The sequence below is a fragment of the Candoia aspera genome, chromosome 6 (assembly GCF_035149785.1).
Source record: "Candoia aspera isolate rCanAsp1 chromosome 6, rCanAsp1.hap2, whole genome shotgun sequence".
Taxonomy (NCBI): Eukaryota; Metazoa; Chordata; class Lepidosauria; order Squamata; family Boidae; genus Candoia; species Candoia aspera.
Genome location: NC_086158.1, coordinates 75,890,816 through 76,003,643, shown reverse-complemented (window position 1 = coordinate 76,003,643; position 112,828 = coordinate 75,890,816). Strand labels below are relative to the sequence as shown.

Genomic DNA, 112,828 nt, shown 5'->3' with positions numbered 1-112,828 from the left:
GTTTGGAGGCGAAGGAGGGACGTAGGGACGGAAGAGAGAGGGAGCTGTCGGGGAAGGAGCGAATCGGTCGGCGCGGTGGCCAAGAGGCGGTGATGTGGCGGTGGAGGACTACTTTTTTCGTCAGCGGCGGCGGAAGGCGCTAGCGAGGGGCGGTGTGGTTGGGCCCCCGCCCGGGCTGTCTGTCGGGCTGTCTGTCTGTGTCTCTCTCTCCTCCTTTCGGTGCTCTGCTCCCTCTCCTCCCTCCCTTTCCCTCCTGCTTCCCTTCTCGCTTCGGAAGCTGCAGCCATGATGGTAGTTTGAAGCTCCTCAGGCGGTTGGCGCGGGGGCTCGGAGCCGCAGCCCCAACGGGGAGCGAGTGCCTGAGCGGTGAGGCGCAGGGGAAGCGGGGTCTGGCAGGCGGCCGGCTGGCCGACCGGCGAGGCGGCCCGCAGTGGATCGCAGGAACCCAAACCTCCGGGGGACGGAGCAACATGACCAGGGGCTGCCGCCAGCCCCGCGCCCTCCTCAGGACCTGAGTGCGGCGACGGCGGCGGCGGCCTTGGTCCTGCGCGGCCGCCGCGCCGCCGCCACCGCCTGAGGCCCAGCCGCCTTCCCCGCGCTTTTTCCGAGGGAAGCCCGCCGGCCCGCCGCGTCGAGCCATCGAGTCCAAGCCCCGAGCCGGCCGCCTCCCGTTGAATCCGAGGGGGCCCGCCCGCCCGCACCCCCACTTAGCGCGGGGTGCGGAGCGGGCCGGGGGAGTGGGCCTGCCCGCCGCGGAACTGCTGTCACCGCTGCAGCTGGAGCGCCGCTGCCCGACTGAGGGGGGAAAGGAACGGCCCGAAGGCGGCGGCGGCGGCGGCGGCGCTTCCTCTTTCTCGTCCCAAAGCCGCAGGAGAGCGATAGGGAGCCGGGGCCGCGTTTCTTCGCCGCCGCCGCCGCCGCCCTCGAGTTCTTGCTTGCCGGGGGGAGCCGCGCCAGTGGCGGAGCCTGCAGGAGGACCTTCATCGCTCCCGCTTTCCGTCTCGGCCGCTGCGGGGCCTTCGAGGGAGTCGCGGCTGGATCGATCAGGGGCAGGCCCTGTCCACAGTGCCGGCCTCCCTGCGCCGTCCGTGCCCCGCAGCTGCTTGGTCAGCAGCCGTCGGCCGTACCGGCGGCGGGGGGCGTTTGGGGAGCAGCCTCCCCCGCCGAGGCTTAGAGCCATCTGCACCCTGCAGCCGCCGCCGTGCCTCTCCGCGCTGTTCCTGAGCGGCTCCCGGCTCCCAGACATGACCGCCATCATCAAAGAAATCGTCAGCAGGAACAAAAGGCGATACCAAGAGGATGGCTTCGATTTAGATCTGACTTGTATCCCAGAGCTTGTGGAGGCCGGATGAGGCCGGGGACAGTTCCTGTTGGGGGGGTTGATGGTGGTCGTGGTCGTGGTCTCCCTTTCTCACTGCTGCACCCCCATCCCCCAGGAGGCCTGGTGTCGCTGTTCCTTGTATTTCCCGCCCCTTTCCCCATTTAGGTGCCATATTTTGTAGAAAAATGGCTTTGATTTCTGGCTTCTCCCTCTCTTGCTCCTCATGTGCAGAAGCAAGAGTCTGGCAGACTCAGGCCTAGGCCTGGCATTACAAGGAAGAGATGAAATGGAAATGAGTTGTGACCATACAGCTGTTGCATCAATAACTTGAAGGTGATGTTCAGGATGCTCCTTGCAGTAGGTCTTGTATGATCTGGAATAGTTATATGGGTTATGGCAGTTGTTTATATTAAGGTTTATCATTTAACAGCGACAAAGAGCTGAGTACTTCCATTGCCTTTGTCTTCTGAAAAAAGTTAATGTAGAAAGTGCTGCTTGGATCTGTATCACATCAAAGTCAGTTTAGTGGATGGAGGAGAGTTGGCTATGGGTGGAAAATCTGTTCAATGGTTTTTTTTGGACGGAATTATGTTTGGTTAAAAAACAGGCTCAATAATGGATTATAAATGGTGGTATCATATATGCAGCAAAAGATTGTTGTAAATATTAAACTGGTATTCACTTATTTTTCATAGGATTTTGTGCTTGATTCTGATGTATTTATTTAGGAGATTTAAGTACCCACAAATTGAAGTACCTGATGTTCCTCAGATAAGATTTTGAAAAACTGCTATTTTACTGGAGTAACCTATCTGCTGATGGTGGTTTTGCTTGAGAAAGTGCTTCTCAATATATACTATGGAATACAATGTTTGTGCATTCAAAGATATTTTGAAATCAGTGGATACTTGTAATACTCAGTCTTCGAATTTTCTAACGCAGTACAATTTTGATGACTATAGAAGAAATTACCTTTCGGTTTCATAGCTTCCGTACAGCAGGTGTGGCCAATGTGCAGTGGATATTGGTTCTTTGTGTCAACTCACAATATTGTTTTAATTATAAAGAGATTGTGATTACTTAAATATTTATGTTTTTTTTTAATAGTAGAAACTACAGCTACTAGAATTAGGAAGTTGGTCATTTACATACTCTGTCCGGTAATTTGAGTTATGACTATAAATGTTAAAGCATAGAGATATTTTTGTTAATAAGTTTGTCTTTCAGCAGAAATAGGTTTAGCAGGAGTACTAATTGGTGATATCTTCTACATTAGCCTAGAAAATTGGAAATTTTAATTGGGAGGTAAGGCTCTTTTTTAGATTTAGCAGTGTTTAGTTTAATTAATACAACTTCAGCTAGAACATTGATGAACTACATGATTATAGTTAGCTGTATGCATGTGTATGCATTTATATTGCTATCCATTCTTTGGTTGCAATTGTAGAATTAGAGGGATTTACCTAAGTTTCAGCAGTTTTTTATTTGAGATGTCATTAGGAGTTCTGAGTGTTCAGATTGTTGGCCCCAAAATTTATCCCATTTTATTTAACCCTTTACTGCTTTGCCTCTTTTTGAAAGTTAGGTACTACAATTTAAAAAAATTATAAAAACATATGCATTTATTTAAGGAAACAAAACTTCATATGTTCTTTTAAATACATGCAGATTGACCATTCCCATATATTTATAGTATAAGATACATGAGAGCATAATCCTCTTCATATTTATTTGGAAATAAGTTCATTTGTTTGAAGTTACTGTACTTGGAATTTAGAAAGCTGCCTTATATTGAGTCATTTCATTGGTTGATCTAGCTCAGCCAGTTGATAGATGTCAATTAACATTGGTTAGTAGCATCAGTCCTGGGATTTAGGTAGAGGTTTTCACTGGACCAGCTAGAGATACTAGGGATTGAAGCTAGAACACTCTGCATCCAAAGCATGTGCTCTGTCACTAAGGTATGTTCAAATAAGCATGCACAGGTTTCTGTTGGAAAAAATTTAAAGTGAAGAACTCATTCTGTAGTGTAGATAAATGTGATAAAAATTAACTCACTAATAACTTTAATTGATAAATAAATGTGTTGTATGTCCTACTGAGCTCCTTTTATTTTCTGCATAAGAATACAGAGGACCATGTTGTTAGACTAGCAAAAAATCTTCCATGTAATTGTTCAACAGTAGACTGATGGATCTGAGGTCTTATGCAGAATGCTTGATAGATTTTTACTTATTGTCTTTTGGCATAAAACTTTCAATATTTTCCTTCTGGAATTGGGGCTTATTCTTACATTGAGTTTCCCTTGAAAACTGTATTTCATATTCGTTGTTATGAACTAATGAAACAATAAATTATATGTTAATATGTAAGATAAAGGGTTAAAATCAAGCAACATTCTCTGTTAACTACAGTCCCATATTAGTGAGTAGCTAGAGAGTGAGTCCTGTAAAATTTGGAGAGAATCACCTATAAGCAAACTTGCTTTAGAATTGAACTGAAAGCCTTCTCATTACTTTTAGTGGAATTTGGTAGTATCTAATTTAGATCTTTATTTGTCTTCAGCATAATGAAATTGTCCTTTATGGTTGAGAAAGCCTGTTTTGTAGGTGTAAGTTATTATATTAGCTTGGTTTTTGTGTTTTTGTGTATGTAGGTGGACATGTGGATGTCCATATAATGTCCATATGATTTCAGTGTAATAAATTAAACTGAAAAACATTTCTAATGTTAATGCTGAGAAATGAGAAGTATTTTTCAATTTGTACTGCTCCTACAAACCCTGATTATTAGCCATGTTGGACAGGTTTAATGGAAGGTTTTAATTAAAAACGTCTTTAGGCCATCTGATTGATATAAACCATAATGTGTGAATAAAAGTGTTAAGTACATATCTTCTCCATATAAGAATATCTGAGTGTTCTTAACAAGTAACTTTTAAGGGAATTATGTATAGATTTATATTTTAGTAGAAATATTTTGTTAATTCATAATTCGTGTGGGATATCATGCAGTTTGGCATGCATTGTGGTGATAGATTAACCATTTCATTCATGATGTAGTTGGATTCTTAGTTCTCCAAATGGTGTAAAATAGGATCCTGTTAAGGTAAAATTATTTGGCTATTTATTTATTTAAAAATTGGCTATTTATGTATTTAAAAATTGTAATTAGAATGTGCACAATAAAGTTATGGAAACTGAACATGAAGTTAAAAATTAACAAATTTGCTTATGTACACAATCCACAGTTAAATTACAGCTTTGGTCATTGGCACAGTAGAAGTTGCAGTATAAGCAAGTAGCCAGATGTTGTTTTAATAAATATAGTAAGCTATGAATTAATTGCAGTATAAAAGAGAAGATGTGATTAGACTCTTCCCTAAGATAATTAGTTATGTGTATATGAAGCTGTGTTAGCTTAGCTGTTGGCAGTGTTGGCTGTGTAGTATGGAATGACCCATTTATACCTATGATAGTGTTCCCTAAATATATATATATAGCCTTGTACTATACACCTTGATTGCCAAGGGCTCCATAGGATCTTTCTCAAATCTTTTTTTAAGTGGAAATATGAGTGCTTGTGTTTGCAGAAGTATGGGTAAGTGTGTCCCCTGATGCTTATATGTTTATTTTTATAAGCGTAATTTAGTTTGCTCCCATATAGTGTGGGGATGAAAGTATGAACTTAAATATACAAATAAGTAGGATTAATTAAAAGTAAAGTCTCCTTTGAATCAAGCTCAACTCCTGGGGGTTTCAGGGACACAGCCATATAGTTTTCTTGGCAACAATGTGAAATGATTTGTCATTGTTTTATATTCTGCAGTATAATATATTTTCAAAAAAGTAAACACATTGTGGCAAGCGGCTGTATTGTAACTCAGGTGGGCAGTGTTATGGTGTTTTAGGTTATACACTGGTTAAGGCTTTTTGGGGGAAAGCTGAGGGCTTCAGTGGGTAGAGCAACAGTATAAAGTGCTAGGGAGGATCTGTGCTTAGGTATTTTTATATTTCATGTGTTTTCAGACCTCAGGGTAGCAAGAAAATGTACAATAATTTTTGACAATTGTATGTTGAACTTTGGTGGACTGTTTGATATCTGCTGCTTGGTGTCTATAACAGCTCATATCATTTCAGTGCATTGGTATCTTGGTTGCTAATTATGGGAATTGTAGTTCAGGAACATTCCAGGATAGAAATAGATTTTTCACTAAAAATGAAATATTACAATGCCAGTCATCAGTTCTGTTTGATGATAAAAACCTACTCAATAGAAATTATTTATATAAATATTGTCAATAAATATGCTGGTATTCAGTACTGTATAAGTGACCTTGAAGTCTAAAAGTTTAAACTAGCTTTCTCTGTAATACCCAAAGTAAAATAAATCTTCTGTAAATAACTGAGATACAGCATGCTAAAAGCAAAATAATATTTCATCTCTGTGTTACTTGAACTGACATTATCATTTAAAAAAGCTGATGATTTGGAAGTTGTTATAGACATTCGAGGTTTTATCCACTTATTCCATCTATCTTTGAACAATTAGTCATGGATTGCTTGTGGTAAGATAAATGTCACTCGATGCCTTGATTTCAGAACTGTGGTCAAGGGAGTTGCATTAGAGATATGGAGTGGCATGGCAGTGCCTTTTCTCTCAGCTTTGTCCCAGCCTTTCTGGAGGCTTTGGGAAACCTCCAGATGGCCGCACTGCCAACTGCTGCCAACTGCTGGAGAAGGAAATCATTTCCACCCCTAGTTTCAGCAAGAAATCTCTGCTGAATCCCAGTTCACTCAATTAATGAAAATTGCCTGTTTGTGGGGATACAATTCTATTGGGTTATCTATCCATGTAAGAAGATGCACAGAACAGAAGCTGTGTTCTCTCGAGCAGATTTGGGGTTCAGTGGGAGGAAAGGGAAATTATGCTATGAAAGCAGATTTCCACATGTATAGTTTCAGGCCTAACCCATTGTTATCTGTATTTTATAAAACACATAAATGGAATGGCATAAACCTAATCTTACCTATAACATATTCAGTAACTATGATACAAGCATTCTTTGGACTCTGCTTCTGCTGACTATGGAATACTAAATGATAGCTGTACCTTCAAAAGAGACCTTCTACTTTGCATGTTCCTTTAGCAAAGATGCTAATAAGAGGTTATGCTTTTCTCTTGTCCTGCTAGGAAATTCACTTGCCCTTTTAAAGTAAGAGATACAGTGCCATTTTGACTACATAATTTTCCAGCTGTGGCTTCTTCTGTTGTAAAATCCGTATTGCTGCTGGCGGTAGTGGTCAGCGCAATGCTGGTCATGATGTTTCTTTGTTACCTGTGGCTTAGTCTTCACTAACACAGTTTCTACAGAGAAATACTATAGCTTTGTATTCCTAATATACCATTACAATATTTCATTTATTTACTACAGTTAATTTGCTGCTCAATCCAACAAGGCTCAACATGGCTTACAATAAACAAACAAACAAACCATTAAAATAAAGCTATAATAATCAATAGCAAAACAAAGAAACAGTACCCCAAGGAGCAGCCACAGCATCCAGACCCATAGGAGGACAGTCCCCCTCATCATCATTCCACCGTTCTGTAAAGGCTGTCTATTCTCACTTCATTGTGTTTTATTCATATAAAATAAAACATTGGGTTTTAAAAACATAACCATTTGACTAAGAATTATTCAGGATGCAATCTCATGTCACATATTTGTCTATAAACCTCCACCACCACCTTTACGTTCTGTATTTTTGGAGGAAATACACTATACTAATATGCAAGAACTCTGTTACCTCCCTATTTTCTTTCCATCTGATGTAGAAAATGCAGCACTCTGATGTGTGAGCACCTTTTTAAGCTTACTGATTTGTTAAGAACGTAAACTTGTTTCTATTAATCTTGGAACAAAAAGTTAATGGCTAATTTCTAGGAGTATGCATCTGATTTAGCTCAATCAGTGGAGGCAGCAGAATGGGATAGTTTCAGTGAGATATTCAGTATTCTGGAAATAGGTCTGAATTTAGCCCTGAATAATTCTGAGCCTTAGGAGTGAAAATCAGCTGTAGAGTTTTTTTGTTTTTTGTTTGGTCATTTATGAAAAATCCTGTTGTGAGAGATGGGAGTGTTGGATTTAAGTGAATGAAAGGTGTGTTCTATCAGAGTGATTTTAGAAATCAACCAGTATTGGTTACAGAATTTTGAGGGGGTTGGGACTACAGAAACCTTAAGGGTTAGGAGATTTTAAATACATTTTTAAAAGGTATTTACTTTGTGTGGTTGTGCCTTATTGTCACATTCTTTTCCTGCTAAGTTTTGTCATGGGGTATCAGTTGCATAATTTTTATGCTGTGACTTTTAATTCAGAAACTTCATGAACCCTATCCATTGTTATAACCAGCATGGCATACAGAAAGAATAGATAATGGGGGAAAAGTGGAAGCTCATTCCTTATGTTTTCACTAGAATTCTTGAGGAAATCAGCTTCAGTACCTTCAGAAATGGATTGCATTCCTTATAAACACCCTGCCTCTTTGCTCAAAAATACTTCAATCCATTTGAAATTTAGCATGGATGACCCTTACTATAGAAGCTACTATTGCTACAAATTTCAGCAGAGACAGAAGTTAGAGGTGTTTAAAAAAAGCTTTTAAAGAATATTGCCTGAAAGCCCAATACAATTTTTTATGCAGCAGGACATACTTCATCTGCTCACAAAGCTCTGGTTTATATGTATATTTCATTACATTCTGCTAAAAAAAGAGAATACATCTGTTTGTGTTATTCCTATGCTAAACTATGCTTCTCTGTTTTTCAAAATTTCTCTTTGGTTCAAGACAGAGCACACTATCTCCAGAATGTTCTTGGTTTCCAAACCTCTGAATTCAGATTGGTACTGTGGAGATGCAGATTCCAGTTTCCACTCAACCATGGAGCTCATTGGGTTACTTTGGGTTAGTTGCTATTCTTGGCACATGGTTACAGTTTTGAGGTTAAAATGAGAGAGTCTCATGTGCATGCCACTGAGCTTGTAATAATAAAAAAATTATTTCAGGAATAGACAACTTTTGCTGGTGAGCTGCGCTTTGCTTGCCCATGTGTGCTTGTGTGTGTATGCTGAGGGCTGCAGTTGAATGATGACACAAAATGGGTGAAGCTGTATTACATATATATAGCTGAAATGATCATTTTGTTCCTCGGTTTGGGGAGGAGTAGAGGATTTTTTTAGAACAGTGTCAAGTCTACTAAAAAGTGTATACGTTTTTTGATTTCCCACCTCAGAATGAAAGGAAATTATCACCACTTTTCTAGAATTTCTGCCATTTTATTTGTAAATGGGCATCTAGGTCTGCCCACTTTGGTTTAAATCTCAAATGAACTGACTAGGTATTTATTTATTTAAAGAATTTATATAGCTGTTCAACTTGGACAATGCAACCCTGGATGCTTACAAAAATGATCAAAATAGAACAGCAACAACAGTGATGACTAAAATGTGACCTGGCTCACATTCTTACATCTCAAGAAACCCTCAGTAGAAGAGTACAGTCAGGTTTCACTTCTCTGCCAACTTTGATGGAAGTAAACATGCAAAGGATTTTGCTAAAATAGAAGTTCCAGTGTATTGCTGATTTTGAAATCTGAAATATTTGTCCAGTTTCCCTACTTCATCTTATATTGAAAATATATATTGTTAAACTAACCCAAAATTTTAATACACATGGGGAAGTATTGCACATGTATTTTGTTTTGTTGTCTTCTAAGTTCCATAAATCTCTTGCTTGGATTATGGCAGTTTACTGAGATAGTACTAAATTATTTTTTTCCACAAATGAGATCTTTCTTAAATGCAATGTTATGTTAGAAACTGGAAATGAGCATGTTTGTTCAGGAGTTGAGTTTGTTACAAGAGATCAATCTCTATCAGGTAGCTGGAGTTAAAATAAAACAGGTATTTTTGTTAGATCCATAAATTTTCATCTCCCTATGCTAGCAAGTTTTTTCTAAAGTTGAACCTAAATCTGTTTCCCTCTGTTGAAAGGGTTGCTTCCAATTGTCATTATCCTGAACATGCTGAATATATTTGGCTCATAAAATACTTTGTTGTGATATAATTTCAAACTTCCTTTTCCATGACTGTCCTCTGATTTAGATAAGACAAATTTGAGGAGAAGAGATTTGTCAGCACTGGAATAACTATGATTACTAAATGGAACTTCTTTGATTACTAGCAGCTGGTAAGCAGGAAAAACGCTGTTAGCCTGCAAGCAGGGCATGAAGGTTTCTGGAAGCATCTAGCCATATTAGAAACAAGATGCTGAACTAGATGTCCCTTTGTTCTCATGTAACTGAGCTGTTTCCATGTTATGACTCTTTGTATTTTATCTATATTGAATTCTTATACTCAGAAACAAAAATTAGATTTTTATCAGTGTTGAATACAAAGGTACAATGATTTTAAACCTTTCAGACAGTACTGAATCTTGGGACAGTGCTCCACTTAGTGTGGTTTCCGACGGCATTGGTCCTTTGTGACAGCATATCATTTACATAATTTAACTCTCAATCATTTAATCAACTGTTATTTCTACATTTTCCGTAGAAGTGCAGCTGGTTGTATTTCCTTCTCTCCATTGGGAGTGTATATTTATGTGTAAATGTGCATGTGAACCTGTACATACACACAAATAAACACACGCATATTGATAACTTTTTTTTTCTTCTGAGAAAAGTTTAATATACCTGACTTTCCATAGAAATACAATTTGCATATTCTTCATTTTGGATCATTTTTGGATTTTCTTTATTTTATTGTCATATTCTATAGCTGAGTTATTGATAAAAATCTATTAAAAGGACTTTTTAATACACTGCTAGATATCCCTTTTGGATTTACAGTATATTGATAGATTTTTCTTAGAGTCTCTGTGATTTAAAAAAAAAAACTTTTGCAGTTGATTCTTATGGGATCATTCTGAAGACTTTCGTTGGAAGACTGCAAAATTACTCTTTGTAAATGGGACATTGTCTTCCTGACTTAGTCATAATACTGAAAAGGCAAAACATGTTGCTACTACAATGTATTAGAAACAGTAGATTGGGGAGTATTGTTTTGATTCAGGCAGTCATGTGCTTTTTAGTTGTGTGTTTAACTTACGTATTTGATTTATTTTATACTGTCCATAATCTAATTGGAGTTGGACAGACTTAACAAATCCAATAAATAATACAATAAATACTAATAGTAAATAGTCACAACTATTTTAGCTTTTTTTCTTTTCCTTCTTACCCCTTCTCTTTTTTCCCATTAAAAGATTCTGTTTGAATATTTTAGCATCTTCCTCAATTTTGCATAAGTTGTCATATATGAGTGCTCATGATTCTGAGAACCCAGCTAGCTCTGATGGAGTCTTTAGTGAACTCATTAAGCTGCTTTGATTTGAATATACTTCACTTTTTTTCGTATTTGCCTTGTCCGTTGGTTACCATGACCTATGAAGCTTTCTCACTCTTATCTGTTGTTCATTATTATCTGTTCTTCTATTGTTAAAAAATAAGTTTATAACCTTTAATATTTTTTGTTAATTAATGCAAACTTACCTAGTTGGGTTTGGGATATTTAATTTTCTTTTTTCATCTATTACTAGCCTTTTTATGTTGCTAGTCAGAAATCCAGATTTGCAGTACATTTTCCTTTGGTAATTTACTTTCCAGAGCCTCGTGTGGCGCAGAGTGGTAGGTGGCAGTATTGCAACCGAAACTCCCCCCCACGACCCAAGTTCGATCCCAGCGGAAGCTGGATTCTCTCTCAGGTAGCCGGCTCAGGTCGACTCAGCCTTCCATCCTTCCGAGGTCGGTAAATGAGCACCCAGCTTGCTGGGGAAGGTGACGGCTGGGGAAGGCAATGGCAAACCACCCCGCTATAGTCTGCCAAGAAAACATCGCAAAAGTGGCATCCCCCCAAAGGGTCAGACATGACTCAGTGCTTGCACAGGGAACCTTTCACCTTTCACAATTTACTTTCCACTTGAAATAAAATAGCATTGGGCAAATAAGAGAATTCTGTGTATTTATAATGAAATTTGTGTAGTGTTTATAGCTAAAATTTAATGACAAGGATGGATGAAATGGGCTTCTTTACCTAATTGTGAAAGGCAACTTTTTCAGTAAAATTAAATGAAAATATAGAGATGTTATAGTTCTGTGTTACAGCAAGCCTTCTATAACTGTTTCATTTTTGTTTTTATTAATAGTACAAAATAATTTAAGAAAAAAAAGCCCTTGATCCTCAGTCTTTTTCTTTTGGGATTAGTAGTCCAGTGCTGGCCTTAGCAGACTATTTATAAAAGCATTTTTCCCCCCCCTCAGAAAAAAGGCCATAAGTTAGTGTCTACGTGGGACTGTAGTTAAGAATAGTATTTTCTGTAGACTCCTTGCACTGTGTAATTCTAACAAAAGAGTAAGATGCTTGGGAAATACTCAGCCACAGTGTCGTAGTTTAGTGTGAAATGCAGAGAAATGGAATATGACCTCTTCTAAAATGTCAGATATGTTGATTAAAACCAGTTTTAAAACGTTGATTGCAGATCTCATATATATTGGATGCCATATTTCTCTCATGGAAGCCTGTTTATTCCTTTTCACAAATTATTGTTCCATACTAAAAAGTTGCCAAAGGAGGATACTGAAAATAGCACAAATGAATTTATTCTTAATATTGGAAATACAAGTAAGTAAAAGTAGATCTTCAAGTATAGCTTGCTACTATTTGTAAAAAGTTTTTTTTTTATTACATTACAGTATAGCTGACCGCTAGTGTGCCTAAAAGAATGTTGGGGTACTGATATGTGGCATCAGTTAAGTAATATTTTGCCAAAGTAATGATAATGGAAGGATTTCATAAACTGAGTAAATTAAGTTGATAATATCTTATTTCAACTTTTTTATAAATCGAAGATTTGGCAATGCAATATGTAATTGGGTATTGCTGAATTGTATATTAGGTCTTAGATTATTTCTGATAACGGAAGTATAACTTAAGAAAAGACAGGTTTGATAACTGTTCTTTCTATTAATAGTTCTTTATTGCTTTTTTCAGTGCTGTAGAAAAATTACGTTATTACTGGAAACCATTAGCATTGTTACTTTCGTGCCCTGCTTCCATTTTGTACTGTTATATAAAGGATTAAATGATTCTGTTTTTCATTAATAAAAGTTACTATGGCTTTCCTTGTGCAAATAGACATGATAGCAACATGGTCTAATCTGGGCTATTGCAATTCCCTCCTTTCAGAAAGGAAGCAGAAGCAGAGCAACCATGGCAGAAGGAATCTGTGCTTTTCTACACAGACTTAAATTTATAGAAGTCCAGCAAGATAAAATGGTTAGTGAGAAAATGTCCTATCAAGAGAAAAGATTCTTCTGTCCATGCTATGTTTCTTTCGCTTCGCTGGGAGTCAGTGGTGATTTGATACATGAAGAAAATGATTATATGGAGAATGTTCCTTAAAGTCCTGATGCTGTTTCATATTTCCACCTCTTGCCTGTTATCCTACCTCTACCATTAGACTGGTATCTTCTTGTTATGGCAAGTGCTAGCTGTTAAGTATAGTGTATTGTAATACGGGCTTGTCTTACAAGTCTTTCTGTTTTGTGGCCAGAAGAAAAGGGTACCAACAAGCAAGACAGAACTGTTAAAATCAAGTCTCCCTCAATTATTCGGAGAAACCTATGTTCTTGCTAACAGTGTAGAAGTTATTTGTCATTGCCCTAAGATGTTATTTTGACTTTACAATTCAGTCTGTAGTGGTGGGGTTTTCAAGCAGCGTTAAGAGGATTTTTCTCCATAGCAAAGAGTTCCTTATTGAGGAAAAACTTTTTTTTTCCTTTGTTATATTCTCTATTTTGTTTTTAAAGATCAACTACACTTTTAAGGTTAGTGTGAAAGTTCAGTGAAAAATGATGATAGCTGGCAAATCTTGCATTTGTAAAAGCAGAGAATAGAGATAGTCCAGGCTGCTCAAAAATCTATTGCATGGGACAGGAAATAAGCAAGAGGGTTTGAACATTGTTCCAATTTATAGACCACCTCCTTGAATTTTACTTGCTGAAATTCTTCGATTATGGCTTCTTATTTTCTTCAGTAAAAGTTACTTGACTTAATTTCTTGCAAGCTTGCTTAAGTGTTGAAGGTTGTTGTTGGGAAATGCAACAATCAGTTGTGTCCTTAGGAGCATAGCACAAGTGCAGTGTTTTCTAGTGTAGTCTGCAAGGATATTATGGGTATGGGCACCAAAGTAAGATATATAAAGTAAGATTTCTTTGTTCCCATCCGGGTTTATTTTTCTCTACCAACTTTGTTCCTTTTGTTTTGTGTTGGTTTTGTATTTTTTGTATTGTTCCCTTGTTTTTAAATGTTTTTAACAATCTGTAAACCACTCAGTCACTGGGAGTCAGGCAGCATATAAATGTAATAAATTATTGTTATTAAATGTAAATGGTCAAAATCCCAGTTATTTCAACAGTTTGCCATTCTCACTTGAGACATCACGAGCTTTGGTATTCTTGCCTGAACTCTCAAGATTCCAGATGAAAATACCAGAGTCTTGTAAGATTTGGTGATCTTGCAAGATTCTGAACACAAATTAATTGTGGCATCCCATAGATGCTGTTTCTTAGCTATCTGTGCCATGGGGCCTACAAGTTCTGTGTAGCCAAGCTTAGTGTCCTCAGTGTAGCGTTCTGCATTAAAACAATGTTCGGAATAGTTGCACTGATGAAAAAGTTTCTGAGGGCGAGAATGTAAGCATGTATGTCTGCTTAACCCTAATAAGCAGCTGATTGCATGCCTGGTAATAGTTTTCTTTGCTTGTAAGAACATTGATATGCCACGAATAATAATGATCTCTTTGAGTGCAGTGAAAATAACACAACTGTGAACACCAGGAAGAGATGTTTGACATTTAGTACTGAGTGTCAGAGTTGATTTTGTTAATAAGAATTTTCTTCATTGCATTAATCTTTTAGTACTAATAATCTGTGCTTTGAGAGTTGTGGGAGCTGCTGGCTATTCACTGGCTAGCTGGGCACAAGTTTTGCTATCCCTGGTGGTGAAGATGGAATCACATGGCTGTGAACCTTTTACCTGGTTCTTAAGTTTAAGGATAGGCTATAATTGGATATTCTATGTATTCCATAATAACGATGTAATAATAATGCTTGACCTTTAGGACATATCTTTAAAGTAAGCACTACTGTACATGCTGAAGGCAAATGCTTTTATTTGACTCTTTGGAAAGGATTTTTTGTTATTCTGTGTCTTATATTGCTGAAAGAGTAACTAATGTGGGAAGAAAGTACAGTTTTTATTAAATGTACTAGTAAGTCATTTTAGGTTCTGTTGTTTTTACAGTTGGACAGTTAATTAAATGATAGGCCATTTTTAGGAAAGCACAACTTAGTGATGAATTAAGCTTGAGTTAGGATTAGGATGTAGCCGAGCAATTGTTTTTTAAGTTCAGTCTGTATAATTAGATACTTGAAGTATTTATCACAGTTATTCTGCAATTTTGTAAATATTTGCCTTAACATGAATATTCAGATATTTATCCAAATATCATTGCAATGGGTTTTCCTGCAGAACGACTTGAAGGAGTGTACAGAAACAATATTGATGACGTTGTAAGGTAAGAATGTGTTCTCAATGTCTATCTCACTGACAAGCTTAAAGTCCCTAATTCTGCTAGGAATGCCCTTTCAGCCATCAAAAAATTAGCTTATCCCTCCCTTTCAACTGAAACAAAGGAAGCATTAATACATCTTCTAGTTTTCGGACATAAACAGTAGAATTGCTCTTTCACATGATGATTTTGTAGAACTATATTGTATTAAGCTTTCAGTATGCTGGTGCTGTTTGTTAGCCTTATTTCAGTCTAGCAAATGTCTTTTGTGGCTCTGAAATTTACAATAGAGGAATTAAATGTTTTAAGTATTGCTTGAATAGTACTAAAAACTGTGTCAGATTCAGTTCTTTCTTGGTGAAAGTTGGTTTTCCCTCTTTTACTTCGTGATGTTTGGCATTGGCTATATTGTACTGAGTGCTATTGGTGCCCCCCCATTATGCATATTTATTACACTCCATAATTCTAAAGCCTCCTTGGCTGCCCACGGTTCAGAATCTGAAAAGGCGATTTCATGATACCGTCCCTTGGGATGTAATTGAAGCAGAGGAAGCAGTGGAAATGGTAGTTCACTGGGGAGATGATTATTCATGTAAGGCAGATCATTGTTACAAGAAGTCTTACTACCCCACCCATGAGAATTTCCCTGAAATTATCTTAATACCTTGAAAAAAGTTTGACAAGTTTCCATCAAAGCACTAACAAATAACCACAAGCCAGAAAGGTGGTGAATGGGTTTGGTGGCTTCAAATAATACTTATTTTGCTTACTATATGAGTGTTAAGTGTAACAAATTTCAGTACCATTTCAATCTCCCATTATCTGTGAACCTATTACTCCAGTGTCAGCCTACAGATATATAGCAAACAAATTGGGGTTTTTTGTTTTACTTTTTACTTGTGGGTGTTTCCTTTGTTCAATTAATTTTTTAAAAAAAATTAGACGCAGTTGCTTAATTTAAAAATAAATTATTTGAAATAGTAGGTGAGAGCTTAGAAATGTTTCATTTCAGTGTGAGAACTGAAATTTATACAAAACAATCTAATATTTAAAAAGTGTTTTATGATACCATAAGGATTACCTAATTTTGTTATCACACAAGCTTTTGTGGATCATTCTGCGTCATCAGTTGGAGTCAATCCCTGTAATTTTATATGCACAGTATATATGTATGGGGCAGGGTGGTAAAGATAGGTAGGATTGCGTTAAGAGACATAGAAACAAAATGGGGTTCGTAATGGTCATAAATGGTAGGGACGCGGTGGCGCTGCGGGTTAAACCGCTGAGCTGTCGATCGGAAGGTCGGCGGTTCGAAACCGCGCGGCGGGGTGAGCTCCCGTTGTTAATCCCAGCTCCTGCTCACCTAGCAGTTCGAAAACATGCAAATGTGAGTAGATCAATAGGTACCGCTTCGGCGGGAAGGTAACGGCGTTCTGAGTCGTCATGCTGGCCACATGACCCGGAAGTGTCTATGACAACGCCGGCTCCAAGGCTTAGAAACGGAGATGAGCACCGCCCCCTAGAGTCGGACACGACTGGACTTTACGTCAAGGGAAACCTTTACCTTTACCTAATGGTCATAAATAAGTAGTGCTTTGAGTCAGTCTGCAGAAAAAAAAATCTTGTGGCCCCTCAGAGCCAGCAGTTTTTTATTGCATGTGATTTATAGGCCTGAGAAGGTTTATATAGACATAGTTCTTTATGTCACAGTTATAATTTGGAGGACGAGATCCTCGAACCACATGTTTAATTTAGGGCTGTGTAAAGCTTTCAGAGAGGTACTTTGTGAAGTGAAGCTCTCCTCAGTGTATTGAGGCAGTCGTGTCCTCTAGAAAGCATAGCACAATTGCTTTATAGCTGTCCCAGGTTGCTTTCCCATAGAGACAACGCTTTCCCCTAAAACTGTGGGCCGTGCCCCAAGGTGCACCTAGAGACAGCCTGGGAAAGCTATAAAAGCAGCTGCTGTTCTGGGAGATGTGGCTGCCAACACGGGTTCCTAAACTTCACTAAACTTGCCTCAGACATCCTCAGTTCTAACCTGGAGAATAAACGTGATCACTAGAGAATATGGTCTCTAGATTAACAATTCAGACAGCTTTTTAAATATTATACAGACCAACCTCCTATCTTGGTTATCCTGCCTAAAGTTCATACAGATTATTTTTGTGGTAGAACTAGTACCTCAGTGCCATTCCAGTTGTCATACTTAAAATATCTTCAAGAAAAAGCTGTGATAAAGTGATTAACTATCTTTCTGTTCAGATCAGGAGTTTTTGCTTTCTTTAATAAATCCTGGAAAAATATCTATGTAGTCACTAATAGTTGGCAGTGACTTGATGGCACATAATTATCAATCAATATTTAATAAAATAGAATGGAGAGAAAAAAGATTAAATATAAAAATTCAAAAGGAAAAAGAAAAAAAATACTGTAATTACAAGATAAATTGTATTCATATTTGATGAATAACAGCATTGCTTATACTGTATATAATATATGTACATCACACATTGGATGCATATTGTGAAACAGGAAGCCTTGCAATCTTTGTACCTGATTTCCAGAGGTCTAAGAGATTGTAATTGATTTAAACTTGAGAATAAAAGTTTCACAGTGACTAATTCCACTCATTATTACTATTGATATAAATTGTATTTTTGTACAAGAAAAATCAATGTGATCCTGCATATCCGTTAGTAAAAAACTGAAGACCTGGTTTTGCCAGCACACCTGGAGCGGGAAGGGGAATAGTCATTCTTGGGGATGGCTGGCATCCTAGAATGGCCCCTTTATATTTACGGACTGGTATAGAATCTTCTGCCATCTGGATTTTATTGCATTTTATATTTTTATCATCTGTTTATGTTTGTTGTATTATTTACAGTTTGTATTGAATTTTAAACTTTATTTCTACTGTAAACCTCCCAGAGTCCCTCCTTAGGAGGGAGATGGGTGGTGATAAAATTTGACAAACAAACAAATATACAGAAATAATACCATTTCTGGTAGGAAATGATACAGAGCTTGCAAGAATTTTGGTATTGCATTTGCATCGATTTATTGGAAGTCTTTGTGATACAGAGGTTTAGCGAAGGATAAAAAAATTTTAAGAAGCAAAACGGAAGAACAGGGTACACCTCTGCCAAAGACCATGTATGATTGGTCTGATTAATCGAAATGTTTTAAAAATAAGTACTAGATAGAGCAAACAAAGGAATCCTGAAATAAGCACCTCTCATGAGTACTGATGGTGAGCAGGAGGGGGCCCCTAAAACGCATGAGTAGTTTAGAGAGTTTGAGCTATCATTCAAAGAGACACAGAACAGACCCGCCTTGACTTTTGGGGGTTTATCTGTCTGGGTTTTCCCACGCTTCTTCAGTTTGGTAGGATTTTCTGTCTACTATAGCAATGATAAAGCACTAGAGACTTCTTCCTCATCTCGGCGTGGTTCTTGCTTAGTCAGGACAGCACCTCTATATCAGAATTATTAAAGTGTGGTTACATTTGTGGTTTAAATTTAGCAGCTTTTTGTTGATTTGTTTTCTTGCCCAGAGACCTGATAATGAAGATTATTAGACTATGAAGTGGGTAGTAAGTTGGCAAAAAGACCAAGAATCAGTTAGGATTTTAGAATTGATCTATAAGAATACATTTCACAGATAGGTCAAATTTGTTTAGACATATTTCAGTTGGCATGAAGGTATACAGCAAATCATGGATAAATGACAAAGCTTCAAACAGAGAGAGCTTCATTATATATTATTTCTCAGATGCTATATACCGATTAAACTAATTTTTTGTATATTTATTTTATTTATTTGTCAAATTTTATCCCTGCCCATCTCCCCCCTAAGGCAGGATTCTGGGTGGTTTACAATAGAAATAAAGTTTAAAATTCAATACAAACTATAAATAATACAATAAATAAAAATAAAAATAGAAGATAAAAATATAAAATGCAATAAAACCAGATGGCAGAAGATTCTACACTGGTCAGTGAATATAAAGGGGCCATTCTAGGGCGCCAGCCATCCCCAAGAATGACTATTCCCCTTCCCTCTCCAGGCATGCTGGCAAAACCAGGTTTTCAGTTTTTTTATGGAAGTCCAGGAGAAAGGGGGCTTGTCTCACCTCCAGGGGAAGAATGTTCCAAGAGGGCGGGAGCTGCTGCAGAGAAGGCTCGCTTCCTGGACCCCTCCAGATGGACTTCTCCTACAGACAGGGTCCGCAGCATCCCCTCTCTGCATGGCTGGGTGGGACAGTTCTATGTAATGGGGATGAGATGGTCCTGCAGGTAGCCTGGACCCATGCCATGTAGGGCTTTAAAGGTAATAACCAACACCTTGAATTGGACCCGGATGCAAACTAGAACCCAATGCAGCTCGCACAGCAAAGGTGTTACGTGTGCTGATCTTAGAGCACCTAGAGTCGCCCGCGTGGCTGCATTCTGGACCAGTTGTAGTTTCCGGATACTCTTCAAGGGTAGCCCCATGTAGAGCGCATTACAATAGTCTATATGGGAGATGACCAGCTCATGAGTGACCGTTTGAAGGGCCTCTTGATCCAGGAAAGGGTGTAACTGGTGCACAAATGAAGTTGAGGTGACTAAAACTTTAACATTCTGAAGCAATTTTTAATTAAGTTAGACTTTAGTTTTCCCTTAAAAGTAGTCCGATTTAGAATAAATATATGAACTAAATACAAACCTAAAATCTTTTACAGTTTTAAAAGAGACTTTTTTAAAGAATCACAGTTAACTTGTAATGATAGCAAGTATTCTGAAGGGAGAAATACTGGAAAAACATTAATTATCCTACATCATGTACTAATACTGTGGTATAATACTTTGGACAGGGAGATCTAGATTTTGAGGAGTGGCATTCTGGTTCTTTATCCTAACATCACTGACAAAATTGAGTCAGATAGTTATGCAGTTCTATTTGAAAACTGCATTATTTTTGTACTAAAACTATTTATGACTATTTGATAATTGTAGAGAGCATTTGCATGTGGTTCAGCACATTGCTATACAAATATATTTTTATAAACTTTCCCTGGGATTTATGGGTGCAATAATCACAATAATTTGTTGAGCTGGCATGTGTGGATAAGTACTTTGTCACAAGTATTTCTGTCCATTTTTGCATGTAAAGCTGAACCAATAATTCTGTCTTAACAAGTCTGCAGTGGCAATGTACTCATGCATAGAGCTTAATCAATTCATCTGAGCAGGCAAATACCAAGAAAGCCACGATTAAACAGCTTCCTTGATACTAACAATGTAGATTGAATTACTTCTAAGTAAACAAGAATTCATAAATGAATTTGAAATCCTGAATTGATGGTTTACCATAGCATACAGATATTGTCAGGTTTCCAAGCTAGGACTCAGCAGAAGCTTCCCAGACAGTCTATACAACAAGACTAGATAGGAATCTTTATTGCAAACTAAGATGAAGCCAATATAAACAGTTGATTGCCTCTACCAACATTAGTATATAGCTTCCTTTTATCCTTACTGCAGCTTAAATCTGGTGCTTCTTTTTCCTGCCTTTCCCATAGCTTAATGGATTTTTGCCTTGGACTTTTCAGTCTTGAAGTTGTTGGTTATTGACATAACTGACAATGGCTGCTCATTGACATAACTTGCCCTGAGAAACTCAGGCCCCATCTTAACTCCCAGTGATATAGCCTCTGTTAAATCTCACTCAGGTCTAATGTATTAGGAACTGGTTCTGTTAAGTTGTTTTTCAGCTTGAGAAATACCGATTCATGAAGTCAGATTATGATTTTGCAAGAAATAATTACATCTGTCTAAATACGTGTAATAAATTTTATGAGTGGTGTTTGATAAATGATGCAATGCCATTTATTCCCCGGCATATGAAAGAACTATTTAAATTGTTAAAATACCATTAACCAAATAGCATGTGAGTTAAAGTTTTAACCATAATTGTCAATTCTTGGGCTTTCTTAGAATACTGAAAGAAAATCAGTACATTTTGTATATTGGATGTAATTAAAAATACATAGAACCACACCTTTGCTTGAAAGCTGATTATTTGAAGTTGGGATTTTTCCTACTGAAATCAGACCAATTTGAAGCTGCTGCTGCTTTGTTTTCTGTTGTGAAGTAGAGTTGAATTTATTTTGATTTCAGACAGATTGTATGAAACCTAAAATTAAACTTCAGCTTAGATGGTACTAGAAATTGAACTTTCTTGAGTTCAGTAACAGGAATACTTTTTAGAGTTATATATACAAGTAAAATTTAAATTGTCTCTAGATTTATAACTCAGAGGGAAAGATGATGGGAGCAAAAAGAAGCAGCAGTTGATATGTTACATGGATGAAATACCATTTTGACCAAATTGCTCTCACTGTAAATGATACACATATTTTATTGAATGCTATTTTTAAAAAAATAGCACCCAAATTAGTTTAACCTTTGACTTTTCCTTTAAGGTTTCTGGATTCAAAACATAAAAACCATTACAAGATATACAATCTGTAAGTATGCTTTTTGTATGTAGCTTCTATATGTGCTGGCCTTAAATATATTAAGATGTAGTGAAGAGTTAAACATTTAAAATGCTGAATGTGAGCATGGCGAGCTCATTTGATAAGGGCAGAATTGCAATTCAGGCTTAACGTTATTGCTCTTTTTTCAATTAACAAGAATTCTATTTTATAACACTTAACTTTTTTTTTTATCAAGAAGTATAATTGAGCAGGCCAGGAAAAAAAGCAATGATACGTTACCTAAATTGTTTTAGTTTTAATAAATGAACGACTTCATAGTATATAAAAAGAGAATTAAAGCATTAATAACTCTTAAGTTGGAATATTTTATTCCCTAAAGTAATTGAGAGTTTGGCGTTTATTCCTAAGGATCCTTGTTAGGAAAAGCAGGTATAAAAATATTTTTTTAATACTGATTTTTAGTGTCTTTTTTAAAGAAAATTTCAATATATTCATATTAAAATCTCGGTTTGATATTTAATAGAAAGAAGGGGCTTTATAACCTCCTTGCCTGCTTAGCTCAGTGTTATTTAGGTGGGAGCTGCTTTTCTTTGCTGGTAGAAGAGAGTTACTAGGGAAGGTTTGCCTAGGAACTTCATGGCTGAACAGTGATAATGAACTCTCATTTTATCTGAATAATTCACCTTTCCTATATAAACACATTTTTTCTATTACTACCTTCAGATTTATGTGCACTGTAATTTTATTACTTTGCCTAGAAATTTATTAGGATTTAGGTATACAATGATTATCACGTTAATGTCACAAGTAAGAGAAAGTGTTCTGTACATAGCTATTATGTTTTTAAATGTACAGGTAGTCCTCACTTACTGACTGCAATTGGGACTCGTAACTCTGTTGCTAAGCAAACAGGACTGCGTCTGGCTTACGACGTCAGTTCTGGCTGTGGTTAGGCGAAGCACCTGCAGTCATTAAGCTCAACGTCACCTGACTATGACTTGCAGCTTCTTGCTGGCTTCCCCGTTGACGTTTGTTGGAAGCCAGCTGTGAAGGTTACAAATGGATATCATGTGACCGCGGGATGCTGCAATAATTGTCAGTGTGTGTGAGCTGCCAAGCGCCCGAATCGCAATCACGTGATGGGTGGAATGCTGCTATGGCTGCAAGTTTGAGGACTGAAAAAATCTCCTTTTTCAGCACTGTCCTAATTTTGAACGGTTGCTGAACGAGCAGTCAGTAAGCGAGGACTAGCTGTACCTGTATTTATCTTTATGGCATGAAGAGCACCTGAACAGAAGTATAGTCCGTTACTCTTTTCTTTATGATTATAGTATTGTAGAAAGGAATTTGTATATAATAAGTGTGTCCCCTTAGTAAATGATAAAATAATGCTTCATGCAAGTGTAACTTTTTCTTTCAGATGTGCTGAAAGACATTATGACACCGCCAAATTTAACTGCAGAGGTAGGTTTATTTTGTATTCTTCAGAATTTAAGAAACAAGAGAGCAAGTACAGCCTTTAATAATAATTCCATTTCACATCTGGAGTGTTACGTGTTAATATTAGTAAAATACATTCTCTTCCTTGTTGTATCCTCTTTATTATTTTGGAAGTTAATTCTGGAGGGGTGGCCTCTTCACAAACATTTCATGACACAGAGGTCTTCCAGACACGCCAAATGCCTCCCTGAACATCATGCAGGAGTGCAATCCCAAGAACTCAGTTTTTAGTCCCTTGTATCCTTAGCCCTAACTCTTAAATACTCACAAAGCAAACAATTCAAAAAGACTGAAAATTTGCCCCTGCCCTTTCAGCAACCCTCCAGATGTTTTGGGAGGCTCATTGTGTCCCCCAGCTCCTCAGAAACTGCTTACTCTTAACTTAACAGATGATTACACAGCCTCATAGTTATCTAGTTGCTCCTTAGCAGCTCAGCTGTCTTCGAGTAGATGTATACTTGTCCATATATTGAAAATGCTTAGAGAGAGATTGATGTTATATGGGATATCTATTTGTGGCTCTTTATAAGTTTCAGATAGTAAATTAGGATTAATATTTTCTTTATAACCAGAATTTGCACTTTATTTTAATTGGATCTCTGAGGGCAACAAGACGTTCAGCTAATGAGATGATCGTATCTCCAGAGTGTACTCTATCAGCTTTTTGATAAGAGAGGATTGAAGCAATAAAATATTCTGTTTCTTTGAAAGAAGAAGAGTAAAATTCATCACATTGGAGAGAAGGCAGGTATCTTAGATCTCTGAGAGGTGTGTGTTTGAGGGAGAAACCCTAGGAAAAGTAACTGCAAAAGAACCTGACTCTTTTGCTCTCAATTTCAACATACATATTCTAAAGCAAATAAATAAGTAAATAACTTCAGTATGTAGTCTGGGAATACCCTACAGTCACAAAATGGGCATTCAGGGGTTAATGCAACCCATGGACGACAAGTTGTATACCCCAGCATACAATAAGCAAGGAATTTATCTTGTTAACATATCAGCTGTTGTAGCTGTGTGCCCATGTACTTCTATTTGATACAGTAGGTTTTTCATCATATGATTTAAAAAACCAGCAACATGTTACTTGCTGGGCTCCATATCCTATATGATTTTCCTTTATTATTTTTGGATTCCTTTAATTTTAAAGAAAGGGGAAACACTATGAATATCCATAGCCTGCAGAGGGTCTTGTGACTCTTACAGTCCAAAGCAGAACACTTCAGACATTTAGTTCCAAAGATTGCTGTGGGCCCTGCATATACCCCTGAGGCATATTGAAAGTAGACATTTTGGGGGCTGAACCTCAGTCCTCTCTTTGGGAAGTGTGCCCACTGACCCAGTAAAATACATGGTAAACTGTTGTTACACAAAGCAAGGTGTAAATAATGGTGAGGGGAACAGCATCACTGTTTTGCTTTCTTGTACGTAAATGGTTGTTTTGCTTTTTCCACGCACATTGAGATAGCTATTTTCTGAGAGTGGGCATAACATTTCTCAAATTTTAAAGATCCTAAAAGATGGGGACCCTTCATTCTGTGTCTGATTGGGAATGGACCTATATTTAAGAGTTAAGGCAACTGCTGAAGAGCAGCAGCAAATAGGCTTCCTGTAGAAGCATGTAAAATATGTATACTGTACTTTTAAACGGGAAACTACTATGGAAAGAAAGCGAAAGCAGTACATATCTCAAAACTATAAAGAATATTGTTTTGCATGTTGTGATTAGTGGTTAATTAAACTGAATTCAAGAACAGCTGCCCTTCAACCCTCCAGCTGAAGGGGTGGAGTTAGACAGAAACAGTATGGGGCCCATGTGTACAGCCAATTCTGTACCCAGGTTGAGCCCTTCACATGTTTAAATTTATGCCTGAATAAGGTCTCCATTTTTTCATGATCTGGGTATCATGAAGGCTTATAGCCTCTGTTTAAAAGTGTCCACTGTAACACAACTTCTCAGTAGTGATCTCATCAAAAGTTTTTTTATTTTCCTGGACTGCCTCAGTCACTGAGAAATGTAACTAACCCTTTCCCAACCACTCTCAAAAAGGAATTAAGGGACTGTTAACACTGCAATGCAGATAAATTGCCAGGGTGAGAAGAACCTGTCCTGTAACATAATGAATTGCCAATCTGCAAGAGTGAATATATCTTTTGTAGAAAGTTCAGCAGTCTTCTTCTGTTACATTCAGTGATTTAAGGATTTTTTGGTACTCAGTGATATGCAAGCTGATGCTATCCAGAAGACTATTTTCTTACATTTTGTGGTGAAATATTTTTTGTTGCTGACCAACTTGCTAGCTTTTGATTTGTCTCACTGATTTCACACCTTGCAGAAAAATTTTGAACTGAGGAAAATGAGCTAATTGTCTTATCTCAGTTTCATTATCAAATACATTTACTTTACCATCAACTAACTTGATCTGATATAATTTATAAACTATGTTTTAGTGCTGTGTGCAGTTCATTCTTTATCCATACATTCTCTGCTGAGAGGTGGTAGAAAACTTGCTTTAATTTTCAGTTAAACTCAGTTGCTTTTTAATCTATTAGATATAGTTGACTGAAACAAAACCAGAGTCTTCCATTAGTCTTAAATAGAAAAATTGAAAGAGGGAGTTAATGAGCTTAAGGCTTGTTCATATGCTACTAAATCGTGTTTAAGTTTTATATCTAGTTGCAATTATTGTTTCTGTACATGTATAAAATCAAGGAAGTATCCCTAATTTTTTAAAAAACTACATGGTCAGATTATTTAGACCAAATTGTGGGCAGTTTTCAGTATCTAGATTTTTTCATTGGAGTTTCCTGGAGGAAATGGAGAGTGATGACGATGTTATTTTGAATTGTGAAGCCAGAGTTTTTAAGATAATCTGTACATGATAATCTCTAATAGATTTAGACTCAGTAACACCCAGTTCTTTTTACTCAAGAAATTGTATGTCAGCATTTTTAGCAAGGAATACTGTAAATACCGTTGAAAATTGGCATTTGGTTTAGTAATACAATTTTTTTGTTCTATAGTTGCACAGTACCCTTTTGAAGACCACAACCCACCACAGCTAGAGCTCATCAAACCTTTTTGTGAAGATCTTGATCGATGGCTTAGTGAAGATGGCAATCATGTTGCAGCAATTCACTGTAAAGCAGGAAAGGGACGAACTGGTGTAATGATTTGTGCTTATTTGTTACATCGAGGAAGGTTTCAGAAGGCACAAGAAGCCCTAGATTTCTATGGGGAAGTAAGGACCAGAGATAAAAAGGTGAGAAACTTGCCTTTTCCATATTGATGTTCTTCTCTTTGCTGAGGCTTGATTCTTAGATTTCATTTTATTTTTTGTCCTTAGTGTATTATGGATGGTGAATGTACAATTAACAATATTTTAGTGTTATTTAATTTCCTTTCACTTTTGTGATCAGAAACTACTGCATTTAGAAAAAATGTGTTGTTTTTCTTTGCACTACAAAAGTGAAAAGTGTTTTAAGGTTTCAGATTCTCTAGAGAGCATTTTGCTCTACTTTTTTAGATTTGTAATCTGGTTATTCTAAGCATTCAGCTATTTAGTGAATGCTCTCTTTTGTTATCTGACAGGTATTCACAATGAACAAATCTATATATAATTATTGTAATATTTGAGAAGTAAACTTACTGTATTTCCTGTTTCCACTGTCCGTTTTCATATGAGTATGACCATTTTTTTTTACTAAATACACAGCAAGTAGAGGCACTTATATGAATTTATCTGATCTAAAAAAGCTCAACAAATCAGACCTGTTAAGTCTTAGATGGGAAAACGCCAGAAAATCCCAAGGCCATAGACTAGGCTGGGAAGTTGAAAGAAAAAAGGCAATAGCAAATAACTTGCTTTGTTGCCAAGAAAACTTTATTGTAATATCAGCCTTGTCATTAAAATGCAAGCTTAATCTGAAGGAGACTTACCTTGTTAGGAAAATTACATATTCTCCTTTGATCCATGTCAGAAATGCAATATTTATTAAAAGAGGAAATAGACATAATGCAAGCCTCACATAGGATTATCTTACTGATGCAGCTGTTAAGGGCACGGCTATGTTTCATTTGGGAAGGAAGCCACATTAATGTGCCTGCTTCCCACTTATATGTTAATAAGATATAATTTCCTTAGTTGATTCATTGTATGAATTTCAGTTAATTGATCTGTTAACCTTGCATATGAGTAAAAGAAAATTCTGAAAAAAGCCACGATTTTTTAGGTGAAACATGCAAATATCTCTGAAGATACATTAGTTCTTAATAATGAGAACAAGCATCTGCTTTCCAAATACATTAGTAAGTACGTCCCTTCAAAACATCTGCTGCTCAGTTTCATTGAGTGCAAGTTTTTATTAAAGCAAAAGGATTTTAATAGGTTGAAAGTTGAAAAATTTACCTTTTAGGGTTGAAACTAAAAGGTTCAATTTTAAAACTAAGAAGTTTGTAACCATCATTTCCAAACTCTGCTTTTTCAAAATATGGCACAATTGTCATGGATCATGTACTCTCAGCTAATGCTGCAAATTGCCTTTTTCTATTTTATAAATTATATTGAGTGGATGAAAGGGATTATAGCAGGGTTAGATTCTACAAAGCACCTTCAGAAAGAGGTATATCTTCAATTGACAAAAGTTGTCCAGTTTTGTGGTTTATTAAGTTGTAGCTATTTAACAGACCTTCCTATTTCTATTAAAAATTAATGTAGAAAAGAACCCTGCTCACAGATTAGTGTCCTGGAGAAAAGAATAGTGTTTATTTTTATTGATGTTATTTAAGTCTTTAATATATAATGTATATTATAAAATACCAACTAATTTTAAGCACATATCAAATAGTTCTTGAGTCAGAGATATCACCTAAACCTATGTTAAAAGTATTCTGTATTGAATCAAAAATTATTTGATCCTTAAATTCAGGAAGCATATTTTCTCCCTAGAGTTTTGCAATTTGTTTGTAATGCCATAGCTTCCCCAAAGTTAGCACCAAATTGTGACTTTAATGTGAGAGAGGGTATAAGGTTATTGTATGCATGGAGACTGATCATTTTAATTGATTAATGTAAATTTATTTGACTTGATGATACCACCTTTTAATGTGGCATTATCTAGCATAAGACCAAGTATCACTCTCTATCTAAATGATTTGTGCATCCCTGCTCCAGATGCTCAGGTTACTAAGGTAGTAAATAGTGTAGTTCATTTTATATGATGTTTCCTACCCGGACTAAATTATAACACATTTGTACTCATGGAAAAAAGTGGTATCTCTGACAGAGTGATTCCATATTCCAAACCTCTTTTCTCAAACTGTAACAGACTAGGATATTCCTGAAGTCTGAGGTTTTTTTTCACAAATATTATGTATCCAAATAGTAATAATTGAAAGTATGCAATGTATGAAAATATTATATATATACACACACACATACATATAGTATATATTTTTATTTATACATATATATATATATATATATAATTACACACACACACACACACACACACTTACATAAAATATATAAAACCTGTTTTGAAAAACCTGGCCTTCCATAAAATGAATGTGTGTAATTTATTTTCTTACCATTTATGCAATGTAAGAATTTGATTCTGTAATGTGCATCAAAGTGAAATGGTAATTGACCTATAACCTCAATAATTTATGAGTAAGAAGACCTTTTGCGGTAACCAGAAAATATTGAATTGTGAAAGTTCTTAGTTTTCTGGAACACTGTTTTGTTTTTTGACCAATCAAAATTTATTTATGGTCCAAGACCAAACACAATATATATCTACCAGTTGTTGCCCTAATAGGTAGTGCAATTTGGTCAAATTAAATAATCTCCTACATGGAACATATAAGATGTTAAAGAAATACCTAGGGACAGTCCAAGGAAGAGGAGCAGTTGTGCTATAAAAGGGATTGGAGACTTTGACTCTGTCATTTTGGATATCTAGATCCCAGCTCCTTTGCTTAGTTCAGCTGGGGTTTTATCAAGTCCCAAAGTGCTGACAAGGTGAGCCTGTAGTATCATTACATTAAATCATTAAATCATCACTAATTTGTCTTCTTGGGCTAGAAAAGAACATATCTAGCAAGGTAAGATGGACTAAGGAAGTTCCCCAATAAACTTGTTTCAACCAGAATCTAAGATGGCAAAGTCTTAATCAGGCCCCAAAGGAAATGCAGCCTAATAGTCACGTTAGTGTATTAGAAGTTAATAAGGATCTTGTAGTAAGATTTTCAAGAATTTTGATTGTATTGCTTCTAATCTAGGAGACTCCTTATAAATATGTAACTAAGCACCATATACTATAGCATCAAACCCAGAACTTTGGCTGTAAATAGTTCTTTAACATTCTTAAACTTTAAATAGTTTAATAGATGTTAAGCCATAATTATTACCAAATTGATCTATAAATTTAGCAATTGCAAGGCATGCCAAACAAGCTCTCTTGTTTGAATAGACCAACAAGTAGAATATTGAAAATAGAGACCTAGATATTTAAAGGATTTTACCCGGTTGATGAGTTTGCCATTGATCATCCATCTAATTGGGGCCTTAACACATTTCCTAGAGAATACTAATACTTTGGTTTTAGAGTATTTTATTTCGAGGTATTCTCTAGAGCAGTAAAATGATAGAGCTTTAATGCATCGTTGGAGGCCTACTTGGGTTACAGACAGTATGGCTGCATCATCAGCATAAAGGAGAATAGAGATGGGGCAGGGGGCAAGGGAGGGAGGATGGAATTCTGGCTTAGCAAACATCTTAACAATATTGTTAATGTAAAAGTTGAATAATAGTGGGGTGATACAGCCTTGCTTAAAAGTTTTGCTGGTGAAGATGGGTTCAGTTAGATCATCAAGGATATTATCCTTAATTTGAGTGGTTATGCTTTGGTATAACAGCATTATTAGCCTAAGAAGATGGCAGTATATTGTCGTGGAATGGAATCAAAGGCTCCTCTCAAGTCTATAAAGGGTACTTAGAAGGCAGTTTGGGCTGACTGTAATATTTCTCGACTAAATGATGTAAAATGGTATATTGATACATGGTTGAGTGTTCAGACCTGAAACTGTCTTGCTCTGAGGCCAAAATGTTTTTGGAGGACAGTCAGTCCAGAAGTTTGTAATACAGAAATCTAGCATATAATTTACTGATTACAGATAGAAGACTAATTGTCCTATAATTTGGGGAGTCACATTTATTACCTTTCTTGTAAATTGGGATAATAATAGAGTTAAGCCAATCTTTAGGGGGTCACAAGGAATTATTTATGGCTGTGAAGAGGGAGCAAGCTCAGATGTCCACCATGTAGGATTTATTTTTAAGAATTCTGGTAAGATTAAATTTTTACCAGGAGCTTTGCTTTTTTCCAATTGAGAAATTAGATTTTGGACTTCTGGGAGTGAAACTGGAGGCCATTCAGGGAGAGGTTCATCAAAAAGCTGGGCAGGAAGTTCACTATCTTCAGATGCAGTGTATAAATTATATGTAGAAATATCTAGTGAAAGGCTCAAGGGGATTTACAGTGTTTGCTGTGCTTAATACACAAAATAACAATAATCATTTAAAAATCATGAAATAAAGTATGCTTCAAAGATTAAAAAACAATTATTTTATTTTAAACATATTTTTCAGTTATCTATAAACTTATTCAGGCTAATTTACTGGTAGTTCTGTGCAGACTTTCATTTGTAAATACACATGTGAAAACTGTTTTGGATGCTTTCAGGTTTTGGAAGACTAGAAATACTTATCTGCTATTGTATGACTGGGGAAGGCAATGGCAAACCACCCCGCTATAATCTGCCAAGAAAATGTCACGAAAGCAGCATCCCCACAAATGGTCAGGCATGACTTGGTGCTTGCACAGGGGACCTTACACCTTTTCGCTGTACCAATACTGTACCAACCAAGCACAGTAAATTGTAGAGCCAAGAGTCAGTTAATGATTTCTTTTCTTAATTTGTTTGTGATCTCATGGGAGTGGGAGCAAGAAGGAACTTCCCTTCCAGAGCTTTGTTACTGGTTGATTTGACTTTGATACTATTTCATTTTTCCTTCCATGTTTCTGGCTTAAGTTTTGTTTTGAGAATGATCAAAGCCTAAAATGCAGCAATTAATTTCCAAGTGTCTCCTACACAATATGTGTTTTGTTTGCTTGTGATATTAGTAAGAATTCTAAGCTGTCCAAAACGTTCACTGATAAAGCCATGACATATTGGCTGTGCCACTTCACGCCTTGATTTTCAGACATAATGTATGCAGAACATCACTTCTAGCTCTCTTCTATGGGATTTACTTCATTTTTGTGGTTACCTGCCAGAGCCATAGTTATTTCAGAATCCTATCATTTTTCCTCTGTAATCTAGGCCTTCCTGTTTAAAGATGGCTAGGATCAAATGTTAGCATAAATCTTTTTGCCTTGCAGTTTTCCTAGCTCTGAATTATTGACCTTCTCATTACTGATCCAGTGGAATATTAATTTGCCTTGGTAGATCCATCTGTTTTATTAAGAGTAAACAAGAAAGTTGTCAGAACAATTCCTTTCATGTTTCATCATTACTGGATTTTTAATCAGAGTGAAGTGAAACAAAATAATCAGAATCCATTCCAAATAATTTCTAGAATCAGTCAACCACCAAAAATGCTCAAGATTTCGAATTCTTTAGAAGTCCTCATCAGGCTAATATTAAAAAGAAAAACAGTGGGAAAGAAGATAATTAAAAAATTAGGGTAGATTAAATCCATATGATTTTAGTTTCAGGCTAGTTCTGAGATGGAGGCAGTGGACTGGATAGTTTAGGTGCTGTTGGCCTCAGATTATGCAAAATTAGACAAAATAGAAATTTGACACCCCCCCCCCCAATTTCCCAAACAATGTCTGTTTCCCAATGTATATTTCAACTTACCCATTCTGATTCTAAATTTCAAGGAAGAAAAGCTATCCAACATTGGGACTACTTTAGTATTCAGTGACATATTCTATTGGATTAAATAAGGAATCATCCATATTTAAAATTAATCACAGTTCAGGATTCAAATGCAAAATTTAATTGAGGTTAATTGAAAATGGAAACAAAGTAGACCTACATTTTTGTGGCACTTAACACTGGTTTCTGGTGATGTAGAAAATAAATTGTACCATGTCCAGAACACCATGAATCACTTCCTAACCCAGAATGTATGTATGTACGTATGCATTTTATTTATTTATTGTTTAGAACTGCCCATGTCAACTGATTCCAGACAGCTTACAACAACAACAGCAACAACAAATCAGTAAAAAATCCCAGTGAGATAGCCAAACCAGAATAAAAAGAATAGAAACCAAAAAGAATAAGACCTCATTATGCAAAAACATCCAGCAAAAGCAATACCTGGGGAGAGCCAGGTTTTCCAAGCTCATTTAAACGATAACAGGGTTGGGCAATGCAAACTTTTTTTGGTGGGGGGAGGAATACTGTTCCAGAGGGGAAGAGCCAAGACAAAGAAGGCATGCTTTCTGAGACTCATTAAATGACATTGTTTCAAGGAGAAGACCCAGAACATACCCACTCTTCTGGATATTACAAGGTGGGCAGAAAAATGGGAGAAAGGCAGTTCGTGAGGGTAGCTCTATGTCATGAAGTCTTCATAGGTCATCACTGATCTTGAATTTCACCTGGAATCTCACAGTAGCCAATGCAGCTTGTACAGTAGAAGTGTTACATGGGTGTCCTAACAACCAGGAAACACACTGAGACAATGAACTGGTCTCTAATATTTATTGCTAGTACTTAACAGGAATCCTAACAAACTGAAGAAGCGTGGGAAAAACCCAGACATATAACCCCCAAGGGTTAAGGCGGTCCCGATCTGTGTCTCTTTGAATGGCTGAACAATTCATCAGTGCTACGCATGCGCTTGACAGTCTGGATGGGAGCCCCCTGCTCGCCATCCTTACTCATGACAATGGGTGTACTGAGGCACACCCATAACTGCCCACATAGCTACTGTACATTCTGGACCTGTGAAAGCTTCTGTATGGTATTCAAGGGCAGCATATTGCAGTAGTCCAAACATTTGGTGCTTAAGGCATGAGCAGCTAGAGGAGAATCTGGGTGTAAGCACAGAACCACAGTTTTGCCCTTAATCTCCTAGTCTTCCCCAGCCAAATACTTTAACACTCTCCTGTGATAAGGCCAGCCGTACCCTATGCAGCTCTCAGAGAAAGGTAAAAGTGTGGTTCTCAGCTGCAAAAAGTTTGCACTTTCTTACACTAAATGATCATTTTGAAACTACCTCAGAATTATTCCAGAGTAATATCCTTCCTCTTTTCAAGAAATGATGCTTACACATATAGAGAATAAATACTAAAGTTGCCTGAGGCTTGAAGATGCATTCAGAACTTCAAATGGTTAAAAAAAAAAACCTGACTCACACTTTCAGTTAGAGGGTTCTAAGGTAACTAAACATAAGATGAACGCAATTAGGTGTGTGGTGGTTTGTGCTGGATGTTCTCCAGCTACTACTATTACTTGTAGGGGCCATGGTTAGCTATACTGTCATGTCCTGCAACCTAATGGCTACCAGTTTGTGGTTTGGTTGTTTGAAAAATGAATGCCGCTATTTATTTTTACAATAAAATGTACATTTGTAGAGATTTTCCTCAATGCATATCTGTAGAAATATGACTCCGTTGCCTTGCTTTGGGGGATGGGAGAATATCTGCTGAAATTTGACAGGAGAAATGAAGTTCACCCTCTGTTTAGGACAGTTGCAATGGAGGGCTTCTACCTCTTCTCCAGTCAATTTCAGGCAAGAAAGCACCCCCCCCCCCAATATGTAAATGGAAATGTCATTTCATTCACTGGCAAATAAAAATAACTGATGGATGCCTGTTTGCATAGCGTAACTAGTATAGTGGTGACTATGGACTCCATGCTGTTGACCCCAGTTCTGCTTGACAGAGCAAAATGTAACACTTTACCGCCCCACCACCATTTTTTCGCCATCATGGTGGCCTGGGTAGTTTACAGGTTGGAAACTCCAGGGATTAAATAATGTCCCTTTCCTTTTTTGGTGGTGATTTGCAGTTTTTATTATCTGAATATTTTGTAGCTTTTTCTGGATTACCCATGGTCTGTTGGAGCAGTGAAGTGAGACAGTACATATAGGAGTCAGCTACTCTGTGAAATTGAGTATTGAGCAGAAGATCTTATTGGAGTTTGTGGAGGATGGAGGATTTGCGCGGAATGAAGGTGAAACTGGTTGGAAATGAGAGAAAGTATTGAGACAAACTTGGAGAGAGGCAACAATGAAGACTTGGAGAAACAGAGTTTGAGTGGAGGAAGGACAGAAAAGAGTCATGGATTGAAGACAGCAACAGTAGAAAGCTGAAGTTGTGGAACATTTAGATGAAGCATTGGGGAAGAGGTCTGGATGATGTATTTGGCAAGAATAGTGGAAACAGGATTGTTAAATTGTGTACCAGTGGAGATGACAATGAATACAACCATTTTGTCCTTTGGTTGTCACCACTGCGGATTCAGGAATTGGTATAGATGAAGAAAGAGGAAGTGATTACATTACAGAAGAGTGGGAGATGTCAGTGATATTGGGACTATCGTAAGTTTGGACGAAGGAAGATAGACATAAAATAAGAATGGGTATGGAGATGTAATTCCAGCTTTTAAACAGTCTGGTTAGAGTCCCCCTTTTGCGGGGAGATGGGCAGTAATAGAAATGTGAAAAATAAATAAATAAATAAATAAAGTAAACATCCCCCCTTCCAGTTCCAGTCAGGGTTGGTGGAGCCAAGAAGTTGAGCTCTGGGCCCATCAATGTGGGGATGCCTTAGTGTTCAGCTCCCTTCTTCAAGTTGTTTCAAATGTATATAAAGCAACTGGGGAAAGGTAATCTGTTGGTTTGGTTGAGATAATCATCAATATTATACCCAGCTTTATATATTTCTACCACCAGAGATGTGGTAGAAATCTTGACCCGGTGACTGGGAAGAGCTTGATGCAACATACTGGTATGGATCCCAGCAAAACAGAGTTACTGTTTATTCAGAAACCTTTGTGTTCCAGAACTCCATTATTTTTAGCTCTGCACAGAATGTAAAAGATCTGCAACTTGGGGGTCCTTCTGGACTCATAGCTCCTGTTAATACAGCAAATGGATGATGTAACCAGGAGGACTTTACTGAGCTTCAGCTACTGTACATGTTGTAGCCATTTCTGGATCTGAAGGCTCTGATAATAGTAAGTTTTATCCTTGTTACCTTGTAGATGGATTATTGCAATTCGGTCTACATGGAGCTGCCCTTGAAGGCAATTTGAAACTTTCTCTGGTCCAGAATGCAGCTGCCTTCCTATGGACCAGCCAATACTGGATAACAGAATATCACCAATTTTGTGGGAGCAGCACTTATTACCATATGCTTTCAGGGCCAATTCAAGGTGCTGGTTATTGCCTATAAAGCCCCTATGACTCACATCCTTGTTACCACTGTAACTGTCTAATTCAAATTACCACTGGAACTATCTAATTCATTCCATGCAGGCCAAGAGGTCAGGTTGAGAATTCATCTACCATGAGAAGTTAAGGGGAAGGGAGCCAAGAAGCAGACCTTCTCAGGGACAGCCCCTTTGCTATAGAAACCTTGCTACCAAGGTGAGGAATGCCCCTTTCCTGCTGTATTTTCAAAAAGCACTCAAAACTGGACTTTACCAATGAGTCTTTGGGGCAGAGTGTGTAATTTAGTTCGAAGTATTTTGAAGTTTGAGGTAACAGTAGATGCTTATTTTGTATTTCTGTTGTTTTAATATGACATGACAGTCTGTATTGATTTTATTTATAATTAGGGAAAACTAAATATATTGATCAAAAACGTAAATATAAAAATAAAATTTAATATTATGGCTGACTCTGTGAGAGTTCTTTTCAATGTAAACATTTTCTAGCCTTTTGTAGTCGCTGTGGGCCCTTTTTTGAAATAGTAGCTTGCAACCCATCCAAGCAGGTATGCAATCCATCCAGGTATAATTTTCTTGAATTCATGGCTTAAAAAAAAAAAGCTCTCACCTGGATCATCAGTTCTCCAAATAGATTTTTTAATTCAATCAAATATCTCTGTCCCTTGTATCCAAACATTTTCTCAGTGAAATGTTTAGATATACAAAGGTTGAATAAAAGTAATACCTGCACTTCCATAAGTTTAGTTTAAATAGGGATATTTTAATAAATGAAACAGGAAAATAACCTTTGAAATGACATCTTTTGTTACTTGTATCTATTTCACCACATAGTTTCTACCACTTTTTAAACCTTTCTGTCAACAGTGGACAGGCTTCTTAAAACTGTCACAAAAGAACCCATGCTTTATCTCTTCAACCAATCTTGACAGTCCTTTCCAACTCTTAATTTTAATCAAACAGATCCTTCAATTTTGGAGAAAAGGTGAAAGTTGCATGGCCCTGAGTCTGGACTGTATGGCAGATGAAGTAAGGCAGTGAGATCCCAGCTTTGCAATGGCTTCTAGTGTGGCTCATAAATGTGAGCCTACATTTTAAAACGTTTAATGTTGTAATGTGCTTGGAGTTGATAGTGGTGCCCAGTTCAAAGAAATCCAAGGGAATAATACCATCTGCATTAATATCTCAAGCATGACTATGTATGTCTTACAGAACAACACTATTGTATTGGTCTGTGACCCTAATAAAGACTTGATTGATTGATTGATACCATCTGCATTCCAAAACATGCAATAGTAGTTTTCCTGCTGAAGTCTTGGTTTTCATTTGTGTGTGTGTGTGTGTGTGCAAGTGAAGCTATTCTTGTGACATGCCAAGCTTGACAGCAATTTCCCATTGAGTCATCCACTGATTGCGCTTAATTAATTCATCAACTTTTTCTCATGTGAAATTCATCAGAGGCTATCACAGGCCATCCACCCTGTTCTTGATCACACATACCAGCTCTTTCCACTTCACTATCTTTTTACATTTTTTGGCCAGTGATGCACAGTACTCACATCAACACAGTCATCACCATAAACAACCTGATGTGACAGTGAATTTCAATTGAAGGGATTCCTTCAGCAGGAAAAAAATTTCTATCATGGTGCATTGCTTAAGGTGCGTTGATGAGTACTTAACTGCAGGGTCCCATTTCATGAACAACAGCAGCACAGTATTTTCTCATAGCAACTTCCTGTGAAATGAAGTGAAAGAACAGATGTTAAAGAACATGTCAGAGCTTCTAGCACATTAGTACTGCCATCTGTTAGCAACTTAAATCATTGGGGGCATTACTTTTCATTCAACCCTCATACATGATGTCCTATTCTATGCTGCTAATACCAATTCCTTTGGATTACTGTGCAAATTTTGACGGTCCAATGTCTATTCTTGGTCTCAGATGTCATTGGTTACATTTTGAGGAGGGATAAAATTTGTCCCTATGAAGTTTGTCCAAGAGTTTTTCAGTCAGTAATTCATAATGTCAGAGAGAAAAGCATACATCTGGTTATCTAAACAAACATATTAGAAGTTTTGTTTGCTGAGGGTAAAGCCATCTGTTCTTTCTAGAAAAGAGCATGTACTTTGCATTTCTGGTTCTTGAGAAAGATGTTTATTGTCATGTCATCCCATTGTGTTTAGTTGGGAGACACCACTGTCAACATATTTCAACTTCTCTGCTTTCCATGGCTGATAAGTGTTCTATACTTTCTCACCCATAAATCTTGCATTTCCAAGTGACAGTTATTTCTGTCAGGATTTCTTGATAAGGAGACATCTCACTGGGCACTTCTTAATATCATATGAAACCCTATCCTTTAAGAAATGCATTAACCTGGTTTTCCATAGAGCCTTATATTGGCCTTTCTGTTCGCTTCTGAACGAACAATATTCTCCTGTTTTTGCCCATACAGTTTTTAGCATAGCAGGCATTCTTGCTATCTGAATACAACAGCTAGAATATTCCAGCTGGAATTTATGTCTGAATTACATTGTGGTTGTAAACAAAAATGTAATGCTCGTCATCTACACAGCATACAAGGTATCCTACAGTATTATAGCTTCTAATAGTCTTTAATTCAATTATATGGATTAATTTTATCTATCATATTTTTATCACCGCCCATCTCCCCCACACGAGGGACCCTGGGCAGTTCACAATAAAAACAGTTTAAAATTCAATAAAATCATAAATAATATCAATAAGCAATAAATACCAATATAAAATACAATAAAATCCAAGTGATGGCAGATCTAATTCTACCCTTAAGGGGATAAGACCAGTCCCAGTGGGACTAGGGAACCAACCAGCCCCAAGAATGGCTCTTCCTCTCCCCATTCCAAGCATGGTGACAAAACCAGGTTTTCAGCTGTTTTCTGAAGTCCAGAAGAGAGGGGGCCAACCTCACTTCCAGGGGAAGGATGTTCCAAAGGGCGGGAGCTGTTGCAGAGAAGGCCCGCCTCCTGGACCCTGCCAGATGGAATTCCCTTGCAGACGGGGTCCGTAGCATGCCCTCTCTGCATGAGCAGGTGGGACGGGCTGATGTAACGGGGATGATATAATTCCATTATATGGATTAATTGCCAATCTGCATAAGTAAGAACTCTTCATATTTGTCACATTTACAAAGATGATTTCTCAGTATTCTCAGTGATCTTCCATTCAAGAGTATATGGGAAAGAGTATCTTACAGAAATTGTAGAAAGTCTTAACAGTTGTGAGAGAAAGTTTGTGAACCCTTTAGAACTATCTGTAATCCTTCGCATGTTCTATTGACGTTGATAAAGTGTTTCTTGTTAAAAGCCAACACACAAAAGGTATACTGTATCTTGTCTTCACTGAACATATTATGCCAACATTCACTGCCTTTGTTGGAAAGAATGTGTGAAAATTTTTATTTAGAAAATAGTGGTACCTCTTTAAAGAGCAGTGACTTCAACTGAAAGTTTTCTGCACGTGTTGGTCAGTCCTACATACTGGCTTAGAAATATTGTGGCTTATTCTTCTTTATAGAACTATTTCAAATCATTGATAATTTCAGGCTGTTTTGCATGTAAAGTTCAGTTTAGGTCAAGCCTCAACCATTTCAGTTGGTTTAAGGTCAGTGCTTTGACTCAGTTATTCCAAATGCAACATTTCTTCTGTTTCAGTCCTTCTGTTGTAGATTTACTTCAGTATTTAGGATCGTTGCCATGTTCATTACTCACATAAGGTTCAGCTCATGGATAGATACTCTAACAGTCTTCGATAGAACTTCTGGTACTATCCAGAATGATTGAGAGCTACCTGTGATCTAATGCTGCAAAGCAGCTTCAAACCGTGATACTTCCACTGCCCTGCTTCATGGCTGGGTAAGGTTTTTTTAAAAAATTGAAATTCAGTGTTTCATTTTCTTTGAAAGGAAATTTTCTCATAAATGCCCAAAAGTTCCTCTTTCGTCCCATCTATCTACAAAATGTTCTCATAGCCTAATAGAACATCTAGGTGGTCTTTGGCAAACTTGAGCGTTGTATTTTCTGGAGTGCAGTGGTTTTCCTTGGTATGTTCCCATGCACACCACTTTTATTCAGTGTTGTCCTTATGGTAGACTCATGAACATTGACATGAGATGATGCAGAAGTGATTTACAAATCCTTTGTCATTATCCTGGGGTTCTTTGTGACCTCCAGAGTATTTTATGCCTTGCTTTTAGCATATTTTTTGTTGGATGACCACCCCTAGGAAAAGTAACAATGATGGTGTACTTCGTCCATTTATATACTTTCTCTTTGACTGTGGATTGAACCAACATTTGTTAGTACTTTATAGGTGAGGCTTCTCTAACTCACCCTCAGTTGTCATCTTATTGATTGGAACATCTAACTCTGTTTACCCCTGTAAGAAAACTAATTTTCCTAGGGCTTTACATACTTTTTCCAACAAAGACAATGTCTCAATATATTCAGTAAAGACACAACACAGTATCCTGTTTTGGGTGTGTTTTCTTAATCAGAATCTATTTATTAGACTTAGAAGAAGCTCTGATTGCATTGCAGGTTACAGAAATGCAGGATTATGGATACTTCCACAAATTTTCTCTCATTATTTTAGTTTTCTGTACTGATGTAACCACATTATTTTCTTCAATCTCACGTGGTTGCTTATGACAGAATATTGTTTCTGTATCAACTTAACCCTTTATTAGCTGGATTATACAGACTTGGAACCTGGAAAACTACCATGTGCTTCTGCATGTTGAATTCACTTTTTCTATATCCAAAATAACTGGCTGCTCCTTGCTGTCTTTCAGTTTGATTGGTTTCCAAGAATCAAATTATATCTTGCTTTATTCACTTAAAAAATAATTCTTTACAGTTACAATTTCAGCAAGGTTTTACCTTATATTAACAGACTGATACATTTCTGTGGTAAAATTTTCTGGGATAGAAAGGGAAAAACTGGTGTAGAAGTAGCTGTACTTTATTCTACAAGCAGTTGGTATGTTTGTTGAGCTTCTGGGAGGATAAAAGAGCAATAGCCCAAATGCAAAACAGACATAGTTCTGGGTTTTCTTTTTTTCTTTATTATTTATTTATTACTCAAATTTAGCCACCGCCTATCTCCCCCAGAAGAGGGACTCTGGGCGGTTTACAATAAAATCCCACACAAAACATAAACATTAAAATCACATAAAACAATCATGATAAAACACAATAAATAAATAAAATCCAAGAGAGATGTAAAATCCAAGCTGGTAGGAGGGACTCTAGGGTGTGAGCCATCCCCAAGAATGGTTATTCACTTTCCCGCCCCAGGCGAGACGGCAGAACCAGGTCTTCAGGGCCTTCCGGAAGGTCAGGAGTGAAGGGGCCTGCCTCACCTCCGGGGGCAAGATATTCCAGAGAGTACTTTTATCAAGTACATTATCCTAATTGGAAATGGGCAGCCTGCAGCTGCATCAAGCTTGTACTTTTCTTTTGTGGCCTTCAATCACAACCAAATAGTGTCATTTTCCGCTTTTTTGTTTTAGCAGAAAACAATAAAAAAATCATGTATAAGCTTTTGTGTAGACTTAACACACCTGAAAATAACACCACATCCAATAAAGCCTAGCATTTGAGAAACATATCCCAGAAAATTTGGTCATGGCCATGTCAGGGAGGCCACTGAAATATCGTCCTTGGTTGTTCCTTCTCCCCAGTAATAATAAAAAGATGGCACCTGCCTTGTATTTAAATGTTCTAACACAGCATGGATACAAAACGTCTCCCAAGGTCCAAATTAAAAAAAAAAAAAGCATGTCAGAATATTTTGCTGAATTCCAAAGCAATATTTATATTTTTACTATTTTGACACAGGAAACAGTGGGAACTTATTTCGTCAGGAGCTCAAGCGTACATAGTGCTCTCTCATTCCCTCCCCCCACAACTACCCTTACGATACTACCTGCTCAGAAAGTAACTATAGAACCCAACCCAGCAAAGAATCAATAGCAACATACTCACTTCAGCACAGCCCATGAACAGCTAGCTGCACAGCAGAAAATCAAGTTATTGGCTTCAATAAGGGTTTTCCTAATGGGCATGAACAGTGCCCATTTTTTTTTAGTAACCTAAGCTTAACAAACAAAGGAGTATAGGTTTTGTTTTTAGCACCTGAAAGCTCATCAGAATAAGAAAAGTATTTGTAATGCACATATTTTTGTATTTGGCAATGTGCCTTGAGAAAGAAAGCTCAGTACACATACAACACAGAGGGACAATGTTACTGTGCAACCTTTAACTAGAACTATATCACCCATAGCAAAGAATTTAAAAACAGCAATAAACTTAGCTATTGGGCAAAAAGCAATATATGCTGCACTGATTATTAAAAGATTCCTCTCTTGCCCTCAACTAGTTCCATTCAGTGGGCGCAAAAATGGAACCTCTTAATATTAGTGCATTTTCTAAATTTCTATGGCTTAGAAGAGTACAGAGATGAGCACCAGAACACTTGGAATGACATAGAGCAAACACTTCACTTTGTCCTGATCTTGGGACAAACACTGGATGTTTTGTTCTGAGCTCAGCACACTTGCAATGGCCATTTAGGGTTCAGAATGATTCAGTACAATCAAACTAGCTGTATTTTGCTGTGCTTTAAGAAGTTGCATGCTTCAAAGAGTGAATAACCAGAGTTATTTAATGCTTTCTTCTCGTATTCTGTGAAGAATACTGCCTTACTCAAAGTAATACATTTCAGAATTTGAAGGGGCTAGTCAAGGATCCCTAGCCTTTTCAGTGGGTATATTTAGAATTTCGAAAGCATCTTATGGGCATCCTCCAAAATGGCTACCACAAAATGGTAAATGGCTATTTACCAGAAGGCAGAACTGGTAAAAGGGTCCAATATGCCAATGGAGGCATTACTGTGGACATTGGTGGCCAAAAGATGCCAAGGTGAAGTCCCAGAGTATCATCTAGCTACTATTCTTCACAGTCCTCCCTGCAGTAACTGATGACCCCATAAAAATTTACCTTCATCTGGGATATATAGTTGTAAATAGGGTTTCTCAACCAGCGTTCTGTGGAACCCTAGGGTTCCGCAAGAGGACACTAGGTGTTCCCTGGGAGATCATGATTTATTTAAGAAATTATTTCAAATTCGGGTGACTTCAGTTTCATTCTTTATTTTTAATTTAAGAACCCCATTAATGCAAATATACAGGCCTACCCATGAAACAAATATAATACTTTTGTAACTTCTGGCCTCTATTTCAGCCTGCATGTGCAGGGGTTCCCCCAGGCCTGAAAAATATTTCAAGAGTTCCTCCAGGGTCAAAAGGTTGAGAAAGGCTGGTTGTAAATAACATAGTAATACTTTGAATTAGGTACTGGTTCAGTGCATTTCCAATTAAACTTGAATAAAGGTGGGGAGAGACCTTTTCTTGAAAAGTGATTATGCATTGAGAATTTGTGGCAGGGGGCATTTTATGTTTTTCAAACAGGGTGTTATTGTAACCCTGTTTAGGAAATTGGATCATGACATACTCAAACACATTAAGGTCGCCAAATATTCCAAGATGGCTTATAATGGTATGTTTGCAATAGACAGAACTGAGTATTATATCTCATCTAAAAAAAAAACAAATTTGATGTTTCAGAATTAAAATAGCACTAAAAGAAACAATCAATAGTTACACTCAGTTTGCTTTTTGTTACTTTTTCATTCCAGTCATCTGAGAAGAATAAAGTCTTGTCTGTCTCAAAACAGAATTACAGTCATTAAGCCTTAGTAATAGAAACCATTTTTGCCCTTTTGATTCTTTTTATTACCTCTCAGAATCCACTCCTTTTATACAAAGTCTGTTTATACTTTTGATTGATTTAAGTGGTTCCAGTCATGTCAGTCTTTATTCTAGCTCTCATAATTTTTTGTGGACCTAGAGGTTGTTTCCTTCCATTGTTTCTGAAAGATCCATATAGGGAAATCATAATTGTACTTAACTAGCATCAGATGGATGCTTCTTGTTTTATTTGCTCCCCTTAAGAACAGGGGAAAATAAGTATGTTTCCTTCTAGCTCCTTCAAAGCTAGCAAACAAGCGAACACCTGAATAGCACCAGATAGGCCCTCCACGCTCTGCAAGATGAGATCCCCCAAAATGCCTACTTTTAGTAATTTTCTTGCCTGTTTTATTTGAAGTTACAGCCATACCATGAATCTTTTTGTTCCCACTTGTCTCAGCAATTCCTGCATGTATGCCTGGTTCTGTGTCTGAGGAAATATTGATGATTGGTAATCCAGTTGGGGCAACAAGTTGGATGGGAGAATGTCTTGTTTGAAAAAGAATAAATGATGATTGAACAAGAGCAAAACTGGAGAAAGACAGTGCTAGAGAGTGAGGAAAGTAAAGTAGAAGGCAGTTCTAGAAACAACAATCATGATCAACTGGGATGAGAAGGAAGATTGAGAGAGTATAGAGACTGGAAGAGATCTGAGAGGTTAGCTGGTGCTGATCAGGTGTCATTGGTCAGATCAAGGTGAAATCTTGTCTCCTCATTCTTCGTTTATCAGCCGTATGTTCTTGATGAGCTATTGAGTAGAATTCGTGAGCCCTGCAGGTAAAGTCTTGTCTTCATTTGGCTTTCTGAAGTGGGTGCATATTTTTGGATTGGGATGGGTATGCATTTCTGGAACTGGCTATCTTAGTCAATGCTATTGAGGTTGATTCCTGATTCAAAAATACTATTGTTTTGATGGAAAGTTGCAGTTACATATAGATGGGGAAAACGTCTGAGCTGCACGTGAAGAGTTTCTGGGAACAACTAACAAGTTTCTTGCAAATTTGTAATCTGGTAGAAAATACCTTGCATGATACATTTTCTTTTACAATCTGTGAAATTAAATTGGGACGCAGTGGGATGTGGTGGCACTGCGGGTTAAACCGCTGAGCTGCTGAGCTTGCTGATCGGAAGGTCGGCGGTTCAAATCCGTGTGACGGGGTGAGCTCCCGTTGCTAGTCCCGGCTCCTGCCAACCTAGCAGTTCGAAAACATGCAAATGTGAGTAGATTAATAGGTACCGCTTCAGTGGGCAGGTAACGGCGTTCCGTGTAGTCATGCCGGCCACATGACCACGGAAATGTCTACGGACAAACGCTGGCTCTTCGGCTTTGAAACGGAGATGAGCACCGCCCCCTAGAGTCGGACACGACTGGACTTAATGTCAAGGGAAACCTTTACCTACCTTAGAAAATACCTTGCATGATACATTTTCTTTTACAATCTGTGAAATTAAATTGTGATTTGTGTTCCCTGGCTATAGTTTTGCAGAAGTTACTCTGAAAGGGTTTATATATTGATGTTATATACTTTTCGTTGAAAATAAGTTTTTAGACCACTTCATGCTAATCAAGGAAGCACTATTTCTTTCACAAAACAAAATTCGTTCTGTTTACCATGTGGGAGCTCAGATAATATGGAAGATAGCCTATTTTCAGAATATCATAACTGTAGTTTTTATTGCAGGGGATGAATAATGATTTAACTTGCAATTTCTGGACATTTTTTTCAAAAATGAGGTATATTTACATGCAAGGAAGTAGCAGGTCTGTGCAGGGAAGAATGGTGAATGACTACTACAGCAAAAAGCCAGCTTGGCTTACAACATGAGCTCTGCCTCAACTACCCAGTGTAAAATAGTGCACCTTGGCTAATCTTGAAAAACTAAGCAGAACCAAATCTAGTTAATACTTGATGGAAAACCATCAGGAGATCCCAGGGATATAGGCTAGGCAGGGAAGTAAAAACAGTATTTGCCTGCCAGTTTGCCATCCCTGCATTTACCAGTAGTTAAGCAGAACTCAGGCAGACAATTTGCCTTTTTTAATACCCAATGTATGTGATTGATTCTTACACCATACTCCAGTTTCATTCGGATAATTCTAAATAAGAGATGATTGAACTATGCAAAACATTTCAACTATGAATTGCAGATATATTGTATAGAATCTATTTTGAATATGATTGACCTTTAGACCAATTTTCTTTCATTAGCATTTGCATTCAGGAGACAAAAATAGAATTTCTTACAGAAAAAATTACTACTGTTCTTTAATCCATAATGTTTGTTTTTCATAAAAACTTATTGCAGATTAAAATTCTGGGAATATGTTGTTAGTTTTAATACTTTCCATGCTTTTTTAATTTTCTTCTAATGGAACCACTATATTTTCACTTAAAAAGAAGATGTCCAGATTACCAGGAAACACACTGAGGCGAGGACTTGGTCTCTAATATTTATTAGTAGTACTTAACAAGAATCCTAACAAACTGAGAAAGCGTGGGAAAACCCAGCCATATAAACCCCAAAGGTTAAGGCGGTCCCGATCTGTGTCTCTTTGAATGGCTGAACAGTTCCTCAGTGCTACGCATGCGCTTGACAGTCTGGGTGAGAGCCCCCTGCTCGCCATCCTTACTCATGACAGAAGATGGATTTAAGATGATCATATCCCAAAGCAGTAGACATAGAAAAAATATTCCTATGTGATTCCCATCTTCTCCACTTTATCAATCTAAGGTTGTCAACTTCACCAAAAATTGTTCCTGGAGATTTTCCCCTCCCCGCAATTGATCTGTGTATGCATCACACTCATAGGTGTTTGCAAGTGTGTGTATGTATGTATCTGCATCTGCCAGAAATATTATTCCAAAAAGGGACTGGGCAAGAACGTAAAATGGAATTAATAACTACTGATTGAAATTAATTACCTATAAAATATAGCACCTCATCTATAAAATTGATTCTTTCTCCTGCATATATCAATCTCTCTCAACACAATTCACTCTTAATCAGAGGAACAGAAAGACTGCAGTGCACATGTACCAATCTTTGATCAAAAAGCAAAAAAGAGGTAGAAATAAACAGGATGATAAATGGGTTAAGGGAAAGTGATCGTTTTATTGGGAAGAAAAGGGGGGGGAACAAAACTGGATGGCTGTGTAATATGAGTAGTGTAAGGACAAGGAAATGAAGAGAGACAAAATAGGTTACAAAATAGATTAAAATTCCCCCAGGTGGGCAGCGCAGCCTCTATCCCCAGCAAGAGTATGTCATCCTTATTCTTCAGCACTGATGTGTCTGTAGTTATTTTTCACTTCCTCTCATTCTTTTGCTTTTAACCATGAATAGTAATGAATGTAAGAGGACTCCATTCACAGATAATTTACTAAGGAGGAACCTCATATCTTCCTGTTGTGTAAATACCATATTTAATGTACTAATTGCATTTAGCAGTGTTGTGGCCAAAGATAGGGATTTGGAAAATTATCAGCCAAGACATGAAACCAGTATGTAAAATCATATGGTAGGGGAGAAAATATTAGAGTAATTGGTTGTGGTGCAAAAAATGATGAATATCGTTTTTATAACAGGCTACAAGCTTAAGATTTTGTGGGAGACATTGAATGTAAGCAAAGAATCTGTCATGAGTACTGATGGTGAGCAGGAAGGGGCCCCTATCCAGGGGGGAAAATGCATGCGTAGTACTGAGGAATTAAGCAGCCATTCAAAGAGACACAGATCAGACCCGCCTTGATTTTTGGGGTTTATCTGTCTGGGTTTTTCCCATGCTTCTTCAGTTTGTTAGGATTTTTTGTCTAATGTAGCAGTAATAAAGTACTAGAGACCTATTCCTCGTCTCTGCGTGGTACCTGTCTGTTAGGACAGAATCACAGCAATAGATTTTGTAGATCAGATTTCAAATCATATTCCTTTACTGGTTTGATTTGTTTGTATGCTTACAAAAAGAAATAAAGATGCACGGCCATTTTTTTAAAAAAAATTCTGTGCTAGTTTCTTGGCTATGCACAGCATAAACCTGTACAGGAGCAGCAATAGTATTTCAGTATACTTTGCTCCTGTGCGTGTCTTGTAACAGCGTCTGGCCAATGTGTATTGACTGCCCTCTTGCTTGGATTGCTTAAATTTTATTGCAATTTGGTGTATAGAATGTGTATGTTGAAGGCAGATCTTGTAGATTCTCATAGGAAAAATAGACCTGGGTTTTTAATTCAGCATAGAAGAGTTACACTAAATCTCCCAAGCTGTCATCAAATATGTATGAGATTGATAGATTTGCCTGCACATAGCTGTTCTAAATTTCTTTTTAGAACTTACTTTATGAAAGTCAGTTCAGCTAACTAATTGTGACAATATTATATGTGATAAATGTTCTTTCTCTTTTTTTAAGGGAGTAACTATTCCCAGTCAGAGGCGCTATGTATATTATTATAGCTACCTGTTAAAGAATCATCTGGATTACAGACCGGTAGCACTGCTGTTTCATAAAATGATGTTTGAAACAATTCCAATGTTCAGTGGGGGCACTTGCAGTAAGTAACTTTTTAAGCAATTATACTTTGTGGAATTATACCTAATGTTTGTATATTATTTACAAAAATTGAAATTTGTATACATTAACTACTATAAGATAATTCTAACTCTTCAAGTAGAATGTTAAAAAATTCAGTAGTTTTGATTAAATACCTTCCAGATTCTTGGAGTATATATTTCTTACCCTTACTCCTCACTTGTGTTTCCTGGTCAGCTTTTTCCTTTACCCTTCTTCCCCTGTGCCTAACTCCTTTTGGGTGACCATGGCAATATAGATAACATCTCCCAACTTTGATTTTTCCATATTTTCCAGCAGGTGAAATTCCATAATTCAGCTTGATTCTTCTGTAACTTTTTCCCTAGCATTTCTGTTTGCCCCACAGAATATCTTACAGAACTGAGTTAGGGTGTATCTTGAATGTGATGCCTACATACTAGTAATAAAAATTTGTTATGCTTCTCTTAGCTGAAAATAATCATCTTAATATGGCAAGCTAGCTGTGTTTATAATCCTTATTTAAATATAATATAATATTTATATAAAGGTTGGCTTCCATCTTTTTTAAGTCACAGGCTTTTCTAAATGCTCTACAGATTTCACTTCATTATACCTGCCTTGATTTTAGTATCTGTACAAGAACAGATAATGAGCTTAGTATAATATGCAATTTTTTAATATAAAATCAGTACTTAAACTGCTGTGCACTTTTTTTCCTGAGTAAATTTCACTGACTTAAAGCAAACCTGCTCTCAAATGAACTTAGATGGGATTTAGTTTTGCTTTTTAAATTGCTGGTCAAGTTTCATGGAAGGTGAAAGCTTCCTGTACTTTCTGTCAGTTGAGGCCATCAAGAGGATATTTCTCACAATTGTACTTCCTGATCTCAAGTCTTTGACGTTACAGGTGGTATAAATAATTGGATACTGTAGTAAATTTAGATGTGATAATGCAGAAGAGGACTATAAACAAAATATTGATAAAACAGTTGCTTATCTGCAGTTGTAAAATTATATTAAAGCTTCTATCGAATATTGCTTTTCTGTGATTAGTTTGACATACTCCGATACCGCCAGCCACTTGGTCCTTATATTATCTTTCTACAGAAGGTAGCTCCCACAAGTGTTCAACTTCTGTTTAGTGCTGAACTGATGTGGAAGCATCAGGAACTTTTCGCAGTTTTCCCAAGTTACTAGTACAGGGTTAGTATAACTTTATAGCATAATATAAGAGAGATGAGATATTCTTGTCCAAAGCCTTTTTAAAATGTTTATTTTTTTGCTTACTGTTACAATTCTTTTAGAACTAGGCTGGTTCTTTAATCTTTTTGTTGTAAAATTGTTTTACTGCACAGATCCTCATTTTGTGGTCTACCAGCTTAAGGTAAAGATATTCACCTCCTCTTCAGGACCTACAAGACGTGAAGACAAATACATGTACTTTGAATTCCCTCAGCCATTGCCAGTGTGTGGCGATATCAAGGTGGAATTCTTCCATAAGCAAAACAAGATGTTGAAAAAGGTTTGTTTTTTAACCTGATCAATGTTTGATTTTTAATTCTTCACCATTGCTAAGTTTATTCACCTCCTGTTCATTTATTTCAGGCATTCCCCTTGAATTTCAACAAATCTGAGATGTTCATGCTTTTCCTGTCACTGCAGCTTGGTTTTATGTGAAAAAGGGAAGCATGTGTGTAACACCTATTCACTTTGTATTGTTTGAAATGTTTTGGAAAGCCAGTACAGAAGGGTTCTTTCTGTTTTGTATTTCATGAAATTTTCCTTTTAGAACTTTAATTTGCAGCATGTGACATTTCCCAACATTCTTTTAGAATAAACAACTGCTGCAATATTTTAGTTCATACAGAATCTAAAAGGATTGCAAGTTTATACTTAGATGGATTTGGAATACTCTTAGCTATTTCTCCTGTGTAAATGTCCAACTAATGCAATGGTTCTGCAAATTCTTCAGTCATCAAAGTATATGTAACAGCAGTATATAAATTTGTTGCTCATAAATCACATTTATGCATAAAGAGGTAAACACAATAGTCCTTACTTGGAGTGGAGCAAGAGGATCCAACCAGTCCACCACCAAAATAAGCTGATTTTTCTTCTTCGGACCGGTTCTGGGGGGAAAGTGCCAGACTGCAGGAAAATTGCTTGACTTTATTCAGTAATTAGAAATGACGTTGCATGGCAAAGCCCACAGATAAAAGACTGAATCTAGAAAAGAGCTTTGGGGATTTCATATATATTTCTTCCTTTTGGTTGCATGTGCTCCTCAAAGCTATTCTTGAGGGTCAAAAGACCCTGTGGAAAGAGTGGAAGGCTGGGGGCTGCAGCAGAAGGAGGATTGGCAGAATTGCCTTCTGCTTGTGCAAGAAACCCGGATCCCAACTAAGGCTAAATAAATAGCATGTGAAGTAAATCTTAATGGCACCTGATCAGACTTTCCACTGACTTCATCAGACTTCATCTGGCCATTTCTTGTACAAACAGGAAAACAAAATCGAATGTCACAAGGTAAATCCTGAGCAGATTGTGGTCATTTGTTCACTTACTTGGGAGTCCCTCTGGAAATGATTAACAACACCTAATTAGTGTCATAAGAGGCTGGCCTAACTATATCTGTATGTCTCATTTTTGTTTGAATTGCTGTGATCTATTATACTAGATGGGAAAAGCCCAAATTTATTAACTCCATTATCATTGTCCTCATATCAGCAAAAGAAACTTAATACGGCTTTGGAAATAATTCACCAAGCCACTTTGCAAAGCGCCCTCTGGTCCTGGTCCTCAAAGTGGCTGCTCAAAGGCTTGGTGTGGCTACTTCAGGACTTCTGAATATGTGTGTCTACACATGTGGGATACTTCTGCTGGAATAGCCAGCAAAACAGTGGCTGCTGTGCCAGCTATTCCAGTAGAAATGACTCCATTAATATTTATAAATAGCTCCCACTTCATCTCGGGACATTTTAAAATACCTTTTCAGGGTGAACCAGGAAATTGCATATGGAGATAGCTATTCTTTGTCTTCTTTCTCCAGTGGCTTGTGTTTCATTGCCTCTCCTTTGTATTTATTAGCTCTCCCTCCCTCTCATGTGCCAGTCTAACTCTCTTTGCCATTGAATTATAATTGGGCCATTGCTGGGGGTCCCCACTTCTAATTTTTTTTCCCTTAAAAACACCTTTGTTGAGACCTTCCCCTTGTGTACTGGGTGGTGCAGCTTATTATATTCAGATTAGTATGGAATGGGCCTGTATATACTGATGGACCTCTATATGTAGAAATTGGGGGAAAAAAAACTTTCGAACTGGAATCTGCTTTTAGATTTCACTACAAAAAAGATACATTGTTAAAGATACAATAAATTAATGCATTAGCTTTGTGCTCTGTGAGGGACATTTGTGCAATTGAAATTTTTAATTTACGTGGGAGAAATTTTTAAGATTTAAAGGTTTGGCTTTGTTTTAAATGTTTTAACAATTGTAAACTGCCCAGAGTCATTGGGAGTCGGGTGGCATATAAATTTAATAAATTATTGTTATTACTAATAATAAATGCATATTTGCAAATATAATGTCTTTCATTTAATAGTATGCATCTTAAAATACTAAATGTCTTCATTGGCTTAAAAACTAAGCAGGAATTAGGGAAAAATAATTTCAAATCAAGTAAATTATATCCGTATGAACTGATAGGGATAAGAGTAGTAGTTGTAACAGTAAATTGGGAAATTGTAAATATATTTGCTAGCTAGACCGTCTCTGAGGGGTGGGGTGGGGTGGGATGCTGTTTTGCAGTGGTTCTCCTTCCTCTGGGTGTGGTTTCAGTCAGTGGGGAGAGATTCAGCCTAAGACCCTTTGTGGTGTCCCACAGGATGCAATGCTCTCCCCACTTTTATATAAAATTCTACATGAGGCCACTCGGCAAGATCATCTGCTAGCACAGGGTCAAGAATCGTAAGTATGCCAATCATAATACACATCTACAGAGGAATTTGTTTTTGTACATGTGTATTTCAGTAGATTTAATATTTTAAATCAGGTCTTTGACAGCTCTTAGGATTCACCCATGGAATAAAAATGCATTCCTTCTAAAGATCCTATTGAGAACTTGGTTACTTTTCTAAGCAATTTTAATAGAGAATATTCTTTTTTTAAAATGCAAAAAATATGGGTCCTTCAATTTTTGCATTTAATTGTTAATTTAATTTAATTTAATTTTTATTAATTTTAAATTTTAAATTTAATTTAATTAAAATTAATTAATTAAATTTAATTGTATCAGTTAAAACCTAGTTATTAAACCATAAAATATATATCATTGTATGCTACATAACATAGATTAGGGAGACAATTTCCAATTTTCTGGACAAGCTTGAACATCTAATTGTTCTCATATTTCTCTGCTGCACAACATAACATTTCTCAGTGATGAGTGCATCACCTTCATAAAAAAAACATCTCCCCAAGTTTGCTCTACTACTAATAAATTGCATTAAAAGATACAAGAAACAAAATAAGGTAGTTTTTATCTTGGCAAAAGTCAGCCTGGACTGGAGTTTTGGTGCTAAAGCCAGGCCTGTTTGAGAGGGTTGTAGAGAATTTAATGCCTGTATACTCAAAGCTAGATTATAAGAAAAAACTATTATCTTGGATGGTGAGCAGTGCAACTACGTTAAAATTTCAATCAATTTTAGAGATATTTTAATATTCCTATATTGTTCTTTTGCTTTATGTGATTGTTCTTGCAAGGTACTTCAGTAGGATGATGGATGATGTGTACTGCCCTGAAATGCCTTGGTCAGTTATTAACAATATAATATTTAGAAATAGTAATACCTTTTTGTGTTTGCTAAATAGAAAAGTAATGCAAAAGACATATAAATCTTTAAAATATCATTTGCTTTACAATACTCAATTGACTGAATTCTTTTTTTAAATTACCTTAGCATAATTTACCCAAACTGGACAAGTTTTTAGAGGTATTAAAGCATTTTGTTTCTGTGATTTGTAAGAAGAAAAAAACAAGTGAGATGCACATTGAGGCTTTAACTCAGACCTTCTGCATCTTTTTATTGAAATAACTGTAATGGCATGACTTTGAAAAATAGTTCTTTGATGAGACAACTTTTTATATCAGTGTTGCACTGGTGACAGATGGGCTCCTTTGCCTACTTGCAGATCATATAGTTACTTAAAGAAAACCCATAAACCTATAATGGAAAATCCACATTAGGTAAAATATTTATGCCCATTATGGTGAATTGGGGATGAAACTAGTGGAAATTGCATTCTTGCTGACTGTACCTTTCAGTACAAGTCAACCACGTTTATTACAGCCCTAAGGCCAGACACAATACAACTATACATAATAACAATCTTACATTAATACATATATGTACGTAAAAACAAAAGCAATCAATATACTATCATCCAAAATTTGTTTAAAAATATTTCAGTACAATAAAAATGTATTTCAGTGATAATTCAGCTTTATGAACAGTCATAGCTTTTGATAATTTCTAATAGACCTATTTAGGGCTATCAAAATAAAGAAAATATTATACCTATCTTTATTGCTGTACTTGTGAAATTCTTGTGTGGTTTTATATGCTACCGTAGATATTTTAAGTTGTTTTTATTGTGTTCTGTGTAAGTTGTTGGGACTTTTTTGATTCCAGCAGGAGGGAGGAATGGATAGACAGACAATTTTTACATCAGGTTTATTTTTATTTTAGTTAAAGTGTTATTACAATTCTTATCTATTGCACTTGTTTCTAGAGAGTCTGTGAAATTTGTAACTTTCAAAGAAGATTATAAACATCCATTCCGTGCTTGCTTTTCAATAAAAGAACAAGTATTGCACCCCCTAGCTCATATTTTAGTATGAGTGGGAGAAAAAAATAATCCCCGCACTGATGATGTTATCTAGTTGGGTAATGAAATGTCTGCAAGCAAACAACCAAGTTCAGAGAACACCAAGAACTCCAATATATATATCTTCCTTCCCAGAAGTGTTTGGAAGTTGGTGTTGCCTTGTCAGTAATCCAGCCACCATTAGCTTGGTAGTGCATAGTTTGCTCATGGCATAAGGAAAATTACTGTATATCAGGAAAATTCAGGGAAGTTTGACAGGGGGGCAATTGAGGATTGATTTGACCTCACTGTGAGATCATCAAGGCACCACAGGGTTTTCTCTGTTGTATAAATTAGGTTTAGCATAAATCAAATATTTTTCCCCTTGGGGTATTTTTAAGAGAATAGTTTGTTCTCCAGGCCCATTTTAAATTTAATTTGAAGTTCAGTCTTGTTTATCTTTGCTTATCTTGCTGTGTCTTTGCTTAGTATGTTTCTTGTCATACATGAACACAATTTGTCCCAAGTTAGCAGGACCAGATTTCCAGATGTAAAGTTTGTGAATCCCAGAACTGTATTCATTGTAATTGTAATCCACTTTTTAGTCCAGGGCTGCATTTAGGGATATATTGTGATCCTCTTTGCACAATGCTGATTCTAAAATGCCAATTACAGAGCAATTTCTCTCTTCTCAGGAAATGGTGTGCATAGTACTTCAGCTTGGTGTCAATTGGAAGGCGCCTTCCATCCATCCCTGATTTCAAACTATAAGGAGAAATACTTTTAATTGGGTAGTAATCCAGTTACTGGAGAAACAAAATCAAAATGTTCAAGTCCAATAGAAGCATGGGGGGTGGGAGTAACACTGTTTGCCAGCATGGAAACAGAAAGAGAAGCAGATCTCTCCTCGGTGTAAAATTTTGCAGATATGTTGTGCTTATGTCTATGTTTGTGCAGTTAAACCTAAGACTGTAAATAGATGGTTATTGTACTATATTAAAGCAATCTCCTTTTCTATCTTTAGGACAAAATGTTTCATTTCTGGGTCAATACATTTTTCATACCAGGACTAGAAGAAAACTCTGACAAAGTAGAAAATGGAAGTCTTCTTGGAGATCAGGAACTTGATGGAATTTTCAGTACAGAGCGTTCGGATAATGACAAGGAATATTTAATCCTTACACTAACAAAAAATGATTTGGACAAGGCAAATAAGGACAAGGCAAATCGATATTTTTCTCCAAACTTTAGAGTAAGTATCTTCAAAGCAGTCAAGTAATGGGACAGAAATGTGTGCAATTTATGTTGTACAATGTGGTCTCTGATTCACACACATGGCTTACATCCCTGCACAGAGGCCTATTCAGAACTTTCTAGAACTTACAGAATTGTTTTGTGAGAATTCCATCTCTCCCAGTTACGATGCAACTAAGCTTGGCTGCAACTGAACCCTTGCTTTAAACTGCTGCAGCAATAGTACATTTGTCATTGAGCTGATATTATTTCTGCTTATCAGTATTATTCATTTTTTCCTCATTTTTCTCAGCTTTTCTGCAGACTTCTTGAGTTGTGCATCAGCACATCATGCCCTCTGTTTCCCAAGTTCTAATGTTGTGGGAACAGATTTCCTTCTTGGATGGACATAAAGTGTGCTTTTCTGCCTTGGTGAAATTTGTGCAGTAACACTGCCAAACATTCACTAAACAGGTTTGTCACAATTGTTCTTCTCATTCATGAGCTGCTGTCTGATACCAAGTTTTAAGGTTGGCAGATTCTGGAACTAGTCTGCCCTGCATCAAAGAATGTGTCCACTGGTGGATAATTTCAGACAATCTTCCTGTTACCTTGCTTTCATTCCTTCCTTTCCACATAGATCCTCCCTAAAAATGTTCTGAACTCTGCATCTGCAGTTACCTGTTTCAGCTGCAAACATCAAGACACAATAAAAACCACTCAAAGTTTGAGAGGCATACCAAATCTTTTAAGGCATGTCTATATGGAAGACCAAATATGTAAGTGAATCAAGCTCAGTGGAGGCCAGCAGAGGTTGTCATGACTGGCAAATTCTTTTACAGAGATTATTAGAAGAAACAGAGACAAAGCAGTCAAAGGATATAAGAATAAAGAGAAAAACAGAGTCCCAGACTTAGCTAATCATAGAGCAATCTCATTTTATGGAATGTAGGAAAGCTTGCTAACAAGTAGTTTAATAAACTCATTCCAGCACGATGTAAGGTAATTTGGTAACAGCTTGGCCAGTGACTTGACTTCAGTGTCTGAGTGCACACACAGGCAGTGCTGGAAGGGAATGTTATGTCTGCAACATTAAGGATATCTATCTTCATCCTGGAATCCAGCATTAAATACCTGCAAGCGGCAGCATACTTAATGATCAGCTATGTTTATTGTGCTCTCACTTTTTACAAATGTATAGTGGCAACAATCAAGTTTTGCTACAAGCTTACCAGGTTCCTTTCTGATCCATGTTTACTTCACAAGAGTATTGGCAATGTCACCAGTCTTCCTCTGGGGTATTTCCACTAGCAGTTCTGGTGGTTGGCGATGTAGGTTGTACTTTGAAAGGACCATCCTTTCTGTTCACTGTTTATGTCACCAGACATCTCCTTTTAAGTAGCTTGTAGATTCACCTATGAATGTGAATCACAGGCCACAGTGAAGAATAACCAGTTGCTTACCTGTAGCTGCACTTCTTCAGGTTGGGTTTTAGGAACTGGAAGGTGCATGTTGCATCTGGTTGCATGGGGTGGGGCAAACAATTCTGTAAACTCTGGAAGGCTTCAGAATGGACCCATGTGTTGAATTCACTGATGACAACTCAAAGAAAGGGAAGTAGCCAGTTCATAAGCTTTCAGGTAAATGTATGGGGGGGAAAAGTAATGAGTGCACCCAGTTAAAATTGTTGGACAGTCCCTTTATTAGATCAACCAGAATGCTACACAGAGGGTATGTCAGCTTTTCATTCTCTAAAAGTTTTCATCAGGCAAAGTGGTATAAAATCAGATAAGCGAAGAAATAAAAAGTCCAAGTTAGCCTAGATACTGTAGTCAGTTTCTTGAATTTAGGCTTACTTTAAAAATGAAGGCTACGGATTAGTTACTGGTAGATGTGTTGGATATTCAACAGTATCTAAGTTTTAATAATAAACAGTGTCTTTATGTAAATAACAGACATATATTCAAATAAGTTTCCTCTTAACCTTTTTTTAACATTGAAAACATTAAAACACTGATTTTTAAAAATATTAATAGACTAATACATCTATGCTGGAAAATCTATCCTTATTTTGGCATAATCTGGTCTTTATTGAAATCTGTTCAGTAATGCTTGGGAAAGAAAATGGGTTTTCTTAATTTTATTTTGGAATTCATAAGCACACATGTATGTCATGAAGGAATGTTATTTTGTCCCATTGTTTTCTGTAAGAATCCCAATGAGCTTTTAGACCCACTGATTCAGATACTTGTCAGAATCAAGAGGAAAAAAGGGGAAAGATGCATCAGCCTTGCTCTACACACACAGCAAGATGTCTCCAGACTTGTCTCAGCTGAAACCCTGAAAAAGAAAGATGTTTGGAGCTTCAGTTGGCCAGATGCAAGTCCATTCTGGCCAAACCTCTGAGCCACAAAGTGCAGAGAAAAGAATCGTACACACCCAAATTAATGGGAATGCTCAAATCAATAAAGTCTTTGACATAATTGATGCTGCTTTTGTAGGTTTCCATTGCTTTTTGTGTAACGTTACTCTGATCCTTTTAGTTTGCACTTAATTAAATAGATATTTGCATCGTATCAGATACTTCATTTGCCTTTTATGTTACAGCTGGGCCAGGCAGTAGCTCTTCTAAGCACATACACCCTAATTTCTGTTCTCTTTTTTCCTAGGTGAAGCTATTTTTCACAAAAACAGTAGAAGAGCCATCAAACCCAGAAGCTGGCAGCTCAACTTCAGTCACACCAGATGTTAGTGATAATGAACCTGATCACTATAGATACTCTGACACCACTGACTCTGATCCAGAGAATGAACCTTTTGATGAAGATCAGCATACACAGATTACTAAAGTCTGAATATTTTTTTTTTATTTGGGAAAAAATACCACGAAGAAGAAAACTTGAATAAACTGAATTATGGACTTTTTAAAATGGCAATAGGACATTGTGTCAGAATTATCTGTCGTAGGAACAGTTCTTTTCTTGACCAATCTCGTTTTGCCCTATTAAGCCTTTGGCTTGACACTTGTCCCATTGAAAAAAGAAAAAGGTTACGTAGCTATGTTATGTATATACCTTTTGGTGTCAAGAGGACATTGTAATTTCAATTAGGAATACACAAAAATGGCACTTTCCCATTTAATTCCAGTTTTATAAAAGTGGAGACAGATCTGATGTGTATACGTAGGAATCTTCCTTTTGTGTTCTGTCACCAACTGAAGTTCCTGTAAAGCTCTTTCTAATACACAGGTTCACATCCTGCCCCTTTCTTTGCACTTTTGTGGCAACAGACTAAGTCTGCAGTTGGCTCAGAGAAGTTACTGGGTTTTACTACATTCAAATGCATGTACCATGGATAGGAGTGTGGAAGGAGAAGCTGAGAAAGGAATGTTCTATGCTGGACCCTGGACACTGTACAATTTCTAGCTTACATGCACCTCTTTCGCATGCTACAGTAATAAATCCTGGACATTTGAGGAATTGCTGCTGTCACTGCTTGTTTGTGCATTTTATTTTTTTAAGCATAATGGTGCTAGAAAAGGCAGCTGGAGGGGAACAGGAACGAACCTTCAGTGGCATCATCAGAGCTCTATTAATGAAGGGAGAAAAAATGTGGTTATACATGAAACCGTAGGTTTTCAGCTTGCACACACGAGGGTCGAAAGTGGGGTGAATGAGTGTGCATACAGGCTCCACCCCAACATCCCTGCACATCTAGCTCCTCTGCAGAATTTCACATCTACCTGTAGTCACTAAGATCTGTAGGGAGTTACAAGTGCTGCAAAGAATGTAATTGCTGTTCAGTGTTTGGAAGGCTTGAGAAGGCTGGAGTCCCCATTGCAAGAGTTGCAGGTGTATCTGGTTGAACCCAACACCCCCTGCAGATCTTCCTGCTGTAGGCACAAGGATGTTACGGGTGATGCTCACCTGTGCACCCTCGCCCTTGGGATACGTTTGTAGTCCAAATGCCTGCAAAGGGCTACGGTAATAATTTAATCATACCTATGTGATGGTTATCTAGCAGAAACGGGCTTACAAAGTTGTTTTGTGTGTTACAATTGCCATTCCCCAAGCTTTGGATGATAAATGTTGGAGCAATATTTTTCCTAAAAAACACCCCCACCACCCCCATCCTTTTTTGTCTTTCAAAACATTTGGAATTGCCATTTTGATTTTCTGTGTAAAAACCTGTTTGCTTATTGGTTAACATGTTCATTATTAGTTATCCCACTTGAGTAAACGAATTTGAAATCCATTGTGCCAGTCCATTAGCATTAATAAGATTGTAGTGGCAACTAGTCAAGACAAAACTCAGGCTGAATACTGGACAAAGGAGCAAGCTTGCTCCTTCAACATTCATTGGTGAATTTTGTTATCTTTCCTAATCCTGTGTATAGTTCTGTGCCTATAATTTTATACTGATTTTAGTAGAGCTTGCATGTAGCTGCACAGAATCATAGCTTTCATCCATTATGTAAACTTTTTAAAAAGCTAATGTTCAGGCTTCCTAAGTTGATACAGTTCTACAGTACGGAAGATGGAGATTTGATTGGCAAGAGGTGACTTCAGAATTACCTCTGGCTTTTGTCCAGTGAACTGCATTGAACTTGGCTTTTATTCAACAATTTTGCAAGCGACATTAGCTACCTAAAAAAGTAGTGCTTTAAAATATTTGGATGTTGACAGTGTTCAATGTCTTGTACAGTTCTGCTATTTAGCAGGGAGCGCCAGATTGGAAATTGTTGAATGGCTTTTTGCACTGTTGTTTTTCCTTTGGAGTGTGAAGGTCTGAGTAAGGGTTTTGGATTTTGAATGTGTCAGTGGTTCTGAGAAGCCTTGCTTATGTTTTAATGGTATAGTCATTGGAAAGGAAATTGTCATTATTTATATATACATATATATGTTTGTATGTATGTATGACATATATATTATGCATACTCCTATACTTTATTTCGGCTACCATCCCATAGAACATGGCAAGAATTCTTCTGACTGAAAGGTTTGAGTCCTAATTCAAACTTTATTTATAACAGTAGTCATCATTGGCATGAAAATGCATTCTCCTTTGGTAATTTCTTGAGTTTTGGGATTGTGTGCTTAAATTCTTGGATGTACAGTAGCTTACATGTCTGAAATTACTTGAAGGCATTTTGACAGGAGCTTACTGTTAGGCCCTGTGCCATCCCTCCTCATCTGTAGTCTAACTTCCAGTAGTTTGTCACAATAGTTAAAGGGCAGTTGTCTAAATTAGCACCAAGGGTTTTTGCTGTGGCATGGTTGTAAACTGAAGGGTCATTTATATGCAGCATCAATTGCTTTCAGCTTTAAGGGAGGAAAAAAGGAAGAAATAAGTTTAGGGTGCCAGTGTACAGTTCCATGTTTAAATTCTAGCAACGTGCAATATGTTAACGATGCCTGTGGTTGCCACAAAGTGCCTCGTTTACGTTTTTTAAAATACTGTTAAAATGTGTCATGCATGCAGATGGAAGGGGTGGAACTGTGCACTAAACGGAGGCTTTAATTGCAGTGTTGGGTAGAGCTGCCTCTATACTCCACCAGTTCAAAATTCTCAGTCCGTTTTCATATAGAACACACACACACACTTTTAAAAAATCTATTTAAGCAGCCTTATTCTGATTCAGCCTCTTCAGATACTATTGTGCTGTGCAACAGTGGCTCTGTGTGTAATGCTATGCACACAACAAGAAAATGACATGTACAGGTTAATGTCTCATATGAATCAGATGTCCGTTTGTTATTGTGTTTAACAGCCCTTTATCTTAGTGTTAAAACTCCACTTAAAACTGATTAAAGTTTCATTCTTGTCACTGTGTTGGGTGTATTAAGTCACTTTTGTGAGATGGGCGGCCATATAAATTGTTTAAATATATAAATAAAAAAAATAAATATATGGAAGTATATTGAATAAAATGCTTATGTTTCTATAAAGTCATGTGAGTCATAGTAAGCACGTTTAAAAACACTGCCAAATTTCAAGTTTCTTAAAAAGGCAAATGGGTGGGATTTTGTTACTTTTTTTAATTGGATTTTAAAGGGAACAATTCCCTGTAATGTTTAGAGTGTCATGGAGTTTTCCATTACGAATGTATGAATATGGCTATAAATAACTTTTCATGTTTGGGATCTACACCTTCTTTATTTTGGGTGCATTCGAGTGGGCATAGCACTGCGTTGCAGCTGAAGCTTTGCATTAAAGCAGGGACAGGTAACATGGTGTCCTCCATATATATTTTCACCACAATGCTCTAAGTTTCTTGCTTTTGGGCTAGCTGGGGCTCATGAGAGCTGAAGTCCAAGACATTTGGAGGATATTGCGTGCCTAACCCTACATTAAAAAGTTGCATGTGAAAACACGTTTAAAAGATTCTGGTGTGTTCTTCAGTTTAAAGTAATCATACTCAAAAGTTTGAGAAATCTGCCTGAGGTCAAGGAAAACTGAAGAAGATGGTATACTAAATAGCCCACTATTCTGGTTGGGTTGTAAGGCAGCTCTTTTATTTCCATTCCATACTAGAGCACTTAAAGTAGTATTTCTCAACCTTGCCAACTTTAAGATGTGCGGACTTCAACTCCCAGAATTCCCCAGCCAGCATGGCTGGCTGGGGAATTCTGGAAGTTGAAGTCCGCACATCTTAAAGTTGGCAAAGTTGAGAAACTGACTTGAACAAATACAGTCTGAATGTACATCAAATGTCTAATAGAGGTCTTTTTGTTTTCATGGTGTTAGGTTGAATATATTAGATCTGGATGGATTTAATCCAGCAGCCTTTGAATCTTTTATCACCACTAGAAACAAGCAATTTTAGCAAATGATTTCTTTCCATGCAAGAATCAAATATGGCAGAAGCATTTATAATGTTAATATCTCTGGAAACTGCTCCAAAAGTCTTTTACAAGGTTAAAGTAAATACGCATAGCTTTGTTGGAAACCAGTGTAAGAATCTTGTTTAAAACTATAGTAATCGTTCAGGTTTATTATATGATTGGACATCTATTAAATACATACAGACAAGTTCGATTGAATGTCGAGATGATCTGAGTTTGTAGCATTCTTGAGCGATGTATTGAGCTCTGCACAAAATGTCCTTTTATGCTGTACTTGTTTTCAAAGATTGAAAGTCTCACAACTGTTCTTACCACTTTGGAGCAGCAGCAGCAGCAGCGGAAATGCAGGCACAGCTTAAATCTTACAAATTTCATCAAAGAGATGTTCTGAGTTTCTGCTAGTAACTGCATCTAGGCATTTGCATGTGCTTTACCATGCTAGTCACCAATACTTACTTTTACTGTAAAAGACAAGAATCTGAGCAAACTCTTATTGTACATTGGTTGATTTAAAGAAAACATAAATTTGATAAGCTTGAATTATGAAATAGTGGAAATAGAAGGTGTGTTGCTGAATATCGTAAGGTTACTACCATATATGATGGAAGTAAAACATGCACAAGAATAAATGGAATATTTAGTGAATAGTATACTTCAGCACTAGGAGTAAAAGAAAAATGTGTTGGTTCTTTTATGTATTTCTGGATAAATCTGTAAGGACTGATTGTGGTGATGCTAGCAGCGTGTTGGTTGGGCACATGAATGTCCATATACTTTGTATGCAGACATTGCAGTTCTGTTGTCTGAGAACCTAAATGATTTTCAGTGAATGTTAGATAGGTTGTATGATGCAACAAGGAGCATGGATCTGAAAATCAGCCCCTTAAAGATCAAGGTAGCATTTGTCAAGGAAAATGGAATGAACAATTGCAAGTTGTTGTTGCAACAACAACAACAACCTAGTGTATGAGGATTAATTTGTTTAGTAGAAAACTTAATTTTTTTTTCCTGCTTTCTAGTCAGACTTGACTGCTGGCAACTACATGGACAGGTCCATGCAATTTTCTTGGCAGCAATTTCAGAAGTGGCTTGCCATTGCCTTCTTCCTAGGGCTGAAAGAGTAATTGGGCCAAAGATACCCAGCTGGCTTCTCGCCTAAGCAGGGACTAGAACTCCTAAATTTTCCCACTCTCACTCTACCTTCACTTCTAGACCCAACCGGCTCTCTTGAATGCTTACTAGAGATGAGAAAATGGATGCAGAACTTTTAACACATGCAAATGCTAGTATAAAGATAGTGGGTACTATGGTTTATTGTGAGGAATGACTGTTGGTTGAAAGAAGCAAACATGCTGTGTCTAACTGTGATTCTTTGCACTTTCTTACATGGAAATGAGAGCTGGGTATGTCAATAGAGGCATAGAAATAAGTTGGATGGAATGGGTTAATTGAGAAGTGTGTGTGGTAAAACAGGATCAAGAATGAATGGGTGCTGAATGAATGTAGATTCTATATACAGGTGAGTGACCAGTACAAAAGAAGTACATTGAGATGGTTCAGTCATATAGAAAGATTGAATTAGAATTAGACTGCCACCCAAATAGACAAAGACTGACTGGGTTAAGAGGGAAGACCAAGAAAGTTCTGTTTGGATGGATCTGTTGAGATCCTCAAAAAATATATGAGAAGTTTAAGGAACAACAAGCAGTGTAAGAAGAGGTGTACAGATGTAGGAAGAGCAAGGATGGTTTGCAGGGATAGTAAGTTATGTAGAGGTATAATGAATGGGGATACAGTAAATCTATATTTCCTCCCCACACCTGCTTTTTTTTCCTCATGCCTTAATTCTTCGGCTTGCTTTTTTCCTTCACTTTGCATCATACTGCTTACCTCAAAAGAAAATAGTATGATGGAGATGAATGGATTGATAACTTAAAGTGGGAGTTTGGCAAAATAAGCTTTTACCTAGGACCTTTTCATGTTGTTATCTTTTTTATTCTTTCCTGCTTGTGTGTTAAATCGCTCCACCCAGAGCTGATGCAGTCTTAAGCCTTGCATCAGTGGATATAAACCAAGAATTTCTTGCAGTTGCAAACTTTCAAGTATAAAATGTTTCAATGAAACCAAAAAAAGCAAAAAAATAAATCAGGAAGTCAATGTGATTTTGAAAAGAGATGTATTTGATGGAAATCTTACCATTGCCCACATCAGGCTGTGCCTGTAAGCTGTGTCAAGTCCACAGCTGCCAACAAACTATCAATGCTTCATTTTCCTTGCCATTCAAGATAAGTGAGTGGGTATATGCATGAATGGGAAAGATCTTTCACATTCCCATTTAACTTGATCAGATAACTAAGAATGTTTAGCGCTTCCTTACTTTGACTCTGAATGTTTTCCATTATATTACTTAGAAAATATGCAAATCTTTATCTTAAATCTAAAATGACCTTGGGAAATCAAGTAGGATTTTAACTGACATTTGTTCCTGCAGTGTAATACTGCTGAAAATGTTTTCTTTAACTATAATTTTAGTAATTTCTACAATCCTTTCCTCACTCTTGAGTAAATGTAGTTATTTACCGAAGTAGAGTGTTCTATCAAAGCTAATTACTGATCTTTACTTGAGAAATCACAACATTTTGATTGGATTCTGTAAATAGTGTTATTCTGCCACTGTCTTCATTCTGAATGTTCCTTGTTATTCCTATTAATATGCTAATAGTTAATGTCTTAACATTCTTTAACTCAGTTTAAAAAGGGAGCTGTCACATTATCTTAGTGCATTGTGCCACCGAAGATTTGTCCTCAAGAGGACAATTGCTGAGGTACTTCCTAATGGCAATCAGAAGCCAATGTAGCCATTCTAGTTGTAGCCATGCTAGTTATGGTGCAACAAGTTTAATGCAGGATTGCTGAATAGTTCTCAAACACAGTGGGTTGCTCGTGTGAATAGTGATGTTCACAGTTGTTTGTATCTGCCAGGCATGAATATTCTGCATCATCTGAGGTCAGTGAATTCAATGTTGTGTTTTCATCATTTCATAGTTTTCCCATAAGGATCAGGCACAGAGATTTTAAGGGCCTCAATCAAATTTAAGAGATTCAGTGTCCTTAGAATCTGGCTACCAAGGTGGTGGCCATAAGCCCCGGTGTATCAATGTATTCCTCCCTTGGGGCTTGCTAAACTCCTTGCTCCATCTTTGTTTTTTGATGGACTTTGCTTATAAGTGGAGAAGCCTTTCCCCTTATTACCTGCAACAAGTTTAAATACAAACAAAGCACAACTGGAATGAAACAACAGGACCGTAAAGCACAGGTTATATGCCCTGGCTATGTGAATTGTTGAAAAGGCTTGGGTAAACCAAAGTATCTGTACTTGCTACTGGGAAGACATGAAAGTAGCATCAGGTAAACTTCTCAAGAGGTTGCTTTGTAACAGTGTCACTAATGAAGGATGTCTCCCTTCATTACATAGAGGTGTCAGAAAAGTATATACAGTATTGGAAAAGATTTAATCCGGCCATCTGTTTAGACACCGAAGGGATAATTTATTATGGACCTGGTACAGCTGATAGAGCAGATTAGGGTTATGGCTGTGGCTCAGACCCATTCTGAACCAAGTGCAGTATGAGGAACAGTACATTGCAGAAAACTATTTAAAGGATCTTGTCTCCTGTTGTTAACCTTACTGGTTGTTACGAATTGCAGGAGAGATGCTGTTGTGGTCAAAAATCCATAATTCTGACCCATAGGAGAGGGTCTATTCCTAACTTGGTCCCAAGCTATAGAATACACTTCCTCAGCACTTACGTTTGGCCCCAGCTCTTCTAATGTTTAGGCAGTGGGTTTATTTAAGTGTGCATGAGGAGTGCATTTGTGCCTGACAGTTGGAATAATGCTGTTATTGTTCCCTTGTACAAAAGGAAAGTTAGCAAGAGTGAATGCAAAAACTACAGAGCGATGGGTATGTTAAATGTGCCTAGGAAGCTGTTTGGTTGATTTCTGTTTAAAAGGGTATGAGAAGTGAAAATGAGCACCATTTGGAAGTGCAGTATAGTTTCAGTGCTGAGCAGGAGGTATACAGGTCATTGGGAAATGCATGAATATAAGAGAAAAAGCTTATTGTACAGTTCCTGATTTAGAAATAATATACAATGAGTAGGCTTGAATATAGAATGTTTTGCATGAATATGGAGTTGAAGGTTAGTAAGAATTGTGAATGCAGTAATGGTATATGATGGAAATAAAGCATTCATAAGTATAAATGGAAAGTTTAGTGAATGGTTCACACTGATCTGGAAGTAAGACAAGTATGTGTGATCTTCCCTTGGTTTACTCCATGGATAAGTCTATAAGAATGTTCCTGATGAAATTAAGAAGTGTGCAGATCACAGGCATCAAAGTATAAATCCTATTGTATGCAGACAATGCCATGTTATAGGCTGAGAAAAATGATTTGCGGTGGAAATTAGACTATATGACATAGTGAAAAATATGAATCTGAAAATTAATGTAAGAAAGACCAGGACAGTTGAGTTTGATAAGGAAAATGGAATGAAATTATACATAAATGGCAAAAAAAAAAACCCCTAGTAGTTCAATAAGTAGCTGAATTTGTGCACCTTGGTAGTATGCTTACTAAAGATGGTATAATAGAGGAATTTAGGATGTGCAAATGCTGGTTAAAAGATTATAGGTAATATATGGTCTGTTGCAAGGAATAAAGTTTGCTGGAAGAAGCAAACATGGCTGTGTGTAAAACCATGCATCTGCCCACTTTGTGCAAGGTATAGTAAAAAACAGTCAAGATCATGCCTCCAATGTGGCAATCAAAGCCCCACCAGTTTTTTATGCGTGACACATTAAAAATGGCCTGAGTTTCAATCACACTGTTGCAGCCACCATCTTGACTTTTTTGATGATACTCTGTGGGGATCTCAGGTTATATGGAAATGAGAAACATAAAAGGAAGCTGACTGCAGTGGGTATGGGTTATTTAAATTTTTGTAATAAAACAAGGAGAGATGCTCAAGAATGAATAGGGGATGAACGGATGTGGATTGAAAGAAAAGTGAATGGTAGGAATGTATGTTGTGGTAGTTTGGTTACATAGAATGGGGATGAAATCCCAAAGCAAATATAGAAGAGGAGTGAGTAAGTCAAGGGGAAAGGGAGACTGAGAAAATCAAGGATTTGGTTGATGCAACCCTCAGAAAGAGAGGTAAGGACTTTAAAAGAAAAAGCATGAATGAAGGTGTACAGATGTGGAAACAAGAATGGTTTCCAAGGATAGAACGAGCTAGAGTGAATGATGTTAGTATGAACTAGGTTTATCTGTATTTCCTTTTTCTTACGTCTTTATTTTGCTCACTGTTTTTTATACCATTTCTGCATGTCTGCATTGCTTATTCCCCAGGCAATAAAGTCATGGGTATGTTTACACACACGCACATCATCTCTCTTGCCAGGTTTTACATATTCTATCAATAGTTTTAATCTCCCCCACCCTCCAAAATATACCATCTGTTTTTATTTTTACATTTTGTTAGCTGCCTGGCATTCGTGCTAGAGTAGTTAATAACCAAATAAAAATGAATAGTCCTCCATCACTAAATATTAAGAGTTCAGTACTGGGAATATATAAGTAACTACAGATGTTACATATATGCTCACCCAGATGATCTTTTGATTTTGATAAACTTTGGATAAACTTAATTTCACATTATGAGACAATGTTTTTTGGAGGTTGGAAATTGTTTTCATAGAAACAATTTATTATACATTTGAAAACAAAAAGAAAAATAGGACATTAAACATCTAGTGTAATTTGCACTCTTAAATTTCTAGGTAGACCTCCCTCATTGGGACTCCTGCTAGTAAAAAAAAGAAAATTGTTCAAATATAGAAACAAAAAGGAGGGCTTCAGTTCAACATACAATTGACAGAGAAGTTACGTGCTTCCAAATTTGTAGTAATCAAATTTTGGAGTTAAAAAAAACAGCAATAATTATTTCTACTGTTTTGAAACCATTTTATAAATTGAAAAGTGCATGCATAAAAGCCGGTAAGTCTCCCACAATTAAGAGATGAAAAATCTTTTATCCTTTTGTGAGTCATTGTCCATCATGTCATCACATTACATGAACCAATTTACATTTTGAATACACCCCCAACAATTAGTAGAATCCATTAATTTCCTGAAAAAGATGCCTTTGGATATTTAATCACAGTCAGGATCTACACTAATCTTTAGGAAGTTTTTTGTTTCTGTCTGTCAGAACTGATTTTGGCACATTCCTATCAATTAAGGAAACTAATTCAAGGGAAACTAATTCAAGGGAAAAGTCTTCATTAGACTTCGAAGAAACATGATGTTCTGTAGTAACTCAGCTTTATATCTCTACCCCAGACCACCTGGGTGATGCCGTGGATGTCCTGACCCAGTGCCTGGAGGCTGTAAGGGGCTGGATGGGGTGCAATGGGCTTCAACTCAACCCAAGCGAGACTGAGTGGCTTTGGGTTTGTGGGCCTCCTGGTGCTAAAGTTTTTCCATCTTTGGTCCTGGATGGGGTTGCACTGCCCCAGACAGACCCGGTGCACAATCTGGGGGTCCTTGTAGACTCACGGCTCCTGCTCGAAGAGCAGGTGGCAGCCGTGGCTAGGTGGGCCTTTGCACACCTTCGGATTGTGCGCCAGCTGCGCCCATTCCTAGACCGAGAGGCTTCACTCACAGTCACTTATGCCCTCGTGACCTCCTGTCTGGACTACTGTAATGCACTCTACATGGGGCTGCCCTTGAAGAGCATTCGGAAGCTTCAACTGGTGCAGAATGCAGCTGCATGGATAGTAAATAGTGTCCGATACTCAACACATGTAACACCACTGCTACTTGAGCTGCATTGGTTGCCGGTGTGCTTCCGGGTGCAATTCAAGGTGCTGGTTGTCACCTTTAAAGCCCTTCATGGCTTGGGGCCGGGTTACCTAAGGGACCACCTTCTCTCAGTTGTTTCTGCCCGTCCAGTAGGTTGGGTATGCTGCGGGTCCCGTCAGCCAGGGAGTGTCGGTTGGCAGGAACTAGAAGGCATGCCTTTTTTTCTGTAGCGCCTGCCCTCTGCAGCATCCTCCCTCCAGAAATTAGGATGTCCCCGACCCTGTTGGCCTTTCATAAGGCCATGAAGACCTGGCTTTGTGCCCGGGCCTGGGGCCTCAAGCGTGTGGATGGTCCCGTCTCTTGGCTGTATTAACATCCATACATTGCTCACTTGGCAGCCATGTATATTTATTTTGTATTTATTTTGTATTTATTTTATATTTTAACTGTTTTAATTTTAACTGTTTTAATTGTTTTATAGTTTTATTGTTGTAAGCCACCAAGAGTCACTTGCTGAGATGGGTGGCTATAGAAATCAAATAAGTAAATAAACAAACAAACAAATAAAGATGCCAATTATTAAGTAATGTAGCATAGACTCTCTTACATCCCATCATAGCTTTCATCAAAAGATTTGATGTATCAATATAGATTTAGAAAAATCAATTACCAAACCTAGAGGTTTATAACTTAGAATTTGCCATCTATTTTACACCTCTTTGCTAACTGGCACTAGCTCTGATTAATGATTATTCTTACAGTGAAGTAGTGAAAATTACAACCAAATTATATTTGAGCTTAAGCGTGTTATCCAATTTTTCATCATTTGCTCTACCTTTCCATGGTAATATACTTCTGGTATCTAACCTTCACTGGCTGGTAACCTGGACCACTTCATATGTGCAACTCTTTTCAGTACAAATCCTTGGATTTTAAGTGGAAGCTAATATCATGTGCGTGTTTTCAAAGAGATGCCACCACCACCTGGTGATACTGGGGTGTATTTGCAAAATCAGAGAAATAGGGACAAGTAAAAAGACTTATCCAACGCTCAACTTCACCTTGTAGCCAGACGTTTTTAAGAACTTTACTGCAAATCTGAGCAAGCCTGCTTTAAGTTAATGTGGGGTTCTTTTGTTCCAGTTGAGTAGACAGTTGTGAGAAACTGAAAGTAATTCATAAGGAATTTAAGGGACTTGTTGATGGCTCCTCACTGAATGAGGATAGTGCTTTAAGTTGCAGAAAATATGTCAACCACTGTGCTTAGTACAAAACAGAAAACGAATTTCCCTCTAGCTGAGTGTTAACAAAGCTTTCTGTCTTTAGCTAAGTTACTTTAATCATTAGTCTTTGCTTAACCCTTTAAAAAGGACTGCACAATACTGTGTATTTTTCATGTTCACACACAGAAGTATTAACTGTCTTTGTTTAAAGTAGCATTTTTTAAAATACTTGAGTTGCATTTCTACAATGCTGTATAATGACATATAGCAATAAACATACTACAAATCTATAAAGTAACAGCCAGGCACTAATGAGCAGTGTAAAAGCTATCAATAAAAATTATGAGTTAACCCAGCATCTGAAGGTTGGTGTAAAGGAATTTAGAGTTGACCTTGAGGAAGGTGTGAGCATGCCATTAACGAGGGACTTGGAGAAGAGGTTACACAGTCCAGACATAGAAAAAAGTGTGAGAAAGAAACTCAAGATAACCCCACCTTGACTTTGTTTGGTATAAAATCATATAACATGGGGCAGAGAGAAACTTGGACAGGCTTTGCAGCAGCCAGGTGGATGGACTCAGTTACAGTGGTGATGAGTGCACTGTTGGAAGACCTGAAAGGCCAGGTTAGGGGCAGATTGTCATGGAATAAATCTATGGGGTCGCTAAAGAGTTGACAATGACTTGATGGCACATAATCAAATCAATCTGCCTGAGCTGCTTCTGAATGTTACCTTGTTCTGGATTTTAAAAAAGAGAGCCAGTTTGGTCTAGTGGTTAAGGCTGCAGGCTAGGAACCAGGAGACCGAGAGTTCTAGTCCTGCCTCAGGCCTGAAAGCCAGCTGGGTGACCTTGGGCCAATCGCTCTCTCTCAGCCCAGCTCACCTCACAGGGTTGTTGTTGTGAGGAAAAGAGGAGGAGGAAGGGGTATTAGATTGTTCCCCACCTTGAGGTATTTATAAAAATAATAAAGGCAGGATAATATATATATAAATTTATATTCATAAATATTTAAATAAAAACTTCAGCCTCTTTTGTCTAGGCAATGGTTCTGGCATATCTCAGTCAAGGACTTCTTACTTACTCTCTACACCTGATAGTTCATCATCTTGCACCAGGGGATTATTCCCAGAGTTGCCCTTACAAATGGCTTGCTGTGTGCAATGCAGAGGACAACCCCACTCCCTCTTGTGTGAGCTTTCCCCAGCCAAGCATCTTCCAAATGTGCTGCACTTCCAACTTCAGAATTGTTAGCCAGCAATTCTAAAGCAGCAGGAGGGCACCCTGTTGTAGAAAGATGGTCTTACATCATACAGGTTTCCATTTATGTTAAACGTGGATTTTAATCACCCAGAATTGTTGGAAATTGGGTGGCATACAAATTTAATAAATAAATAGAATGAATGAATGAATGAATGAATGAATGAATGACAATGAAATACAGCTACAATCTGAGACCGGTATACCAATTAATGCAGGGAGCAAGTCATTGTGAAATTTAGATGGGTATTATTAAGTTCAATTCATTTGGGCTGATTGGGCTGGAATGTTTGAGGGAATTTTCTGTTCCATTTAGGCTGAAATCCTAAATACCCTTACCTGGAAAATGAACTCAAATGGCCTCATATCAGAGTAGACATACGTAGACTTGCATTGATACACATCTTATCACTTGGATTACTTATCATCTAGAGAGAAGGAAATTAATTATTTGACAAGGTTAGATGTTGATAGGTTTCTTTATTCAAACATGATTCCTTCCCCTTTCTCTAATTTTAATGAAAAAGCTATGAGACTGTCCTGTTCAGACTAAGCACCAGACCGGTTCTCAAGAAAATTCTTTATTAACAACTATTTACAATAAGTAAGTCCTTGATATGCGAGACTGAGTTGAACAAGCCCAACTGGGCCTACTGGATCTGAATGGAACACGAAGGTTGGAGGCAACAGTTCTTGAACTGGAACAGTACTGGAACGACGCTGACGCTGAATTTCCGACTCGCTGGATCTGGGATCAGGACTATGAACAGACAGGGATGAACTGGAGACTTGGAGCAGGACTCAAACTCAGAGCAAGGCTAGAATTGACTGGGGGTTCTAGACTAGGCTGGGTACTCTGACTTGAAGACAAGGCTTGGAACTCGGAACTAGGCTGAACTTGGCTGGAAGAACCACATGGGCCACGAACCCGGATCCTGAACAAGATAGGTGTGAAACTTCAAAACATGCTGGAGTCTGGGAAGCGCAGTCACATAGAACTGTTGACAAGCGGTTGTGCTGGGAAGCTGAAGCCAACTCACACTGCTGAGGGTATGGTGAAGATTCATGGCTCGAAGCAAGGCAAAGGCTGCTGGTCACAGCTGACTCCGTTTCCTCACTGACAGCAAATGCAGGGTTCAGTTCGTCTTCAGAATGAAGCTCGAGCACTGGTTCCTCTTTGGCCACATACGCTGACTCTGATACTGGTAAGGACTCTTCTCCCGAAGCTGCAGGGTTAGAGGATTGGTTGTCTCTGTTGGTATTTCTTTGTTTTCACAAGGACCAAGCCATTAAGGTTACTATGGTAACAAATCACTCTGGCAGGGTGAACAGGTCAAACTTAAGTATCCTTAGTTTTGGGTGTGAAAAGGCATGACCACATAAGGTAAAGCTCCTGATTTGCCTGGAGGGCAGCTTGCCTGGGCTTGTTAGTTTCAGTTTCCTTTCTACACAGCCTTCCTCCCAGTCTTCTCAGAGCGTGTGTGAATGCACAAGCTTGTAAATATGTTTAAATAAGAAGTGTTCTGTAAATACATTTATTTTTATAGTAATGCCTGGTGTGTGATTTTTCTGATCTCTTGGGCCAAATGCTTTCCAGCACACTCTGCTACAGTCTCTGGCAGCTCGCTCTCCGTGCAGCTGCCTTTTATCCTGATTGTGGGGGCGCTTGGAGTCTCCTGTAGCCAATCGGTCTGCCTTCTCCTTTGTGCTCTTTTCAGCCCATCTCTGGTGCATGCTGATTGATGTATTCACATCCTCCTCCGGATCTCGCCCATCAGCATTGTGGATTCTTCCCGCTCTGCTGAGTCATGCTGGAGTTTCGTTTCTCCGATTTCAGCATGTTAAGTTTCCAATTCTTCCTCTGACTCAGAAATAGTTTCACTTTCCAAGTCAGAGGCAACCTTGGTTCTGACGGAGAGATGGCAGTTGAGATATTGATCTATCTAGAAAATGTTGTATAAGTCTAAGTCTATCTATCCTTCAGCAAAGGATCGTTACCTTGTCATGGTGCTGGAGCTTGAGCACCTCAGTGGCGCCATGAGCTAAACCGTGAAGGGCCACCCAAGACAGGAAGGTCATGACAGAGAGGTCAGACTAAATGCGATCCCTGGGGAAGGTAATGGCAACCCACCCCAGTATTCTTGCCGTGAAAACTAAATGGATCAGTACAACCAGAGATATGTCGGTATACCATCGGAAGATGAGACCCCCAGGTCAGAAGATGGTCAAAATGCTACTGGGGAGGAACAGAGGATGAGTTCAACTAGCCCCAGACGTGATGACACAGCTAGCTCAAAGCCGAAAGGACGGCTACCAGCTGACGGTGCTGGTGGTGAACGGCGAATCCGATGTTCTAAGGATCAACACACCATTGGAACCTGGAATGTAAGATCTATGAGCCAGGGCAAATTGGATGTGGTTATTGGTGAGATGACAAGATTAAAGATAGACATTTTGGGCGTCAGTGAACTGAAATGGACTGGAATGGGCCACTTCACATCAAATGTCCACCAGATCTACTACTGTGGACAAGAGGACCACAGAAGAAATGGAGTAGCCTTCATAATTAATAGTAAAGTGGCTAACGCAGAGCTTGGATACAACCCAAAAAATGACAGAATGATCTCAATTCGAATTCAGGGCAAGCCATCTAACATCACAGTGATCTAAATATACGCCCCAACCACAAATGCTGAAGAAGCTGAAGTAGAGCAGTTCTATGAGGATCTGCAGCACCTACTGGACAACACGCCTAAAAGAGATGTTATTTTCATCACAGGAGACTGGAATGCTAAGGTGGGCAGTCAAATGACACCTGGAATTACAGGTAAGTATGGCCTGGGAGGACAAAACGAAGCAGGACATAGGCTGATAGAATTTTGCCAAGACAATTCACTCTGCATAACAAACACTCTCTTCCAACAACCTAAGAAACGGCTTTATACATGGACTTCCCCAGATGGACAACACCAAAATCAGATTGACTACATCCTTTGCAGCCAAAGGTGGCGGACATCTGTACAGTCGGTAAAAACAAGACCTGGAGCTGACTGTAGTTCAGATCACAAACTTCTTCTTGCACAATTTAGAATCAGACTAAAGAGATTAGGGAAGACTCACAGATCAGCTAGATATGACTTCACTAATATTCCTAAGGAATATGCAGTGAAGGTGAAGAATAGATTTAAGGAACTGGACTTAGTAGATAGGGTCCCAGAAGAACTATGGACAGAAGTTCGCAGCATTGTTCAGGAGGCAGCAACAAAATACATCCCAAAGACAGAAAAAACCAAGAAGGCAAAATGGCTGTCTGCTGAGACACTAGAAGTAGCCCAAGAAAGAAGGAAAGCAAAAGGCAACAGTGATAGGGGGAGATATGCCCAATTAAATGCAAAATTCCAGAGGTTAGCCAGAAGAGATAAGGAATTATTTTTAAACAAGCAATGCGCGGAAGTGGAAGAAGACAATAGAATAGGAAGGACAAGAGACCTCTTCCAGAAAATTAGAAACATTGGAGGTAAATTCCAGGCCAAAATGGGTATGATCAAAAACAAAGATGGCAAGGACCTAACAGAAGAAGAAGAGATCAAGAAAAGGTGGCAAGAATATACGGAAGACCTGTATAGGAAGGATAACAATATCGGGGATAGCTTTGACGGTGTGGTCAGTGAGCTAGAGCCAGACATCCTGAAGAGTGAGGTTGAGTGGGTCTTAAGAAGCATTGCTAATAACAAGGCAGCAGGAGACGACGGCATCCCAGCTGAACCGTTCAAAATCTTGCAAGATGATGCTGTCAAGGTAATGTATGCTATATGCCAGCAAATTTGGAAAACACAAGAATGGCCATCAGATTGGAAAAAATTGACTTATATCCCCATACCAAAAAAGGGGAACACTAAAGAATGTTCAAACTATCGAACAGTGGCACTCATTTCACATGCCAGTAAGGTAATGCTCAAGATCCTGCAAGGTAGACTTCAGCAGTTCATGGAGCGAGAATTGCCAGATGTACAAGCTGGGTTTAGAAAAGGCAGAGGAACTAGGGACCAAATTGCCAATATCCACTGGATAATGGAAAAAGCCAGGGAGTTTCAGAAAAACATCTATTTCTGTTTTATTGACTATTCTAAAGCCTTTGACTGTGTGGACCATAACAAATTGTGGCAAGTTCTTAGTGGTATGGGGATACCAAGTCATCTTGTATGCCTCCTGAAGAATCTGTATAACGACCAAGTAGCAACAGTAAGAACAGACCACGGAACAACGGACTGGTTTAAGATTGGGAAAGGAGTATGGCCGGGCTGTATACTCTCACCCTACCTATTCAACTTGTATGCAGAACACATCATGCGACAAGCTGGGCTTGAGGAATCCAAGGCTGGAGTTAAAATCTCTGGAAGAAACATTAACAATCTCAGATATGCAGATGATACCACTTTGATGGCTGAAAGTGAAGAGGAACTGAGGAGCCTTATGATGAAGGTGAAAGAAGAAAGTGCAAAAGCTGGCTTGCAGCTAAACCTCAGAAAAACCAAGATTATGGCAACCAGCTTGATTGATAACTGGCAAATAGAGGGAGAAAATGTAGAAGCAGTGAAAGACTTTGTATTTCTAGGTGCGAAGATTACTGCAGATGCTGACTGCAGTCAGGAAATCAGAAGACGCTTAATCCTTGGGAGAAGAGCAATGACAAATCTCGATAAAATAGTTAAGAGCAGAGACATCACACTGACAACAAAGGCCCGCATAGTTAAAGCAATGGTGTTCCCTGTAGTAACATATGGCTGCGAGAGCTGGACCATAAGGAAGGCTGAGAGAAGGAAGATCGATGCTTTTGAACTGTGGTGTTGGAGGAAAATTCTGAGAGTGCCTTGGACTGCCAGAAGATCAAACCAGTCCATCCTCCAGGAAATAAAGCCAGACTGCTCACTTGAGGGAATGATATTAAAGGCAAAACTGAAATACTTTGGCCACATAATGAGAAGACAGGACAGCCTGGAGAAGATGTTGATGCTAGGGAGAGTGGAAGGCAAAAGGAAGAGGGGCCGACCAAGGGCAAGATGGATGGATGATATTCTAGAGGTGACGGACTTGTCCCTGGGGGAGCTGGGGGTGTTGACGACCGACAGGAAGCTCTGGCGTGGGCTGGTCCGTGAAGTCACGACGAGTCAGAAGCGACTAAATGAATAAACAACAACAAAGTCTATCTATCAGCTTTCTAATTAGGAAGTTGGAATCCATGGTAGCACTTATGGACCAGTAGGATGTAGTTGCTTGGGTGTGTGAGCCCATGCACTGAACATTCGCTCCATGCAGCCTCCTCCATAGTCCCATCCATCTCATCTGTCCCCTTTTCCTGGCTGACCACAAACATTTTCCTGAGCATTGTTAGGGACCGAGACTGCATGAAGGACAACAGCTGTTTTTCCTTCATTAAAACTTAAGAAAACTATAGCAAAATAAAAGCCCCTACCATAGAAGGATTCTACATCAGACCACAATGTCTAAAATTTGCAAGATAGCAACAGACATGGGGGGAAAAGAAAGGAAGTTACATGAATACAGAGTCATAAACTAACTCAGGAAAATGTGGCCACGTCTATAGTCAAAGAGCACAGAACAACAATCCACTGTTGCAACCCTTTTAGTTATCTACAGTTCATCCTATATGTAAAGTATTCATAACTCTTAGAATGTTGATAGATTCCATATACTGCCAAGCAAGAAACCCTACATTAGGTTGGCAGCCTGTGAATTTCAGTTCCAAATTGGGCAATTGCACAACAGGCCCAAAGCATATGAATTAATGTTGCAGCTCCTAAATTAAACCTCCCCTCCCTCAAACATAATTCTCTCTGAGCCTCTCAGTGATTTGTTGGAGGAACTTATGAGTAGGATGACTTTTCTTTTCTTGACCGCCCCCCCATATCTCTGTGGACCTAACTGGTTGGACTCACAAAACACCCTAAAACCATGCTAGCAGGCTACAACTATATAACATGCAATGCTGAAACAAATCATATTCTGGCTTGACAGGCTAGTTCATAGAACATACAAGACAGTGTCTGAGTTCTTACAATATGCTAACTCTCTGCCTATTTACTCCATTTTACTCCAGACTAATCTCTTGTGCAAACAGAACCTGGGGTAGAACAGTATAGTTTAATATTGATGAAGGAGCCATCAGGTCTGGGTTTCTGCTCCTGTCCACTCTCCATGGCTTCTGTAGTTCCCCAGGATGAACTAGCAACACTTCCATTCAGTATATTAGGTATGTTCACCACCTTGAGTTATTTATAAAAATAATAAAAGCGAGATATAAATAAATAAATTAAATAAATAAATATGAACTACTGTACAGTATATACTTGTGGATAAGCTGAGAATTATAGGTGCCAAAATACATCCTCAAAACTGGGTTTGGCTTATCCATGGATGGGCTTATCTTCAAGTACATATGGTAATACTTCTTAAAAAATACCTATATATCCCATATATACATGTGGATAATCCCATCCATGGATAAGCAGATCCTTGAATTTTTAACTAAAATACCATGAAAATGCACCACCCACAGATAAGCCAATTGCGAACAGTAAAACATACAAAAATTTCGAGGCTCAGTTTATCTAGAGGCGATGCATTTTTCACAGTATTTTGGTTAAAAATTCAAAGATTAGGTTATCTGTGGATGGGCTTATATGCAAGTACATATGGTAAATTACAATTCAGAATGTAATCTTTAAAGGATTTATTTATTTAAAATAGCTATCTGCTGCTTCTCATGTGAGTAAACCCTGAAGTGGCTTGTCATTGTAATATAAACATAAAATTGTAACTGAAAATATGTAGAATACCACAATTTTGGACCCTAGCAGACCAAAGAAAGTGAGCAGTTTCATAGGACAGGTGCCCCCAAAGCTAAGGGCAGTCTCTGCAAGCTATGATGCCCAGTCTTCCCTGAAGATTGGAGATGTCAGGACAGGTATGAATAAAAGCAATCTTGGAGAAATCTCTTAGAGAGTATCTAGCAAACAGCAGGTAACTTCCTCCAATAGCACAATCAACAAAGGTAATTTTGAAAGGTGTCGTGTTTTTTTTAAACTAGGTCCAATTTTTCCTTTTTTAATGAAGTTTTAGGAAGTACGGAAAATGGTGGTGATGGTGAACTGATCCAGCTCATTCTAGTGTCCCCACCAACTGGATGCTGCTGCTTTCTGACTGTGTTTGTTTCTAAGGTTTCCAGAAATGTCCTTGTTGCTAGACATATTCAAGTATTCTCTTGCTTGTACAATTAAAGTTGGTGTGGAAGGGGGACGGGAGTGGTTGACAAGGCCTCCGCTCTTACCAAAAGATCCCCTTTCTTCTTATTTGTATCTTGTCCTAAATTAAAGGGTGAACAACTTATATGGAAGGAAGGCTCTTCCCTATCCATGGAGCACACTTGTGTTTTGTGATTCAGTACACTGTGTTTATTTCTCTTTGCTTGGAAGAGATTTCTCCATTTCTTCAGTGCTATGTGAACTTCCTTGTCTAGCAAAGGAATTCAAGTATGGCAAACTTTCCATAAATGTTTAGATTTTGTTTGGCTTCTTTAAGCTGAGAGCAGTAATTTGAGAAGGAGGCCAAGCAAAGTATGTGGCTATTCCAGAGAAGTTATTAGAGTTACGAACTGTAAATTAGGTTTAATGCTGGATCGGTGGTGTTGGGGGATGGGGGCACAAGCAAACATTGCCTGAAAGGAAAGCCAGCAAGTAGGTTTTTCTTTGAGGCAGATTTGGATATGTGGGAAAATGCCTTTTTGACCAGGAAAGATGAAAACAAATGAATAAACAAAACAAATGCCTCAAAACCAAATAGGACGCAGTAGATCAAAGGCTCAGTCCTTTAAGAATGCAAATCAACCAGTAATGGAGAGAACTAACGGACGGCTTGACATTTATCCACCTGGAGTTTTTGCCATTAATTCGGTAATTGGAATGTAAATGGGTTTGTGCTAAGGTTTTGCTTTTAGTTTTAATCCTGTATCCTTAAAATATACAAAGTATATACAAAGTTCATCCCTTCACCCCCACCCCCATTATAGTAGTCAGGTTGGCCATGAAAAAACTCGGCCACTCTTTTTTTCTTTTTCTGTTCTTTTAATTAAATAAATACAGGTAAACATGGAAAAGCAGGAAAAATCGACTCCACATCCTTTCAATAGATGAATCTATAGTCCCTTTCATATCTATTAGGATTCCTGATTGGGTAAAATAGTAAATAGAACAAAACAAAAACAGTGGGAGGAAAAAAAAGCTGCATTTAGTTATAGCCTTAGATGGAGATGCAGATGTTCAAATTTGGTTCCACTTGGCAGAACAATGGCTTCAGACTGTACCCAGAAATTTATCTTGGATGAAGGAATGAGGAATTGTCAATTCCAACCCCCCCCCTTTTTTAAAAGACTATTATTACTTTGAACCATCTATCTATCCTTAGCAAACACACAGGTTCCTAGGTAGACTGGAAATAGAAATAGATCATAGATTTTAAATTAGCAGTGGATTAATACCAATATAAATGCATAAAGGTAGACATATGAAAATCAGAAATTCAAAAGCAAACCAAATTAGGTAGATTAAATTTTAAAAACAAACAAATAACAAAGTTTTGCAGACAGACCTCATGTAATCTGTCCAATTATGCATCACAGAAGTATTTTTTGTTCTGGCCATGATGGCTACCTTAATTTTTTGGGATGACATACAGCTGGCAGGAGAATTCTGGGAGTTGATGTCCATACATCTTAAAGTTGCCAAGTTTGAAAAACACTGTTGTAATTTATGTATATTTAAGGAAGATCTCAACATTCATCACTGAAGAGAGCTTGGAATGGAATTATGCAGAGTTGGTAACACCAAGTAAGATTTAAATATCTGCCTTCTTTGCTCACAGTCAAGTGCCCTCCCCAGTGTACTTACTATCACCCATCCTATCCCAATGAGCAAATAAATGCCAACTTAACTACTTTTTTCTACACTCCTGATCCTCCTACAAAGAAAAATAGATGTCCTCACAATCAGTTCAGTGACAGGGGGAGCTTTGAGCAGAAATGGAGAATTTGTGGCTCTCCAGAAGTGTCTGTGTTGAAAGCCTAGCATCCTTCACCATTGGCTGACTGGCAGCTGTAGCCTGGCATACCCCAGGTTCCCCACCAAATATTGCAATATGCAACTCTGCACTTGGTATCAGGACCCCTTCATAATATGAATATACCATATAAAGAACTGCGGTAGTTACCTCTCATAATATTTATCCCCATTCATTAGCTACCTTCATTCCAAATCAGAGCCATTCAAGTGAAAAATGAAATGCTCCCCCAAGACATTATATTAAGAGTCTCTGGGACAGATTTTGACATCTTGGTGGTGACCTCAGCAACTCTGAATACCAGAATGGTGAGGCACAGTGTTGATCTTAGTGGAAGGAATTAGAAACATTTATTGCATGCATTACTCCCAGTCAACAGTAGCTTCGTTCTGGCTAAGATTTGCATATTATTCAATGTTGGGAAGAAATTGGTGATGGTAAGGGATGGTAAGCTCCTCCTTACTGGATGTCTGCAACAGAGGCAGCGTGAACATCTGTGGGAGATAGGTTAATTTGGATTCCTGCACTAAGCAGAGAGTGGGATTCAATGACCACAGTGGCCCTTTCCAACTTCACAATTTTGGTCAACATCAAAAAATGCAGCCCAATATATCACTTGAAATATATAACAATAAAAGGAAAGTAACCTTCTGGCACCAAGACAGCTTCAAAAGACAACTTTAGGTCTAAAAGCCTTATTGACAGCCCTCACAAGAAAGAAAACAGATGCATATATCCTTCTCTCACACACATAGCTGATGGCTTATTTATTTATAAGTGACCATACCTTTAAAGAGAGAGCCAGTTTTATTTAATGTTCAAGGCATCAGGCTAAAAACCAGGAGACCGTGAGTTCCAGTCCTGCCTTAGGCACAAAGCCAACTGGGTGATGTTGGGCCAGTCACTTTCTCTCAGCCCTAAGAAGAAAGCAATTGACAAACCACTCCTGAAAGACCTTGCCAAGAAAACTGCAGGGAGTTGTCCAGGCAGTCACCAGGAGTCAAAAACTAACTCAAAGGCACAAACAAACCTTTAAAGAGAAAAGTCTGGCTGCTTGTTCATTTGATGCCCCTTTGGAAGCACCCCTGGCCCAGACTAAGGCAGAAATGGTGACTAGGTGACCCTCCAGGCGATACTAAACTACAAGTCCCAGCATCCCTCACTACTGCCAGCGGTAGCTGGGGCTACTTAGAGCTGAAGTATAAAAGGCATGGGCTAAAACCCATACATGCACCTAGTTAAATACTACACAGTTGTGGGTTACAGGATTGTCAGGGAGATAAATTGGGAGGGAGAGGAAAATCACATAGACTAATGGTGGAAAAGCAGGATGCAAATCTAGTAAATCAAAATAAGTAAGAACCATGATTTTTCCCATACAGCAGCCTTCGGCAAGACTTGAGAGCTCAGCCATCAACCTGCAACATGGAAGTAAACTTTCATATTACTGAGGAGTGCTTTGAACACATAAAGTGTTAAATAACTAATTATGCAATCCTAACAAATTGTGTTCCTACAATCCGCAAGGCCTCACCCCAGCATAAGTCATTACTCAGGGGAAAATTTAAAATGCAATAATAACATCGCTCTAGCCCATTAAAACAATGAAATACAGAACGGTGTGTACCAGGGTGGGACGAAAGCAGAGAAAATTGTTGTTTTAAGGCATTTTACATAACGGCTGTATCACCACTGTCCTTTTAAGAGATGGAGGAAAAAGAGTACATTTCAAAGTGGTTCTGCCACTAAGAACTGTTGGTGAACTCTTCGGGGTGAATAGGGCAACTGAGTATTTTTTCATACTACTGCAGCCTTATAAATGCTTATTTATTTGAAAGGTTGGCCCCTTGCTCTTTAGACAAAAAGACTCCCAGGGTAGCTCATCAGCATTACAGTTCAATTCATTTCTTCAGACTTGCACGTTATGACACAGAAAGAAAAGGGGAGGAGGAGGGAAGAAGAAAAGAAACAACCCAAGCTCTAGCATTGGTTGCTAGAGTTGTAGTTCTTACCATAACCAGCCAGAAAGACTGTTTGGGCAGGTGAATGCTGGGGAGAACCTGCCTACAAACTCCACCTTGCCTGGATGTCCACTCCTCTAGATTCCTTGGTGTGACAGATTACTGGCCTGAATTGTTGAAATTCTAATAATTTGCTATCAAAGATGAACTAAAATGCAGGGCTACCTTGCACAATTGAAGCTTTGTCCAGAACAAACAGGAACCTGAATGGCTGCTATAGCATATCCCCACTGCCAAATGTAAGACCTATTATGTGACCCATTGGCTGTGCTTGAATGACAAGTTTACCCATGGTTTACTCCTCAACCTAGTTTGGGGGGCTCACATAACACACTGAAGCATAAACTGATCACACAGGATTCTTCCTCAAATTAAAGTGCTATCCACCAATCCTTGAGCTAAGGAAAGCTCTATTGGTGTCAAATTTGCTGGCTACTTGTAGGTGAAGTATAGAAAGATTTGGAGAGTGGTCTCTTTCCCTGGCATGAACTAAAACACTGACATGCACCTAGTTAGGTGCCACACAGGTGTGGCTCACAGGTTTCTCAGGAAGATAAATCTGGAGGGGATCACCTACACTAGTGTTTTTCAACCTTGGCAACTTTAAGTTGTGTGGACTTCAACTCCCAGAATTCCCCAGCCAGCCATGTTGAAGTCCACGCATCTTAAAGTTGCCAAGCTTGAAGAACACTGCTATAGAGGAGGTTTATCCTGTTGAAGTCCTGCTAGTTGGCAGGGCAATAACAGTACCAGAGCTGTTTGCAACCCAGCCATTGCTGACAGGGCAAGCCAATCTGATTATGCTCACCTCAGAGCGCTCATAACATGGACATCCACGTCTCTTCTCAGGAGGAAAAGGAGAAGAAAGCAGGCTTCTATTCAAACAGTTCCTGGCTTGGAGCCCACCTGACTTTTGCAATGAGTTCGAGCAACATCTGCTTTGCCCATTAAAATGATTTTTCCTGACACTGGCCTCGAGCCTGGATCTTTGCTGCAACTCATTAACAGCAGTTTTCTTCGCAAGCCTAAGAGTTCACTCAACTCCAACTTGGATAGTAGCCCCCAGCCCCCACATCCGTATCCATGTGCATAGAGGTTCTGTGGGTAAGCAAGCCTGACTCTGGATGTTGATGCACCTTGGACAGGGGAAGAGCAACTATTGTGGGCCTTGGGAGCTGGCTTTTGGCAAAGGGATAAAGGCAGCAGCGGCAGGACAAGTAAGACACAGGCTTCTTTCTTTGTGGCACAGCTGCCATTAATTAAAAGCCCATGAGACTAGCAGTCGGGGTGCCATGCAACATTGAGGTTCTGCTGGCTTTCTGGTCAGAGGTTCCTGGGTGACCAAATTCTAATTCTAGCTTGGGGAAGCAGAGAAGTTTCATGGCTTGCCTTGTTGCCATTGGCTTAGCTTCTCTGATGTCACAGAATAGATGTCACAGAATAGATCAAGATATGGCTGATGCATGCAGAGGTAGAAAGCATGAAATCATACCATCAGTGCACAAGGTTAGGCTATTTTTATTTAATTTCAATGACTTTTTATGCAGGTTCAGTATCGCTGATCATGAGAACAAGTTGCGAGCGGCATAATGCAATAGAAAACAACAGCCTTTTTGAAACAAACGGATTCTATTTAATTGCATTATGTTTGTTGAACAAAATGAATTTTAGTTGCCTTCTGAAAGCAGCAACAAAGAATCGTTTTATCCTCTGTCTACAGCTGCAGAAAAGTTCCTGCCTCTTTAACCATCCATCCAACATTTGGTGGTAATGTTTCAGAGGAAGGACTAAAGGTGTTGATCATAAAATTTGGGCAGATTCATAGGGAAATTGATGGTTCTTAAATAATTTTGCTGTCTAGATCACTTTGCTTTCAAGGTCAAAGGCATTACTGAACCGAGTGAAAATAAATTGGCAGCTAAAATCACGTAATTCAAATTCATATTGGTGCCAAAGTCATGTAATTCAATCTATGTGCTCTAGTTAAGATTTGTCAGATGAATTTTACAACCAGTGTATTAAATATTCCAGGCTGCTTGCAAAGGCTTTTCAAAAGCCTGTAATAGGATTGAAGAAGGCCTGAATGATTAAAGCTATGGGACTTAGAAGCAAGTTGACCATTGAATAAACTCCTAAAGGGCTTAGGCCTGCTAGATCCAATGCACTGGGATGATGCTAAAGGCAAGATGAAATCAGAGGTTCCCCCACCCTGTAGAAGCTAGAACAGGCCATGGGTTTTTGAATAATACCTTGTTACTGCAAATCAGCTGAGTGCTTTGTAGCCCAGATATTGCACATAAAGAGATGATTGTGCTTATAAGTGCTGAAAATAAAGCTGGTGGTAGGCATAGGCCACCAAAAGGTTGAGCAATTTGTGGCCTTTTAGATGCTGCTTATCTGCAACTAGTAATCAGTAAAACTAGTAATCAGTAAAATGTGGAGAACCTCAAACTGCTCAACCTCTGCTTTAGCTACTGCCATTAAGGAGGCATATCAAATTAATTTAGGTACGAAATGTTTGGACCAGAATTGTATTAAATGTGCCTGAGCTTGTAATTAGTTGCAGCATTCATTCTTGCTCTTCTTCTAGTAGCATGAATGAAAACACCTTTGAACAGATGATTCTCAAATAGTATCACATCACTTAGTGCTTTGTTTAAATCCACCCTTAATTGCTATGATAAAAGTTGAATGGCTACCATTAATTTCTATTAGCAAGCAAGCAAGCAATAAATAAATAAATATGCATGCATATTTGGGGATTTAAAGAGGCTAGAGCCAGTCTATTACTCTTTATGTGCGTGAATTAACTTCTAGGAGCTCATGAAGGAATGCATAGACATTTGGAGATGCAGTGTACCATCACAAAATCTTTACAGATTGGTTATTTTTACACAGTATGCTCAACCTGGTTACTCAATTAACTGATGTTGTGATTTTGTATACTACATTGAACCCTAATCTAACCAAATGAGCTGAGCTGAATGCTGAGTCATAAAACTAATCAAGGTTAACACTAAGCTGCGTGTTGTGACACTAGAGCTGTTAAGTTAATATATATGCTAAGTCTTGAGATCGGATTGTGTCGTGTGAAAGCCATATGCATCTCCCCTATTTAATGAGTAGTAATTCATTACTTGCCAATAATTTCCAGATAATTTCTGCTGTACAAATAGACCACATGAGCTACAACAAAGGAGGTAGAATTACTGCCGTCAATGAAAAAGGTTACTTTCATGTGGTAACATGTCTACCATTAAGGCAACAAATCTACTCTTCACTCCCTTTCCTGGACTGATCATGACTGGTATTATCACTGAGTCCTAAGCAGGACCTGGTGCAGGCCAGGATCTCACATGCTTCTGTCTTTAGTCTGGTGACGTCAGCCCAACATGGTAGACCAGACTAAGACAACAATGCCATATAGGTCAGGACTATTTTTATTGTAAAAGCTATAGTAACAGAATCTGAATGCATATCCTACCCTATATCCCACCCTATATCTTCAAGTGAACTAGAACTTGCCTGAGAGATTTTCTCACATTATTTTCTTGACCCCTCTTATCTGACCATTGTCTTGGTAGTGGGCCTTCCTCCCATCCATCAAGGTCATTCCCTCTGTTCACTGCAGATGCTTTAAATGGTTGGGAGTCTGAGAAGATTTTGAGAAAAACAGGGCTTGTTTTCCTTCCTCTTTTGAGATATCTTTCTTCCCCTATGGGCAGCCTGTCAGCAATGGCAGACAGAGTGGTAGATTGGGATGGATGAATCTGCCCATTTCAGTTTTTCATTTGTCCATGTTTTCTAATGCTTTATTTCTTCCATTTCTGTATTATGTTCAGAAAGTTGCTTTTAAATCCTTCCAAGGCAAGAAAGTTATAATGAATGGTATTGGTGTAAACTAGACTATATCTCCTTGTCTTTTCCCTTAGCTCATGCCTTTGATTTCTCTTGCTTACTATTTTTTACTCTCTCTCTGCATTTTGCATAGTGTTTCACACCCCCGAAGGGAAAAGTGTGATGGGTATGTATGGACTGTTTTTTAAAATGTACATGCAAACTCATATGCTATTTCATGCACATTGCCTATTGCATGCAGTTTTATGTACAGATTTAAGAAGGACATTTTTGCACATCATTAACACACACACACACCCCCTTTGTAAACATCTTCTTAAAAAGGATGTGCATTGTTGACTGGAAAGTTGCATCAAATTTAAAAATGTCAAAGGATAACTGGCTTTATGGCTTTGCCTTAAAAGATGATGTGAAAGAAATTCTCCCACATCCCTAGATAAGGAAGCTGGATGAATTCAAAGATGAAGTTGATTCTCTTTGAGCAGCTCTGTGGACATTCCTCTGCTGTTCTCTCTCTGGTCCTGATTTCCTTTTTAGCCTCAGTTCCTAAACTTTGGGATCAAAAGGCTTGTTTTCTGGAGGCTGGTGGTCCCATATGTAGATTCAACCTGATAATTTGTGAGACCCTGTTTGCCTTAGCCCAGTGTTTCTTAAAGTGTGGTTTTACAACCCCTGGGGGGACCCCAAGACCCTCTCAGAGGTCCTCGAAATCAAAATTGCCAGATATTGAAGATATTTGCAAAAATTTAAAACAATAACACTCTTCTCATTATTACTTTTTAATTTGTTAAAATCAATAGGGGTTTTTTTGTGAAAAATTTGTTCTTTACGTTTCTATCCAATGGGTTTAATATTGTTAGTTTTACATGATTCAATAAATAAATATTCTATGAGTGCATCGATTTTAATTTTTAATACAGTGACTATTGATAAATATAACCCATATAAACAAAAGTTCTTTTGGGGTCCTCCATAACTTTTAAAAGCAGGAAGGATCCTGAGAGCAAAAAGTTTAAGAAACACTGCCTTAGCCTAAACTGACTTAGGAACTGCCTGTCAAGGACAGAAGGTAAGATTAGCTATTATCAATCTGTTTATGAATAACCTGCCTGAGAATTTCAAATCTGGAAAAGAGAGGCCACAAACCCTTTATTTCTTGAAACCACAGATCTTGGCATGGTCCTTAGCTACAATGAAAATGTCAGTTTTGCTGGTGGTGGGATTTTAGGTTTGTGCCACTTACAAAACGGTGGTCTGGCTTCCTCTTGTTCCTGCAAATCAACAGCACAGCCAGAGAGCTGTGGATGAAACTGGGCATCCACTAAGCAAGCAATTCAGCTTCTTTTAATAGCTTGCAGATGTCAGGCACTGCAAATCCCACAACCTACTCACCTCCATAGTATTCTTTCTCTTTTTCTGGAGCTTCCCTTGGGAGAACTCTTTTAAATAGAAAGGTCTACTTGACTATCTCAGTAGTCAGCCTCTGACAACAATTTGTGCCTTGGGACTCCTCGAGACAACTGGCACTGTAGGGGAAGTCACTCAGCAGCTGTTGGTCGAGGGTGATGGGTGGAACAGATGAGGGTGGGGAATCTGGCCTTACATACACACATGTGGCTTTTCCCAGTTCAGAAAAAAAAATCTCCTGAAAAAGCTGTACAAAAGTAGCTTATTGTAACAAGATTCAAAATGAAGCCTTTCTGTGATGTTTGAATTGAACGTTGGTGGAGGAGACGAATGTAGGAGATGATTCAAACTTGATTCTCCATGTGGAATCTGAAATGGTAAAGCCAGCCCTACATGTCAGCTTTCTGTATTAATTTTAAGTGTACAAGGCATCAATATGAACGCAAGGGTGTCCTTAGTGAACATGACCCAGGATGACTCAAGGAAAGGGCACCTACTCTGCAAACAAACATTCCGCACATTTAATCTCCAGCATATCCAACGTATGGCTGGAAAGAAAATGCTAATCTATAAAGTTGCTGCCAATCCATACAAACAGCCCTGGGCCAGATGGACCATTCGTTTTACTTAAGGCAGTTTTCAGTGTTTATTTTAGCCTCCTCTTGTCATCTTCTAATGTTCAGTAGGCCTCTACGTATGCAAAGCAAATACGTGTCTTTTCATTTTCCTCATACTTACTTATTGTCTGGGGATGTAGTCTTGCTTTCTTGCTATGCTTTACAGTTTATGAACCATCCGCTGTTGTCAGCTTTTGGCTGGAGTCTGATGAGGAGAGCAACACTTTGCTCAAGTGACACTGCACATCTAAACTTTTCAGCCCGAGTTTCCAAACAGTCACTTGGCTGATTGACCATCTGCTGTTGGGACTTTTCCTTTAACTGTTCAGTTTGTTCACAGTTGGTGGAAAGATACAGTTTTCATCCTGCTGGCAAATCACATTAATCCCAAAGAAGATACAAATGTTACCTCCTGGAAAATGCATTATTATAAAGAGGAAGTGAAGGTGTCCTAACAGTCAGAAATCACGCTGAGACGAGAAGTAGGTCTCTAGTGTTTATTACTGCTACATAAAACAGAATCCTAACAAACTGAAGAAGCGTGGGAAAAACCCAGACAGATAAACCCCAAAAGTCAAGGCGGGTCTGATCTGTGTCTCTTTTAATGGCTGTTTAATTCCTCAGTACTATGCATGCGTCTTCCCCCCTGGATAGGGGCCCCTTCCAGCTCGCCATCAGTATTCATGACAGAAGGGATGGCATAGCCATTTCATAGAATCACAAGAACCTGGCATCTAGGCGATCCTGTTGAAGACCTCATGATGTAGTCACCTCAGTAGCCAGCTGTGGAGCCGAACAACATGACTGGGAAGGAGCCAACCAGATGTTGTGCTCCAAAACTTGCTTGCCAGAATTTGACATCTGTTTGTGGTCTCAATGGCTTGCTCTTATGCTACAGCAAACTCAGTGAGGAAAAATTAAGGGCAGAATGTTCTTCCCAGCAACTTAGAAGCTCTGATGCTTGCTTGGTTTGCATTGATGTAATTTCACTGTAGTACTTTTAGTGCCATTAACTTTTGTCTGAGGAACTTCTAGTAGGAGTAAAGAAATTTACCCACTGTTTCTGCTCACCTTTTTTTTTTAAGCTGGAGGACTCATTAAAATTTACAAATACTCTGCTATTATTCTTGCCCACACACCTTGGCTGAGCATTATAATTTCTGAGTCTTTTTCTCGCTTTTAAATGCTCTCTTAAACAGTGATTGTAAAGAACCAGGGAATTTCAGGTAATGCAATTGGAGTTCTGGAGTTATCTAAAATGGATATAAAAGTGGTGCCAAAATCTTGATTGTTTACATCTAAACTGAGTTGGAGGGGTGGAGAGTGTCATTTTCTCCCTCTAAGGGCCCATCAGGTAATATCTGATTTGAGAGTGTAATGCATGGTGCAATCCATGTGTTCTGCACCACCAAAGGAACAGAATTTGCATCCACTGGCTTTTCATGTGGCCATGCAGTTCTCATTTTGCAACTAGATTTTTTAAACAAGTATGTGCAGAAAGAACATGCAAACCAAAAGTCACATAAAATAGAAAGTGGCTGTGCTAACTGGAAATTTATGGGAAGTGCAATGCCAACATATTGGGTGGCCCCTAGCAAAAAAACCCCTGTGAAACATTAAGCTGTATGTTATTATCTCCAGTATTAAAAAGGAGCTAATTAAATATAAGGAAAACAGACATCCAGAGAGAAAGTGAGAGAGATTCTGGCTAACTAATTTCAATTGAGGGATTAACAGTTTTTCGCTTTCTAGCGATGGCTATCTTTGTAGTAAATATTTCTGGATAATCCTAATGAAGTAAGAGAGCATCTAGAACATGGGGAAACTGATGTTGCTTAAGGACCAGATTATCTTCCCATACGCACTCAGTGGCCTTTATGATGATGGCACTTGAGGATAAAGAACTTCACTCCTGAACTAAACCCTGTCTTTTTCAGGCTGGAAGAGGTAGGGAACAATCAATTCTCATCTACACTTTGCATAGAGAAAGCAGTCTACATCTTGCTGTTTGATGATTATTTTTTTTCCAGATAAACACAACCTTAGGATATTGGTACTATACAAAAGGTAAGAATATGACTGAGAACTTTATCTGCCACTAAACCCATTACCAGTTCATAAACAAAAATGGTGTACTGGTTAAGGTGACGAGTAGGCCTGAAAATCCTGATTCAAATCCACCTTCAGCCATGGACACTCACTGGATGATTTTGGGCCAGTCACTCTCATCTTCATAGGGTTGTTGTTGTGGGGAAAAAACAGAACTTCTGGAGGAAATGCAGGATATAAATCTAGCAAGTGAAAGAAATAACACTTTAGAGAAGCTTTTGATGATGCTCCCACGCCCCCTCCCTTGATAATCAGGCTAGTTTCCCTTGTCAAGTTAGAATATTTTCAAATATTCTATCTTGACAAATATTTTCAGTTTCAATCTCCAGTACATGTTGTGATATATGCATTTTTAAAATTTTATAAATATGTATCTTATTTTCAAATGATCCCCAAAGCAGTTTAGAGCAGATTATACAACTCAATATTCACTGTTATTCCTCAGTGCATGACATACATAGGGAAGACAACAATTCTCCATTCAATTAATACAGCAATCAGTTCCTGAATATATAACATCGCTGCCTTTCCACTTTTCTATTAGATCTTACCTGTTACAGCATTTGATAGCATTCACTTAAACATGTCACAGGTAATTCTACACACAGGTGCTCCCTTCTGTACTTGAAGTATTACTAGTCTCTCATGTGGGTTGAGGGAAAGGAAGAATACTTCAAGGACCTTGGTGAGGAATATACTGGGTATCTGAAGGATAAAGTTGCTCAGATTTGCTGGTGGGATAAAGCCTAGCAAGTTGACTGTGGAAGGATCTTGCCCCATTATTTGGGAGGAGTTTGAGCCTGTGAATCTTGATGAAGTGGACAAAGTCTCTCCTATTTTCCCCATAACAACCTGGGTATTAGGCCCACGGCCCTCCTGGTTGGTTGAGGCTTCCTGAGACCAACCACTGGGTTCAAGTGGCCTTTAATTCATCTTCAGTTGAAGGGGTCATCCTGCCTGCCTTGAATGAGACAGTGGTGCTTCATCTCCTCAAGCAGCCATAGCAATGTTGGATAAGTTTCAACCAGTTTCCAATCTTCCTTTTTGGGAAAGGTTGTGGAGAAGGTGTTGGTATGACAACTCCAGAGGCCTCTGAAGGAAGGAAATTATGTGAGTCCTTTTCAGTCAGGCTGTAAGTCTGGCTATAGCACTGAGATGGCATTGGTTGCACTTGCTGATGAAATCTGATGGAACTAGGACATGGTGGTGAGACTCTACTGATCCTGCTTGATCTCTTGGATCTCAGTATATCCTTCTGGACCATCTCAGGGGTTGGGAAGGGGAAGCACTGTTTTGCAATGGTCCACTTCCTCCTTTTGGGACTAGTTCCAGTCAGTGTTTGTAGATAGGGAGAGATCCAGCTCAAGATCCTTACTTTGTGGGGAACCACAGATTCAACACTCCCCCTTTTTCAACATCTACAATACATGGAGCTGCTGGGCAAGATCATCTGCTAGCATAGGGTCAGATATCACCAGTATGGAGATGATACCCAGTTTTGTATCTTGACCACTGGACAACAATTCTATGGAAGTCCTGTCATGGTGTCTGGAGCTGAAATGATCTGGATGGGAGGAATAGACTTAGGCTCAACCCAGCAAGTGGCTTTGGTTTCAGGGACCTGCTGGACACAGCGATTTACCATTGTTCATTCTTGATGGGGTGGCACTGTTCTATGCAGAACAAGTACATAATTTGGAAGTTCTCCAGCATTCCCTGTCCTGCTCAGTGAGCAGGTGGCAGCTATGGCCAGGAGGGCCTTTACACAAATCCATATTGCACAATATCTGGGTCTTTCATTAGGCCCTGAGGTAGGACAGTGATAGGGTATGAGGGCATGGTCTGTTTCCTGATAGTAGTTGGGTGGGGAATATGTGCCACATTTTCTTTCAATATTTTTGTTTTCTGTGTTTTTAGTTGTTACTTACCTGATGTCTTAATCCTACAGTGTAAGCCACCTAGAGTCTGTCTGTGATTGAGGCAGCATAGAATCGATTGATAGAGAAATGAATCAATATTACATAATTTCACACCTGGAGAAACTGAGCTTTGGTCAATAATTCATTGGTAATAATTAAAAAATGATAATTAAACATTGCAACTTAATATCCTTGATATATTCAATGTGGTATCCAGTTGTAGTATCCATTATTTTTGAGATATAATAATTGCCAGGAGACTTTCATAAATGAACTTTTTTTCCCTCAGTTTAACTCACCAAGTATTTTCCAATATATCTCACATCTGACTGAATTCCTCTCAGATCAGAAGCTCTGATTGCCAGTCACTAATTGAATGCTCTGAAATCATACACTTCAGCATTATTACTTGAGTGTTCAGTCTTCCAGGCCTGCCTGCTGGCCTGCCTTCATTTTGTATAACTCAAGGTGGCATTTACAATGCTCCCTCCTCCTATTTTCCCCACAACAACCTGATGAAGCAGGTTGGGTTGAGAGAGAGAGTGACTGGCCCAAAGTCACCCAGCTGGCTTTCATGCCTAAGGGAAGACTAGAACTCACAGCTTCCCATTTCTAGTCCGCTATCACCACACCTAACTGGCTGTTAATGTACTAAAACCTCCCAGTACCCCAGCACTAATCACTAACCTTTCCAGATATATTCCCCTTTCCTCCAGTCAAATGGAGAACTTCCATTGCTCCAGAAAAAGGATGGTTGAAAGACAGGAGCGGTATATGTCCTTTTCCTTAAATTTCAGCTCCTGATGTAATCTGGCCCATGAAAGGCATCAGGAAACTGGATCCAGCACAAGTTGGATTCAGTTCTCTTTCCTGGCTCTTCATTGTAAGATATGAGTGGGACACTTACATCTCTACCCACTGGAGATAGACCCAGCTGTAAGAGCATCTTTGCTATACCTTTCCAGGTAGGCCACTGCCACCATTCCAGTTGCTAAATCTCACTCTGGACAAAACAGAATCCAGTCCTGAGAACTTCACCTGTACAGAAAGAAAAGAGGCTCCTTTTCCAAAGCTTTTGTCTTGTTTTCAGATAACCAGGTGCACCCAGCTGTCAGGCCCATAGGTAACACCACTCCTGAGGATGGCCCAAACACTGAAATAAATCCCATTCCAAATCCAGTCAATTTGTTAAAGAATCAAGCAGAGAAGAGTGAGAAATGATCAGTTGCTTTTTAAAATAAAACAAGACATTGCCTCCCTTTGGGGGTTGACTGTTAGGGAATGTCATCTGTAGGGATCCCTGGGTCAGGCCTTCTACATCACTGCCCCCCTAACAGTGTTCCCCTTGATAGCCAGCTGACCCCATCTCTCTACAAATAGCTCATAAAGCTATTAATACGTGGCTGTTTCAGCAGGCTGAGGGAGTCATCTTAGGTTTTCCTGGATGACTGATGGTGTTACAGTGTTCCTCAGAACTTGTGGTGTTACTGTTCTTTTTAGGTTGTTATATTTAGTTTTTAATCTTATTAAAACTGTTGTGGAGTCTGTCAGCTGCTCAGGATCACGACTGGAGCAAGATATAAGCCTAGTGCAATAAATAATACTCTGATTTAGTAAAACTTACCCAACTTAGTTATCTAAATTATCAGGAACTTTGTATGACTTGATAAGGTGTCTTCCAGGCAATTCCTAAAGGACCCGATTAGCTGAATAACAGGAAAATCAGCCAGGGATGTGGATTTTGGTGGGTTTTATCTGGACATGCCCCTCATTCACAGGAATAGTCTTGCAAGTGGGGACAAAAGGAGTTTGGATTTGCCACCATCTTCCAAATTAATCTGACTAAGCTGCAGAACTGGGGAACTTAAATTGGGATCAAAAGGGTTGGTAGATGGTGTGCCCACATTGGGGTCCAGATCCAAAGTTAGCAAGGGTGGGAAAAAATTCAGCCTTAAAGGTTAAGGAGTTACTCCTCTGCATCTTCCATGTTGCACAATGAGCAGCCAGACCTGATATTCTGAGCACTTTTAAAAGCAACTGTTGTATGCAAATCAAGTTGGACACTCTTTTCCCACTGGGACACTTTCCCATAATTATGTCATATCAGAAAATTGGAATTTGGTTTGGGACTTCAGCTAGAGCTTATTCTACATTGTGGTTAATCTAGCTCTGTTGAGGAGCTGATATTGTGAAACACATTGTACATTGATTTGAATGCCAAGACATTAGTTGCTATAAGCCATAATCACTTGAAGCTGTCTACTTAATTATAATCAAGATCAGATGTAGCCCCTTAAAAATACAGTTACTTACATACTCAGACATTTGGCAGGATTTATTTGGTGTTAGATGGGCGACAAGTGTGAATTAAACTTATTGTTTACAATAGTAGATGCTGCATGGATGCAAGAAAGTAGAATAATTTTTGCTGTAATTACATGTTTAGGCCCTTAGTCTCTGAATATGCCCTGCACAGCTAGACCACGACTAAGGAGTGATAAAATAAAATCCCTAATATGGAAATTGAGTACAAAAAAGCATCAGTATCAAAAGTGAAAATTTGCAGGGATGGAGATGATCACAGGCATCAGTAAGATAAACATCTTTAAGGGCATACAGTACCAAAAATGTGGTGTGAACGTTACAAAACTGGGATTGAAAAAGAATGTTGCCTACATGTGCTAACAAGAAATCCACCATTGGTTATGCTTCTTGTCATGGATGATTCGTGGCAAATGCGAACTTGTTGTTTCTACGTGGATTAGTACAAATGGAGCCATCCTGGCCTGGGCCACTGATTGAAATCTGAAGAGAGGGGAACAGGAATATGGTTTGCTCCCTTATGTACCTGTTCAAAGTCTGGATGATCATGACTGTGCAAAGTGTGATTTCATTCTGTTTCTCTTATTGTACTCTATTGATTTCATTATTGCCTATAAATATTTCTATACCAACTTTATTGGCTCAATTGCTTTTATATTTTTCTTTTAAAATTATTTATTACATTGTGATGCTGGGTGGGAACACCATGGTTTGTGGATTGCATGCATCCCCTTTTCAAACCCATTTCTATAGCCACCAGAATTTCCCATGATTATTTTGTTTTATTTTATTATATTTTTTTCTTATTTATTTAGCAGGGCTTACATGCCACTCTAGTTTTGTGCAACTCTAAGTGACTAACATTCTCCCCCATCCTATTTGATTGATTATGTGACCACATAGTGACCAATAGATTTTTTTTTATTGTTTATGTGACCACTAAGCGACCATATAGATAGATTTTTCTCTATGATGATCTGTCCCTAACTTGGTCCTTCAAGCCTTCTAATAGTGCACCCATTGCCTCTGTAATTGAGTCCATCCACCTGACTGATGGTCATCCTCTTCTTCTCTTTCCTTCCACCTTTTGTAGCATTAGAGCTTTTTCAGAGAGCTAGGTCTTTGCATAATGAGTCTGAAGTAGTATAATTTGAACCTGGTCATTTGTGCCTTGCATGAGAATTCTGGGATGATTTCTTCGATGATATGTTGGTTTGTTTTCTTGGCTGTCCACAGGATTCTCAAGAGTCTTCTCCAACACCAAAGTTCAAAGGCATCAATACTCTTCCTATCCTGCTTCTTCAAACAACCCAAAATGAAACAACAGAGCACAGGCAGTCAACATTCCTACTGCAGGACAGTATAAACTCAGATCAGATCCCCCAAATCCTTCTGCAAATGTCAGGTCTCTGTAGCTTTTCAAAATCCTAACAAGGTTCCAGGTAACCTGGTCTCTGAGAAATTGCTGTTCCAGAAAAGGGAAGCACTAACAGAGAACAGCCCTCTGTAATCTGTGATGGAAAAATCTCTTTAGGAATAAGGACCTGGAGGAAAGCTCTTCCAACTCTTATTGGGTAGGCAAATACTAATAGAGAAAATTGTCTTGAAGATACCCAAGTTGTTGAAAAGTGACAACCAGCATCCGAATTGCCCCTGGAATCAACCAGTAACCAGTGCAGCTCTCTCAGTAAAGGTTTCACATGGAAAAAATGTAAAAAGAGCCAGTATATTGTTCTACTGCAATGTTGGGGAGTGTGATTCTTTTTAATTAAAAAAACTTTGGAGGAGGTGGTTTTTAAGAAAAGCAACAGTGGGATACAATTTCTGTAAGATTAGCCCTCCCTTGTCCTGGGTTCTACTTTTGCTGTACTCAGGCTTTGAAAATCATGGTGGGGAGGTCAAAGAGAAATTTAGGTGAGGGCTCTCAACATTAGCCAAGGAATTGTGTGTTTCAGAGAATTTTAGAAAATGTAAGGTACACTTTAGTGCTAATATGACACTGCTCTGGAAGGAAGCTTTACATGACTGAAAATTATTAAAATACACCCCAAGTTTCTTGTGTGCACTGCTGATAAAATTTAACACTGGATGCTGATCAAGCTATGAACTTTCAAGGAAGCCTATCTACCATTCTCGATAAATCAAGATAAGGTTCAATGGATTTTTTTTTAACCTATTAGGGTGAAAATAGTTTCCCTTCCAATATCTTGTTTTGGGCCTGGTCAAAGCTTACAGTTTTGTAGGTCACAATCTGTTCAAAGTCTGTCTACATTTTGTATCTTGTAAATTGTAGGCTTGAGGCTCTGAGGCTGTTTGTGAAAGATACTTTCTTTGTGTTTGTTGATATTTATACCAGATTTAGGTTGTGGTATTATGCTATGTTCCTCTTAAATCCCCTCATGCTTGTATAGGTCAGCCAAAATAATCTTACATCCAAGGCAAGATCTGTTTTCGTTTTGAAACTCTGGTTGATGTAGGATGTACAAGGTTTGCAAAAGAGATAAAATTAGAATTGTTTAAAATGCACTTAATTATTACTTCCGCTCTGTGTTTGTAGCTCCTATTTACTATGGCACTTCTGGGTAAGGGTGTAGCTTTAGGCTATGAAAAAGTATTGGTAAACTTTCAATTTGGGAGTCTGCTAAAGATGGTGTGGAAGAAAAGTATGAATTAGGTCTTCCCACTGGAGATTTTTTTAAAGGATTTTTTCAACTTCTTAACTGAAGGTAAACTATTTTACACTTTCTTACCTGCCTAGGAATCCCTGATTTTTATATAGAATTCCACTTTTAGAGACAATTATATGGAAAGTAGCTTGGGAAGAGGACAGCCCGTTCATGTTTCCTTTACAGACCTCATCATTGCCCATATATTTTTAAAGTACAACCTGACACACATCCAAAAGCTATTTTAGGGATAGCTGTAGGATTGGCACTTACTTGTTTTCTGAATACAGATCTTGTACTGTTACCAGGTGCTTGACATGTGGAAGGTAAACAGGCACAGCCTTTCCTGTTATGAAAATGGAAGCTGTGGGGAAACAGTATATGCTACCCTTCTGTAGAACCAGATGCAGCAGAACCCCACCATTGCCCTCTTATGTTCCTTATTTTCAAATGTTGAAGCATGGAGCAATAGAATTCTTGCCACTGTTTTTAATAAAGTTCTCAAGGACACTTTATGGGCTGGAGATGCTGCTTAAAAGGAAACCTTCTACCACTTCCATCAAAGTAACATTCCTGAATCTTTTAAGACCTGAACATCCTAATACCTACACACGTGGCTAATAATCTGCTAGAGTCTAGTAGTCTCCTAGTTTTGTTTTTTTTTAAACAGAGTAGCTTTTGAAAAATTCAAGACTTCACAGCACTCACCAGACTAGAATTCTACAGTTGGCTGGGGTATAGCAATGGACAATTAACAAATACAACAGCCATTTGTGGCTTTGGTTTTGCTTCTTCTGTACAAGGAGGTCCACCATATCCCTGCTGCTTTAAAAAGCTTGGAAGTCAAAGTGCTATCCCAGCTGCTTTAGGGAGTCTTTTCAGGGTCTGTAGAGTGTTACACGTATACTGTCTAAATTCCTACACTTGGTCCTCTCAGTTCCTAACTATGTCCCTAATGAGGCCATATGTCTGGAGGTGGGGTCTCCTTCAGTGGAAGTGTAGGTTTGGCTCCTTCTCATCCTCTTTTGGTTGAAACTTATTTTTCGTCCAGCCCCCTTCAGTAGGGTTGAATCTAAATCTACTTGGAAGAGGACATTCAACAAGAAGCTTCAAACATATGGCTTTTCCTCAGTGTTTGTCATGGGGTTGAATCCTGAAAATGCTAAACAACACATCTTTGACATGAAGAAAAAGATTCAAGTCTGATTTCCAGTCAGTCCTATGTAGAGATTCCTAAGGATAGATTTACTCCCATCTTTCACCTATGCAGTGTTAAGGTGTTGAAATACCACTAGGCCTCTTAGGCTGGTCTAATTCATTGTTCTTCTTTTATCATTACGAAGAGGTATACATCATAATGACCTTTCTGTTCTATGTTTCTCTCGATGAATTTAGGGAGTTGGAACTGGTACCATGATGATCTCCTATAGAAATCTTCATGCTACTTCAAGTGCACCTTTGTACAAGGCTTAGTCAGAGAGGGATTCTGATTTTTATGTGTGTTATTTATTATTAGACCTTAATCCAAGCATTTCCAGCAGCTGCATTCTTTTATGTAAGGTAGTGCAGCTTTCTTCCACCCACCACCCCCTGCTTTTTTGACCCGAACGCCTTGGAATCAAACCTTGTTTATATTGAGCTGAATTTTCTTCCAAGTTAGACTGCAGATTTAATTGGCATTCATCAATCTGATTGGTGTCACAAACTTTAGCAAAACAAATCCTTCTTGAGCCAAGGTTTAAAGCTAAATTGAAATACATACCATCTAAGAAACCACAAAGGAACCTGTATCAGTCACCTCTACATTAAGGGTGTTTTACTTTTTCATCCTAAATTCTCTTTTTATTTTCTTTCTATTTAATGGCCTTACTCTCCCTAACCAATTGTAATAAACTCATTTCCATTCTCTTCTGCTCTCAGTGTGGAGATAATATGGTTCGGACTAGTTTTGGATTAATTGCTGCCAAATAATAACTGCTTGCCCCAATAACATCAGAGGAAAAATGTGATACCTTTAGATCTCCCAGATGTTCAGAAGTATTGAGACATCTCAATATCACAATAATATGACACTTAAGAGATCACATTTTTCCATTCCAGTCTGACATTCATTACATAAGAAAAGAGGTAGTCCTCTTGGTGGTTTGAATTCCCAGATCTGGCCAGCGTGGCCAATTGTGAAGGATAATGGGAGCTGATAGTTAACATTAGGAATGCCACATGACATCTACCCCTGTTCTGCCATTATTTCATGGTCCAAGGGTTAGGAACTTCACACCTATGCTCACCTGGTAGTGCAATTATGTACATAAATGTAACTGATAGACTTGATAGAGCTGATAGCTAGAAAAGATCAGAAGCTCTTGCACCTCACCTTACTTTTGGATGACAATCCCACAGAAGAAAAGTTCTAAAAGTCCTGTAAAACATTTCACTTATCATTCAGAGTGCAGTTCTGCATAGGAAGAGGGAGGCAAACTCTGAATTGCCTTAAGAATTTACATATAATTACTCAGCACTTCATATTAAATTTATTTGTGACATTTACTCTTTCCCTAGTAAACTTATATTTATCTGACCATTTTAGTTCCCTAATAAGCATTTACTCTAGGTTAGGGTGACAATAGTGCATGATCCAATGTCTCCTTTTTATGAGTCATTTGAAATAGTCCCTTTTTTTCAATCACAGAACAACATTCTAATCATCACACCATAACAGCACTGAAATTTTCTCTCTTCCCACTTGTGTAAGTGATAGGGAACTACCAGGAATGCCTTGCTGAGAGTCAATATTCTGACTGGAGAGATACGTTTTTTAAATTTCTGTTTGTTTGTATTCCAAATAGGCAGTATGGTAGACCTATAAGCATACTACCAGACAAGATTGTGCTTCAAGAAGTTGTTAGATTCTCAAAGAGAGCAACACACTATTGGAAGCCCTAACCAGTTCTATTCCTCACAACAATGCTAGACCCCATGTTTCATCTGTCTCTTCCCCTCAGGCAGATGAAGAGAAGGACGTTCAGGATAGCAACACAGACATCCTCTAATCAACCTGAAGTCTATTTGGCTTCTGTTGAAAAATTGGTGCTATTTTTTCAGTTCAGTTCAATCTGGAGGGAAAAGGCATAGCTGGATTGAAAGTATTAAGGACATTTCTTTATTTAGTTGGGATATTTGATTACCCTGTATGCTATCTAAAGTTCATTTGGCTCCCCTGCTCTAAAAAATTGTAATGTCTGTCTTTACCCATGGACTGTGAATATTGTTGTTCCTACAGTCCATCTGTCAAGTTGCCTTTCTTCAGAATTCATTTCCACCCATTATACACAGTAAGTCCAACCATTAATGGCTATTAGCCACCAAAGCATACTGATAGACTGTATTATATCCATTAACACTCATTGGATACATTTTCCAGCTTTTTGCCTAAACAAAAGGCCAGAGCTTACCTGCTCTTTATTTGGCAGTGGCACCACCCTGGTTAATTGTTGTGACAAAACTTTGATCCTATCTACAACTGAAGCACTTGTCGAAGAGACAATATGATAGTTGCAGGCTGCACAGCTCCCAATAGAAAAGCAAGCCACAACTAACAAAAAGTTTACTTACAACAAAAACATAGTAAAAGGACGATGATAATGATGACATCAGCTATTCTGGTATGTACAATGAATTGTGATCTCTTACTTTTTTTTCCCCTTCAAGTCCAAAAGTTTAATGGGAAAAGTTACTTCAGCTTTTGTCTTTGCTCTACTGTATATTGCCTCTCTGATCTTTTTCAGCCATTTTGGTTATCTCCTTCCAAAGTCACATATTCAGCATCTAGTCTTCAGGGGTTGACTTAGAATCCAGTACTTTGATTTTTAAAGCATGAAAGAAGTGTGGGGTCTGAAATATCCACAATATTCACCCGCTATTTTCTGTTTCGAGGCTTGGCCGGACACAAATGAGCAAACCGCCTGCAAGAAAATGCTAGAAATGCACACCTAGAAAGTAATATCGTGTTTCTACATAGGGACATTTGAATATTTCACAGCTGTTTACGCAGAAATTAGCTTATGTTTTCCTCTTCTTCCCATGACATTACCTAACGTCTTGTGAGATCCCATCAGATGAACAGTATTGGCTATTGCTGGCATCTTTGCCTATTCAGGAATTTAGGTTTTCAGTCATGTTAAAATTAAGCCTGATTTTCCCATTCTCTCTGGTAAGATCAAAAGGACCAATACTTCACTTATCAAGTGCTTGTCATGTTCAAATACGTGCATAAAAGGCAAAAAAAAAAAAGTCACTGCATAATTTCTGCTCCTTTATGCAAAAAGGAATAGGAACAAAACTTGAAGATGTTAAAAACCATAAATCATATCTGCCTCTTTATTCTTTATTGATAAACAATCACTGAGTTAAACTCTATGAAGTTTAACAACAACAACAACAACAACAAAATACTGCATCCTACAGCTAGGAGCTCTTACAAACAAATCACAACTATCATGTTGCTATAACCATCTTCCTGTATGTTTGGTGTCCGTGAAATGTTGGAAGCTGTAGACCAATACGTCTGGAGGACCCCATATTGCGCAATGGCTGCTCCGTAACAACTTTCATTCAGCCTTACAAAATGTTCTTTACTCTATGAGTAACTTGTAGCACCCCCTCTGTTAGTTTAGGAGAACCCATATCTTGCTGCAATAGCTCTTTCGCTGCTTTCATTGTATTAAATAGGGCTTGGGTTATCTGAAAGCTCACAGTAACTGGCCATAATCTGGCCAAATTTGAGAACCACTGATTTCAAGGGAAAACTATCTGCACTGATTACACATGTCTTTGCCTCCCATTAAAATACGTGGGGGTCCAATATATGCAGCATCATTATATATACTGTGGTTTGTTCAAACGCAGATGTCATTTTCTATTATTATAGAAACCACGGTTTCTGCAAGATTATTTTTTTTCCATCAGCATTAAAAAATTGTTTAAAAATAAAGAGTTAAACAAAATAATTGACTTCAGTAAGGATTTTGCTGAATTCAATTTTTAGCTTTACAGAGTGTTTTGTGGGTGAGGCTGGGTCCTACTGCGGTGCTGGGTTATCTTGACCTCTTCTTATTTACATCTTGAATCTTTTTGCTTTATTATGTATTAAAATAGCAAAATGGTCTCTGGTGCTGCAATCCTGAACTAGTTCTGCTTGCAGCTATGACATAGTCTCTTACAAAAGCTTCTGGGGAATGGAAATCTCCCTCTGTCCCACATAATTCTGCTTTTATAGAAGGAGATGCTTGTGAGAACTATAAAGAATGTACTCGTTACGTAGTGTTCCCTACTCATAATCATAAAAGCTGATGTTGAAGTCCAGTTGACATTCACCTTTGTCTTTCAGTGTAGGATCCACATGCACCCTCTTTTTAAAAAAAAATCAGCAAGAACTGTGGCAAAATGGGAGGGGGCAAATGGATCTAATTAATATATATGGTGTCTCTTGTAGCCATGGATCAGCAACTTTTTAGCTAACCTTAAGGACTTCACACAACACCAGTTTGGAACCCACACATGCATGCCTTTTCCATGTTGGGCATGTGCACTCTTATTCCCATGTTCTCCTGCCATGTTCTTTCTTCTCCATCCTTCTTCCATCCCTAGTTTTGCTATTGCCATGTTTCTCACCATCAGCAAATTTACTTGATTGCTTGATTTCCTGTTGTTCATAACAATGCAAAACCAGGGATCCATCATTTCCAACCAGTTTGCTGATTGTGCTGAATGGGAGATCCAAGTGAGTGGGGCCCCTTCCTTTTTTTTGGTCCAGGCTTTCATATGGAGCCTGGGCTGAATGTTGGCCACCCATGCCATTTCTAAACTGATCTGCTGGTCCTGATACACAATTTACAGCACAGCTGCATTACTACCAGCTGTAGACATTGCAGCAGTAAACTCTAAAAATACTACAGAGATGTTGCTTACAGTGATTGCAAGTTTTAAATACAATTTTGTATTTAAAGAGTGTTCAGTGTACAGTGTTGGCTGGTGCAATGGTATGTTGGAATGACCTTGGGAGACTGGGCCCAGAGATGCTGCCTAGGGAATGGCCAGATAAGAGACAGCATAATCCACAGCTGGATAGTAGGTGGGGCAAGAGGCTCAGAAGAGTCCGTCTCTAATTTCTCAGGCATAAAGGGCAGAGAAAGAGGGACCCTCCCTAACTTATCAGGCTGTAAAAAGAGATGGTGGGAGATTTGTACTTTCAGACTTGCAAGATTCTGTTAATGTGACCTTGCAATAAAATAGAATCAGTTCATCTGGTTGTGTTTCCTGTCTGGTCCACCTGGTAAGGCTGACAGCTGGTGGGGCCCAGGAGGACAGTCTTTTCTGTTGTGGCACACGCCCTCTGGAATGTCATCCCTCCAGAGATCAGAATGGCCCTGTCCCTGTTGGCCTTCTATAAAGCCCTGAAGACATGGCTCTGTGCTCGAACCTGAGTGTGGGACGGGGCCCATTGCTTGGTTATGTTGAGTGTTAGATTGTCGCTTTGTAATTGTTTTCCCAGTTGCTATAGGTTTTATATATATTTTTTTTGTATGGATTTTTATTATTTTTAATTTTGTGAGCTGCCCAGAGTCTCATATGTGAGATGGGCAGCCACATAAGCCCACCAAATAAATACACAGATACATACATTTTGAAGTCTAAAGAATTTAAATGCAACCATCCTTATATTTCTCCTCCCCAAGCATGTTAGTCCAAGTCAGTGTTTCCCAACCTTGGCAACTTGAAGATGTGTGGACTTCAGCTCCCAGAATTCCCCAGCCAGGATGAAGTCCACACATTTTAAAGTTGCCAGGTTTAAAACTACTGATCCAAGTGATGGCTTGTAAAATAGTATGATGCAATCTATCTGCCTGTGATTTGAGAAACTCTCCAGTTTTCCATTAAATCAAATGTTAATATTTCCTTTATTGTTACCTTTCCCCATCCTGCCATATTCCCTGGCTTGGTCTCATAGCAGGCCCAATGGAAGATAAGGCATCTTTAGTGGGGTGGGGATGGGGAAAGAATAGGGGGGAAACTTTCCAATAGGGAATAAAGATCAAAGAATCATAGAGTCACAAGGAACCATACAGTAAGTGTGAACAAGTCTAATTGCCTGCTCAGTATAAAATCCAAAGTAAAGCACCCCAGTCAATAGCTGTCTCATCTTTCCTCTTAAGCATATTAATTAAAGGCAAGGGTACCACCTCTCTAGGCACTTGGTTCTACTGTTGAACCTTTCTTACTGTTAGAAAGTTTTTTTTTCTAATGTTCATTTGCAACTTAAAGCCATTATTTTGTCATCTGGATTCTGAGGTGAGAGTGAACACATTGTGATCTTCTAGGTAAAATCTTTTCAAGTGCTCCCCTTCAGACTTTCCTTTAAAAGCCTGAATATTCTGAATTTCTTCACTGTTTCTCCATAGGACTTGGTTTCTACTCTCCTGATAATCCCTGTTGCTTTTCTCTGGGCCTGTTCCAGTTTGTCTGTATTCTTCTTAAGGACTTGTGCTCAGATATAGGCATGAAACAATACTTGAGATTGGGTCTGACCAATATGGACTAAAGTGGAACTGTTACTTTTATAATTTGGACTCCATTTATCTGCTCACTTTTCAAAAACGTTGCTTTTCCACTAGAATGTTGTTGAAGAATCCGGGGGGGGGGGGAACTCCTCACTGGACAACTTAGGAGCACAGAAGGAGGGAATACATTAAAGATAATTATATTGCAAAAATACTATGCATGCTGATAGCAGGGCTCTTCATACAGATACATGCTCCACCCACAGAATTTCTTGAACTGACCATGTGACTCCCCAGAATAATGCACTTCCTGGAATGATTATGGGAATGGGAAGTGCCAATGATACCTCTTTTAAAAGAGAAAGCTATGCTTAATCAAACCCAGAAAACGTAACCTGCAGGTGCGGCTCTACTTTAGTTGTGCTTTGCTTCACCTTGGGTCTCCTTTTAAAAGGAGGAAACAAAGTTGGGGAAACCTGCCCTAGTTTATTTCTTAAACTGTGTGCCTCAGAACAAATGAGGAATATGGTCAAGTTGTAATTGATAATGTTCTGTAAGGATAGTGCTCCTCTGCTTCCATTTTACCAAAACTGGTTACTCATCTTTCCCAACTTGTTTTTTAAGTCCCTAAGTTTATGTCTCAGCAGTGACAGCATTCTTTCCTTGTCCTGTGATGCTCCTCTTGCAGCTGGTGAGCCAAAATCAACACCACTTGTGACTTTGCAAAGAGGCAGCCAGTTAGGATTGGAGACAAAATTTCTGATTAGACGACAAGCAGTATACCTTGTAAACATTATCTGACACCAAACTGGAGGGGGGAGGGTGTCTGTCCATGGCAATTTTCTGTTTATCTGTTGAGAACTGACTTGTACCTCTGAAATAGGCTTCTGGGTTGTGAAGTGTTTTCAAAAGCATTCATTTAGATTTATCTCTCTTTACTGGAGATCAACTATTATGGCAGTGATGAATGCAAGTCGGGTGAGCAGTTCTTTCTGTTATACCCATTGTTATTAATTCCACCAGGCTGCCAACTTTTATAGCAGGCCATTAATTATAAAGGCATTCCTTATCTAGAACATAACTGGTGTCTACATTTTGCTTGCTGTCAGAGAGATGAGTAGACAATAAGAAGGCATTCATTTTCCAGGCCCAAAAATATTGTGGGAAGGTGAATTGATTACTTCCATCAGCCACACAAACCATTATGGCACCCAAACTTTGCTTTTGGTTCCTTACCTCCCAAAAAACTCCCTTGGGAAACAAAGTACATAATGTTGCGGCAAGTGATAAAGATTTCATCACTGCTCCTGCTGTTTTTTTTTTTTCCAGAAAGAAAAATAGATATGTTGTGTGTGTTTATCAGGATGTCAATAATTATTTGTTTGTCTTAGTTATACACTGCTGAATTGAACCGGCTAAAAGAAAATACTAGTAAAATTACAGGTAACAAATTTCCAGAAGATTTACTAGATTACTGTGTATTATTACTATTTAGAGAGTGAATTGTATAGCAATTTTGAGAACTTCAGTATTTCTATTCTGTTTTTTAAAAGTACATTTTTCTTGGTAGTTATAATTTGTTATTGTTGTTATTATAGTTACTGTTGTCTTAGACTTTGAGCATAAATCTAAATAAATAAATAAAATAAGTAGCAAGTGAAGAATGTAAGATCAAGCAACAGTGGTGCAGGTAGGGTAGGACCACTAGGTGTAGGTCCAGGATCCCACAGCCTGAAGGACCCTGACATTCAGTTCCACACACATCATTTTGTGAAGAGAGTAGACATGATGTTCCTTCAACAGTTAAAAGAAAGGGAGAAAGAAAAGTAAGGAGCCTTGTGAGCAAGAAAGTCAGTATATCCATGTCAGAGATGAAGGCACCAATGCAAGTCAAATTTATCAGGAGAAAGTCATGTTGAAATCATTAGGGCTTAATTCTGAGATAGACTACATAAGATTTCAGGGTTAGATGAATTTGTTATTTTTTCTCCCTTTCTTATTGTAACTGTAGTATGTTGAAGTCAGAGTACAAGTTAGCATAGGACTGTGATGTAGGAAAGCTAGTGGAGAGCAGTTTTTAAGTCAGCAACACCCAGGTTCTAATCCAACCTCCATTGTGGACATTCACTGGGTGACTTTAGCCCAGTTGCTGTCTCTCAGCCCAACATATCTCACAGCATTGTTGTTGCAGGGAAAACGGAGGAGAAAGTGCTCTGTAACCACCTTGGATGAAAGATGGGATGTAACTCTAACATTCAAATACATATAAATAATAGATGACGCTCAGCTCCACATGACATTTCACTTCAAGGTATTATCTGTTGAGGACCCATGATAATTAAATCTGTATATATAATTAATAACACTTTGTAGTGTAACAGTGCCCAAATAATCAGAAAAGGAATAATTTTGATGAAGAGGAAAATCACAGTAACTCTCCACATCAAAGAGTCTCTTAGAATCCAATCCTTTGTACTTTTGTTGCGAGATCCCAAAACTTCCCTTTCAGGAATGATCCCACTAAGATCAAACTTGTTGGGTGTTCTTGTACAACCCCTGCTTCGTTTGTGGAAAATGTCTCTGGCAAATATAACAGTTGATTTCATTACGTTGTGCTCGCTGAGCCAGAGTGTGGGAGGTGTAAGGGTGAATTTGGAAGAGCCAGGGGTGTTTTTGTTTCCATCTGTTATCTTTAATCCACTTGTCAAGTTCATCTCTCTCATTCCCTGTCACTGCTTTTCTTTACCGTTCTCTTCCTCCCCATATAAACTTTTTAAAAGTTGCTATCCAGCAATAGCACAAATCTCAACAAGCTGTACTTTTTTGCATTCCAAACTAAAGTCGCAACATATCCTCATGTTCAACTCAGTGTTTTCTTGCCCTTCTCCAAAGCTTCTTGGTCAACTCTCTCTTTACAAATAAAGGTCCCTCTCCTTGCATAAGAAAAGTGAAGTTGCAGAACATTGTTTGCATGGGGTGATATGAAAATGTAGTCCTAATGTGACCATGCAAAAGGAATTTACACTTTAACCTTCAGTTTTGTAGCTGAGATGATTCTCCTTGCCTCATAGTATACAAAACGGCTTTTGTTTATTATGAAATTTCATGGGTCTGCCTTAGCAAAAAGGGTATCACTTTCTTAGAATAAGCCACTGGAATGGTCAAATTCTACCAGTAAAATGTTGTTCTCTTAGAACTGGATGAGATCTTAGAAGTTTTTCTGATGACTACACAGGGCTATAAATTTAATTGTGGATATGAGGGAGGAAATGTCTTGCAGATATTTTAATTTTACTCCTTGTTAGGATTCTTGCCTCTGTGGTGGGCATGTAGGCTACACAAATCTTTGATTTGGAAATGGGATCTGATGATGACTTGATTGAACCCTTGAAATGAAGCAACTCTCTGAATCAAAAACCACAATGCAAGCTAGAGTTGTTGAATCAGATTCGGTGTCCTAAACTGATTCAAACTGGATTGCTTTCTCACATGCATCAGTTGAATGAACCCAGTTCTGACACCTCAGATTAACAATTTGGACTCATTCAAATTGGTTCAGTCTGAATTTACAAAGGCCTAACTTTTTTTTTCTAACAACGGTTGCATTTCTTCACCTGTCAGGGCCCACATTGTAGGTGGTGCCAGGCAAGTAGCGTTTGGGGACTTGCTCCAAAATGGGAGAAGGCTGAATAAACATGGTCTCTCTGACATTCTGTTTTTGTTTTGTTTTGTTTTTACATTTTCTGATGTCCACCTTGTCTTCCTTTTTCATTCTCTTCTTGGTGTCCAAATTTTTCCCTTTTTCACAAGATGCAGGGAAAGGGCAGATAACTAAATTGCTTCAGAGGTTGGCTGAGTTTGGCATAAAAACAGACCAAGGGCTGCTGGTCTCTTTTTCTTGCCTGAGGCTTTAACAAGATGAGATGTGACTTCTCATGTAGCAGAAATCTTTGGATCTATGCAGAGATAGCTGATACACCTTTTGAACAACAATAACTACAATAATCAATGAAGATGTTATCCTCTCTGAAGGGTAATGGTGCCATGGCTGTCATGTGTTGAAACCACACAACTGTCATGTTCCCCATTTCAATGTTCTGTTAACATTGTAACGTTTCACATGTCAACTTCTTTCCCGTGTTCAGTCGCCCTTGCAGGCTTTTTCCATTCCTCCGCCTTCCGATGTTTTGAAGCCTTGGAATGTGTGTTTGGGTTTGCGCTCCTGTTCAAGGTTACTTTCCCAGGCGCGTGTAACGGTTTCTAGCACCTGGGAGGGGGTGCGCACTGACGGGTGATTGGGGCGGGACTGGCTCACAGGCAAAGCTTTTAAGTTTGTATTTGGCGCACTTTTGCTCATTCTCAGCTTTCTCTGTATTTGCATACTATTCCTTTAATAAATCAGTTATCCTTAAGCTCAAGCTTGTGAGACTGAGTATTTGGGTTTAGGCAACCATTACATAAAGCTGAGAATCATTTTAATCATCTTCCGCTAGCCCCATCCATTCGTTGGGTAAGAGGGAGCGCTAGCGATGACCGACCAACAGCTTCGCGTGAGTGAAGGGAGCGAGGAAGAGCAGGATGGGGCAAGAGCCCGGCCCGCTCTAACTTCGAGAGCTCAAAGAGCAGCACGTCGAGAAATGCGGGATGTCCAATTAGATGAATTACTGATATCCATGCAGGAGAGCCTCAGGAGTGAACACAAATCCGTAGTGGAAAGAGCAACAGGGAGGGGGTCCCCCCAACTATCCTGGGAGCCCGAAATCCCCTTGTCGCCGAGGGTGGTGGTAACTAACCAACCCATGGAAGAACCGGTCACTCCGGCTCGCATAAAGGCAATCGAGGACAAAATGAACCTGATAGTGACAATACTTAAGGATCTCCCCAGGGGTGCAGAGCCAACTCAGGAAGATTGGGAGGAAGAGCCGTCACAGCTGGCTTACCCAAGACACAGCACCCTACCACCCAGGGGAAGGAGCAGGACTCGAGCATCCCGTCAGGGAGGAGGACGAGAGCCAAGACTGCCAAGAGATCGGCCACCCCTGGGGGCTCGGCGTACGTTGACGTTTACGGAGCCGCCACAGCCAGCCGAGCCGGTAAGAAACTTCCCACCATTTGGGGTGAAGTTCGATGGGGATCCCACCACACTCTCCTTCTTTATCACTAATGCCAAGCATTACATGGAGGATTGGGGCCGGAGTTTTCGTTCAGAACATGGCAAAATCAATTTTATTTCCAACAAACTGAGAGGGAGGGCAGCTGATTGGTATGTGCAACTGTGCCAAGCCGAGGCAACCGAATTAGAGGACTTCAATGACTTTCTCTGGGCTCTTAAACAACACTTCGAGGACCCTTTAGCCCAAGAGACAGCAAAAAATGCCCTAAGAAAACTCTATCAAGGATCCCTCTCTGTTGCAAATTACGCGCTTGAATTTAAAGCCGTATCAGGGAAGGTGGAAGATTGGTCCGAGCCAACTTTCATTGAGATGTTCAAGCAAGGGCTAGAACCAGAAATCCTCCGTTGGGCGCTGGGAAGAGACGACCCTAAAACGCTACACGGATGGATTCAGTTGGCAGGCAGCGCTGAAAACGCCCTGCAAACCTATGCCCATACTAAAGAACTTAGACAATCCTGACTGGCCAGAGGAGCGCGGATGACTGGACCGACCAGCCGCCCCAAACCAAAAACCTGGGAAGAGGAAAAGGAGCGACGATTTTCCAAAGGTCAGTGCCTGAGATGTGGAAAAGAAGGACATCGCGCTACTTCGTGCCCTAGACGTCAGCCAGAGGAACGACAGGCGAAACCTCCAGTGAAGCCGTCTGCCCCACCACGGAAAATGAAAGCTGCCATCGCGGAGCTCGACCCTCAAGAGCTACCATTCGGGGAAGAGGACGAGGAATTACAATTTGAACAGCCGGCGGGAAACGCATACCACCTGCCCTAAAGGGCGCCGTTGGGCAGGTGGAAGAAACCGGGCGTGACCACGATTCGGTGAGTGGGAATTTTCCTACACTGACTGTAAAAGTTAAACTAGGATCAAAAACCAAAACTGTGGAAGTTTGGGCAATGCTCGACTCGGGCTGCTCCCGTTCCCTTATGCACCCTGATGTCGTCGCAGCTCTGGAACTGCCCACTTTTCCTTTACCAAGACCTATGATTTTCACCCAATTGGATGGAACTATGGCGGGGGGGAAAGCAGTCACTCATTCTACAGGACTGGTTGCCTTACAAATGGGGTCCCATCGGGAGAAACTACCTTTTGTTGTAGCTCCAGTGGGGGGTCCTTTGGTTATTTTAGGTATGCCCTGGTTTGTACAACAAAATCCTTTCATCAACTGGCGACATAGAACTGTTACTTTTGCAGATGGGTTTTACAAAGTACCCGAAAAGGATCTCCTAGACGACATGGAGGGTGGAGGGGTGGCACACACCACTGTGCAAACACTTCAACCTCTTGAGGGGCTGCCCAGTCAATATCAAGACCTAGCTGATGTATTTGGGGAAAAGGAAGCAGATCGCTTGCCACCCCACCGAAAAACAGATTGTGCCATTGAATTCTTACCTAACGTCAAGTTACCCCAACCAAAAATATACCCCGTATCTCCCAAAGAGCTCGCCACGCTAAGGGAGTTCATTGACAAAAACCTAGCTAGGGGTTTCATTGAACCTGCTAACTCCCCGGTAGGAGCTCCTGTCCTATTCCGGCCAAAAAAGGATGGGTCATTGAGGCTTTGTACCGATTTTCGCGGGCTCAATGCGGTCTCAAAATTAAATAAATATCCTTTGCCCCTGATCAAGGATATGTTATCACATCTGGCCAGAGGCAAAATCTTCTCAAAACTTGATTTGAGAGAAGCCTATTTCCGTATACGCATAAAGGAGGGGGATGAGTGGAAAACGGCATTTAACTGTCCTCTCGGGGCTTTTCAATACAAAGTCTTACCCTTTGGTTTGTCGGGGGCGCCAGGGGTTTTTATGCAACTTATCAATGAGGTCTTGCATGACCACCTATTTAAGGGAGTATTGGTATATTTAGATGATGTATTGATTTATACAGAAACCATGTCAGAACATATTCAATTGATGCGTCAAGTACTGACAAAATTGAAAAAAGCAGAGTTGTATGCTAAACTGTCTAAATGTGCTTTCCATCAATCCCAAATTGATTATCTAGGATATAGAATTTCCGCTAAGGGCATTGAAATGGACCCTGCTAAAGTTGAGGCTATTGTGGCATGGGAGCCCCCACGTACCAGGAGACAATTACAAAGTTTCCTTGGGTTCGCCAATTTCTATCGGGCATTCGCCCAAAATTTTGCTGAAATCGCCCTCCCCCTCACTGAACTATTAAAAACTAAAGCGCAGGGGGATACGCGCCGTTCGAAAAACCCAGGAGCGCTCCTTAAATGGACTCCAACCTGTCAACAGGCTTTCGAAGTGCTCAAACAAATCTTCACCACTGAGCCAATTTTACAGCATCCAGACCCCTCCAAACCGTTCGTCGTACAAGTAGATGCTTCTGATTTCTCAATCGGAGCACTCTTGCTCCAATCTGACCACTCTGGTACCTTAAAACCCTGTGCTTACCTCTCACGCAAATTCACCGACACGGAGAGGCGATGGCATGTTTGGGAAAAAGAGGCTTTTGCTGTAAAAACTGCTTTAGAAACTTGGCGACACTTGTTGGAAGGAACTTCCAACCCTTTCGAAGTCTGGACTGACCATAAGAACCTGGAGGCTCTAAGCACCAGTTGAAAACTCAGCCCCAAACAACTTCGCTGGGCAGAGTTCTTCAGCCGCTTTGACTTCACCCTTAAATTCATCCCAGGCAAGAAAAACTTCTTAGCTGATGCGCTCTCCCGTCGACCCCAAGATGCTGGCCCGGGGCCAACTGTCCAAGGTACCGTTTGGACCAAAAAGCAATTAAGTTTGGCAGCAGTAACACGCAGCCAAACCCGTGCGCATCATACGCAAACGCCAGCCACCCTGCCTCCCAGCTGCTCGCCGCGCTTGCCAATTCCATCAGATTTGCAACAACAGTTGCTCCTCCACCTT

At 38.7% G+C, this 112,828-nt stretch overlaps 1 protein-coding gene across 3 annotated transcripts; it reads left to right on the top strand.

Annotated features, from left to right (window-relative positions):
• The first annotated feature begins 526 nt into the window (after positions 1-526).
• PTEN (phosphatase and tensin homolog) lies at positions 527-60,797 on the top strand. Of its 3 annotated transcripts, none has more exons than XR_010068228.1 (9): positions 527-1,323; positions 14,937-15,021; positions 21,482-21,526; positions 22,920-22,963; positions 26,024-26,262; positions 47,733-47,874; positions 49,228-49,394; positions 50,163-50,398; positions 54,762-54,885. XR_010068228.1 is itself a non-coding variant. In XM_063307460.1 (9 exons), exons 1-9 carry the CDS (start codon positions 1,245-1,247, stop codon positions 57,823-57,825), a joined length of 1,215 nt encoding a protein of 404 aa, XP_063163530.1. In that variant the 5' UTR covers positions 540-1,244; the 3' UTR covers positions 57,826-60,797. The 3 variants fall into 3 exon arrangements, 2 of the variants coding, with proteins under 2 accessions (XP_063163531.1, XP_063163530.1); XM_063307460.1 differs by lacking the exon at positions 50,163-50,398 and adding an exon at positions 57,640-60,797 and having other exon boundaries at positions 540-1,323; positions 54,762-54,989; XM_063307461.1 differs by lacking the exon at positions 54,762-54,885 and having other exon boundaries at positions 50,163-50,399.
• The last annotated feature ends 52,031 nt before the right edge of the window (positions 60,798-112,828 follow it).

Excerpts from the sequence above, each read along its gene's own strand:
- PTEN (XM_063307460.1), top strand. The coding sequence starts at position 1,245 with ATGACCGCCATCATCAAAGAAATCGTCAGCAGGAACAAAAGGCGATAC. Across the intron at positions 15,022-21,481 it reads AATATTGATGACGTTGTAAG|GTTTCTGGATTCAAAACATA; the intron begins GTAAGAATGTGT and ends TTTTCCTTTAAG. Across the intron at positions 54,990-57,639 it reads ATTTTTCTCCAAACTTTAGA|GTGAAGCTATTTTTCACAAA; the intron begins GTAAGTATCTTC and ends CTTTTTTCCTAG.